A 126878-nucleotide genomic window follows, 5' to 3' on the forward strand; every position below is an offset into this window, starting at 1 on the left:
TCCATAATCTATTAAACCCACACATGTATAAAGTAACAGGACCATTCTTAACCCACCATTGTTAGTACCATTCTCTTTTCACATCAACTGGAAAAGGTTAATAAGGAAATCTATGAAGCTGAATCACATATATCTGTGCAAAATCTTATAAGAACAAAGCATTAAAAAAGTCTTACAGTCCACTGATTATTATTTACTGTTATACAAGTTATATGGTTTAAAACAATGTTGAACACAAATATCTCCTAAAACATACCTCCAAATCTTTCCAGCATATTCTGTACTTCACCCCTATGAAAAAATTACATCAGAAAAGTTTTAAGGATCCATACAATATTTACTGTTTGGGAAGGAATACCACATACCCAGTATTTTACATGCAATACTCATTGGACAACCAAATAGATGTTTCTTAAAGTCTAACAGGTGAAAATAGTTTGACGGTATTACCCCATATCTTCAACTACTGCAGAAGTCCTTTTCCTCCCATGTTTCTCAAGTATTGGGGTCTTCTCTGCATGACAATAAAAAAAATTTGAAATTAAGTGTGTTATTTTGGTGATTTTTTAATGGTATTACATCTTAATTTTGAAGGTTTTTTTTTTAAGCTTTCTGCCAAGACAAGTTTTTAAAGCAGATTTATAAATGCACTACTTTCTCTGCAGGTTTGTTGTGTTGTTTAGTCGCTAAGTCATGTCTGACTCTTTTGCGATCCCATGGACTGCAGCCCACCAGGCTCCTCTGCTCATGGGAGTTCCCAGGCAACAATTACAGAGTGGGTTGCCATTTCCTTCTCCAGGGGATCTTCTCCTGACCCAGGGATCAAGCCCTAGTCTCCTACCTTGGCAGGCAGATTCTTCACCACTGAGCCACCAGGGGAAGCTGCCTCTATGTTGGTTAGATGGAATGAAATCAGGATCCAAGACCGTTTTATACGAACAATTTTGCAAGTCTTCCTGTGTTAATGTCATAATAATCTCTGTACTATTTATCAGACATCAGATGAAAGATGCTATAGAAGCTTCACTAGCCCCAAAACAGAAACATGAAATACATGAAAATGCAGGACGTGGTCAGTAAACGTTAGGTTCACTGTACCTTCAACAGCATCCTCCTCTGAACCACTCAGATCTTTTTTGTCTTCTTGCTCAAATTCATAGGCTCTTATAGCCTGATCCCCCACAGATGGTTTTGCAGACTTCCCGGAATATTTTCTTCCAGAGGGCACCATTTTTTCAATGTTTTCTTATTTAAAAAAACAAAAACGAAAAAACCGTTCTGAATCTAAAGACACTATTTATTTAAATATTTAATCTATTTAGACTGGCAAATTTCAAAATGAGAGATATCAAATAAAGATCATTTTAACTGATCATTTAACTTTAGGAGTCTCTTCATTTACTTTGTTGAACCAAAAATTAACAAGATAATGACAGCGCTGCTCCTGACTCCTGGGGTGCCTTAATGGAGAGTTCTCAGAGGACAGGGAGGGCAGGTAGGGCGGTGGAATTCTAGATCCGCTTTTGCCAGCTTCTGGCTAAATAGAGGCAAATCTAGATTTTGCATTTCAGTCAGAGAGTGAAATCAACGACTGACAGGATCGATCACGACCCCACCCCAAAGAAACTGCTAGCAACAGAAATACAAAATAAAACCCGCAGAAGAAGATATCCAGTTAAGAATTCCACGACCCAGGCCTCGAGGACCAGTGAAGGGGAGCCCTGAATTAAACTAAATGGTTCCCGTAGATTGGCGGGGGGAGGGGGAGCGGGGCGGAGACTACAGCCCACCCTCTTCGCCTGCGGTCAACCTGTCCACCCGCCACGTTCAATCCAAGTTGCCCAGCCTGGGCCTTCTCGCCCACTCCCCGCCACTCACAGGTCTGACCACTAAGAGCTTTATGGCTTTCAAATTCCTGTCAGAGGCTCCCGGGAAATTTTACCTGGTCAAGAGTAGCCCTTGGCTCAGACTCCCACGCAGAACAAACACTTCCCTCCTCACTCCCGAAAATCACCCCCAATGGCCGAGGACCGCAGTTAACGTCTCCGGACAGGCGTACCCTCCACTCCCGCTGCCCAAGTACCTTACCTTAAGTGTCCACTTCGCAGCCGCGACACTCCTCTGAGGAAACTCCAAATTCCGGCGGGAGAAAATCCAGCCTCGCCTCCCAGGAGCGTTGCTGATTGGCTGGCTGGAAGGCGCATGCTTACAGTGGTCTCAGGGCTCCGCCCCTTCAGACGACGAACTGTGAGGCTGCTGACGCTGAGTGCGTTTGGGGCGGCAATTTGTGCCTAGTACAAATGAGGCGTGGCGCTTTCCAGTTGCTTTTTGTAATTTAAAATTTTTCAGAATATTTTAATAAAATGTCAAAAGAACCATGTAAGTTATGAAATGTGAAGAACACACATCTTAATTTGCGAAGGAGAATTTTACCAAAACCCATTGAATCTTCTCAGGAAGTCCTTTCCATCCCACTCACACCCTCATTTTCTACTCAGAGGTTTTTTAAAAACTTACCTTAAATTCTGTGTGAATCATTGGACCCTCCCATTTTCTAAGTTTTCTTACCACATACATGTGCCCATAAACAACACTTCTAGGTTTTGTGTTGGCATAGTACAAAAAATTGTACCATATTCTATGTAGTTTTCTGTCACCCGTTTTTTTACTTAACATTGTCACCAAGAGAATCTAGATGATTATACCTAACCAAAGTTCTTTCATTTTCACTGCTGCATAATACCCCATTGTGCCTCTATTCCACAATTTATTAGTTTGTTTTCTTGTCTGTGGACTTAAGGGTTGTTTTCAGACTACAGCCTATATAAACAATGCTACTATGAATATTCTAATCTGCATATATGCCAAAGTTTTTACAGAGGACCTGGGTGTGAAGTTGTTTGGTAATAGGCTAGATGTAATAAGGCCAAATTGGTTTCCAATTTATACTCCCACCAACAGAATGAGTTTCCATTGTTCAGTGTACTCATCATCAGTTGGTATAGTCAGATTTCTCAATTTTGCCATTCTCAGAGGTGTAAAATGATATTTCTTTAGGGTCTTCTTTTTTATTTCTCCAATCACGCATAAGATTAAGCTCTTGTTATGCTTATCGGCCATTTGCATTTCCTTTATCTTAAAATATCTATTTGAGTTTCCTGCTCATTTTTCAATTGGGTTATATGTTTCTTATTGATTTGAACTTTTTATATATTGGGTGAGTGTTAATAAATATTTGTGACTGCTTTCTGTATCTTCTATCCTGAAGCCATAAAAAAACAAAAGTTTGAAGATTTTATTTTTCATTTTTAAGCCTTTATTCATATAGAATTTTTGTGCCTGACAGGTAGGATCCAATTACTTTGCCTCACTCCTCACTGTGGAAACCAATTTACTGAATAGTGCATCCTTTCCCTTTAACGGCTACATCATCTGTCAAGTCTCCATATGTCCCTGAGTCTGCTTCTCTAGCCGGTTCCACTGGATCAGTTTGCCTATCTCTGTGCCATCATTCCAGCTTTATTAAAGGTTTGGCATCTAATAGGGCAAGTCACACCTTATTTTTTTCTTCAGGAGCATCCTGTGTATTCTTGAACTTTGCTTTTCAAGCAAATTTTATAATCAGTTTTCCAAGTTCCGGGAAAAAACAAAACCAAACAACTAATTGGATTTTCATTGGAATGGCAATAAATCTATAGATCAATTTAGAGAGAACTGAATCTTTCTATTCTTGAATGTAGCATATTTTCCATTTATTTAGGACGTCTTAATATAATTCAATAAAGTTAATTTTTTTTCCTCTGTGCAGTTTTCACTTTTATTGAATTTTTTTTATAAATAACTTATGTGTCTCTATTTTGCTCTAATTGTTCAGTTGCTCAGTCGTGTCTGACTCTTTGCTACCCCATGGACTGCGGCTTGCCAAGCTTCCCAGTCTCACCATCTTCCAGAGCTTGCTCAAACTCATGTCCATTGAGCCAGTGATTGCCATCCAACCATCTCGTCCTCTGTCGTCTCCTTCTCCTCCTGCCTTCAGTATTTCCCAGCATCTAATATCCAATTGATTTCTGATATGGGCCTTATTTCTTTTAAAATATGCATTTAAAAAGTTTGTTTACCTGTTTATACACACACAACATTGTTCCAGAAAGGGATTAAGGTGGCTTAAAAGACTCCGTAAAATACACGAAGGAATTAGTAACAGAAGAAGCAGGAATGAAGCATATGCAAAATGCTTATACAATCCTACTCCTTTACTCTGGATTAACCTACCACAGATTTGGCTGTAAGCTTTTCAGCAGGCAGTCAGAAAAAGAAACTTAATTACATCATTTGCAGTATCCAAAAAACAAAAACAAACCAATTACTCATGCAAAGCAGTGTTATTCCTAATATTAAGACAGAGAAAAATTTCTCGAGAGGCTTTATAAAGAGGTCAGTGAATGATGTAATTAATAATCAGTGTTCTCAGTAGCAACCTAATTGGAGACCAAAAATTAATTTCGTAGGGTTCTTTCTTCAATACAGGCTGATGGCATCACATCAACTTTTTTTTTTTTCTTCAAGGAAAGCAATTTTATCATGACTCCATAGAAGTCCTGAAACCCTAAAATTCTATTCAACATTTTCTGAATAGGTGTGTTTATTCTTCTTGGCAGAGCAAACATAGTTTATCAGATGCACGCAAGTTAGGAATCATTTCTTTAGACAATTGAGAGAATTAGACTACAAATCATTCATGCTATTCAGATACTTTCGGTTTTTTCTTAACAGTCAAGCTTTTTTTTTTTTCCAACCTCTGGAAAAGGATCCTTTCTTGTTTCCATTTGGTGCCACGGCTTGGGTGAAGGTTTGAGAGTGGTTAAAAAGTTGCCTCCTGGCTGGAGGCAGCGGCTCTGGCAGAGATCTCGGGACTGAGGAAGGCAGAGGGGTCCCGCCAAGGCCACCAGATTCCGGAGACGCCTAGTTTCGTTGGCAGGAGAGCCTTTGGAAGAGACACTCGCCCAGCCCGGCCTGGGGGCGGCCAGCCTGCACAGGTTGGTCAAGTGGACGCCCTTCTTGACGAGCTTCTTGACGAGCTCCTCCTCCAGGAAGTGGTGCTCCAGGAACTCGGAGAGCTGGGCGTCTGCGTCCGCAGAACCCAGGACGTGTAGATCCTAGAGGGAGCCTGGTTCGGGCTCTTCTCGGGGCCGTGGGGGCCTCCGTGGCTTCCGGGGCGGTGCTCCACTCCTCCCGGGCCTACCAGGGCGCGGCTACCCCACTGCTTCCGCGCCTTAAGGAAAAGCTCGGCGCCCTTGCACTTCTCTTCGGCCAACATCCAGAAGAAGCGGCCCACACCTTCCAGAGCCACCTCGTTGCCTTTGAAGTAGAAGCTCCGAGAGGTAGGTGGACGAGGCCCAGAGGTGTGGCTGACGGCGGCCTCCTCCTTGGTGGAAGAATTGCGCCGGATCTGGGTGCTCACGGTTAGTTAGCTGTGAAGACTTCTCTCCACTGTGTGCTGTGAGGCTGGTCCTGGAAGCAGGGGATCTGGGGCTTATTCTTCTATCCAGCATCTTGCTAACCGCCTGTGTTACTTTTAATGATTTGTCTGTAGAGTCGGGGCTCATATCTGTGAATAGTGACTTTTTTGTTTCTTTCTAGTTCTTAAGCTTGTATTGATTAGGCTCTTCAGTAGAAAGATGAATAAATGTATCAATATTAGACATCCTTTATAATTTGAAAGGGCATATTTCTAAAGTTTCTATTAACAATGATGCTACCAAAACCTATGTTAAATCCGTTTCACCTGCCATCACTAATCAAGGTTGTTTTGAGACTCGCAGGTCTTGTTGGCTACACTTATCCCAAACAGTAAGGTGTCTGCCCAAGTTGTTTTCAGGAATTTGGAGTCAGCTGGGTATAGTTTGAGCTGAGCTGGATAAGTCTGGACCACTGACCCGTCAACTGGGCATTCAAGAGTTGCTTAGTGACATTTTTGACATCAGCGGAGTGAAAACTCTACCCTTAAAACTTGCAGAGGCCTGTAGCCTAGTTAACAGATGCTCCGAATGGCAGATTCTACACCTTTTTCCAGTTATCTTTCTCCACACCCCCCATGCCTTGGACCGCCCTGCGTTTTTATTCTTTATCCCATATATAACTGAGCTCCTTGCCTTAGGGAGGCAGCACTGAGACTGGTTTTCCTGTCTTGTAGCTTGGCTATCTTGTGTATAAATTCTCTCTTGGCTGCAAACCTCAGCATCTCAGTATTTTGTCCTGCTGGACTTCAGGGGAGACAAACCTTCTTCAGTAACACTACTGTTTGTGTGACTTTGGCAGTTGCCCTTTTTGAAAGCTTAGTTTCTATTTTCAGTTACTAAGGGCTTTTTTGCTTGTCTATCACACTTTGTTTTTTAAAATTATGAGTGTTGGATTTTATTAAATTATTTTTCTATATCTATTGAAATGACCTTTTTAATTGGTAACATGGTGAACAAAATGTATATATAGTTCTCTAAGGTTAAACCAGTTTACATTCCTGTGATAAACCCAAGTTGATCACGAGGTGCTAACTTTTTAAGCACATTACTACATTTGGGTTGGTCAGTGTTTTGTGTCCATTTTCATGACTAAGGTTGGCTTGGGATTTTCTCTTGTCCGTGCCTGTGCTCAGTCGTGTCTGACTCTCTGACCCTTTGGACTGTAGCCTGTCAGTCTCCTCTGTCCATGGGATTTTCCAGGCAAGAACACTGGAGTGGGTTGCTATTTCCTCCTCCAGGGGATCTTCTCTACCCAGGGATCAAATCCACATCTCCTGTGTTTCCTGCATTGCAGGCAGATTCTTTACCACTGAGCCATCCAGAAAGTTTGTAATTAAGACTATGCACAAAGCTTGCTGCTTCTTCAGGTCTTTGCTTAAATGTCACTGTTCATCTCAATAAGGCCTCTCTGCCCCCATTTTTAGATATTGTAATTGTAAACTCCGCACTATAATTCCTCTTCTTTCCCTAGACCTCTTTCCCAGGTACCTTTGTTAGGCACTTACCTCTTTTTAATGTAATAGTATATAGTTTGATAATTTACTCAATTGTCGGCATCCGGTCCCATCATGGCAAGTAGATGGGGAAACAGTGGAAACAGTGAGAGACTTTATTTTGGGGGGCTGCAAAATCACTGCAGATGGTGACTGCAACCATGAAATTAAAAGACGCTTACTCCTTGGAAGGAAAGTTATGACTAACCTAGAGAGCATATTAAAAAGCAGAAACATTACTTTGTCAACAAAGGTCCGTCTAGTCAAGGCTATGGTTTTTCCAGTGGTCATGTATGGATGTGAGAGTTGGACTATAAAGAAAGCTGAGTGCCTAAGAATTGATGCTTTTGAACTATGGTGTTGGAGAAGACTCTTGAGAGTCCCTTGGACTGCAAGGAGATCCAACCAGTCCATCCTAAAGGAGATCAGTCCTGAGTGTTCATTGGAAGGACTGATGTTGAAGCTGAAACTCCAATACTTTGGCCACCTGATGCGAAGAGCTGAGTCATTTGAAAAGACCCTGATGCTGGGAAAGATTGAGGGCAGGAGGAGAAGGGGACGACAGAGGATGAGATGGTTGGATGGCATCACCGACTCAATGGACAGGGGTTTGGGTGGACTCTGGGAGTGATGGACAGGGAGGCCTGGAGTGCTGCGGTTCATGGGGTCACCAAGAGTTGGACACGACTGAGCGACTGAACTGAACTGAATTGAACTCCCATTAGAATATAAATTCCAAAGGACCAACAGAATTGTCTATAGTGCGAGGAAGAGATCTAATTTCATCTTTTGCAGATGCCTGTCCATTTATCCCAAAATCATTGACCAAAAAGTCAATCTTTGCCCCCAGTGACTAGTAACACTACCTTTATTAAACACACTAGATTTCCATAGAGTTGGGTCTATTTCTGGATATTCTGTTACATTCCACTGGTTTATCTGTTCATGTATCAGTACCACACTGGATTATACAAATTTATGAGTGTATTTTAATATCTCATAGGCTACTTTCTTCCCCTCAGAGCTATTCTTTTTCAGGGTTTTTTATAACTAGTATTGGGTTGTTTTAAAAACATGAATTTTAGCATCATCCTGTCTCTCTCCAAAAGAGGGGGGAAACTTTGGATATTTTATTGGGATTGCATTAAAATTTGTAAATTAAGGAAAAATGCCATTTTGATGATGCTGAGATGTCCTAAAAAGGAAAAGGGATGTCTTTCCACTATTTGCATCTTGAAGAAGCATTTATAGTGTTTTGAATATAGATTTTGAATGTTTCTTGTTTAGGTTATTCCTAAATATTTCATCGTTTTTGTAGCTAGTATAACTCAGGTTTGTTTCCATTTCCATTATATCCTCTAACTTGTAATCATTTGTGTGTGTGAAGACTTTTGAGGTTTTTAAATTTTTTACTCTTAATTTTTATTGGAGTATAGTTACTTTACAATGTGTTAGTTTCTACTATGCAGCAAAGTGAATCTATATTATTTTTTATTTTCTTTTTTTGAAGACTTTTGAGTTTTGTGCGTTACTTTAATGTCCTGCTACCCTATAAAATTAATGTTTGAGTTTATTCACTGAGTCTCTAGAGTTCTCCAGATGTATTTTCATGTCATCTGTAAATAGAGATAATTTTACTTCTTTCTGATTCCTCCGTCTCTGTTTTCTCTCATCTAAATTTCATTGGCTAAAGCCTTCTGTACAATGTTAAATAGTAGTGAAGGTGGTGGTCAGTTTTTCTTTGTTCTTTACCTTAGTAGGAATGCCCCAGGCATTTCTCCGTTATTATTTTTTTTTATTTTAATTTCTTTTAACACCAGAAACATTTCGTAGTGGGGTATAGCTGATTAGCAATGTTGTGATAGTTTCAGGTGAACAATGAAGGGACTCAGTCATATGATGACTTTACGGTTGAATGTTTTAAATGACTGTTAGATTTCTGTCAAAAGATTTTTTTAAACATCCATAGAGATAATAATACATTTTTTTCCTTTATACCATTATTTTGGTAAACTATATTAAAATGTTAATATTCATCTATCTTTGCATTTCTGGAATGAATTCTACTTGGCTATGGTATATTATTTTCTTGTAGTATTGGAGTCTGTTCAGAATTTCTGCATTAACATTCATGAGGGATGAAAGTGAAAGTCGCTCAGTCATGTCCGACTCTGCGACCCCATGGACAATACAGAATATTGTATTCTGCAGGCCAGAATACTGGAGTGGGTAGCCTTTCCCTTCTCCAGCAAATCTTCCTGACCCAGGAATTGAACCGGGGTCTCCTGCATTGCAGGCGGATTCTTTACCAAGTGAGCTATCAGGGAAGCTCAATGGCCCATAATTGTCTTCTATGTTTGCCCTTAACAGGTTTTGATAATAATGTTATACTTGCTTTGTAAAAAGAATTAAAAATTTTTGTTTTTCATTTTCCATGCCCTGAAACAACTTATTAGTATTGGGACTCTGTGGTGCCAAATGTTTGAAATTCTTTTGTGAAACTTTGTGAACCTGATGACGTCATATATATAATGACTCAAAAAAAATTCTTTCTTTTGTATTAGTACTGGGCAAGTGAGCAGGTCCTTGGGGCAGTTTCCATCTATGTGGTCAGTCCGGGGCCCACGTTGGTGGGAACTGCAGTCTTCAACATGTGACTTACAAGTTTGCCCTGGAAGTGGTCCCCATCCCAGACATCTAGAAGGGGAAAAGAATATGGAGGTTGTTATGAGCAAGGCTTGGAAGTGGCACAGATTATTTATGCTCATATTTTATTGGTTAGAGCTCAGTCACCTGGTCAACACCTAGCAGCCAGGAAGCCAGGCAAATGCTGCCAAGCTGAGGACCCAGGAAAGGATGAATGAGTATTTAGGTGAGTAGCAATCACTGCTTCCTACTAAGAGGAATTCCAAAAAGAATCTTAGAAGTTAAGTATAATATTATTCAAGGAGAAACTCCATAAAAATGGTTTAAAATGTGACATGAAAATCTAGGACAAAATTAAATTTGGCTCTGCCACTTATTTGGAGGAAATGGCAACCACACTCCAGTATTCTTGCCTGGAGAATCCCATGGACAGAGGAGCCTGGCAGGCTACAGTCCATGGGGTCACAAGAGTTCGACACGACTTAGCGACTAAACCACTGCCACTTATTACCTGTGATACAGTGGTCAAATGACTTTAAGCCTCCATTTCTTTCTTCACTAACATAATGGCCGTAATAATAGTATTTATCTCATAGAATTTTTTATTTTAAAAAGTGAAATAGGGGGATTTCCCTACTGGTCCAGTGGTTAAGATTCCATGCTTCCGCTGTCTCTGGTCATGGAAGCTCCACATACCACAGGCTGTGGCAAAAAAAAAAAAAAAGGGAAATGATGCATAAAAAATCTTAGTAGGCACTTAGCATATAGCAAATAGTAGATATAAGATATCAACACTGATAATATAATGGGTACTTGTTTGAGTCTCTGGTATAGTATTTCCTGAATATCAAACACCAACACTGGAAATATTTAACATAAAAAATAACATTTTTAATTTAAAAATTATAATATTTTATCAACAAATGGAGATTTCTTTTAGATGTAAAATATAACAGTTCTTTCAATATGAGTTACTTAAATTATATAGATTGTCACAAGGAATTTCAGTCTTTGAGGAAGTATTTCTCAAAAAAGATTGGGAAGTTGGCAGCTATTTAATGAAAAGGAAAATTGCTTGCATAGTCTGGTTTGGAAGAACCTTATGGTAGTCACCCTGCTCTCACAATCTTAAAACTAGTCTTGCGCACATTGTCCCATCCAGTTCCACCTCTGATTGGCAAGTTTATGTTGATTTGTATTAAGTTTAGTGAACTGACTCTTTGCACATCAAACAGAACAACTTCGTAGACATCCCTTTAACTGGGCAGTCCTTCTCCTCTAAGGCCCCCTGGGAGAGCTTCAGGACAGCTACCAGGCCCCTCCCACTGTGTGTCTTCCTTGCTTGCCTCCCACTATACCTCAGGTTTTCCATTTCCCCATTACCCTGGCTCCATTTCAGTCCTTCTATCACTTTCTTTTGTAAACAACATAACTTTCTCATGCTCCACTCATCAAAACAAAGGAGACTCCTAAGAAGGTTTGAAAAGGACAAGATTATATATAACTAGTTGATATTTTTGCAATCACAGTTTAAAAGAAAGCTTCATTTGGAAAATTGAACTTCTTGGCAGACATTGCAGTCAGCCTTGATAATTGGCCTCTTGGTCTCCCCTGTTCATTCACTGAGTACCATGACATCTGGCACAGTCTGCTCGGCTGACTCCCCCTCTTCCTTTAGCCTCTCAGTTCCTTAAATGGCCCCCTGCCCCTGCACTCCACGCAGTCCTCCAACTCTTATGGCTGCACCTGAAGCAGTTCCACCTTCAAAATTCCTCAGATGTCCTACGCTCAAACCAGTTCCTCCTACCTTGCCAGCTCATTTAGTTTCCTCTGTTCCCACTGTAACCATTTGCCAGATTCACCAGAACTTCCAGTCCTTTACCTTTTTACTTTTCCTCTCTTCCTGTCTTCGATTCAGATTCCATCACTTCACTCAGTCTCTTGCTAATAACTACCTATGCTTCCCCTGCATTTGATCTGGCAAAGTGTTGCTTCTGCAGAAATCCAGTTCTCTTTTCTCTGTGCCTGCCTCAGCTTGGGCATCTCGGAATAAATTTACCCAGTTGGGCAAATGTGTAACATATAAATTTACGAGTTCTAGCTTCAACTGAGCCCTCAGCCTTGCCCCCAGATTCTTCCGTTTCCCTCTAGCTTATTCATTCTCTCCAGTAAGCCTTTTCTACTCTAGTCCACGTTCAACCCTGCCACTTCCCTTCATGCTTAGTATTTGATCCTCTTCATATTTTTTTTCCTGAGGAAATAGTTCAGACTGAAACCCCCAAAACTCCTACCACCCAACTACAGCCTACCTGCATCTTGGCCATCTGTTCTTCCTCTTAGACTTTTCTGTGATCTGGGACTCCCTGGATGGCTCAGGGGTGAAGAATCCACCTGCAATGCAGGAGACACAGGAGTTGTGGGTTCAGTCCCTGGGTTAGGGAGATCCCCTGGAGGCAGAAATGGCAACCCACTCCAGTACTCTTGCCTGGAGAATCCCATGGACAGAGGAGCCTGGCAGCTACAGTCCATAGGGTCACAAAGAGTCAGACATGACTGAAGCGACCTAGCATGCATGCCTGCCTGTGATCTGAATTCTATGGCATCTTGTCGTCCAAGAATCTTACATTATCCATTATTTCTCTTTTTCCCAGCTCAGTCCCTCCTATTAACATTTGTTGTTGTTCAGTTGCTAAGTCATGTCTGACACTTTGTGACCCCACAGACTATAGCACGCCAGGCTCCTCTGTCCTCCATTATCTCCTGGAGTTTGCTCAGATTCATATCCATTGAGTTGGTAAAGCCATCCAACCATCTCATCCTCTGCTGCCCCCTTCTCCTTCTGCCTTCAACCTTTCCCAGCATCATGGTCTTTTCCAGTGAGTTGACTCTTCGTATCAGGTGGCTAAAGTGTTGGAGCTTTAGCTTCAGCATCAGTCCCTCCAATGAATATTCAGGGTTGATTTCTTTTAGAATTGGCTGGTTTGATCTCCTTGCTGTCCAAGAGACTCTCAAGAGTCTTCTCCAGCACCACAGGTCAAAACCATCAATTCTTTGGTTATCAGCCACCAACTCTCATATCTGTACATGATTACTGGAAAAACCATAGCATTGACTATATGGAACTTTGTTGGCAAAGTGATGTCTCTACTTTTAATATGCTGTCTAGGTTTGTCATAGCTTTTCTTCCAAGGAGCAAGTGTCTTTTTATTTCATGGCTGCAGTCACCATCTGCAGTGATTTTGGAGCCCAGGAAAATAAAGTCTGCCTCTGCTTCCATTTTTTTCCCCATCTATTTGCTGTGAAGTGATGGGACTGGATGCCATGATCTTCATTTTTTCAATGTTGAGTTTCAAGTCAGATTTTTCACTCTCCTCTCTCACCTTCACCAAGAGGCTCTTCAGTTCCTCTTAACATTTACAAATACTCAAATCTCTCATCTTAAAAAATTCCTGAGCCTTATTTCCAAACAAACTGCTGTGCTCCTATCTCTTTCTCTTATCTGCCAAAATTCTAGAAAGAATTTTCTAAGCTTGTTGCCTCAATTTCTTTTCCTCCCATGTGTGCTTTAAGCCACTTTAAGCCAGCTTTGACCCCTCCTACTAATTTGAAATGGTGTTCCCTCAAATGACCTCCATGTTGCTGAATCCAGTGGACATCCTCTGATCCTCACTCACTTGACTCTTAACGACAGTCAAAGTAAACTTCCACTCCTTTCTTCCCTCATGCTGTCTTTCTTTGATTTCCATAGTTATACATTCTCTTGTTACTCCTCTTTTGGAAACTTCTCAGGATGTTGCTAACTCTTCCTCTTCTAATGGACCTTTAGATGTTGGAGTTCCCCAGGAATTGGTTTTACTTGTTTTTTTTTCTCTCTCAGTTTGCACTATGCTAAATGTTTTCGTATATACATATGAGTTCAAATACCAGTTTTTCAAAGTGTGGTTCATACCTGTACCAGGATCACTTGCCGAAGATGAAGTGGGGCATGTGCTGGAGCGGGAGAAAGGAGTGTTGAAGTGCAGATTCCCGGCCCGTCCACAGGTTACTAAACTGTGTGGGTGGAGACTGGGAATCTGCATTTTAAATTCATTCTCCAGGTTATTACCATGCTAAGTTTGGAACCACTAATTTGATTCGTCGCATTAACAAGGGCAGCTCAACACCTCCATCTGCTGACTTATTAAAACCATTGCCTATTTTCTCAAATGTTAGGAAACTTAAAAATGTGGGGAAAAAACAAGAACAAAGGAGACGAAAGAATTATCTGCTTTGTGAATAATCAAGATTGGGTTTTGTCATCTTTTGACTTTTCTAGCGCCAAATGAGATCTCGTCTATATTTGGGTTTCAATTTTTAATCCATATCCCACTGTTAATAAATATGTAAGAACTGGAATGACTGTTTCATCATATAGTCTCCTAAAATGGAGCTCAGGCAATTTAAAGGATTTTCAAAATTAGCTTTCCTGGAATTGGCTGATAAAAATCATTGTACTTTCCACAAAAAAATTTAACATGGGTCACTATAATTCTACCTAATATTTACTGTTAAATTATTCTAGTTACAAAGTTTTCATTCTAAAACAACTTTTAGAAAAGAAATAATTTATGAAGGAAATGAAATTCACTCATAATCTCACTACCAAGAGACAATACACAAATTTTAAATTTGGGGTATTATTTCCTTTCTTCTCTACATATATGCAATTTCCCCCAAATAAATTAAAAGTATGTTTTGACTTTTGTACCTACCAGTTCTCCAACTTTTTTTCCTGGTTTTAATAATGTATTTTTACCTCTTTAAGATTTGGAAAAAAAAAAAAAAAAGATTTGGCAGAGACTTCAGGATTTTGACTGATCGCACTTAACTAACAAGTTCAAGTCTCAGGGCTAATCTTATAAGACTTGCATTGTTAATACTTCTCCGTATATGTTGCTGTGTTGTTCTGTTGCTAATTTGTGTCTGACTCTTTGTGACCCCATGGACTGCAGCAGGCCAGGCTTCTTCCTTCACTATCTCCCTGAATATCATTGCCCAATTATTCCCTCTAATTACTGGGATTCCTGACAAAATGTTTCCTCATTTTCTCTTTTCTAATTGTTGCAAATTTTATTATTGAAGTATAGTTGATTTGTAATATTGTGTTAGCTTCAGGTGTGTAGCATAGTGATTCAGTGTTTTTGCAGAGTATAGTCCATTATAGGTTATTACAAGATAATAGGTATTATTCCCTGTGCCATTTCCTTGTTGCTTGTATGTTTCATTTATAGTAGTTTGTATCTATTCATCCCACACCCCTAATTTGTCCCTTTCCCCTCACTTCTTCCCTTTGGTACAAGTTTGTTCTCTCTGTGAGTCAATTTCTGTTTTGCATATACATTCATTGGTATTTTTTTTTTAGATTCCAGATATAAGTGATATCATATAGTATTTGTTTTTCTGTCTGATTTATTCTCTTTTTGAGAGCACATCTTCTTTGGGGGGTGGGGGCCATGCTGCTAGACTTGTAGGACTAAATTCCCCAACCAGGGATTGAACCCAGGCCCGTGACAGTGAAAGCATCGTCTCAACCACTGAACCACCAGGGAGTTCCCTACACCGCGTCTTCCTTTTTGCATTTATTTAATTTTGGCTGTGCTGGGTCTCCGCTGCCGCTCCCGCTTTTCTCTAGTTACAGGCAGCAGGGGCTGCTCTCTAGCTCTGGTTCTCGGGCCTCTCACTGCGATGGCTTCTGCTGAAGAACATGGGCCGTGGCGGGCGCTGGCTTCAGGGGCTGCAGCTTCGGGGCTCTAGAGCACAGGCTCAGTTGCTTTTTGGCATGTGGGACATTCCTGGACCAGGGATCACACCCTGCCCTGGCACGTGGGGTCTTCACCCCTGAGCCCCCGGGGAAGCCCACCACCTCTTCTTTATCCAGGTGTCTGCTGATGGGCACTTAGGTTGCTTCCTTTTTTTTTTTTTTTTACTATTGTAAACAGTGCTGCTATGAACATTTTGATGCCTGTATCTATTTGAATTAGTGTTTTCATTTTTTTCTGGGTGTATACTGAGGAGTGCAATTGCTGGATCATATGGTATTTTGATTTTTAGATTTTTGAGGAACTTTCATACTGCTTTCCATAAGGGCTACACCAGTTTACATTCCTACCAACAGTGTATGAGGGTTCCCTTTTCTCCAAAATCAAAATTTTGTTATTTGTAGACTTTTCAATACCTATTCTGACAGGTGTGAGGCAATATCTCATTGTGCTTTTGATTTGCGCTTCTCTAATAATTAGTGATGTTGAGCATTTTTTCATGTGCCTATTGGCAATCTGTATGTCTTCTTTGGAAAAATGTCTATTCATATCTTCCCATTTTCTTGATTGGATTGTTTATTTTTTTGATATTGTATATTTTGGATACTGACCTTTTGTCAGTCACATCGTTTGCAAACATTCTCTCCTGTTCAATTTTGAATGGTTTCCTTGGCCGTGCAAAAGTTTGTTTGGTTTTGCTTTCATTTCTTTTGCCTTAGGAGACCGATCCAAGATAACATGGCTACAACTTATGTCAAAGAGTGTTCTGTCTGAGACTTCCTCAGTGGTCCAGTGGTTAAGGCTCCATGCTTCCAAGGCAGGGGGGCTAGGGTTTGATCCCTGGTCAGGGAGCTAAGATCACGCATGCCACAAGGCACAGACAGTGTTGCTTTTAGGAGTTGTCTGTGTTGTCTTTTAGGAGTTTTATGGTTTCAGGCCTCACATTTAGGTTTTTAAACCTTTTCATTTTTGTATATGGGGTAAGAGAATGTGCTGATCTCATTGTTTAGTTTTGACACCTGTGTCAAGGTCATTTGTAGATAGGTTCATTTGTGCCATATTTTAAGATTCCACATATAAGTGATTATCATATGGTGTTTGTCTTTCCCTTTCTGACTTACTTCACTTGTTATGATAATCTTTAAGTCCATAAAAGATGTATAGTTTCTATCCCCTTCCTCCATGTTTTGTTTTTCATATCATATTTTATATTTTCATGTTTATCCCTTTACAGTTTATTGTAGTTATAGTTGCTTTTTGATTTTTAAAAATGTTTAAATCTATGTACTGACTTATTTAAGTGATCTTCAGTCCTTACTACATGTATGTCTTTCCTATTAGGATTTTTTCCCTTTCAGAGAAGACCCTTCAACACTTCTTTCAGGGTAGGCCCAATATTGCTGATTACTTTGTTTCTGCCTGAGAAATTCTTTATCTCTCCATCTATCCTAAATGATAATCTTGCTGGGTAGAGTATTCTTGGTTGCAGATTTTTCTGTTTTAGACTTTGAATGTTTTGTTACTCTCTTCTGACCTTCAAAGTTTCTGCAGAATAATCAGCTGATAGCCTTATGTGACTTTCCTTATGTATGTCCTTCTTCCTCTCTTGCTGCCTTTAGAAATCTCTTTAACTTTTGCTATTTAAATTATGATATGTCTTGGTGTGGGTCTGTTTGAGTTAATCTTTTGGGGGACCCTCTGTGCTTTTTGTACCTAAATATGTTTCCTTCTTTAGGTTTGGGAATTTTTCAATCAAAAGTTCTTCAAATACATTTTCAATTTCCATCTCTCTTCTCCTTTTGGAGTCCCTTATAATGTGGATATTGGCATATTTTATACTATCCCATAGATCTCGTATGTTGCTGTGGGTTTGTTTTTTTTTTTTTAATCTGTGCCTTTCTGCTGGCTGTTTCAATTGGGTGATTTCCATTATTCAATCTTCCAGATCACTTATGTGTTCTTCTGCATTATTTAGTTGTCTATCATTACTTCAAGTGCTTTTTATCCCAGAAATTGAATTATCTGTTATTTATTAAGCTTTAAGTTTCCAGTTTCTTGTTAAAATTATCTGTATTTAGATTGATTCTCCTAATTCAGTTAGCATTTTTATTACCAACATCTTGAATTCATTGTGTGGTAGACTGATTATCACTGTTGCATTATTTTTTCAGGGGTTTTCTCTTACTCTTTTGAGAGTAATCCCTCTGCCTTATCATTTTACTTACCTTTCTCCATTTCTATGAATTTAGGTTAAACAGTTATCTGTTGTCTTGATGGGATGTTTTTATTTGGGAGCATCCCTGGGTAGACTTCGTGTGCCCAATGTCTTTGGTGTGAGGGCTGGACTTGACATTGATGCCAGCCACATCTTTCCTCAATGTTGTACTGTCTACTTGATAAGGAGTGTGGCTGGTGTTGGCAGAGCTAGAGCCTGCACAGATGAGGTAGACTTCCTCTCTGCTCAGTGGCAGGGGTGGAGGTCTGTTCCCAAGTGACTGGAGTGGGTGCCCTGAGGGTCAGACTTGAGCTGGCTCTGCTCCATTTAAGGGTGTGTTTTTCCTTCTTCCTGCAAGGGGGTCTTTGCCCCAAAGGAGGGTACAGCTGATGTGAGTGTGGCTCAGAGGCCCCACGTGCTGCCCGTATCGGTGCCTGCGGCTCTGCTCAAATGTAGCCCAAGGTCGCATCTTCTCTCCTACTCTGGTCGTCACTGATCTAGAGCAAGGTTATGGTGTGGAATGGGCAGGGATAGAGCATTCGCTTGGCTGGGGGTGGGGTATTCTGGCTGTGGGAACTGAAGCAGCCGGGCCACTGTCTGAAGTGTGGCTTGCAGCTATGATGCTCTCTGAGTAAATGCCAGTGGCCTCTGCCTACCTGGCCCATACCATAATCCCTGGACCACTTCTGTATCCTAGATCAAGTCTCTTCCCAGGACCTGGCTGCCCTAGGCCCAGTACCAACTGGTGGTGTGGAGTGAGAGGCTGGGATGGTCATTCAGCTCAGACTGGGGAGCACAGTGAGGCAGCAGCCAGTAGGGCAGACACCACTGGGTCTGGGGACAAGCCAATGCCCTGGTGCTTCTCAGGAGTGGAGTCTAGCCTGCTCTCCTCGGCGTGAGATGCCTAGCTTGTGGCTCGACCCACTCACTCCAAAGGCAGGACATGTGTCTGCCCTCGTGATCACCCCTCTCCTTCTCTGTGAGTCCCACCCCAGGGCAACAGGTCTCTACCTGAAGCTTTCTTTCCTGTTCCACCCCACCACGTGGGAATCCTTCTTGCATCCTTGGTGTATAGGAATTATTCTGCCAATTCTGTTTTCCATGAGAATTGTTCCACACATAGATGTATTTTTCATGCATTTGTGGGGGGAAGTGAGCTCCACATCTTACTCTGTCTTGATCCCCCTCCCTATTATTTAGTCAGTGGGGCTATAGAATCTTGTCAAGGTCATTTGAAAGCCTCAACATTATATCCCTTATTCCTTGAGTCATATTCATAACTAGTCTTACAGAAAATTTCTTAGTAGATCAGCTACTGGTGATGGAACCTGGAGGTACAAGGAGTTTAACAGGTAAGGAAAGCATCTATAAGGGAACAGAGGCATAAAAGTGCACAACATGTTTTGGAAAATGAGATGTGTGTGGCCAGGGCAGGTGGGGGAAAAGGCAGCAAGAAGATCAAGAACTTGAGACTAATTGTGAACCATTTTGGACCACTTATTACATGACAGCTACTGTATTCTGTATTGATGCTTTCCATACATTTCTTTGAATCCTTTCAATAATGAAAAAATTATAAGGTCCACTGTATTCTTGCTTTCACATATGGCAGCTTGCCTTCAACTTGACTCAATAATCTAGAAACCTGGTTGTCCACATGTACCGAGCCTGTGTCCCATGAAGCTGGAGTGGTGTGTTTTCATTAGCCCAACACCCCTCCCCTCCTTTGGGTAGAAGTCTGCACATTCTGGCCACAGATATGTGGAGAGAACCTAGAGTAAGCCAATCGCAGTAACTCATCTCCACCAGGGTTTTCAGCACCTGAGTCAGAGAGGAAGCTTCCTGCCTCTTGGGGAGATGGGGGCCGGGAACTGCCACTTCCCCACCGTGGGGAGAAATGCTGGCATGTAGAGAGGGGCAGGGATGGGCGGTGCCGAGCCACGGCTCTTCAGGGCATGTCTCCTGTACCCCTCTTTTCCTTAGGCAACTTGTTAGATGTGTGCATTTAGCACATAAAATGTGTCCAGTCAGCAGAGTTGTTATCAAGGCAAACGGGAAAGAGGAGCAGTTAGGCTGCTAAGAAGCCCTTCACCTCCCGTCTTCTTGTCTCTAGGAAGTCTAGGATTTACTTTAAAATATACCAATGAAGAAAAATAGTAGAGCAAACAAATTGGCAAAAATGTTGAAAACTATTGATAAATGGGGAAGTATTATCCTAGACTCTCAATTATTTCTTAGTCTCAATGGACCATGCTTTACTTTTTTTTAAATTTATTTTTAATTGGAGGATAATTGCTTTACTGTGCTTTCTTTAAAAAAAGGTTTTCATGCAGTTTCCTTTTTTGGTCCTACTGATGTGAATTACAATGTGAATTTTCAAGTGTTGGCCAACCTGCATTTACTAATGTTTCACTTGGAATTCTCATGAGGTGAACTGCCCTATGGTTCTCCTTTCTTGTTAAAATTCTTGAAGACACGTGAATGCCCATCACTTCCGAGGTTCCTTTGTTCTACTGATTCTACTGAATCATTAGATAAATGATTCTATATTGCAATTCTGTATCCATCTCATTATCTATTAAGCTCCAAATAAAGTGTGGACTATGTTCACCTAACCAGAAATCTCCATCACACCCAAATGTTCATTTCTTGAACTTATCTAGAATTCTTCACTTTAAGAATGATACCCAGATAACCCCTAAATTTTTACCACATAAATCCTATTTAGAATTTATTTTCCCCCATATAATGACATTCTCCAGGTAGTAACACTACCAACCTGTCCTTACACTATTTTCCACTTAATTTCAGTCGTGGAAACTTAACTTCCACTTAATGTTTAGTCGCTAAGGCATGTCCAACACTTTTCTAACCTGATGGACTACAGCCCACCAGGCTCCTCTGACCCTGTGATTTTCCAGGCAAGAATACTGGAGTGAGTTGCCATTTTCTTCTCCAGGGGTTCTTTCCCACCCAGGAATCAAACCTGCATCTCCTGCGTTGCAGGCGGATTCTTTACCACTGAGCCACCTGGGAAGCCCCTGACGTGCCATATAAGCACTCAGATGGTTGCTGAATCTAGATAACAAACTCACTCTTCAAAGATCAAAAGTTAAAGCATCAGATAAAATTTAAGTTTTATGAGACTTCAGGTTTTGAAATACGTAACTCTTACAGCACAAACACAAGTTATTTACACGTCCTTTTTACAAAATGTGTATGCCATTTGGAAAGAATACTGTTAAGATCATGATCTAAAATACCTGTCAAGAGTTCAAAAAGGACCCATGGAATCTGGTCTTCATAAATCCACAGTACAACGACATAAAACACAGCTGACTGTCGAGGCTTACTTACACATAAGAATACTAATTCTGTTTCGTGGCCTATGGCCTATTTTTGTACAGCTGCAAGTTAGACATGGTTTTGACATTTTAAAAAGATTATTAAAACAAAAGCTAAATGAAACAAAGAATATGCAACACAGACCCATGTGGCCGGCAAATATTTTCTCTGTGGCATTTTAAAGAAAAAGTTTCCTGACCCTGCGTTACATGAAGCTGATTGAGAGTCAGCTACTGGAATATACTGATGAGTATTTTAAGAAAGACACCACTGTTATGTGCCACTACCATCAGCACTACTCATTTCTAAAATGAGGCACTTCTTTTTGAATATGTACATCTTCAAAACATAATTACATCTAGCAAGTAGCTCTGCTACTTAACTCTAGCCCTTTGTAATCAGGTCTCCACATAAAATCACAGTATTCTTAGGGGCTGAAGAAAACAAGCACAAATATCAGATGTCTGTCATTGAGTTCACGGTAAGTAGGTTAAGATCACATAGTCTTCAGTGTTAATAAAATTTATAATTTAGATATTGTCAACAGGATGTGTTGCTGCTGCATTATTTAAATAATATCTATAAAAACATGTTACACATCCTGATTCATTGTTTTTGAAAGGAAGAATAACTTAGTTAACTTAGTAGCTACTTTAAAAATGAGAAATGGGAAAAAAGAAACACTCCCCCCCAAAAGGTAAAACCACAGCAAAAAGCTTTGGAATGCAAAAGACGGGGGACTCCTAGCAACAGCACTCAAGGTGGCTTGGTGTCTCATTTTAGCTAGCTGCTCAGTTCCCACAGCAACCTCTGTCTCATCCATGAGCCACTTCATTTAAAGGATGACAGACAGGTCCATGAGCCAATGTTTTAGAAGTGAAACCAGGGCTGCTCAACACACACGTCTTCGTGTGGGTTAAGCGGTTCCTGGTCAGTAGGCTGTGTTCACGCCAGAAAACAAGTCCTGTCCTGGCTGTTTTCCCTTCTGCAGGCCAAGCTGGCTGAGCATCACATCATGAAGACATCTCTGATGCCGAGTTTTCAAATGCTCAGTGAACGCTGAGGTAGATTTCTGATGGAGCTCTTTCATACCCTGATTCGATCAGGACTCGCTTCTTTGTGTATCCTCCGCCTGGGAAATATCTTCCGCTTAAGTGCAATTAACTAAAGGATGAAAGACAGAAGATAAGTTGTAATTCTCCAGGTTGACAAACTTTAACTTTCTTGCTGAGGGTCATATGACCGTAATCTTTTCCCTAGTCCTATACATAAAGAACAGACGGCAAACAAGGCTCCATCATTCCTCCTCAAAACAACACTAATAGCTTTTTACATGGTTCAAATTATATTTCCCCAAGTTTCTTTTTCTTTAAGACCTATAAAAACTACGTACTTTTATATAACAATTACCACATGTATTTATTTTCAAGATGTCTGTCAAGTCTTCCCACTGAAGGACACTGACTCTTCTTCACCCATTAAGATACTGTCTCTGGGTTTGAAAACAACTACACGTGTAAGCTAGAATTTTAATTTTTTTTTTTTTAAGAATTCTATCACCATTGTTTTCCTGTACTTAGTAACCATATCAACAATCATTGGGCATTACCTGTATTTTCAAGTTTATGAATAGGCTGAAATGCAAAAGTTCATCTATGACTTAGTAGATTAGAACTTGGAATAAATACTTATAACAGAAACAGTTTATCCATGATACATCTGAAATAGAAAACCTGACCACTGTTAGAAGGAAGTTTCAATGAGAAAAATGTGTTCTTTATGGTTTCAATCTCTAATCCTCCATCTTGAGGTGAGAGCTGGGCGGTGCCCAAGCATGCACTACCAGTGGTCTGGACGAGCTGGATTCCTGGGCAGAGGAAGGGGCAGCCGTGGCTTGTTTGTGAGTATGGCAGAAGGTAAGGAATTTGATTCAAGCTGGTGAAGAACAGGCGCCAGGGAGGAGAGAGGAGGTATTCGTCCTTTCCCCCTCCTCCTGCTGGTATAAACAACAGGAAGCAAAGACCCTCTTGTTCTTCCACGGCCTCCAGCTGCTCCTTTCAGCCAGCACGCACACAGCTGACCCACAGGCTCCTCACTGGACTCTGCTTCTAAAAGCAGGCACAGCGTAAGATTGCTTCCTGAGATGTTTACTTGCCAAGAACAATGGCGACACCATCAAGAGCGGCGTTTCTATTCCCTGAGAGGTGGAGGGTGAAGCTGCTGGCCTGCCAGACCTTTCTTCCCCGAGTTTCCTTCCATCCACAGCAGGAAGCCGCGGAGTGTTTTTCCTAAAGCTCTCGGTTCTCAGGCCGCCGCTGCCTCCTCAGTGTAAGTAAACTCAGTGAAAACATCCCACCGTGACCGCCAGATAAGCCCCACTCCAGAATCACCAGGAAGGAGGCTGAGGTGGGTTCACCTGCCCGGCACAGGTCAGGTCAGCCTGACACTATTCCCCTTTCCTTGAATCTTTTTTCTTCTTTCTGAGAATTTCGCGTCTGCTGTGGCCTGAAGCAGATTCTCTTAGTCCTCTTTTGACCTCACAAATCTCCCTCTTCCTTCCGGACTGTCACATGAAGGAGGTGTCTGCTTGCCTGCCTGCGGAGGAACGGCCAGCAATTCAAGGAATAAGCGTAAGTGGGAGAGAATGGACTGGTGTGCAAGCCGGGCGCCCTCGCCAGAACTGGGGGAGGTCTGCAGGTAAAGACACTGTGGTCTCTTTTAGAAAGATTAAAAGAAAGAAAATTGGAGACCCATAAAAAATTAGTATCAGATGCAGATTCTGGGTGGTTTTTTTGGTTTAAAATAGTTTGACATGTAGACCTCAGGCTAAAACTGAAAAGGTCTATTTATTGAACTCCACAAACAAAGAATATTGGTAACAGGTTTAGAAGATAGATTTTAAAAAGGCAACTATGACTGCAGCCTGAATATTATGAAATATTTGACATATGAGTTATAAGCCAGTAGGAGAAATAAACATTTTCTTGTTATGAATTTATATCATTTTCTTAAAAAAAAAAAATTAGATGCCAAGAAATTGACATCCACATAAAATTGATAAAAACTTACCTGTTCAGCAAAAAATGAGAATACAGTAAACATAATCAATGTTGCTAGCACACAATGAGTCCAGAACTTCAATTTGTCTCGATATGCCCTCCTGTTCAGAGAAAAAAGAAAGCAAATATGTAGTTCTGTGTAGGGTTTAACTATCATTAGCTAGTAAAACTAACTCTATAGTATTTACTAGTTTAGCAAACTATACTAGCTTAACAGAAACAATGTTGTGAAACACAAAAACAATGTCTGAAGGTAATTCTAAAATGTTAACATAATTATACATTTCCCATGTGGCTTCAGATTTTTCATTGTTATAGTAAATATTTGAATCAGTAATAGTTCCAGCCAGCTTGGCAAGGCTGGTCACCACACAGTGGCTTGAGCACCTAGCCTCCCCCGTCAACACTGCTGGGCCGTTAAAATGCCTCTAACAGAGCTCAAGGGAAGCGCCTGCACTTCAGCTGTTAGTGGAAGCATCACCTAGCAGCTGCAAGCAGAATTTTGGGCCATGTCTCAAGTCTCATAGGTACTGAGCTTAGAACTGCTCTTTCTTGACCCTAAAAGAAGTTTCTGGAGCTAAGATCTTCATGTCTGCTATTCAAACTGATGTTAGAATGTGTGCAATTTGACTGTCAAATTGAATTAGGGCTTCCCTGGTGGTTCAGTCGGTAAAGAATCTGCCTGCAATGCGCAAGACCTGGGTTCGATCCCTGGGTTGGGAAGATCCCCTGGAGGAGGGCATGGCAACCCAGTCCAGTATTCTTGCCTGGAGAATCCCCATGGACAGAGGGGCCTGGTGGGCTGCAGTCCACGGGGTCACAAAGAATCGGACACGACTGAGCGACTAAGCACAGCACAGCACATTTATCCACGCAGTCACCCAGTAAACACTCCTGTGAATAGACAGGTGATGAGGAGCGGTCCCTGCTCTAAAGCGCCTGTGAACCTGGGGAGGTGCTGACGTGCAGATAACCAGCCACCACACCAGGCGGACAGAAATATCTATTATCAAAAGCAGTCTTGCAGAGAAACAGTGAAATGAGGAATGCATCAAACAGATGGTGACACTTCATTTAAGCCTCGGAGTGGGGCAGGAAAGCCTGTGGCTGAGAAAGGGGAGGAGCATGAGCGGAGCGGCAGCCCAGGTCCCGCAGAGCTGAGTCCAGTCTGGCCTGGAGGACACGGGGGTGCGGAGCCCAGAAAAAGCGGTGGCTGTGGACTGCAGCTGTTCTGGAAAACCACACGCGTGGGTTGGACACAGTGCTCTAATGCGTGTGTGTGTGTGCACACGTGTGTCAGAATTGGGGTGGCTGTTTGAAGGATGGATGTCACAAGCAGGTGACCAGAGGCAGGCAGTCCCATTAGTCCAGGCAAAGGAAAGGAGGAGGGCAGCGAGGATGGAAGGAAAGACATAAGAGACACTGAGGATGGAATCAGACTAGGTGGGAGGGTATTAAGGATAAAGGCGGGGCATGGGGGGGTGGTGCAGCGCATGGGGAAGTATGGCAGGTTTCTCCTCTGTAATTTGGAAATAATAATTTTTTATGAAGAGTAAATAAATGCTTAACATAAGGCAGAGCCAGTCACAGCTGTCTGGTAGGCGGTGTCTCTATCCCAAGTCACATTCAAAATGGTACCCTCCCCTATACTGTTCTTCCTCCTGTGTTTCCTGCATTAAGAGGATCAACAAGCAGCTCAGAGAGGAAATCACGTCACTTCTATTCCTGTAACTCTCATCTCTCTGTGGCAGTCAGGGCAGCACTTTTCATTGTAAAGAGTAAATACACTGCCCAGCACAGTGCTGGCTAAGAAACAGGGAAGCCACTCAGATGGCAATGATGACAAATAAGGCTCAGCAGATGTACTTGACCAGTTAGATCAATAAAAACTATACCTGTCTTTTTACAAAGAAATTAGCGAAAATAACACAGTAAAGAAACGTCATCACTCTAAAAAAGAAAAATATACACGTATATGAAACATGAACACTTACCATTCTTGCAGCTCATGCATATGAAGGAAACGGTTTCGATACTCCCTTGGCAGCTCAAACTGGGATGGGATGGGGAACATGGATTCGTAGAAGTCCCTGAGAACAGCCTTCACTGTCTGGGCATCTTTATGATTGTGGTCAATGTTGTCATTCAGACAGACAAACTTCCTGGAGACAACAGAGACCCAGGGTTGTTATTGGTTCTTATGAGGATGATCCTTACCTAACAAAACAAGAAGTGTGGATTTGGAATATGTTTAAATGGACTTATGTCCCAAGTTGTGGCATTTACTGATAATGATTCTCTGGGGGAATAACAGTCTGTAAAATTTTTCTTTAGGTATTCCTCTCCTGTAAAACAAAAAGAACTAGGGATGATAGATAATTTTGAATCTGCCTTCTAGCTATAGGAGTAAATTATTTTAATTGCTGTTTGGGGTTGGCACGTGCCCAGTTTAGGGTTAACTGACTGAAGCGTTGTGTTAACATCCAGGGAAGAAACTAGCAAGTGCCTACAACTGAGTTCTCTGAACTGACAGGGTTACATTACTAAGAACAGTCATGTGGATAGCTGAGATAGAGATGGTTCCTTATAGCTACAGATTTTATGAGGTTGATGACTTCTTAATATTGACATGTCTCCAACTAGGCTGTATGATGAGTTTCAGCAAAAAGTAGATTACACTGGTGCTTCCCAACTTATTTCAAGTTCCTTCAAGGCAAAAGTCAGTAAGTTGAGGGCACATAAAATGGTCGGTAGAGATAACACCACTTTTGAATTACATCTAAATTTTGTTTTTACAATTTTATCAAGTATAATAAAGCCCTCAGATCCTGCCACCAACTTAGTAGGAAATACAGAAGACACAGGAACACATTAGATAACTGGGAGACAATCAGAAATGTCCAAGGTTCAGGAAATCTACAGAATATATAATCTGATTTCTTCATGTGCATGCATTATAAGTCGTTTCAGTTGTGTTGGACTTTGTGACCCTATGGACTGTGGCCTGCCAGGCTCTTTTGTCCATGGGATTCTCCAGGCAAAATATTGGAGTGGGTTGCCCAGGCCTTCATCCAGGGGATCTTCCTGACCCAGGGATCGAACCCGTGTCTCTTATGTCTCCTGCATTGGCAGACAGCTCTATACCAATGCACATGCAAAAGTGTATATGGATTAAAAAAAGAGAGAGAGATGGGGGAACTTATAGACATAATTGCAATGAATGTACTTGATACCATTTCAAGCCAACAAAGTTAAAAATGTAAATGCTTATAAAAGACAATGGGGGAAAAAATGTGTACAGAGGCCAGAGAGGTTATCATGTTAAGGAATAAATAATGGTATTGTGGTTATTTTCAAAAAATCCTTTTAATTTAGAGATATATACTGAAAATTTTACAAAAAAAAAAAAAAGGATACTTTTACTTTAAAATAACTGGGAAGTGCTAGTGAAGGAGTGGGTGTGTTCAGATGAAACCAGATCAACTAGCTGCTTCTTATTGAAGACGAGTGATGAGTGAGTGCCAAGTTCACGGCCCTATCTCTTCTTTAAACTTGGGGAATGCTTTTGGTTAAAGGATATTAAAGAGTTATGTCCACTAGATACAGTGCAAGAGCCCTGACTATCTCCTAGACTAAAAACAAACAACAGCTAAAAAGGGCCTTTGGAGGCGACTCGGGAAATCTGAGTAGAGACCATCTACTCGATGGTATTATTTAGTTGGTGTTAAGGTTTTTGGACATGTGTGAACAGTCATATGGTATAAACGAGAATGACTTTGTTTAGAAGACCTATGCTATGATAATGAGGGTAAATTCGGGTATTGTCTGCAACTGATTTTCAAATGGTCCCGCAAACAAAAGAAAAACCAAACCTGTATGTCTGTCTGTATAGAGGGATGAAGTGAGAGATCAGACAGACGTAACAAAACACTAAAAATGTAAGAATCTGAACTTATTGTACTATTTTTTTCAGTCTTTCTGTATATCTTCAAAATTTTTCCAACAGCTGGGAGAATGTAAAGAAGAAAAGCATGGGTATGAGACAGAGAGAATGTGTGGATACAGGGTAACCAAGGCAGACCATGTGGGGTGCCCAGCACACACTCCCTGTCTTTCCCAAGAGAACCTGCACTTTGCTCAGTATTTCTCCCCCTGTGAACTGACTCAAAGGGAGGCACACTCACCCGACCCAGAGTCAGCTTCTGACACTGTGAGTCCCCCCTTCACAGGGACTGGTGAGGAGCTGAGGGAGGGGCAGCCCCTGCCGGCTCAGACCGCTGTGTCTGCAGGGACATGACACGGTGGCGCAGGCCTGCCTCCAACCTGGGGACGCAGCGACACGGCGGGTGCAGAGCCCAGATGCTGCTGCCTGTCCCGGGCTCCCTGTTAGTGCGATAAACCTGTCCTCCATGCCAGACTTTAAAGTGAGCCTCGGAAAAGTGAAACGGAAGAGCTAATAATGATAACATCTGTTCAGGGTCACGGGAGGGATCTGAGCCTAGTAGACAATGCTGGAAAAGCCTGTCTTGACTTGGATCTTCTTAGCAAAACCCGAACCCTTTAAGTTACATGAAGATGTCTGTGAATTTTCTCACCCAATGACTTTTAAACTAGCACAGGACATGAAAGTATAGGGTACAACTAGAAACACTAAGTTCTCACTTGGTTTTACTACAGATAACCTGTGACTGAGCCAGGACATTAACAGGATGTGGGGGGCAAAAAGCAAGTATCAGATTGGCTCTTAGTTTTTAAAAAACGAGAGCAGGGCATTCTGAACTGAGGGAAGAGCATACACTGGGTGAGTTCTTAATTATTATGACATTGTTTTCTTAGCTTGTGGGAAATGTTATTTTGTAGGAAATAAAATATTTTATGAATACAGTATGTATTAAAAAACATTTTCATTTTTCTTAAAATTCTATATGCCCCTCCCCACCCCCAAAAAAACAAGAATGAAATTTTAAGGAAAAATTCCCTGGCTTTAAAATGCCTGGAAATTTTACACTTCTGATCATGTATACTTAAAATCATAATGTAAATGAGGTGCAACTGAAAACTTGCAAAAGCATTTAAAAGACTCAGATGAAAATGTTCAACTTCACGTACCAGTGTTCTTTTCTTGAGAAACTACTTCTATTTCCCACATTGAAATTCAAAACTCAGAATGTAGATTTTAACCAATTTTATCAAACTAGGGCAACTGTTGGAGGCGAGGCTGGAAATTTTCAGGGCTATGTAGAGCTGAACACTTCATTCATTCCCAAAGAATGACTGCAGTTTGCTAGATTAATTTTCACAACTATGGTAGCATTCCTTTTTCCTCAGAAGCTAATTGAACTTTCCTTTGAATTGCAAAGACAGGTCTTAATCACCACAACAACTTCTCTGGAAGCTCCTATTTCTAAAAATAGAAATCTATTTTCTGTAACAGAATTTTTTTTTTTTTACTATAACAGAAATAGAAAAATAGAAATTTCTAAGCGTCCCAGTCATGTGGCCTCACCTCCCCGCAACACAGGAAACCCTCAGCCCCGCTCAACAGTCATGTCGCTGGACCCAGAGATACCCATGCCGATCCCACTCACACCCCCATCTCTTAATTCAGACATTACCACCACCGTTAGGGGTTTCCGTCTGCTCCAAACAGAGCTAAGGCACGCCTTTCTCTCCAGAGCTGCTGCCTTCTATTTCATGTTGACGTGCATCATTAAAGATATTTTCAAAGTTAAGGGAATTCTCTGTCCATTCTATTCAAATTGTGCTATGAACCTAAAATGTTCTAAATTCAAAACAAAACAGTACCTGGGGTTTTTTCTTATATCATCCAACTGGCCAACTACATGAGAAACGTTGGTACGGATCATCTTAAAAGCAATTTCTTCTTCTCCCATGATTTCAAACCTAATTATGAAAACATAATGAGTGAAAATATGTATATCAATGTGTAAAACAAAATTTCAATAAGAAAGTTTTATAAGACTTTAAAGAACTCAACATTCTCAGGATGGCTTAACCTTTCCATATTATTAAAGAGAACAATCACATATAAAGTTCAAAGCTTAATAGATAAACTATGGTAAGATTATGAAAATACCACACTCATAATTACTCTTAAACAAAGAGAAAATGCATACAGTACTCACCTGTATTTGTTTTTGTCCTTATATGCTTTGTGGATCTTATCAGTTACTGGTTTACAGTTGGTTACTAGACTTTTTGTGACTGGTGGCTGTGAGAAAATACAGACATTACATCAGCCTGGGGTTAGGCAAGGGAAGCATTCATCTCAAGTGCAAGTTTTAAGGGGTGTGAAAAGATGAACCAAGATGAATCAGTAATCAAGATGAGTATTTTAATGCAATATTTAAAAAAAAATCAAATTGGCATACTATGGCTCACATACCAATTGTCTATTTTTTAAATAAAGTTTTAATCACATATTACTATAGTCTTATGAGTTGTTATAATTTTTTCAGAAGGAAAATAAATTTCTAACAAACTGTAATGGACTGGTCTATAACAATACTCACAGGCTAAGCTATCATTCTTACAGTCTAATTAGAAAATACTTCATCCTGTGTGTAATCACAGGTAATTACAGAAATGAAGCCAACATCTGGCTAAGAGTTCACTCAAGTAATGTCAGCTAACACTGCCACTGTGACTAGTGCTTGTACTCTAAACAGCTGATCTGCATGAGCCTCAAGACTGACTTTGGAGAAGGAAATGGCGACCCACTCCGGTACTCTTGCCTGGAGAATCCCAGGTACGGGGGAGCCTGGTGGGCTGCCGTCTATGGGGTCGCACAGAGTCGGACACAACTGAAGCGACTTAGCAGCAGCAGCAAGACTGAGTTGTAACTGTGAGCAAAGCAGCACCTACTTAATTCTTAGCATTCAAAGAATATTTGCTGATTGTAAACCTTATGCCAGATTATTTGGTAAAATAATAAAATACTCTGCTCATAAATGAAGATGTATTTATTTCTTAAAAAAAAAAACAACCCAACACGCTAAAATCCCTCAAAAACCTTTCATCATGTCTATAAAAGGGCAAGATGAGTAACTGCATAGATCATCTTCCTTAGAAAAGAATATGCTTCTGTTAAGTACAAGGGATTGGCAATTGTACAGTCTTACTCGGAAGCCAAAGTTTATAGAGAAGGAAGGAAAGAAAAGTGAAAAGACGGATGTGGAAATAAAAGGTGGTGAAAAGACAAGTTTGGAGTGAGTGCCAAAGCAGGCTAGACCTGGGGTGACTTCAGTGGCCTCTAGGGCAACCTGTCAACACAGTCTCACTGTCCTCAGGACCACGAGAGGCCTGGTCCGGGGGAGAGGCTGAGGGGCCGTGGTTTAGGAGCCCGGCACACTTCCTCCTCCCTTCCTTCTCTGGTCAGTGCTCTGGGATTACCCACCAAGAAGACACCAGAAGGGACAAATCAGGACAGCCTGGAACTCATGGCTCACTGTCCCTCTCCTGGGAAAAGGGTGTACCCAGGTCTTTGAGAGAACTTCAATTATCTTGACACATAATAAAGGGTGTTTTTAAACCAGGACATTGACATCCAGATGATTCAGAGTTGATTACATTATCTTTGTTGGGGGGTAATTCCAAATTTGGGGAAAACAGAAAAAAAACTATCACTGTTTGAAAGAATGTCTTTTAGTCTACACAACCTAATTTCTTTTTTTAAACTGTGATTCTGTTCTCTCAGGAGGCAGGGAAAACACCTATAATGATTACAAATGTGCCGTTTTAATCTTTAAGAACACACTTGTAAAGAACTACTGACGTGTACAACAGTCTGGGTTTTACAGAGCACTTTTCACTGTACGGGCCTAACATCCCGGAGAAGCTGCTGCGCCTCACGAGACAAGCTGCTGATCTGTTATCAGCCAGGCCTCCCAAGAGCCCACAACCAGAGCCAGTCTCAGACTCTGGCTGCTGATTCTTGCCTGCTCACCCCACTACAGCAGACTCCCTTAGGCTGACACCAGGTCCTACACCTTATCTCAGTTTTATTGATTTCATAGTTTAGAATCTTTAGAGAGCTGGCTTTCAGTGACACACATCTATACACCAACCTGTGTCACATGCTGGACACAACCAGCAGTATGTATAGTTTGTCTGCACGTTCCAGCAGCTGTCAAGGTGCCCCTCACATGTCTCCGCATGGGCGGGCTTCCCCGGGCCCTGAGGACACGAGTGAGAAAACCATCCCTTCTGTGAGTGCTGAACGAACGCCGGCCTTCTTTCAGAAACCAGACTTGTAACTGATTCACTACTCTTCCCTACATTCATTTACAAACATCTTGTCTCCAGATAATTATAGGGCTTGAACATTTGTAAGGTGGTCAGTTTTTAAAAAAAAACACATGTTATTTTGGACTTCCCTGGTGGTGCAGTGGCTAAGATTCCCATGCTCCCAACACAGGGGACACAGGTTCAATGCCTGGTTGGGGAACTAAGATCCTGCATGCTATGTGGCCAAATAAAATTTTCAAGATTAAAAAAGAAAAGAAGAATTACTTAGGTTTGAAAAAACATTATTTTGATTATGAAAGTTATCTATTCATTACAGAAAATATGAAAATACTAGTGTGAAAAAAGATATTAAGAACTACCAGTAAAAAAAAATAAGCCAGATACAAAAGACTATATGATTTTAAGAGAAAACTACCTATGATTTAACCCACCACCTATTTTGAAAACATTGTTCCATGTGTGTGTATATGTGTGTGTGTGTATATACATACATATATATGTATCAGTAAAATTAAGCATCACATAAATGGCTCTATTATATCCTTGTTCCATCAATTCTAAGTGCACTTTTTTTTAATTTACATTATCATTTCTTTGAAACTGGGATGCATCTTAGAATCAACAAAGTCTTCCAACCATTTCAGCCAAGTGGCACCCTAATGCACTTGTGTGCAGATCATCTACTGCCCCTACTGGTAAGATCCAGAAAGTGCCATCATCAAAGGAACTTAGCTTTGAGGAAAGAAGGGGTTCAATTTCATGAGTAGGCCAGAATACTGGAGTGGGTAGCCTTTCTCTTCTCCAGGGGATCTTCCCAAGCCAGGAATCGAACCGGGGTCTCCTGCATTGCAGGCAGATTCTTTACCACCTGAGCTATCAGGGAAGCCTGACTATTTCCTTGGGTTAATGTTTAACAGGATTGCTCTCCTGCGGTTACCTTCTGCCATTCTTAGTAAATGGCTCTCTGCTTATAGAATATAAGCAACTAACCTCAATATTAGGTTAACATCCATTAGGGAGGAAAAAAAGATATTCCAAAGGAAAATATAAATTATTCTAGATTATTGGTGCTACTGATTTCTACCAGAGACCTGTAAACATAGAGCCAGCTTCTAGTTTTTGAAGTGTTGTACAGAAATGACAGGAACACCCAATAAGGATGGACTCTGTTTTACATAAATGAACCCACATCACTCACCAGATTCGGATCATAGTACGCTTCCTGAGTTGGCGGGATGTTGTTTAGCTGAGTGATATTAGCAGGAAGCATTTTCGAACAATTGATTAACATGTGTTCCAGACCTGTTAAATCCTAACAAAGCAAAAATAAAAGGATAAACCTTCTACATACAAGTAATGATTGTGGTTTTAAAAATATGTTAAAGTCACCAAAGGGTAAGTGCTACCTTCCAAGAGAGCTTGACTGTATGATTCTTAAAGAGCGGAATGAGACAATACAAACAACTCATCTCTGCCTCAAAGTGGAACGCACGGGACCAGGAGGCCCCACTGATACTAGGTGAGTGAGGGGGTCACCAGATGGGTGTCCTACAGCTGGAATCCTCTTGGTGCTCATCATTCCTAAGTGTCCCACTCCTGGGACTAGAGGATGCCAAGGCAGAGAGGACTCTGCAATGCTACGGATCTGGCTGAGGGCTCCACTCAGCCACATCTGAAGCCCCTGAATGAACCTGTCACGAGACTCTTCTATGCAGTTATGGTCTGCCTCTCCTCCACACAATACCCTAGCAATCCCTAATGAAAGTCTTAAAAAGAGTCATCCTATAAAACACAAACTTCAAAGTTGATTTTAATCCTGGCATTAAAAATGGACTAGTTGTGAATACCCTCATTTACTTGTACTTGCATTACACTGAAGTATGCAGGGGAAAGAGAAAGTATCAAATTTAAAAGCTTCATTTAAAATGTCACAAAATGTAGGGGGGACGGGGATAAAATTACAGTACCTGCAAACTTAAAGGCAAGTCATGAATTCTGGTGGCCAGCGTGCGGATTTCTCTGTCAGACAGGACGCCAGATTGGTCTGTGTCAACTTCATCAAAAACTTGAGATATGTTCAGCGGCTGAACGGCACTCATGAGATAATAGAAATAAGAGAAGGCAAACTGCATGTCCTCGGAGTGGCGCACTTTGTGACATGACGTCTTGTCAAATTCTTCAGGGAACCTGCCCAAATGTAACACACGGTGAGATCTGGATACTTACGGTATACGTGGTACCCGACACTGTGGCATCAGGATCTTACTTCCCTCCTGCCGAGATAATACTTCCGACACACTCGTCATCGAGTGTCAGAGCCACAGATGCAGGATAGCGAGGATGTGAACTTCAAGCCGCCCTGGCGGAGCACAAGCAGAGCATTCAGACGTGAGTGGGACTTACATGTCTTGCAGTTCCTGCATCACGATCCGGTCGATCATGTGAGGCATGTGCGCAGGGACTTTCCGAGATGTGAATCCAAACTTGCTGTTTAGAATTTTGTTCACGTATCGGAGGGAATCGGCGAATGTGTCTTTTAGCTGCCTCCCCGTGTGCCTGCTGTCAGTAAAGTAGGCCAGCTGGGTCTTCAGTGACTCTTCTTCCTGCAAGGAGCATCCCACCCAGCACAGCGTTACATTTACCGCACAAGTGCCCTGTGTTAACAAGAGACGGGGGTACTACTTCATGTAGCGTGGAAGTAACTAGTCACTGTCGAGTGGGGAAAATGAAATGAGCACTAAACAGGTCTCCTTCTGCATCCTGAGACCAGGCCTGACCTGGCCGAGTTCAGTCAAAGTGTCGCAGACAACAGCTGTTTACAGGGTTTTCTTCAGGGACTAGTCATTGACCGTGAGATTTCACAGCCCATTCCAATGCAACGTTTAGAAAATCGATTTACAGTCCATTTGAGAGTGCTTTCAATATGAAGTTATTTCTACTGGTGAAATCAAAGCAACAAGGACTTGAGTTTTGGAGACACAGGCTAGAATACAAAACTGGTTTCACCATATAACAGTGTTAATATTATGAAATGTTAAGAGCCCTATCGAAACCACTAAGAGGTGAAACTGAATGGGCAAAGAATATTGGCAAAGAACCTGAAGACACTTTACAGAAGATGAAATATTTTTCCTCCTCAAACTGATGAGAATAAAGATGGATATTAACTGCTGTTGGTTAGTCTGTGGAGAAACATGCAGGCCTGCACACTGCTTGTCAAAGGAGGAAGGGGTGCAACATAAAAGGACATATTTAAGCTTTATACACACTAGACCCTTTAACCCAGCAATTCTACCTATAGAAATAAAGCTTTCCCCAAGAGTAAGACATATGTACAAGAATATTTATTGCAACATTAGGTATCTGTAATTGCAAAACACTGGAAACAACTTACAGCTGTTAAAAAACAATGGCAGTTTGCCCACACACTACCACATCAAAGGTGACTGCAGAGAGGTGTATGTATAACTTCACTGTTCCAAAACAAACTATACATATCTAATAGAAAAATACTTGAAGAATACCCACCAAGCTACATATTCATAGTGACTGTCTCAAGTAAGGAGATTAAGGAAGGAAGGAGGAGGAGACCTTTTCCTTTTTTACTGCTTTTTTTTTTTCCTGCATTGCTTCAATTTTTACCACAAGTTTATAGTGCTTCTGCAATTCAGAAAAAAGGACGGTAGTGGTGGTGGTGAGGAAATCAACACAGGCAAGAACTCTGCAGCCCCTCACTCAACCACTAGTAAATGCTACCGTGTCGGGGACAAAAAGCACCCTGGAGACAATGAAAGGAATGAAACTGCATCCCCTCCACCACTCTCCTCCAGCCTAACGTCTGCTCAGGCTATGCTCTATTCATGACCCAGCCTAGACCACAAGGTTTTTGCCTCGGTCTGTTGACTCCTCCCCACTTTTCAAAGGTCCCACACTTCAACGGATCCTTATCACATGGCCACAGTTCTGGCCTCCCCGCTTGCTCTTTGCGTCTCTAAGAGCACTGACCCTACTGACCATCCTGCGCTCCCGGGCGTTAGCAGAGGGATGGCGCTCCTGAGATGCACATAGGACCCCCGGGCACTGTGGGACAGGAGGGAGAGCGCTGAGGATCCGCTCACACTCACCTGCTGTTGTGACATCGGGAAAGCTAATCAATTTGTCTGCGTCTCAGGCTTTCCGTTATTGGAAAGGTATGCGATCTGACTGCACAAGGTATGCAAAAGCGGTTTCTGAAATGACGTGCCAAGTGAAGATAAGATACCATCGCTGCTCTGCTAGGAACTCGGGGTATGCCCCTGGCTGAGCTCTTACTCACTCACACAAAGGCTGCTTCTGAAACTGCAAAATGGGGACAACCATAGCGGAGAGCCTTACAAGGTATTTTTATTGTTAGAATTATTGGGAAGATTCCGGGAGGAGGAAATGGCAACCCACTCCAGTATTCTTGCCTGAGAAACCCCATGGACAGAGGAGTCCGTGGGCTCACAAAGAGCTGGACACGGCTGAAGCAACTTAGCCGCATGTAAGAAAAGCGCTGAGTTCGGTGTGGGTACCGGGAAGTTCTGGACTAACGGTAGCTATTACTTTATCACCACCACTAACAAGCTTACTTTTTTCCTGAGCATGGGAAGGAATAAGGCTGCATGTAACTTACATCAAGCAGATCTTGGAAATACTTTTTCTTCTCCCATGGCAAAAAGCCCAGGTAACTGTCTGTGTATTGCTGCAGTTTTCTTCCAGGTACAACTTCATTGCCACCAGGGTAACTGTTGGCATTTTCCTCAGTTTTTTTCTCTTGTTCTTTCCCTGTGATTACCTTTTCCTGTGCGTCCTTGCTTTCCAGTGGGAAAGTCAGAGATGAGAGCTTTTCTCTTGACACATTTCTGCCTCCTACTTTTGGAGTCATGGTTATTGACCTGAATCTTGCTTCCAGGGGTGGAATCTGGCTCTGGGGATGGCTGTTCACTGTCATTGTCACTGCTGGAAAAGGCGATGACCCCTGGAGTCTTTCAGATGTTCCTAAGTTGCTTGGTAAGATGCTTTTGTGAACCTGTTTTGCCAATGGGGCCTCCAAACCGCCATTTCTTTGCTCTGTTGTTAGAGGGTGATTTACTGTTAACTTTCCATTTTGTGGGTTCATCAGAAAGGACCTCAGCAAGGCTGACTTGGACAGGTTGTATCCTTTCATGGTGATGTCTCCACGTTCTAGTTGCAAATCCAAGTTATTAAGGCTCATCTGGGTCTCTTTTGGAAGGAGTGAAATATTGACCTGCAGAATTTCCACCTCCACTTGGAATCTTCTTGTTATGTTCACATCATGTCTCTTGACCTTAGGGAAGCGTTTTTCTTCGGGGATATCCTCAAACAAGATTTCCGCCTCTGGAAGAAGTGTTGTGGAGCTCACCAAACTTTGGTGAGCCTTCTGGGTCGTAGAATTCCGTTTGGGTTCCTCCCTCGTGTCAACGTCTACTACTATCTGGATTTTGAACTCCTCATCATTTTTACCTTGAAGTGTGAGATTAAAATGTATTGTGGTCGCGTTCATTCCACTGTGCATTAGGAGGTGGATGGTTTTCCACTTATTGGCGATAGAAGCATGTCGGATGATTGGGTTGTCACTATACGCACCTTCGATCCCCTTTTTGGCTATTTCTGCAAAGCTGAAATAAGGCAGGCATTCACCTTTTGGAATAACATAGTGAGTCTGGTTTGGGAGAAGAGTTACTTTATACAATTCATGAAAATGATCTAGAGGAAAAAACACAAACATGACTTTAAAAAAAAAACCACACATTTTCCCCCTTTTCCTTTAATTCTTAGGATTTGAGTTTTCACTTTCTAAGAGTGACTTTAAATGGACTTTAAAATAATCAGAAATTCTACCACAAAAGCTATTGGCCTAGGGCTCTTTTGTACTTTCTGAAGCTATCACTATCACTGACATGGAATGCTAGGGCTGGTTCACTAGCGAGGTCCAACATGATTCTGGACAGCAAGTTCCAATGGTCAACCTCTATCCTTTTGTCCATTCGAAAAAAATAACTTTCTACCAAAAGGACCTTCGTTAATAATCCAGCAACAAGATCCAGTATTCTACCATGCTTATTTAATCAACCACTGGTCTCCTTTTATTGTTCCCCAATTAAACCTTCACTGTATATTTTCAACTAAGATAAATCTGCTTAGTTTAATAAAAAAAGCAGACTAGAGCCAAAACAGGAACAGATGCAGCGTCAGTGTCTATGGCTTTCTAAAGATCTGTGTCCTTCTCTTGTAACTCACAACTCGTTTGGACTTCAGGCTGGGAAAGGGCTACCTAGAGAATAATTAAATAATAAAAGTGATCCAAACACCCTCTATTTATCAAGGACTGTTATCCCCTTATTCTAAATATGTTTTCATGGCAGTAAATATACCTTGCCCACAGTCGCCAGCATCGAACCCACAGGATAAGACATTGCAGGCTTGGTCACAGAACTTGTCGGCCAACCAGGAATTTGCACATCCTTGATTACAGTAAGAGACGCCGGTCATTCCAGCACCAAAATGCCAGGGCTGTCCGACTCCGATACTTCCGGTGCCCCCGGCTCCTGCGATGTAGCGGCTGGCACCACTGTTACCTGGAGGAGGAGGAGGAGGAGGAGAGAATCCTGTGGTGCTTACAATCTCGGAAAAAAAGTCAGCTCCTAGTTCTCAGTCAAGACTGATGCATGAATTTCTACCAGGAAAGGTTCACCCTGTTCTTCAATAGATTTTATGTAGCTTAAAAAGAGACCACCTAAAAAGGGGTATCAGCTGACAGTGGACTGGTGTGGGATGACCAGGCCTTGGGTGTGCTCCTGGGGACACATGCAGACGTGTCCGGAGAAGCACATGATGCTGAACACGGGGACTCTGAGGACGGACAAGAGCACGTCCTAATGCAGGCGGCGCCCCCTGCCCGAGCATCACCGCTCTGCGAGAGGCCAAGCTCTCCAGACGGCACAGGCCCTCCTGCGCGGCTGCATTCTCTGCCTGCAGCAGTGTGTATTTTTCAAAAGTGCCTCTGACAGATCTGACTGAAGCACAGAGCTTTGTCTCTTCCAATACTCTTCACTTTCCTACACCTGCTTCCTCACGTGGACTAGGGATGGCAGTATCTGTACCTACTCTCTTTTCCTCTGTGGCTGAGAAATTTAAATGGATACTGAAGGATGCTTTCTAAGTTTAAAGGCTTTATAAACTGAAAGGCAATAAATAAAGGTAAAAACTTGTTTCCTCGACAAGTCCAAATATCAGTGTACAAGACAGGAAGGAGAGGCGCTAAGTAGATGAGACTGTTCATTTCTTCCGCGTCTCTTTAGTCGTCGCTGACCTGGAGCAATCTGCTGACAGCCACTGGCCATGAACTCCTACAAAAACCAGTGAGAGTGAGGGACTCTTGCTCTGGACCTCACATATTTAAGGGCAGGACCGATTCTCATATTTTTGAATAAGAAAATGCATTTGCAAGTGCAGGGTCAACATGGGAAATTGCCCCCAACAATGATAACATGAATAAACTAGGTCACGGGTCCAAGAATGATGACAAATGAAAAACAATTCCAGCAACATAGACAAGTTACACCTGAACACATCCTCACCAGAGCAGTCACCACCGTCCCAGTCACAGGCCGAATTATTACAGGCCTTGTCACAGTAGCCGTCTTTAATCCAGGATCCTGGGCAGCCCTCAGCGCAGTTGGGCACAGGCCATGTCAAATAAACCTAGGATGAGGCCAGAGAGAAAATAAAGTGGTTTCTGACTTCTGACACTTATTATTCTTAAGCTAGAATTCCTTTAAAAGAAAAATAAAGCAAATGGAGCCTGTAGAAAGGGCCACCCTGTGGTGGTTTCTGGGTCCCGCCCTGCCGACGGGTCTCAGCCGGCACAGTCCCTCTTTTCTGACGGGAGGAAAGCAGGCGAGGGCCCGGCTTACAGATTTAGTCTCACAACACGGGCTTATAAATAATCTGCTGTTAGATAGAGCAGCAACACGCCAGACCTAAGTCCAAGTACAAAAGCGTGCAGGTGGGAAGTCTGCAAGAAGTCACTGCTCTTCTCTGATGCTGTTGTCAGCTCCTGAGTGGATGCATGTATCGTCTCATCGAGGCTGAAAAGGGGCGCGGATGACCTCTCAGTGTCCTCACCTCCACCCGTGAGGCCGTGATGAATAATCCACACAACATCTTGAGCTGTGAACAACTTTGCTTTCCAAACAACTGACAAGCTACATGCGTGGTATGTGCTCAGTTGCTCAGTCATATCAGACTCCCTGCAACCCCATGGACTGTAGCCCGACAGGCTCCTCTGTCCATGGAATGTTCCAGGCAAGAATACTGGAGTGGGCTGCCATTTCCTGCCCCAGGGGGTCTTCCCAAGCCAGGGGTCAAACTCGCATCTCTTGTCTCCTGCATTGGCAGGAAGGTTTTTTACCATTGTGCCACCTGGGAAGCCCTGACTTGCTATATGGTTACTTCCTAATATTTTTGAAAACTTTTAACATCTCTACATCTTTGCACTGTCCAGCTGTTTGGAAGGGCTTTCTTCATCTGGTTAACTCTTACTTGCTTTTCCAAGCTCATCTCACTCCCAAGATGGCGATGCCTACACAGCTGACACCTATAACATCTGTGCTCAGGACCGCTTTTTCCATCCTGCACCTCAAAGCCAGAGTGAGACAGGCTGCCTTCAGTGACACTTCATCCATGGCTTTAAAGCACTACGTTGAGCTAAACTTGCCTTGTGTGTTTTGCTGACATGGTGAGCACAAGAATTTCCCAGGGATTTTGCTTTCTCTGCTGCTGCAGTAGCAGAAAACATACAGGGTGGGTTTGGGTGTTGAGAACATAAGGAAGCAAAGTTCCTGCCGTAGGAACTTTTCGCACTCCCTGTTTGTTACCTCTCCTGAGCTCAGCACTCAAAAATGCTCACTTGGACAAATCTGAATATGTATATACACTGATTTCCCTATGTCCCATCTACAACTTCTAAGTGATTCCTAGACCAGGCACCTCTTAGCTACTCACCTTCTGACCTTTGGAATGACTGTAGAAATCATCTGGCCAGACATCCTTCCCGAACATGACATCATCATTCAGGTAAATGAACTTCTGGGACAGCCCTTCGATGCGATGGATGTGACTTTCAATAGCAGGTGAACTGAAGGTGGGTAAGTGGCTCAGATTTCGAAAAACATCCTTTTAACAGACACAAAACAAACAAGACAGAAGAAGGGGAGTGAGAAGGGAGTTTTGTTTTGTTTTTGGAAAGAAATTAGGGAGGTGAATGGAAGGATTAAAGGAAGGTGGATGTGGTGGAGAGGAAAGTCGGGGGATGAAATGAGGGACCAGACAAAGAAATGGAAAAGACGCAACAGGAAACTGCAGCCTTGTGACACATGGCAAGTCTCTACCTGGTGCGTGACTATCGTCACTCGGGGATTATCAAGGTTCAGCCAGGATGGAATCTGCCCGTTGGTGACAATGAAAATGTTCCGAACCCACGGTGCATGCCTCTCGATAGATCGCAGCGAGTACCTCAGCTCTTCATTATCTTCAAAACGGCTGGCAGAGACATCTTCATCCTGCTTAGACTGAGAAAAGCATGGGGCACAGAAAGATATAAAATATCCCTAAGTCACACTGCCCCTCCTGACTGTCCCCTCTGTCCTCAGGGAACTCCAGCAAACTTTCAAAGACTGCATCCAGCTTTTAAACTTTAAAAGTAATGCAAAACACTTAGCATATTTAAAACAACACAAAAACAGCATTTCTTTCATACACCTTTTTAAAGAAAAGGTTCTTGGCTCTGAATGTGGATCATTTCAATTAGTTATTAACCAATGGCAGTGACAGGGAATCAGTCACTCCTCTGTAAGCCCTCTTCCTTCTTCTAATATGTCTGTGTGTGCTCACTCATGTCCAACTCTCCGCAACCCCATGGACTGTAGCCCTCCAGGCTCCTCTGTCCCTGGAATTCTCCAGGCAAGAATACTAGAATGGGTTGTCATTTTCTCCTCCAGGGGATCTTCCCAACTCAGGGACTGAACCCACATCTCCTGCATTGGTAGGCAGATTCTTTACCATGAGCCACCTGGGAACCTCTCTTCTAACAACAATGACTTATAAATCTTTAATAATCAAAACCCTCAGTTTGGGTTCTAAAAGAATCTCTGCATTCCTTACCTGGCTGATGGCACTCAAATCCCATAACAAATATGCAGGACTTATGGTCAGTTCCTTTCCATTGATGGTCATATTCTTCTTCGTCTGCTTATTCAGTTCTTGGAAATCTTTGGGATTATTCAACTTTAGAAGTGCTACACTGGCCTCTGAATACAACTGCAACTATAAAATAATAGGAGAGTTACATGTGGGAAAACTGAACAACAAAGACACCTTTAAATGCCCAGTTGATCCTTGATCTTAAATATAAATAACGTGTTATATATACTACATATTGTGTACTAACTATACTATCTGCTGTTTATTGTACCCATTAAATATATACTGCATATATTTAAAAGATTAAAAGTTTCATATACATATTTGAAACAGCAAGCCAGTATTGTGGAGAGAAAACCTACACGGGCCAGACACATTTCCCAAATGAATGCAACAGACCAGCTATTTAGAAACAGGAGAGCGTTGGGGGCTGTGACAAGCGGGACATCTCAGGCCCCATCTGAAAAAGGCAGCCACTAGTCAATAGGGACAGAGGCAGCCAGATCTCTGGAGAGGCCGGGATCCCCAGTATCACCTGGAATCTCCCAGTTTTCAGTGGTGGCTCGTATAGTTTTGATTGTCACGCATACAAACAAAACACGTCTGGTCACCAATCTGTGGCCTCTGTTCTAGAACACTGCCCGGCTGCCTACGGTGGGGCAAGTCCTGTCCGGCGATGGAGCCGTGGCGGGGGCGAGCACGTCTGTCAGCAGATGCCTCACGGCGCCCGGGCCCTGAAGCGTCTACACAGGAAAACCGCCGTGAGGGGCAGTGTTTTCGAAGCTGCCATAAACCCAAGAGGGGACATCACACACAGCAACACATTTTACAAGCACCCTTCGCCACCTCGGCCAGAGTCCACACCACCCTCGATACGTCTTTTTTGTTGTTGTTTTAATTCCGTCATACAATTTCCTGTGAAGAGAGGCTTTCAGAACTGAAAAGCAGGGAGACGGTTGAAGACCACTCATCTAGGACAGCAACGCCCTACTGGCGAGTGGGCTTTCCTAGTCAGGTCAATTTCTTTCTTAATTTTTAGCCTTCTTAATTTACAAAACAGAGCAAGGGACTTCTCTGGTGGGCCAGTGGCTAAGACTCTCTGCTCCCAATGCGGGGGGCCCAGGTTGGATCCCTGGTTGGGGAACTAGATCTCAGGTGCCACAACTAAGGTGCAGTCAAATTTAAAAAAATAAATAAAAAAACAGAGAAAACACAAATTACTTTGGGGTCACTAAGCTTTTGCATGTGCTACATGCCTATGTTTAGGTCATGCTGCAAAGTCTCCCGAGTTTATGTAGGCCAAAAGTAGAGGTCAGAGTTAGAATTTCATTTATCTCTCTTCCCCTTTGTATTATGTAGGCACTCAATCCCACTGCAAATTATGTGTGCGTGTGTGTGCGCTGTCCTCTTTACTGATCAATTTCTCCGGCCTAACAGTATCTGATGCACACAAAGCGCTCATCACAGACCTGCTCAGACTGCTGTCACTGCCTTCCTCACTCCAGGAGAGGGAGGGGAGGCGGGCCATGCAGGCAAGCGTCCTCTGTCTGTTCTAAGTACCTAACAGTCTACCTGTCCTCCCCTAGCCTCCCTTCCCAGAGACCCTCCCAGAACCTCACAGGGCTCCCTGGAGTGCAAAAATCACTATTCCAGGATAAATAAATGTCGTACTTTAATATCCTAATTTAATTTTAAATTTATTGGGAAAGTGAAAGTCACTCAGTCCTGTCCAACTCTTTGTGACCCCATGGATTGACTATACAGTCCATGGAATTCTCCAGGCCAGAATATTGGAGTGGATAGCCTTTCCCTGCTCCAGGGGATCTTCCCAACCCAGGGATCAAACCCAGGTCTCCCGCATTGCAGGCGGATTCTTTACCGGCTGAGCCACCAGGAAAGCCTAATTATGAAAGTGAAAGTACCCTTTATTAATCTCTTCTACTCAAGCTGCTTTTATTCTAGAAAACTACTTTGAAATTTCCCAGGGATTTGTCTAAGAGACTGAAAATTGGAAAAGAGATGAAAACTAAAGAGCTTAAAGGAACGTTTGTATGTATGAAGAAAAATTTGTCAACCGTCTTGAGTGGTGCAAAGGATCCTGTGTTGGCCGCTAGGTGGCACCCTAACCCCAGACGCCTTAATTACTCTTCAGGGGAAGAGACAGGAGGCGGTAAGGAAACCAACCGCAGGGTGGTGAGTGCCTGAGGCTGGAGTTCTTAGCCTGGGAATCTGTGGGTCAACTGGTTCCTTATATAACTTCTTACTTGAAATTACAAGCCAGTCTTAATTCTTTAAATTACAAGTTTCTCCAAGACAGAACAACTTCTACACCCACCCCCTGCAGACCCATAGCCAGACATGTAACATGACCGAGAAATGAAGTTTTGCTATTTTTTAACCCACTGGGACTTTAGGATGTTTGTTACAATAACATTATCTAGAATGATGTGACTGATCCACCTTTAGATGGTAGTGTGAGGTGAGGGAAAAAAATGTGCCAGCTAATGCAACTGAAAAACAAATTAGCTCTTTTTAGTAATTTCAGAACTCAAGCAACTAGGTCTTAATATGTCCTGGTGGTTTTCTAAAACTTGTATCAGTTTCAGAGGTGCCTGTCTAATCTACCAAAATGCTCACATGAGGAACAAAACCAAAATAAAGGGTGCCTGAAAATGGTTTTGTTTGCAAAACAAAATTGTGTATGCTTTAAAAGGCACACAAGATGGCTTCAGGGAGATCACAGGAAAGGGGGCATTAGTACAAATATTACTACCATTTACTACGACCTTGAACGTGTCGTGCCTTGAACAGAGGTTTGAGGGGTCAGAGTCCAAGTCAGACAGTATGCTGTTCCCACCTTGCCCACACTGTCCTTCCTGCAGAAATAAATTATCAATAACTGATCAGCCTTCGAGGATCCCGTGTAGCCTCCTAACTCTTTGGAAACTTGTCTCTGATCCATGCAGATCTTTCTTTCTTGTCTCTAAAATGCCAACTCATCCTTGATAGCTAACCTCATACTATCCTGTTTTGCTCCTTGACCACTACATGTACACATATATTGCCTCCAAAATAGCCTGAGGACAAGTGCATGTCCTCCATTTCTGCACACCCACTCAGCAACCAGCATCACTTAATTCAACCACAGGTGAGAATTTACTTGACAGCTCGGGGAAGACCTTCTGCTCTAACATGTGCTGAAGTGAACAAAAACAAAACCCAAAAAACAAATGAAAAAGTCACCATGAATGAAAACGTCCAAAGAGAAAATGATTCAGAGGAAGCTGAAAATAAAGACCACGGATATATGCTAGTATACAATAAAAAAATTTTTTAAAAGACCATGATAACCTGATTTCTCAAAAGTTGAGTTCTGTGTCCATCACATTAAAAAAAATTCTACAGCAAAATTAGAGGGTAATTAATCAGATCACAAAAGGACTCACACCTCAAGGTATTGGGTAAAAAGTTCATTTGGATTTTTCTGTTAAGATGGTAGGATTCTTCAGGCAAGAATACTGGAATGGGTAGCCATTCCCTTCTCCAGGGGATCGTCCCCACCCAGGGGTCAAACCTGGGTCTCCCCCATTGCAGGCAGATTCTCTACCATCTGAGCCCACCAGGGAACCCCTAAGATGTTATGGAGAAACCCAAACAAAATTTTTGGCCAACCCAATATCTCAAACTACAAAGTTTTCAATAGAGAAGACTGCAAGAAGATTTGTAAGATTATAGTCCACAGAAGAGTTTTCATGAATTCAAATCTATCACCTTGCAAACAAAACCATTTTCAACTAACTCCCACTTCCCCTGATGGGGGTAAGAAGGGAATCTCACCTTCTTTTTCACTAAACAAGATGATGAAGGCCAAGTTGTTGGATGTATAAAATCATGACATCAAAAAACTAAAAGACTCCTTTGAATAATCACTCCACTAAAACGGTTTCCTTTACATCCCAGGACATTGTATATGGCAGGTATTAGAGTCTTGCTTCTTGCTCATTCTCTCAATAAGGGCCCCTAAATGCCAGGCCCAGAGATGATCACTAGTGTACAAGATGAGCAGGCAATACCTGTCCAGAGATGCTCGCAGCCCGCCCAGGGTCTCTGGGACAGGACCAAGCCCGAGGTGGCTTTGGCGGTCATGGGCCTTAGCAAAGGCCACCGGAGGGTCCTGGGGAGGCACAGCGCTTCACTGTTCAGGTCCTGAACAGGAGCCGGCGTCTCAGCCCTTCCTCCCACGTGCCACCGGGCACCTCCAACGTATTACCCCAAACTGAGCTTTCATTTCCCTCCCCAAATCTCACTTCTCCCGTGAAGCTCTGAGTGTGGTTAATGTCCCCATGTCCATCTTCACTGGTTCACATCCACTTCCCCTTTCATTTTTCCTTCTGTGTCCTCCAGGAGCTAGTAAGTCAGCAGGTCAGGCTGAGGGCTTCCAGACGGTTCTGGAACCATTCTCATCACTGGCACCACTGCCAAGGCACCTGGGGAACCTGAATGTCTTGCTGGGCTGTGGCAGCAGTGGATGGGCTGGTTTCACTCGGTTAGCCTTGGCACGGTCCCTGGCACATAGCAGGTGTTTCATCAACGCTAGACTGGGAACCCGGTGGTTGGAAACTTCATTCTCAGGGTGCCCGTAATAGAACCAGGAAGTAGGATCCACAGAAAGACAGTGCCTTGGAGAACCAGGCTTGAATGCTGACACCACCGTCTTTCTGTGGTTCCTCCTCCTCATTTTCTCTTGAGCCTCCAAAAATCAGAAGCCCTTACTCCTGAAGCCCATCACAGGTGCTGGCACTGTGACAATGGGCTGCAATAAACACTGTGAATACCTGGCTGGATCCCCCAGGAGGTGCCAGCCTCCATGACGACAGGTCTGGGGAATCCAGATCAACCTCCAGCCGGGTGAACGGCGGAGGAGGGGGTGTCCCTATGGACAGAGCCTGGGGTTCTACTGCCTCCTTCAAGTCCCGCCCTCCCTGCCTCTCCCGGCACTCACCACTGTGCACTGCCCCAAACTAGCCTACCAAAGAGGTGACCACGACTTGGATCTTTTGGCAGACCACGCCCACCCAGCAGCAGATTCGCTGGTCAAAAGTACATACACCACGTCTACCCCCGTACAACTAACAGCTAGGAAGCCAAGAAGCTGAATAAATGCTGATCTATGGGTTTATCTGCCCAAATCAACATTAAAAATAATTCAGGGGAAGGAGGAATATAATTATTTATTTTAAGAAAAAACTACAGATTAAGAAATAACCCAACCCTCATCGGGCTGGGCATTACCGTATTGCCAGGTACCAGAAAGAAAATTATGCGGGAAAATATGAAGAAAAGACAGAAGTGTCATTCATATTACCAAGGTATTTACGAAGGTAATACAAAGTATCTTAAAACAGTGAAACACTTAGGGGGAAAGGAAAGGAAGGGAACTCAGACAGGCAGAGAGAAAACACGGTCCAGACATAAACTCTAAAAGCCCCTAGGTCACAGCTCTCCCCGCACTGCCTCCACCTCCATCCTTTCACCTCCCCATTGTTAAGTGACATCAACAGGAGACAGAGGGAAGAAGCAGGAAGCTAAAAACTGGCAGAATTTAGAGAACGTTTCTTTGTAAAATCAGGAGGAGCAGAGCCTAGCAAATTCTGAGCCAAGACTATTATGCCTTCCATCCTGAGGGAGGAAGAATTCATCCTTACAACCTTACAGCAGGCGTCCTGACAGAAGGTCCCAAGGACGGCACACCCGCATGACCTGTACCCTACGTCAATCAGACACACGGCTCTAAGGACGAGAAAGGTTAACGCATGTCACAGCCTCCAAAGTCAGCTCTCACGGATGGGCTCGGTGTTCAAGTGTGAAGAGTTAACGTGTAAAAATACTATATATTTGTTTGTGGCTCAGCTAGCTATTAAGGAATGAAGGGCTCCCATTATCAAATTTCCAAGTACCCGCAGCATTGCCCTGTGTGCGTGGAAGCTCTAAGCAAGTCCGCGGGTTGGGGCCTGTGTGTGCCTGCAAACAAGTGCTGGGCCTCCCCCACCCCTCCTTCCACGCTCACTCTCAGCTCACTCTCAGCAGCCGTAAGAGCACCTGGCTCACACAGACGCACCTTTGTTAAACAAATGAATCCTTATTCTGCCTGGGAAATCTACAATCCAAGTCAGACTCCTAACATTTGGAATTAAGAGCAAAAAATTAAGAGTAAAAAAGCCAGAATCTTCTACAAATAAAAAGCTGTCTTTACGACAGCATATGTGACAGACTGGAGAACCTCTTTGCTTCATTTGGGTTTTTTGGTTTATTTTTTGGACACAACACTCAGTTTATTGAATCTTAGTTAGTTCCCCAACCAGGGATTGAACCTGCACTCTCAACAGTAAAAGCAGAGTCCTAACCACTGGACCACCCGGGAATTCCCCCTCTGCGTCTTGTCGTCAGCTATACTATGAATGTAACGGAAGGGGCTGCCGAGAAGAGGCATGCGTTAAATGGGATGTGCTATACTAATTGTTCTATTTTCTAAGCTCTTACCAGTTTTATTTTAGAAGAAAGATTTTCTGGCAATTTTGCTTTTAGTTGATTGGTTTCCTTGAATGTCGGTGGGAATCCACTCAGGAAAGCCAAATCTGGCATTAGCACTAGCCCAGGGGCTTCCTTATCTGTTGTCTAAAATAAGAACAGGAAAAACACAGCTCACTTTCCACATCATAAGGCTGGTGAAAACTTACAGCTGAGAAAACTAGGAAAGATCTATTATTGCATCACACAAGCTTCAAAACAAGAATGGTATTATTTAAATCAATACTAGTACTGGAAAGCTTACAGGAAAAGTAAACATTAAAAAGCCTCTCAAAGTAAAACAGCTTTATTTCTCACACTTTTATTCTAACGGATTGCAAAAATACAGCTAATTTAAAGTAACATACCAAATAGCCCCTCCAAACTGTCTGTCTGCTGTTTCCTTTAAACATTCCAGCCTGGGCATCTTCAACTACAACAGAGAATACAATAAACAAGCATGATTTTAATGAATACTTAACCATGATGTCTGGCAGGATACTGTACAAGGCATTTTGAGAGCTGTCAAACTTTCCAGTAGTCATGTATGGATGTGAGAGTTGGGACTATAAAGAAAGCTGTGTGCCAAAGAATTGATGCTTTTGAACTGTAGTGTTGGAGAAGACTCTTGAGAGTCCTTGGACTGCAAAGAAATCCACTCTATCCTAAAGGAAATCAGTCCTGAATATTCACTGGAAGGACTGATGCTGAAGCTGAAACTCTAATACTTTGGCCACCTGATGCAAAGAGCTGACTCATTTGAAAAGACCCTGATGCTGGGAAAGACTGAAGGCGGGAGGAGAAGGGGACGACAGAGGATGAGATGGCTGGATGGCATCACTGACTCGATGGACATGAGTTTGAGTAAACTCCGGGAGTTGGTGATGGACAGGGAGGCCTGGTATGCTGCAGTCCATGGGGTCGCAAAGAGTCACACACGACTGAACGACTGAACTGAACTGAAACAAGTATAATACATGGTCTCAAAGAAAAGGTAGTTGGGGGAGACAAAATTAACCCATCCAACAAGAGGGGAGCTACTGTAACCCGCTGTAATTCTGCAGTACTGAAGGAGAGGATCCGGTGTGCAGAGGAAACAGAAATGAAAAGACTGACAGGAATGACAGAGGTAGGACCAAACATCAAACATCGACAAGTTTCATTTAAAAAATAAAATTGTTTGACGAAAAGTAAAACATTTGGGAGTGGTGGGTACAAGGAAAAGAGGGCAACCAGAAGGGGCCCTTGAAAGCCAGGCCAGTAGCATTTATTGATAGATGGACGTGGGGAGGCGCCGTAAGTCCAGGGATTCCCCCAGAGTCACCGTGAACTCCTGTGATTCATCAGGTAATGTGATTAGAGCAGATTAAGTTGGGGGTCGGGAGGGTGATAGGCTTCCCAGGTGGCGCAGCAGTAAAGAATCCACCTGCTAACACAGGAGACCTGGGTTCAATCCCTGGGTCGGGACAATCCCCTGGAGTAGGAAGTGGCAACCCACTCCAGTATTCTTGCCTCGGAAATCCCCTGGACAGAGGAGCCTGGCAGGCTTGAGTCCGTGGGATCGCCAAGAGTCATACATGACTGAGCAACTAAGCATGCACAAGCAAGGACGATGATGATGCATGCCGACCAGGAGAGAGTTTTCAAGTGGTAGGGACAAATGGAATCAGCAACCTGCTGACATCTGGGGACCACGGAAAACAGGAGGTCAGAAGGCTGTAATCCTCATTCTCAAAACAGACACAGAAAGCAGGGTCTACAGATTATAGCCTGCAAGATGGAGGTCAACCCTGGGCAAGAGTCTCAAATGTACCATAAAAATATAGTTGGTGAGTGCTGGAGAAGGTCTTCACAGTATACTGTTTATCTTTAATGGAAGCACTGGGGGCTAACTGCATGCGTCCATCTTGGATAAATTTATCAAAAAACACTTCACTCTGTCCCCATCTGTCTCTCCCTGCTGATAAGGTGGATTCTATACTGGTAGATCATGTCATGGCAAACACACGGTGGAAAAGTGGAAACAGTGACAGAGTTTATTCTCTTGGGCTCCAAAATCACTGCGGATGGTGACTGCAGCCATGAAATTAAAAGATGCTTGCTCTTTGGAAGGAAAGCTATGACAAACCTAAACAGCGTATTAAAAAGTAGAGACATCACTTTGCTGACAAAGGTCCATATAGTCAAAACTATGGTTTTTCCAGCAGTCATGTACGGATGTGAGAGTTGAACCATAAAAAAGTCTGACCAGCACAGAATTGATGCTTTCAAATTGTGGTGCTGGAGAAGGCTCTTGAGAGTCCCTTGGACTGCAAGGAGATAAAACCAGTCAATCCTAAAACAAATCAACCCTGAATATTCACTGGAAGGACTCATACTGAAGCTGAAGCTCTAATACTTAGGTCACCTGATGCAAAGAGCCGACTCATTGCAAAAGACCCTGATGCTGGGAAAGATTGAAGGCAGGAGGAGAAGAGGGCGACAGAAGATGAGATGGTTGGATGGCATCACCGACTTGATGGACATGAGTTTGAGCAAGCTTCGGGAGTTGGTGATGGACAGGGAAGCCTGGCGAGCTGTGGTCCATGAGGTCGCAAAGAGTCAGACATGACTTAGCAACTGAACAACATCAATACTGGTCGATCAGACAATTAGAAGCATTGCGCAATATGTCTTTGTTCATAATCTCAGGAAGGCAGCTGAACACCACCTCATGTCATCTTTATGGGTCTAACAGAGACTAGATCTCAAGTTAGGCAGGTTATAACCAATTCTGACTAGAGAGTATAAAATTATAAAAGCTATAGTCAACCCAGAGAGGGGTTTTGGAGGTCTGCTATAGGTTCTGTCTTGTTCAACAATCCATTAAGATTTTGGAAGATACAGAAGTCATGCTTCTGGAATGTGTGGGCTTACAGGAAGCCAAGAGAGAAGCTATTACCCTGGGTAACAGAGCAAGGGTTCCCCGCAAAGTCCTTGACTATTTAGAGCCATCAGTCAAATCTAGCAAAATAAAGTCTCTGTACTACAAACAGAGGTAGGTCTTTAACTGGGCAACAAAACAAAACCAAGTATAAATTAAAAGGAATCTTTGAAGAAAAATCAAAATTAAAAAAAATTAAATAAAATGGGTATTTGAGTTAGTAAATGTAAGTTTTAAAAAAAGACTTAGAGGTGTTTTAGTTGACAGTGAGTTCAAGGATGAGTCAGTAATGCTAAGGCCATACTGAATTTCCTCCTAACACTGTGCTTTTAAGCAGGAGAGGGCTTAGACTAAGAAGGGTGATATTCCCCAACACCAACCCATCAGGAAACCCTATTGAGCTGACCTTCAAAATGTCCAGAGTCTAACCACTTCTCACCACCACACTGATCCAAGCCCCTTTCCTTCTTACCTCAGTTATTACAACCTTTGCCCCTCCTCAGTCTGTTCCCACTATAGCAGCCAGACTGATTCTTCTGGAACATAAGTCAGATCACAAAACCCTTCAATGACTGATTCCGCAACACACTCTGATTTAAAGGCAAAAGCCTGTACCATTTGGTGCCTGTTGCTTCTCTGGGCTCATCGCTTGCTCTCTCCTCGTTCACTCTGTGCTAGCCACACTGGCCTCCCTGCCCTTCTTCCAACATGTCAGACAGACTCCTGCCTCGGGGCCTCCCACTGGCTATCCCACTTACCCTGTATATAGGGAAATATGGAGAAGCGCTGCTTGCCCACAGACTCATGTGGCAGGCTCTCTCGCCTCCTTCAAATTTTTATCAAAAATCACCCACTCGGGGAGTCTGCCCTACCCGCCCCCCAATTTCCCCTGTCCTGTTTTTCTCTATAGCATTCATCTTCTACAAACTATAGGATTTAACCTGTATGCTGTATCAGTTGTCTGAGCCCTGGGCCAAGATGTAAATTTGATGAGGGCAGGGATTTCTGTCCATCTGTTCACTTCTGCATCGGGCATATAGTATGCACTTGATAAACAGTGAAGAAATAGTCCCGATCTCTTTGAAGACTGAACCACATTGGAATAGTGCTCAATTCCAGCTGAAACACTTTAAAGGTAATAGAAACTAAAGTTCATTCTGAGAGGATCAAACGAGGGTGCAGTCAAGTACCTAACAGACAGCTAAAGAAGAAGAGATGCTACACAGGGCAGGGACTGGCCCCACAGGATCCCAAGGGCACAACTGAACCAGGCTGACAAAGCTGTAAGCAAGCACTTCGTAGTTCCTTGTAAAAATCAATGTAGTCCAGAGGCAGAATCAATTGTCACGGGGAAATTCATTTCCTAAACATCAAAGGAGACAAGCTTGACTGGAAAGCCCATTTTGCTGAGATGTGGGTCCTGGGTGCAGGGCTGGACCGTGTGACTGCTGAAGTCCTGTCCAATCGGCAGTCCGGGACACAGCGGAAGTGGTAGGGTGATCAGGAGAGGGCAGAAATGACACATTTCAGAAGGAAAAAAAAAAACCAACCAACAGATCTCGATGATTAACTGGAAAGAGGTTAAATGAGATTATCTTTAACATGCCAAACATGGCTAAAATTTCTTAATCTAGATCAGGGTTTGGCAGTCCATGGTCCAAAATCTAGCCACTGCTGAATTCAGCATGGCCCCGATCTAAAAACAATGTTAGCATTTTTATACAGCTGAATGTTCATACAAATACCTACATGATACCTGGCATTTTGCCTCTTAGCCCACAAAGCCTAAACTATTTACTACCTGGTCCTTTATGAAACAATTCTGCTATCCGTGATCTAGATACCTAAGCATGATAAAAGAGCAAGTTTGTGGCCTACTAAAAATGGAAGCTACATGAAGGTAGGAATGTGCCCTTTTTTCCTCTGCTGTTTGCCTAAAATAACAACCAAGTCAGGGCAGTGGCTCAACAAATATTTACTAAATGAGTCAATGTGATAAGCAGGACAGTCAAATAAAAACCCAAGTGGAAATTAAAAAACAGTGTTTAAGAGACTATTACTTACTATGAATCTTACCTATATCACACATTACAATCCTTTTTTTTGGCCACATGTGGGATCTGAGTTCCCTGACCAGTGATCGAACCCATACCCCCTGCATGGGAAGTGTGGAGTCTTAACCACTGGACGGCCAGGGAAACCCCAAACTTTACAATCTTTTACATCTTCGACATGTCATAAAATGAGTAGAGGAAAACCCAAGCTTCTCTCCATAGACTTTATAACTGAGTTATAATTGCTAACATAATATCATGCCTTTTTCTCTTCTGGTGAAGTGTTATCAGAGTAAATTGCCAATATCCACTGGATCATCGAAAAAGCAAGCAAGGTACAAAAAAACATCTACTTCTGCTTTATTGACTACTCCAAAGCCTTTAACTGTGTGGATCATAACAAACTGTGGAAAATTCTTAAAGAGATGGGAATACCAGATCACCTGACCTGCCTCCTGAGAAATCTGTATGCGGGTCAAGAAGCAACAGTTAGAACTGGACATGGAACAACAGACCAGTTCCAAATTGGGAAAGGAGTACATCAAGGCTGCAAATTGTCACCCTGTTTATTTAACTTATATGCAGAGTATGTCATGCGAAATGCCGGATGAAGCACAAGCTAGAATCACGATTTCAAGAAATATCAATAACCTCAGATATGCAGATAACACCACCCTTATGGAGAAAGCAAAGAAGAACTAAAGAGCCTCTTGATGAAAGTGCAAGAGGAGAGTGAAAAATTTGGCTTAAAACTCAATATTAGGAAAACTAAGATTATGGCATCTGGTCCAATCACTTCATAGCAAATAGATGGGGAAAAATGGAACAGTGATAGACTGTATTTTTTTGGGCTCCAAAATCACTACAGATGGTGACTGCAGCCATGAAATTAAAAGACACTTGTTCATCGGAAGGAAAGCCATGATCAACCTAGACAGCATATTAAAAAGTAGAGACATTACTTTGCCAACAAAAGTCTGTCTAGTCAAAGCTATGGTTTTTCCAGTAGTCATGTACAGATGTAAGAGTTGGACTATAAAAAAAGCTGAGTGCTGAAGCATTGATGCTTTTGAACTGTGCTGTTGGAGAAGACTCTTGAGAGTCCCTTGGACTGCAAGGAGATCCAACCAGTCCATCCTAAAGGAGATCAGTCCTGGGTGTTCATTGGAAGGACTGATGCTGAAACTCCAACTCCAATACTCTGGCCACCTGATGCGAAGAACTAACTCATTTGAAAAGACCCTGATGCTAGGAAAGACTGAAGGCAGGAGGACAAGGGGACGACAGAGGATAAGATGGTCGGATGGCATCACCGACTCGATGGACATGAGTTTGAGTAAGCTCCGGGAGCTGGTGATGGACAGGGAAGCCTGGGTTGCTACAGTCCATGGGGTCGCAAAGAGTCGGACATAACTGAACTGAACTGAAAGCTAAACTCAGACAAACAATAAATCATGTAGCTTGTTAAATTTGTCAAAAATTATCCTTTACTTTCCCTATATATTTAAAAATATAGCATAAATTTTAAAAATAAGTTTCTATACAAGATAGTTCAGAAACAGGTTGGTAATGTGAAGGGGGAGATGTCTGCACTTGGACCTTTCAAATCACAAAGAGTAAGTACCAGGAAATGAGCACTATGTTAGACACTGTTCAGCACACAAACTGGTGAGGAGGTTTCTGCTGGGAAGAAATTCGATGAGAACCCCAGAAACTCCAATGCAGTCAAAAACTAAGCTGTGAGCTAGATTACAAGTGCTACAGGGATACAGAAAAATAAAATCATTGTGAATGTCCCAGTCCAGGATCCTCATGGAGACAGCAGTGGAGATGGGGCTGGAAAGAACAGGCGACGGCAGGAATTCCCTGGTGGTCCAGTGGTTAGGACTCTGTGCTTTCAATGCCAGGGCTTTCGGTCCCTGGTCAGGGAACTAAGATCCCACAAGCCATATGGCACAGCCACACACACACAGACACACACACAAAGACCAGGAGATGGGCTGGGAGAGGAAGAAGGGTGGGACAGGCAACAATCTGTGCGTAAAGACACTGACAGTTGCAAGGAGATGCAAGGAGGGCTGGGAAGCAAGGGGATGACGGGCATGACCAAGGCAACTAAACCTCCATCTGGACCACCAGCAAGAGGGTTTGTATCCACGTAAAAAACAAATACTTACTACTATTATTCTCTCCAGAGAGAGCAGCTGTAAACAGGTTGGAAAACGCTGATTTTATCAGTTATGTGCTGGACAGATCCGAGAAGAACTTTAGAGGTAGACAGAGCAGACAGGATTCTATTACTGGAACTGAGTGAAGAAATTTGGTCTGGTGTAGAGGAAATCTGATTAAGTATGAAAGATAAGATTCTTGAAAAAAAAAAAAAAAAAAAGCAGCTCATAGGATGCGGCTGATTACAGATTAGAGTAAGAACAGGTCAAAGACAGTTCCAGAATGAGAACTTGAGAAGAGAACTGTAAAGGGGACGAGGCAGCCTTCATCTTACACAAGGGAAAACAGCGGTTCTGGGGAGCGCAGCTCAGCGCCGAGGAAGGATAAGAGACAAGAGGAAGGATTACGGAGGGAGACACAGGCGTGGGGCTCAGCAGCTCAGTGGCCAGATGGGAGGACGGGATCTCGAAGGATGTGGGTGCACGTTTTATGCCAAGAATTACACATTTAATGATACTATCTGGCCAAATCAACTGCATAACCAGACGTTTCAGAACATTCAGCATGAATGCTCCAAGTATGGTCAATCCAAGCTGCAGAAGACAACCTCACTGAGGAATTATATGGTTTAAAAAAAAAAAAAAGCCTCCAGAATAACACACAGCCAAGAGAATACAGTACACGTTGAGTTCCAGGTTTCAGGACCTGACCTCAGCATTCAGGCTGGCATGTGTATTACACAGAATGAAATATATATAACCCCTTTCTGAAATACAATGGCAGCTCTTCTGCTTCCTGTTATATTTTTAGTTTATCAGGCATTTTTTAAAAACTTAATCAATTCTGTTCCATTCAAACTTTTGTTATCCCAGCATCCAATGATATCAAGACTTTAAAATACCCACAAGAAGATCTTACCGTTCTTAGTACTGTCGAAAACAACAACTGAGACGTTAGTGGAAGGGTTTTTTGGTTTTGCAACGTTGAATACATCACTGGCAGAATGGAAAGAAGGATAAAGAGATGGCAGGTCCTTCAGTGTGATGTTGGTGGGCAGGGCTGGGTCCAGGACAAGCATTGGCACCTTAATGCAGTGCGTCAGCAAACACTCCAGAGGCTTCTCACTGGAAAGACACGAACACGCTCACAACCACGTGCTTGAAAAATGTAAGCAACGCTGAGATGCCCACTGGTTACCACTAAATTTTACAGGTGTTTCTTCTGTGTTTTATTTAAAAATCATAAATGCTCAATAAACAAGGAGTTCTATTTCAAGAATATAAAAATTTAGTAAGTTAGCAAGTCTGGTAGAAAATTATTAAACAAGTGCAACTCAAAAGATAGAGCTTTCCAACTCTTATTAATAAAGTAAGACTGCCACAAAATTTACTAACTCAAAGGTGCACAAGAAATTAAGCATTTCATTACTATTGTTTTCAACATTATCTGTAACTCCAGTAAAGCCCATGATTAGACAGGTTAGGAAGTAGATAAATTCTGGTTAACAATGTCATCAGATACAGTTTACCAATTCCAACTAGAATAAAACTGAGTGCCCTGAATATAACAGAACACAAGGCAAACAAAAGCAAATGTGACACAGCGTGATGGATTTACATGAAATATTCCTGCCTAAACATAAGAAACACCTAGGATAACAGTCAGTGGCCACAGAGAATTCAGAAGGTAGGAGCTATGACCAGTTAATAAACAATACATGAAACTGTGAAACCTATCAATGGTCAAAGAAATGCAAAGAAAATGATGACCTTTAGCTTACTAAATTAGCACCCCTCAAAATATGAAGAGGCAATGTTTGTCCAAGTGTAGCATGCCTACCTTTCTCAAACTCTGCAGTGTCCCTCCAGATGAATTCCCCATTTCCTCTTTGCAAAAGCAATTTGCTAATATATACACATACATTATGTATACATATGGGCTTCCCTGGTGGCTCAGATGGTAAAGAATCTGCCTGCAATGCAGGAGACCTAGCTTTGATCCCTGGGTCAGAAAGATACCCTGGAGAAGGGAATGGCAACCCACTCCAGAGTTCTTGCCTGGAGAACTCCATGGACAGAGCAGCCTAGCGGGCTACAGTCCGTGGGGTCACAAAGAGTCAGACACGACTGCGTGACTCACACACACACCCCCCCACACCTCCATCAGACCCATGAAAACACACGTGTGCTTCTTCCGAAGCAGTTTATGTCCAGGAATGTAGTCCAAGTGGAAGAGAAACAAAAACAGGAAAAACAGACAAACCCACATGCAGAAAATGCCACAGACCCAAAGATAGCATCAGTAGTGAAAATACAGCAGTTCCCAACATTCAGCAAATTACAGTACACTTTATGGAATATTATATAACTATTAAAATGGATAAGTAAGAAGTAGTAAGATAACATAGAAATATGTACGATTACATAAAACAAAAAACAGAATACAAAACTGTACAGATGAGAAACTGTTTACTATAAATACGTGCATGAAAAAGAAATAAGAAAAGGATCATAGTTATGGAGTAAGGGCCACAGAATTACGTGAGCTTGTTCTTTCCTTTCCTCTTGACCTTTCTGTAACGTTGCATCACAGCTTTAATTTCAAAGTCATTTAAAAATAACAGTATTAGCAATAGATATTTATAAATAAATATGCATAATTAACATTAAGAGATGATTCAGAAGGCACTTCTGGATCACTTCTATGAATAACTCTTCTATTTTAAGTCTGATGGTTCAGTGGGCAAGTGGCAGTTAACAGACTTCCGCTTGTTCGTGCGACAGTCTTGTGTTAAGGGCCTATTTAGTGTCAGGTACGATTCCAATGAAGAGAAATAATCTGATTCTTGTCATTGGGTTAAATCTCCTTCCCAAATCCTTAGATATAAGACATATGATTATGTTGGCTTTTAAAGATAAGGAAATATACATTGAACACATAATGAAACAATGGACATAGATCCTATAAATGAAAACACTAGGTATAAGTTAGATTTGAGTGGACCAAGAGAATAGCACATCAAGACAGATGAACAGCAAGGGCAAAGAAGAAAAACGCTACCTAATGCATCTAGAAACGATAAAGCTTCGGTTACCTACAGCAAGAATAATCAGAGCTCTCAATCAACTCTGCCGTTCTGTTCTCATGTAACGTATGCACTCAATTTAGGGAAGAGTGACTGAACAGGAGCAAGAGTAAGCAAAAAATACCATGTAGCCACAAAAGCAAGGAAGAAAAATCTGGACATTTCACTTCTCTCCTTTGATTTTCACTCCTGAGAGGAAAAACAAACTGCTTACCTCTTCTTAGTTGGTTCTGTTGTGTTCTTCCCAAGGATTTCTCTAGTGAAAGGACACAGATTTCATTACACACACATGGACAAGTGTTAGCCTTACATGAGAATATGAGGGAATTTAACAACACTGATTTTCCTGGTTACCCCACAAGGACCAACCAGTAGGTTAAAAGTACTGTCCCCTGTGTATGATATTTATGCATAATAAATTCTACATTTTAATAAGATATAATCTACAAATATTATCATGTCCCATCCATAGTAACCAGGAAAATTTACTTAAAACATAAGCTTTTACATTTTGTAGTAAAACTGGAACGAGGCTATCACAGTCATTTCCATGCGCAGAGAGAAGAGAGAGACAGACAGACAAATGTCTGCAGCACAGCAGGGCCAAAGGCCTGAAACTGGGGCGCCCGTAACATTTACAGAGAAACGAGTAGGGGGTTCCCGGTAAACACTCCTGAGGAACCGAAGGGGAAAGTACATCAGCCAGACCTCTGGTTCAGAAGGTTCTCCAGAAACTCACTGTACGTTTCCCAGATAAAGTAAATAAAATAATCAAAATTCCATTAAAACAACTACCCAGGTTTCTAATTCCATAGTGTACTGTTCGATATTAAAAAGGGTGACAAACATACTGTTTACTACCTTTATCAAATGGAAGAAAAGTTATGTCTACAGGTCTATTTTCAAGGGACTAATCCAGCTGTCTTGCATAACAAAACCTTACTTCATGAAACTGTCACACCTGGGACTCAGGCTAAATGAGAAGGAAGACCAGGGCTCCCCTGGGTGGCTCCTCCACCTTTCGGCCCTCAGAGACCCAGAGCACCACGCTCATGAGACTGTGGCCACCTGGCAGGGTGAGGCCAGGATCTCGCCAAAGTGGCCAAGTCCTCGCTGGGCACCGAGAAACAGGGGTCGATGCCTGACTGCCAGAATCGTGTAACGGCATGAACGTGAGATGCAGGTTCTTGTTTGGACAACAACGTGAGCATCATCTCACCTTCTGAAGTGTACGTTACTTATAACTGTAGAATGTGCTGTGTTTCGTTCTCTTAACAATCCAATCAGTTTTACCTCATTGCCTTCTGCTCCTCCTCCATCTGTTCTCTGACTTGCTGCAGCTCTTTCAGCAGTTCAAGATCTGTGCCATTCACCCAGGTGTAAACCACGTCGATCGGCATGGGCAGACAGAGCCTAGGGAAACCCGTAAGTCCTCCGGCTTATACACATTTTTCCAATATATTTGGGAATAAGAAGAGCATACAGGGATCAAGCTCAGAGGTTATGAAAGAATATCAACAAAAAGGTAATCCAACCATGGTGCATATCACAGACTTGCATGTTTTGAAACTGGGGCTGGGGCAGTAATATTTACTGAGGACCTTCTCTGCGAGCTGCATTCTGCTAGACGCTTGATGTAGTTTTGTATCATTTGATCATCACAACCACCCTGTAAAGAGGCTGCTGTCCTTTCCATTCTAAGACTGTAGAGGAGGTCTTGGAAGCTCAAACTGCTACATTCTCAGTTTAGCAAATGAGGAAGCTGGGATACAAATGCAGTCAAACACAGAAAAGAAATTAGAAGCTTAAACAAAATGACCCCCAAAAAAGTCAGCCAGCAGACCACAATGTTGGGGCTTCCCTTGTGGCCCAGCTGGTAAAGAATCCGCCTGCAATGCGGGAGGCCTGGGTCGTCCCTGGGTTGGGAAGATGCCCTGAAGAAGGGAAAGGCTACCCACTCCAGTATTCTGACCTGGAGAATTCCATGGACTGTATAGGCCACAGGGTCGAAAAGAATTGGACACACCTGAGCGACTTTCACTTTCCACAACGAAGACTTACCCATTTAATGCCACAGACTTCCCATTTTCTGTTGCCCCCAAGCTGGGTCCCTCCCAATCCTGTTTGCTGGACCCTGTTTTTTTCTTTTTTCATAGCAGTAATCTCCTAACATATTAAATAACTGACACGCTACATACACTGGTAATTCCTGTGTGCCTCCCCTAGAATGTAAGCTCCACAGCAGCAGGAATCACATCTGCTTTGTTCCCTAAAGTACCCTGCGGACTAGGATTTGTGCCTGGCAGGTGGGAGCTCGATGATTTACTTGAGACACTATCATAGAAGACTTTCCCAAACCTGCTCGATTTTCCCCTCACTATCCATCATACCCATGACCTAAGGAGTCAGTGAAGTGACGGTCACTCAGTCGTGTCCAGTTCTTTGTGACCCCGAGGACTGTAGCCGGCCAGGCTCCTCTGTCCATGGAATTCTCCAGGCAAGAATACTGGAGTGGGTAGCCGTTCCCTTCTCCAGAGGATCTTCCCAACCCGGGGATCAAACCCAGGTCTCCCACATTGCAGGCGGATTCTTTACCATCTGAGCCACCGGGGAAGCCCAGATGTCAGGCAGGCTTTTAATTCCTGACTGTCCTGTCTAAGGTCCATCTCGGGTTTGCTGCTGCTGCTGCTACGTCGCTTCAGTCGTGTCCGACTCTGCGCGACCCCATAGACGGCAGCCCACCAGGCTCCCCCGTCCCTGGGACTCTCCAGGCAAGAACACTGGAGTGGGTTGCCATTTCCTTCTCCAACGCATGAAAGTGAAAAGTGAAAGTGAAGTCGCTCAGTCGTGTCCGACTCTTAGCGACCCCATGGACTGCAGCCCACCAGGCTCCTCCGTCCACGGGATTAACCCCTGCTAAAAGTTTTCTCCTCCTTTCCTTCATCAACTTACCAAGATCCTACCCATCTTTCAGAGCCTGCTCTGGAGCTATACTAGAGAGTTCATGGTAACGTAAGACATATTTTGGATGATTCTGTTTCAGGTTTGATCTTTTCCAAGGAACACTACACTTTCAGGGTTATTTTTTTTAGGGGGTGTGAGGGGGGGGGTTTATTTTTAGGCCAAGGACCCAAGCTTACCCTCCTTTTTGTCCTCCTCACAGGTCAGGCACAGGATTGGGCCCCCGGTGCACAAAGGGCTCCAAAGACTAAAACGTTTGAGAATCTTTGCTTTGGCCACAGGTTAATAATCTCGGGGGAAATAAGGCGGTTTGGGGGATAAAGATAGAGAGATAATCACTTGTAGCTTAAAAGAAGATGAGATGACTGAATGAAAGAGGTGTTTATCCACTGATTGAATAACTGTTTCCTGAGCGCTAGCGTGTGCCGCGCCAGGCACTGTCTCAGTGCTGGGGACTCAGAACAGACCGAAATGCATGCCTGCATTCTAGAAAGGTGGAGTCAGGAAATAAACCAAATAAATGAAGTCAGATGATGTTCAATGTTATGGAGCAGAAAGGGGGATATACTGTGTGTCTAGGTCTTGTGGGGTGGGGTGGGGGGGCAGTTTTAAATAGGGAGATCAGAGATGGCCTTCCTGGGAAGGCTGGCATTTCAGCAAAGAGGTTAAGGAAGTGAGGAAGCTGCCGCGTGGGCAACTGGGCAAGCAGAGCCCAGAGAAGGGAAGTGTCCTGTGCAAATGCCCTGAGTTAAAGAATGAGAGGCCAGTGTGGCAGAAAGAAACAGGACCACAGGGAAGAACCTAAGAAGAGACGAGAGTCAAAGAGGGACCAGGGGACCCAGAGTCTCACGGGGAAAAATGTGGAAGCAATCACCTCACACTCAGGCACAAGTGACGGCTGAACGTCTATGAGTCCTCCCATCAAGGTGCATCACTGCCTGCAGAGTGCAATCTAAACTCCATAATCCACACCTCCTGGCACCTCCACGTGCCAGCTATATGCCCTTACCCAGACAGGCAAGAGCTTGCAGGCTTCTGTACCTTTGAACACACTTCTCCCTCTGCTCAGAATATCCTTCCTTTCATGCTTCTTTTAACCACTTCCTCATTCCTCACCGCTCACAAAGAAAACGGACTGCCTAACAGGCAACTTCCACTGTACTCCCTACTCTAAGGAGTCCTTAGCATACCGGCTGTACCATTTTTCTGTCTTCCACTACACCGAGCATCTCTAAGGCAGAAATGGTGTCATGCGTTCCGTGCCCATCTTCATTAATTACTTCCTCTCTTTCCCATACACTCTCAGGCTCTCGCTCCCTACTGTCATGATATGCAAACACCACCTTCTCTTGATTTTCTTCTGCATGTTTCTATATGGGTGGTTCCGAATGTCAGCAGACATCAGAAGCACCTATAGGACTTGTTGGACAGGTGGCTAGGCTCCATCTACAGAGTCTCTCATTGATTAGGTCTAGATTGGGGCCCCAGAAACTGCATTCCTAACAAGTTCCCAGGTAATGCCAGTGCTGCTGGTCCAGAAACTCACTTTGAGAACTACTGACTTATATGTAGATTACAGTTCACTTTTTTTTTTAATTAAAATAAATAAATAAAAGCCCCCGCTCCCCACTAAAATATCACTTCTGTGTGAGGTCAGTGAGTTCCTCCTGTTCAACACTATGTGCCTAGGAATATTGCCTGAGACACAGTGGGGTTTAATATGTATTTATTGTCTAAATAACTATCAGTTCATTCCCTCAACATAAACAGCGGTCTCTTCTCTTTAAAAAAAAAAAAAAAGTTTCACATTACCCACATGTAAGTTAGGTCACAGGTGGTCTACGTTTAGACAAAAAATTAACAACAACAACAAAAAAATCCCACTTAAGTGACATATTTCAGAAAGGCTTTTAAAAAGGAAGGAGAAATCTATACATTCCAAAGGTTGCCTTTAAAAGTAACCATCAGCTATTAAAGATTGTTTTAATAGTCAAGAGATTATCTCTACAAGCTCTACCAAGGAAAGCAACATTAAATATATAATTCATTTATGTCCTGGCTCTTTTAGTAAGACTGCATTATATGATCAACTTAACTCTCTGGTGTTAAACTGACAACCCTAAGAAGATCCTGTGATCTGCCCCTGGCCAGTGAGTCAGTTGTTTTTCTACTTATTAGACATGGTCACAGTGAGTCTGAGGCTTTCATTCTAACCACAGACCACTATCTTAGTCTTCAGATGAGAAGGAAGCCTTTATCTTAGAGCTGAAGACTAAATAAGTGATCTATGATTCAGAACCAAAGCCGTGGTGACAGTGATACCACTCTTATTTTAATCACTTTAGTTTAAATGAATGTGAAGGCACTTAACAGTCCCTTGGTCCCACATCGCATAAAGCAGAGAAGAAAACTTAGAGCATAAACAGCATCGGAGAGCCAAAGCTGGAAGAGACTTCACACTTCATCTAATATCTGCATTTTAGAGATGACGAAACTGAGCTCTAGAGAGACTTACTGCCTCACAATTAGTAGCAGTATATAATTTATATATTCACTTGGTACTGGCATAGAGAATGGGATTTTTTTTTTCATTCAGGGACAACATTAAAAAGACATGCAGAAACACTAGCAAAACACTGAAAACTTCCTATAAACATTATGGCTATTTTAAAACATACCAGAACATATGATGTTATGGTGCTTTTCTTCAGTCGCTAAGTCACGTCTGACTCTTTGCAGTCCCACAGACTGCAGCACACCAGGCCTCCCTGTCCCTCACTATCTGCCAGAGTTTGCCCAAGTTCATGTTCACTGAATTGGTGATGCTATCCAACCACCAACATCCATGTAATATTACCTTTTCTTGTCATCATCAAAATTAGGTAATTTTGAAATATCCCTGCATAAAAATCAAAATACATTTTAATACAACCTAAAATTAGGAGGGGCTTCCCTAGTTCCTCAGCAGTAAAGAATCTGCCTGCAATACAGGAGACTCAGGTTTGAACCCTGGGTCAGGAAGATCCCCTGGAGAAAGAAATGGCAACCCACTCCAGAATTCTTGCTTGGGAAATCCCACGGACAGAGGAGCATTGTGGGCTACAGTCCTTGGGGGTCACAAAGAGTTAGCCGCTAAACAACAACAAAATTATAAGAAGTACTGAGAACACACACATGCTCTTTAGAAAGAGAACATGATTAAGAGAGCTGACCTCTGTATCTAGATTATGTGAGCTGATTTTCCTTCTAAAAGTTCTGAGGCTCTGTCAAGGCTGAGAGGTATGCGTCAGTGCACAATCGGCGTGTGGACAGCATCAGACAGAGCAGGCTGAGTACTCACAAATGCTGGGGTAAAAAAAGACAGCCATTTCGAGCTTTTCTTAGGACAATCAGCGTTGTTTTAAAATAAAAACTGGAGAAGTAGGAAGATTACTTCTCATTACGAATCTGTTAACGCAACAGTTCTCGTGGTGTGGTCACCAAACCAGCAGTTTCAGTATCACCAGTGAACTTTTTAAGACATGAAAATTCTCTGTAACCCTGAGACCTACAGATGCATAAACTCTGGAGGTGGGGAGAAACTCCATTTTGTCAAGCCCTCTGTGGAATTCTGCTGCACACTGAAGCTTGAGGACTGCTGTGTTAAGGAATGATTTTCAGACTTTTTAGGTCCAGACACTTCACGCAATTAAAAATTCTTAAGGAGCCCCAAAGCTTGTTTAAAGGTTGTAAATACCCACACTTGCCATTTTCAAAAATTAGTCAGCCATTCAAAAAATATTAATTCATTTTAAAACAACAGTAGATCCCTTCATGTGCTGTTTTAAATGAAAACAGTAGTATTTTTCAAGAAACGAAACAAAAATTCAGTGAGAGGCATTGCTTTACATTTCCCCACATCTCTTTAATGACAGGAGAAGCAAGGAAGCGTCTCAATCTTCGGTATTCAATCTGTTCCCAGATGTTGTCTGGGTTGAAGAAAATTCAGGCTTACAGATACGCAGTTCGAAAGGGAAGGGGCATTTTAATAGCCTTTTCAAACAGTGGTGGATATTATTTGATACCACACCAAAATAAGTGGTAGTTTCTTAAAAATCAGCTGCAATGTATAATCTGAAACCATATTAGTAAACTTTTTGTGCTTTTACATTAAAATCCATAGGTCTTTCTTGCACACTGAATGGCTTTTATCTGTGTAAAATTCTATAACATCAATACATTGGTTATCTGGAAAACAAAAGCTTACTGAGGTATGCAGCTCAGCCAAATGGTGACATATATTTCCTTAATTTTCTTACATAATATTAACAAATGTGATTTTCTTGGATAATGCTGCAAATCTAATCAAAGTCTTTATATAATATTGTGAAATGTTAGGCTCACAGGGGTGGAAACAAGTTTTCTTAAATTCTGATTTTCACTTGAAAGCTCAAATTTTATCACTGGCAATAATGACTTTGTTTCTTTCCCTTCAAAGACAGGATTGCTTTGTTCACGGCAAAGAAAATACCTGCCAAATATAACCAAGCCTGAGTACTGACACCGTCATCTGTCCTTCCAAGTAATAACAATGGTGATCCATAAAATAAACCAAGTTGAGGTTGCAACTCAAAACAACTGCATGAGGGCTTTTCCTCAAGACAGTCACCATCTGGTCCTTGATGTGTGCTTTCCACTGCATCGCGCACAACGTTAAGAAAAGGTGTACTCACAGGGCCAAGATATAATCAAATTAACGTTTCAGAAACACTCTTAAGCAAACTCAGCATTTTTCTGACCCCTGCAGAGAGGATAATGGTGTTGCAATTGTACCCACCATGGCTTTCACACGATGAGTGCAAATGTCAACGCAATAAAAAAGACAAGTAACACCTCAGTGTTGTCCTAAAAGTAGCTTTGGCTCCACTGCCGCCCCCCCCCCCAACTGCCCCCCACCCCCTGGGTCTTTGGAAACTGTTGTTTTAAGAGCTCCTAAGAGAAAGATCTAGAGTTTCCCTACTTCCTTAGGTACTTGTTGATCAGCTATCTCCCCTACTTGACTGCAAAATGCTTTATAGTAGGGAGTCAGACCTCAGCATCTAAAACAGAGTAGGGCTCAAAGATTCAACCTTAATTGAAGGAGCAAATTCAGGGATGCCATTCACACACAGGATGCTTTAAGGACTAAAGAGGAAAGCTTTAAGTGAACTCAAGGAATCCCGCAGCCCTTCCTTGCTGAGATGTTCAGACTATAATAGTGCATACATCTAAGTCTAATTGGCATAGCTTTTTTAAAAAAACTACTTATTTGATAGGAACCACATAGGCACTCACAACAAGTGGATGGAGGTGCCAAGCAGTAATTCTAAACAGAAACAAGAGCTTCATATAAATTGCTGATGTAGTCTAGAGGCACTCCCAGAAAATGTTCAAGGTGCACCAATCAACACCAATACTAGTTATATTTTTACTAGATTTTCTAGTTCAGTGCAGGCAAAGAGGACTCATGGAGTCTATTCTCCAGGGAAAATAAACAGTCAGGATCTAGGGAAATTTCCGATTACAGTCTTTGATAGTTAGACAGATGTCTTCTAAGAGGTTAACTATCTTTACTGGCTGCCCCACATTTGTTTTTGGTCACCCCCTGCTCTATGCCCTCCAGCGACTAGCCTTGTGCCATTACAATGGAAAGGAGTCAACAGATACTGCACAAAGTAAGTCAAAAAGGAGACAATTCTGTTCTCCATTCTTTTTTTTTTTTTAGGTTAAAAGGACAGACACCAGAAGAATCCAAAACAAAAATTCATTAGCCATGGTTGCTCTGGGTCAGGTGAAATTCAGAATGAGGCAGAGATAGGCTTTACTTTTTACTTTTCTGTACTGCTTCAACTGTTTTCAACCACAAACATATATTGCTTTTATGATATAAAACAATGCAAGTAACAGGCAAAACAGGAAAAGAGCCTGTGTGATTCATTTTAGCTGCGAGAAGGGAAGGAGGATATTGGAAAAGATTGCTTGCACTCTGAGGTCTGCCTCGTGAGGCAGGAAAAAAGTCTCCAAGGAAGAAGAAGGGTGAAGGCAGCATTCAGGAGTGGCTGCACCAAGAAGCTTGGCCTTAGGGAGAAAAAGACCCCACGTGTGAGGTTCTTTGCTCCCCATAGCGAGGCAGTAAGGTGCGGTGACCACAAGGGCACGTGAGGGTCCTGGTGGATGCCACAGCAGACGCCCTGGTTATAAACACAGTGATGGGCAAAACACTGGCTGGGGCTTGGAAGTGGCTACAGTGTAGCCATCTGGCTTTCTCATCCTAGGGGGATGGAATCATCTTTATCTCACACAACTGGGTCAAGAACAGAGTGAGCTCATGTAACTTAAAGTACTCAATACTCAGCAAGGCAGGATTGCTTTTTGAGAATCAAATTTGTCATCCCGAGAAACGGGAGGACGGATTACAAGGTTCCTTCATGTGCGAGTCGTTTTAAACAAGCTAAATGATACCTACAACTTGGAAAGACCCCTTCAACTGTTCCATATAAAGCATGGGTGATTTCACAACTTATCATTTGAGCCCAAAAAAGCTACTCTCCAAAAGTGGTTTCTTCTCACCGATTCTGAAAGGACTTCCCAGCAATGTTGTCTCTGTAGGAATCAAACAAAACATGGTACTGATCCCGGCTCCATTCCAGAACCACCTAGGGAAAGAAAGAAAAAGAAACGTTTACTTTGCATCAAATATTGAGAGTATATAACTTTCATTTCATCTTAATTTCATTAAGGATTGCCAAAGGACTCCCAAGGCAATAGAAATAAAATTAAAAATAAACAATTGGGACCTAATCAAACTTACAAGTTTCTGCATAGCAAAGAAAACCATAAACAAAACAAAAAGATAATCTACAGACCGGGAGAAAATATCTACAAATGATGTGACCGACAAGGGCTTAATTGCCAAAATATATAAACAGTTCATGCAACTCAACAACAAAAAACAAACAATCCAATTGAAAAATAGGCAGAACTGAACAGACATTCCTCCAAAGACATACAGATGGCCAACAGGCACATGAAAAGATGTTCAACACTGATAATTATTATAATAGAGAAATACAAACTAAAACTACAATGAGATACCACCTCACACAGTCAGAATGGCCGTCATTAAGAAGTCTACAAATAACAAATGCCTGGGAAAGTGTGGAGAGAGATGAACCATCCTGCACTGCTGGTGGGAATGTAAGTTGATGCAGCCACTATGGAAAAGAGTAGATTCCTCAAAAAAAAAACAAGGAGGTTCCTCAAAAACTAAAATAGAACTGCCATATGATCCAGCAATCCCACTCCTGGGCACATATCCAGACAAAAGTATAATTCAAAAATATACATGCACAGTGTGTTCACAACAGCACTATTTACAATAGTCAAGACTGGAAAACCTAATATCCTTTAACAGATGCATGGATAGAAAAATGCAGTTTTATACACACACACACACACACACACACACACACACACACACCATGGAGTACTACTCAGCAATAAAAAAAAGCAACAAAATAACACCATCTGCAGCAATATGGATGGAACTAGGGATTTTCATACCAAGTAAGTCAGAAAAAGGCAGGCAAATACTATATAACATCATATATATACATACACACACACACACATATATATATGTGGAATCTAAAATATGACACAAATGCACTTTTATGAAACAGAAACAGCCTCACAGACATGGAGACAGACCTGTGTTTGCCAAACGGGAGCGGGTGGGAGACAGATGGAGTGGGAGTTTCGGTCAGAGGATATAAACAGAACAGGTAAACAACAAAGGTTTACAGGGATCTAAGAGAGGCTTCCCTGGTGGCTCAGCCGGTAAAGTGTCTGCCTGCAATGTGGGAGACCTGGGTTTGATCCCTGGGTCAGGAAGATCCCCTGGAGGAGGAAATGGCAACCCACTCCAGGACTCTTGCCTGGAAAAATCCCATGGATGGAGGAGCCTGATAGGCTACAGTCAATATTCTATGATAAACCAAAATGGAAAAGAATTTTTAGAAGAATGTATATGTATATAAATGCATAACCGAATCACTTTGCTGTACAGTAGAAATTAACATTGTAAATCAACTATATTTCCATCAAAAAAATTTTTTTAATAAAGAATTGCTAAAGAAACAGGTAAAGCAATCAAAATTCATCCATTCACTCAGTGCCTGCCCTATACTGTGCTCCATCCAAATGAATAAGCTACAAGGATAGTTAGGGACTGCCCCGGGGGTCCCGTGGCTAAGACTGTGCTTCCAATGCATGGGGGCCATGGGTTTGATTCCTGGCTGGGGGACTAAGATCCTACATACCATGTGGCAAGGCCAAAAAATAAAATTTAAAAAAATTCAAAAGGATAGTTATATAATTGTGTAAATAAAAGTCCCAGCTTCTGGCCGGTGGAAGGGGGAGGGGAGTCAAAGGGATTTAGTGCATTGTGATATGAGGACTGGGTCTTGGAGAATGAGTTCACAGGTAGGGAGAAAAGGTCAGTGCCAGGAAAGCATGTTCAGTGCAGGAGGGCATGTTCAAAGGTTGGCAGGAAGCAATGGGGGTTGTTTGAGGGCAACTGTCCCGCTGGTTTTGGCTGGATCACAGGCAGCACCTAAAGAGAGATGGGGCCGGGGAAAGGGAGCCGGGCCCTGAAGGTGGCCTGCCTTGCGTGCCGTGGGAAACGGGGGCCCTGGAGGTCTTCAAGGCAGCTACACGATCCATCCAAAACACGGGGAGCTTTTTACAGCACAGAACACGAGCTACAACAGAAGAGCTGGACAAGACACGGGGGATGGTGACCTCACAGCCTGTGAGCTTTCAGCTGACCTTGCTCAACACTTCAGGAGAAAATGGAAAGCTTTGGATAGGCGCTCCCTCATGGGTGCACCCCACATCTGTAAACCTGCCTCACACGTGAACGTGTCCCCCGTCCTTGCAAACACCCAATCTCTGTCTGGATCTCAACACCTCATCTTCTCAAGACCTTGCCTCCTCTCTCTTTCCCTCTCAAGAGGGTTATTCTATTAGCATATCGGCATATTCCAGCATCTCAGGGAAATGTTCCCTCCCCTCCAAACCCCCTCCATCTTAGTCACTCTACCCAGAACTTTCTCTTTAAGGGCAGCTATCTTCAGAGAGACATCTCCTATCCACCCTCCAGCCACGCCAACCCCACTTCGTTCTCACCCCTTCACTGGCCTTACCAAGGCTTCCAAGCTGTCAAACCCAATGACAATTTCCTGGTTGCGATCTGACTCAGCTGGCAGCGTCACCCAGTGCCTCCTCCTTGAACCACTTTCTTGGTTTTCCACGCATCACTCTGGTGGCTCCCTTTCAGCCTCCTTTGCCAGCTCAATCCCACCTCTCTGACCTTTTAATGCGCCCTTTCATTCTGCTCCTCTTCCGGGAAGGCCTTCGCTCTTGCCAAGGCTTCTTCTGGGGTCCCGCTCTACCAACCCTAGCATGTGGCCCTGATACACTACGATGACCGGGAGAGCCCCGGGCACTTAGATTTCACTCCAGCCGACAGAAGAGAGAGCGAGGGAAGACGAGCCCCTCTTCTGAGGAGACTTTCAGGAGCTGCACCTACCCCTTCCATTTTTATTGGCCAGAGTGCAGTCACACGCCATCTGGCTCCACTGAAGGCCCAGTGGACCTTCATGAGCTATTGCTGCTACTGGCTTCTTCTGTGGCATTCAGACTTTCCAAGACCTGGCCTCTGCCTGCCTTCACAACCTCCCTTCACTGGGATGTTTCATAAACACCACAAATTAACTCTCCCACTCGAAGCACTGCTTCAAAAACAACTGATTTTAGGGACTTCCCTGGCGGTCTAGCAGTCAAGGCTCCACACTGCCACCGCAGGGAACACAGGTTCAACCCCAGAGGAGGGAACTAAGATTCTGAATGCTGCACAGCACAGCCAAAAAAAACTTTTTTGAAAAATAAAAAATCAAAAAATAAATAAAACAACTAATTTCAAAGTGTGTTGAGTCTAATGTGCCTGGTACCATATTTACAAAGAGAATTAAGCTAAGTTACCTGACTTCAAAGAACTACAGTTGATTATTTTTAATAAAGAACTTTATTGCAGGCTACAGCCGCACTGAGGGAGCACCTGACTCTTTCCAGAAAGACACCGGGAAAGACTGCCCTGAAGAAGCAACATCAGCAGGGTCTTAAAGGATACACGGAAGTCCATCAGCAGTTCATCTGGGAAACAAGGAACAGTGGAGGGATCTGTTCCCAGATGGGGGAGAGGGGAGTGAAGGGGAGGAAGAGAATCAAGGCGATCGCGAGGTTTCCAGCGTTTCTGAAATGAGTAACTGAACACAGACTAGGGCCACTTAATGACATGGGAGGAGCAAGTGGACAGGGGATGAGAGCTGGCGAGTCCCGCTTTAGTCATGGTGTACGTGAGGCTGTAAGTGCATACAACTGGCCCGCCCACCTGGACTTGCAGACTCCCAGAGGAGAAATGGGCTCTACCTTGGATACCGAACAGCACCGAACCAGTGACAGGCACATAGCTAAGAAACGCCATCTGTTTTGCTACATATATAATAGGCTATGTATCTATATTCAGTAATACAATTGTATGTATCTGTATCAGCTTATGAGCTCAAAAGGAAGCCATTCTCCATCAATACTCCTCTGTAGCTTGCAAAAGGACAACCAGTATATCTATTTTTCTTGTAAAATAAGAAAAAATAAAGCTCAATATAATTGTCCTCAGTTAGCAGGGCCACCTAGAAGGTGGGGCGAAAACAGCAGACAGCACGAGCCTCACCAATGTCTGGGCAACGCTGGTGTGCTCTGTGTGAACACAACGTGCCTTCCTTCATCAGATAAATTAATCTCTCCATCTCCAAACCACTCTAGTGTGTTGGAAAGAACAGCAACAGTGAAGGGTCCTTCTCTAACACACTTAGGAACACTCTTCTAGTGCAGAGTTCTCCACTCTCAGACCTTGGGGGAGATGGAAGGAATGCTGGGTTATTACTTGGGATGCGGGTTTTCATCCCAGCTCTGTCACTTTGAGTGACCTCTGCATGCGTGTGTGCTAAGCTACTTCAGTCGTGTCCAACTCTTTGCAACCCTAGAAACCATAGCACCCCAGGCTCCTCTCTGGCCATGGGGTTCTCTAGGCAAAGAAGACTGGAGTGGGTTGCCATGCCCTCCTCCTGGGGATCTTTGCAACCCAGGGATCAAGCCTGCGACTCTTTCATCTCCTGCATTGGCAGGCAGGGTTTTTTACCACTAGCATCCCCTGGGAAGCACATGAGTGACTCTGAGCAAATTATTTAGCCTTTTTGGCTATCCCTTCATCTGTATAATGAAGGGGGCCTGACCAAACGGTCTTTGAAATCCCTGCCATTCCTAAAGTTAAGACTTAAGGAGGTACCCAACTGTGTGGCTATCACAGGGTCCTCCTATGCCCACATGTCAGCTCCATAAGGACACTGGGTCTCTCCCTGTCCTCACCTCCTCTCTGGGTCTTCTGTTCTTGGTCCTAAGCCCATCAACATTTGAACTTGATTCTCTCCCATCATAACCATTTCCCTTTCTGCTATTCCTGTCAAGTAAACATCATTATGAAAATCTTTCCAAACTTTTTAGATGAATGAGTATTATGCTGTCTGAAGAATGAAAAAAGGAAACTTGTAAATCAAATAAAATTCATCTAAGGGTTAGTGTCAAATTATTTTCTTAATACTATCAAGAGTAGAAATCTGCGCAATTATAAAATTGTTTGTTCTATATATACACCTTACAAACACATTCCAAACAACAAGGAAGCAAAAAAAAAAAAAAAAAAAAAAAGACTTACACGTGGAATTAGATGGTTTTCAGCAATTATTAGCAGTAAACAAAAGACAAATAGGTTAGAGAAACACCGACTATTGTAAAATCAAGCCTCTGTTCTGGCAAAAAGCCTTTCCATATTCTCAGCCCAATCTGAATGCTTCCTTCTCAGAACTCTGAATAACTTCTAGCTCTACCACTTATTTGGAAATCAGTTGTCCACTGCCTTGCAAAACCTCTGGCCTTGCGTCATTTAGCTTTTTTATTGCTATTTGCCTTTCATCCCATGTTAGTATCTTGACAGGCCAAACTGCCTGAGGGCAGAGAATGACTTACAATTCTGTTAACTATAAACTCATTCCCAGCACATTATATACCATTTTCTTCTTAGTAAATATTACCTAGCTACTGCAGAAGTGACATAAGAGAAGGCTGGATCTGAGAACTTGGGAGACTCCTAAGAGAACATCCCTGCTCTCTGGCCTGGGAGCTGTGAAATGCTGGGTAAGCTAGAAATGTGTGGGCCTCAACTTCCTCAGCTAGAAACTGAGTACTCAATCTGTTTCATCAATCCACTGTGCTGCCAGGGCAGGACAGCGATTCTCCCCTGATGTGGGCAAACAGAAGGTATGTCCAGGGAGCATGCTGGGCAAACAGCTGGCCTATCCACCTGGACTTGCAATTCCCAGGAGGAGAAATGGGTTCCACCTTGGATATCAAACAGCACCAAACCAACGACAGGCACACAGATATGAAAGGCCAGCTATTTTGCTAGAAAACAAGGGTAAGCAAGCGTAACTTCCTGAAAACACTTTTATAACGGCAAGACATTTGAAACATTATATTAGTAGTAATGCAAAAATTTTATGGGAAACTCATGTGATAAAAATACAAGATACAACACTGACCTTCAAAAAATGTCCTACTTGCCATTTTGAGCTATTCCACACAGACACACACACACACCCCTACACTATTCTTCTCAAAAATGCTATTTATTAAAATACTACATGAGCTCTGAAGTAACATATAAACAATGTATTATTAACAAATAATTTATCTAAAAATCATCTAAAGGTAGTTTACTCTACTAATTCGAAATGTTTTTTACTTTTATGACTCCATTTTAATAATCATGGCATCCAAGGTATTCAAGATCAATAGCTGGTTAGTTTTACAACATGGCAGCAAAAGTGAGTCTTAGCGAGCTGCCTGCAGAGAAAGGGTGCACACACACTCACCAGCTCCATCGTGCCCGCACGCCCTCCCTTCTCAAATGAATCCCTGCAACAAGCTACCAACTGTGAGGCAGGGACTACAAGGACCCAAGAGAAGCTCCAGGCCAAGAAGCAGTGTGTGCAGAGGAGCCGAGATTTAATCAACCCAAGTCCACGGTCCATGCTCCTGCTCAGCCTGGCCCAGGCTCTCTGAGCGTTGCCCGGCCGCCCCCCGGCTGCCCCGCCAATGCTTGCTTACACAGAGCCAGCTTTGTCAAATACACATTCATGAGTGTGGGCATTTAACCAGCTGAAACTGGTATGTTTACCATCCCTAATTCAATGGCCCAAAACTTTCCCTAGCATGTTTATAAATAACCACAAGTCATGTAATGAAAGTTGTGTTTCTCCTTAACATTTGTATAGTGTGTAATAGTCCTTTAGCTAGTTTTTGCCCACAAATGCTAAAATTTTCAGTTGGTAAAACTTTCTTCAGTCTTAAAACTGGTGCACACTTTTGCTGATGACTTTGATGGTCCCGGAAGAGGACCGAATGCACGCCTGTGGTAGGATCATAGAGAATGAAGTGTGAGCTCTGTAATCCTTTGGGGGTTTCCCAGTCAAGGAAAGGAAGAAGGCGGACTTCCCAGGTGGTCCAGTGGCTAAGACTTTGAGCTTCCAATACAGAGGAACTGGTTCGATCCCTGGTCAAGGGAACTAGATCCCACATGCCATGATTAAAGATCCCGCAGGCGGCAACTAAGGCTCAGGGCACCCAAATAAATAAAGAAAAATAAACCTTTTTTTAAAAAGGGAAGGAGGAAAGTAATTATTAAGAAGGGAACCAGTATACAAAGCAAGGATCATAAGATTTACAATCAGAAGACAAGAGTTTAAATCTGGCATTTAATAATAAAATCCAGGGCACTGCTCCATTTTCAATTTTTTCTTCTGTAGAATGAGGATAGCAACCGCACCCAGTTCACAAGATTGTTTGATGAAGCATGCAGATCCAACAGGGCTGCACAATACTCCTGCCAACTGCTCGCAGGTCTCTTAGAGACAGCGTTTACATGCTACATACAATACAAGCTGTTCACTTGTTTAAATATCTGTCTACACCTCTGCGAGCAACTCAAATCCAGGAACTTGATCTCTTTCTCTTGTCTTTAGTCCCACAACCTTGCACAGTGCCTGGCACAAAATTAATAAAACTTTCTAGAATGAGTGATTACGGCTACTAGTTTTATAAGACAAAACACCTTAGAACAGGTTACCACTCCATGGTTTCCCACCAGAATTTCCTGCTTTCAGATCCAGTCCCAAAGAGTCAAGGTAAAAGCTAAAGGCTGGAGGTACAGGGATGGCAGCACACAAGGATGCAAAACTCTCTCCATTAAAACACACGTCGCCTTCTCAGCATCTGAAGTGTCGAAATGTGACATGCAATCTTATAAAACTTAAGATGCTGAGGCTCTCCAATCTCAAGCAGCAAGAACTCTAAGTAACTCTGACAGAGATTTTCATTCGTTGATAATCACATCAGAAGTTTATACTATTCCTAAATTACAAGTTCTTCACAGTTTCTGAGAACCAAATATACTTTGCATTAAGAGGCGCTAAATGAGAGACCAAGATAACATAAGAGATATTCTATTTTTTTTTTTTTCCACTAATTGACCTTCTCCTTTGATACCAATCAGAAAGTCAAATCTGCTCATCACCAGTTTTCTAATCACATTTGATGAAACATGTTCATTTTCCTGCCTCAGTCCATTAGAGCTTCTCTGACAGAAAACTACAGACGGGGTGGCTCGTAAACAACAACTTCTCACGGTTCTGGAGACTGCGAAGACTAAGATGAAGGTGCTGGCAGATTGCTGTTTGGTGAGGGCCTGCTTCCTGGCTGTCTTCATGCTGTGTCACCTCATGTGTTGGAAGGGGCAAGGGAGCTCTCTGGGGTTTGTTTTATAAGGGCACTAATCCCACACATAGGGGCTCCACCCTCATGACTTAATCACCAAAGTCCTCACCTCCTAATACCATCACACTGGGAATAAAGTTTCAGCTGGTAGATTTTGGGAGGACACAATCAACTCATCTCATTTCTCAACACAAAGTGGCTAAATAAAACAAGAGACTAAGCCATTTCATACTAGGCACTGAATGGTTATTAAAACTGGAGTGGTTTCCCTTTTTCACATACTGGAAGTGATCCAAACCTAAGACGCATGACCACTACTTACTCAAACATTAATTAAATTCAAAGATACCTTCCTAGACCACTTCTACCTTTTGTGAATTCTTCACAGAATCAGATACACAACACGCATTTGTTGACCATTTTAAAGGGCATAAAAGGGGACCCAAGGCTCTGTTCTCAGGGAGCAGACATCCTGTTAAGGATTACTCATTGACTTGCATGAAATGATTTATGAATATTTACTGTTCAGCTTTTAAATGAACACAGGTTAAAATAGATTACTGTTGGAGAAAAGGAATAATCAAGGACAGGGTTCATTATAAAAGCTTAACGAAATCTCTCCTTTTCTCAGGAGAGAAAGCTGAGGTTCCCTGGTGGCCCAGTGGTCAGGACTCAGCTTTCACTGCCAAGGGGCTGGGTTCAACTCCCTGGTCAGGGAACTAAGAACAAAAAAAAAGCAGCAAAGAGAAAGGACTGCCACTGAGGGGAGAGGAGACAAAATAATAAAGGAACTTGTATTAAAACACAGAATTAAGTCTTTCCATGTCCCAGGTGGTCCAGTGGTTAAGAATCCTCCCTGGAACGCAGGGGACGTGGGTTTGATCCCTGGTTGGAGAACTAAGATCCCATATACCACGGAACAACTAAGCCTGGGCACCTCAAATAGAGTCCAGGTGCTGCAGGAAGATCCTGCATGCCACAACAAAGCCCGGACACAGTCAAATAAATAAACAAGAAAATAAAAAAACTATTTAAAAAGGAAATAAAACACAGAATTAAGAATGTTAAACCTTTGACAGCACACTTTACTATAAAAAGTTTTATCTAAATGGGGGAAAAATAATCTCCTCAACCACACTTGAATAAATGTAAAAGGGAAAAAAAAAAAATAACAACCATACCAAAGATGGTTTCAGAAGTATTCAAACCAATTTCCTGGGCACATATATGCAGGTTCACTTGTCTTATAGTTCAGAGGTTACGGGATCACAGAATGTACGGGGGGGACTTTAAACCCAGTGCCCTCCTAGCTAAACAGTTACTCTATCTGGGAGTTTAGACCTGCACTGTCCAAAAAAATGCTACCCTGCTGGCCACACATAGTTATTTAAATGAAGACTAGGTTGAATTTAAAACTCAGCACATTAGTCAGACTAGACATACTTCACGTGCCCGCCAGCCCAGGCGGTCAGTGGCTACTGGGCTGGACAGCTCACGACTACCGACCATTTCCACCCGGCGCAGAGTGCTCTGGACAGCATTGCAGGTATTCATTCCTTAAAGGTTAAGTTCTGGTCACAAAAGGAGGCCTGGACCTCAGCCCCCAGTTCTGTGATTTTAGACAGGACACTTATAGCCCTGTAAGTTCCAAATGTAAAATTAAGATAATAATCCTTTATCCCATAAGGTGTTGTTATAAAAAAAATCAAGTGAGCTGATATAAATCCATCTATTCTAATAATTACAAAGTACTAAAGGAAATAAAAGGTATTAAGACAATGAAAGAACACTGAACATATTTAGTCCTTCAAGGGACTCACAGCCTATTAGGGAGACAAATATGAAACAATTACAATATATCATGTAAAAAATATATCCGAAGTATAAATAAAAGTGTAATTGAACCTGGTAAATATTTCTATTATAACAAGAAGTCAAAATTAGTCAAACTAAGTTGAGGTGTTTTTTTTTTCCCTCTTTATTTTGGTAAAATTTAATTGTCATAAAAAAGTTTATAGTGAAATGAGACAAGAAGTTTTACAAAATATCTGCTTACGGTGCTTACTGCAACGTACCTCCACCAACAACCGAATTTTAATCTCATACTGTTACTTGGATAAAAACATTTTTTAAAATTCACCAAGCAGAGTTCTTTTTATGAGTTTGCTTTGCAAAGTCATAAATTAGGCAAGAAGAATGTTATATATTTTTAAATAGCTGTAAAGTCATTTTAAAAAACCCTTTCCTGAGGGGCAATTAGCAATATGATTCAAAGGACCAAAGAAATGCCCGTGTCTTTTGTTCTGGCTAATTCCACTTCTAGAAATACATGCCAGGATAATCAACACAGGTGTACCCAAAGGCTTCTGTACAAATATGAGGATAATCACTGTTACTTGTATAAATAAAACCTGAAGGCAGTTTTAAAAATTAAGCAATAGGTAACTGGGTAAGTAAATCAAGGTACAGTCACAGAAATATTACGAAGCTGTTAAAAATTATGCAGTTTTTACACTGCTACAGTCAACGAGCGGATATTATGTGGCACCATTCCAAATTCTGACACACGGCAACAACCAAAACAAAAGGTCTTCCTTTATAGAACACACAGACTAGTTAAATGGTAAAATGTCTGATGAAATATTACGTGAAAAAAACAACCACCAAAACTATCATCCTGGAACAGAACCTCAGCAAAATAGCAGAGTGGCAACTCCAATCTCTCATCCCCTCAGAACACTGAAAAACAAGCAGAAGCTCCAGAATAAGAAAAGACAAATACTGTGTGAAATATCCATTATATAAAATGTCCAGAATAGGCAAATCCATAAAGACAGGAAGTGACGAGAGGTTCCCAGGGGGCAAGGGAAGAATACAGAGTTACTACTTACTACCAAGTTTCTGTTTGGGGTGATGGATACCATTTGCAAACAGACAGTAGTAACCATTACACAACAAAGTAAATGTAATTAATGCCATGGAGCTGTTGATACATTTAAAAATTATTAAAATGGGACTCCCCTGGTGGTTCAGTGGCTAAGACTCCAGTTTCCCAATACAGGTGGCCTGTGTGATCCCTGGTCAGGGAACTAGATCTATTTTAACTAAGACCCTGTGCAGCCAAATAATTAATTTTAAAAATCATTAAAATTTTGTTAAATGAAATTTAACAAATTTAAATTTGTTAATTTGTTAAATTTAAATTAAATTTAAATCATTAAAACAAATTTTGTTGTTTGTGTTTTACCACAGGATTTTGGAAATCACTACAATACTCCTCCCAAAGGAGTAATAAAGGAACATTATGAACGATTCTACAATCACAGACTTGAAAACTTAGATGAAATGGACCATATACTTAAAAGATACAATCTACCAAAGCTCAAACAAGGAGAAATATATAATCTGAATAGCCTCTATTTATTAAATAATTTGAATCAATGAGTAATAACCTTCCAAATCAGAAAGCAACAGGCCCAGATGGGTTCACTGGTGAATTCTACCAAACATTCAAGGAAGAAATGACACCAATTCTCTACAATTTCTTCCAGAAAAACAGAACCAGAGTGAATTCCTTCTAATTCATTCAATAAGGAAAACTACAAACTGATAACTTTCAAGAATATAGATGTGAAAATCTGTTATGAAATAAAATCTAACAATGCAGAAAAAGAATCATATAATATAACCAAGTGGGATTTATTCTAGACACACGTTTTTGAATGCTGGTTCAACATTTCAAAATCAATTAACGTAATCCATCATATTCATAGGCAAAAGAAGAAAAATCTTATGATCCTATCAATAGATACAGGAAGAGTATTTGACAAAATTCAAAACCCATTTTTTACTTAAAATAAATAAATAAAAACCTCAGCAAATTAGGAATAGAAGGAAACTTCTTCAACTAGGGTATTTCCAGGTGAAATTAGACTAGTAAAGCAGTTTGCCCTCCTTCCTAATGTAGATGAGCCTCACCTAATCAGTTGATGGCCTAAATAGAACAAAAAAGCTGAGTATGAGAGAATATCTTCTGCTCTGACTGCACTGAGCCATAACACCAGCCTTCTTGCCTTCGAACTTGAACTGAAACATCAGCTCTCCCTGGGTCTCTGTGCAGCCAACTTTCAGGCAGGAACTACACCACTGGCTTCTCTGGTTCCTGGGCCTTTTGGACTTGGACTGGAGCTACATCCCTGGCCTCCTGGGTCTTGCTAATGCAGAACCTGGAGACCTGTCAGCCTTCACAATCCTGTGAGTCAATTCCATATAAGCCTGTTTCCACACACACACACACACACACACACACACACACACACACACACGTGCCCACAAGCATGCATGTACATATATACATACATCCTATTGGTTTCATTTCTCTGAAGAACCCTAATATAATTACATATCAACTAATATCAACTAAACCTATATATTTTCCATTAAGGTTCATTTTAGACACTGATCACTCAGGGGACCTTTCCAAGTTTAGATACTAGGAAAAAAGTATCTCTCTGCATTCCACCTTAGTGCCAGGCTCTATTCCAGGGGCTGAGGATACAGTGGTGAATAAGACAAACCCTCCTCCTACAGACCTTACATACTGGGGAGGGGAGAGAGAGAGAGGAGACATTAAATACACACACAAACATTTTCAGACTGAAACTAAGCACTGTTTTAAAAAAGAAGAACATGGGACTATAGAACAATGACCTAGGAGAAGAGGCTGCTCTGGCTGGGTGGTGGGGAAGGCCCATCCAAGGAGCTCCTGAGCTGAGACATGTGGGACACGGGGGTCTGCGGACAGTGCTCTCCAGGCTGACAACAGTGCCAGGGTCCTAAGAGGGACACAAATCTGATGTGTTCATAGAACAAAAAGAAGGTGAATGCCCCAATTCTGAGTCGTCAGCCTCAGGCAGGTTTGCAAGTATCTGCCTGGGTTTTGTGCCTTTACCACTGCCCTGAGAAGAACATGCCCAGGCTGGCCCGCTGGTCCCAGGAGGATGAAACACATGTGGGGCAGAGCCAGCCAAGCCCAACCCAGAGGAGCCAACTCCCCTCCGATCTGCACATCCCAGAGAAGGAATAATTTTCATTTTAAGCCAGGGACTGGGACTTCCCTCTTGGTCCAGTGGTTAACACTCCGCCTGCCAACGCAGGGGACGGGGGTTCGATCCCTGGTCCAGAAGATCCCACATGCCTTGGGGCAACTAAGACCTATGTGCCACAACCACTGGAGCCTGCTGGCCCCGGAGCCTGTGCTCCTCAACGAGAGAAGCCGCCACAGTGAGGAGCCCGTGCACCCCAACGAGAGAAGAGTCTGTGCGCAGCAACAAAGACCCAGTGCGGCCCAAAATAAATAACTGTAAAAGTCAACATGCAAAGCCCGCTGACTCTGCACACCACACCCAGTGCGGCAGGATCTCCTGGATCCCTATTACACCCCCCAGGTTCCAGCTCCCAGCTCTCGGCCCACCTGCAATTCACCATCCGTGCTACCTCAGAACCACTGTTCTAAACACAGATCTGACTCATGGCTCTCTTGCTTAAAACTGTTTGAATGGCCCCCATTTTCTTCAGGAGGAATCCAGATTCTTTGGAGTCACTCTCCAGGCAAGTCCTAACCCGGCCACTGCCTGCCTCTCCAGCATCACTCCCGGCTACGCTGCTGCGGCCCTTCAGAACTGTCGTGGTCCGGGCGCAGGTTGGAAAAGAGTTTCCAGACATTAGACAGAATGAGAAGGAAATAAAGTTTATTAGAGTGGGAGGCGCTGTTAGAACAGCGGGCCAGCTCAAGCGAGAACTGACGTTGAACAGGGGTCCTTGGTCCACTTTTATACCCAGGTAACAAGGAGTGGGATGGGGGTCTTGAGGGTCACTTGCTGATTGGATGAGGCACATATACTAGGTGGGGGGTGGAAGAGTAAGGCAAATACCTTCTCCCTGTGGCTCAGGAGGACCTGAAATCCATTAACAGTTACCACACGGGGGAGGGAAGGACGATAAGGGTCTGGTTTTTCTGTTCCTGCATTCCAAGACCCTCCTTGGTTTTATCTGCTCTTTCGTCCTTGGGTCACCACAAGAACCACCTCTGTTCTAGAAGGTGAGAGTTACCTCTCATCCCACACCTTTATACCTAGGGCTTCCTTCACTTACAAGGGGGCTGGGGAGTACCAAGGGGGCTTCCTTCACTTACAAGGGGGCTGGGGAGTACCAAGGGGGCTCCCCTTTCTTTCCTCAGCCATCGCCTTCACGATCAAGCTCAGATGAAAAACCCCTGACAGCCAGGCCTAGCTCTTCGACTAAATTTATCACAATGCATCTTAAGTTTGTTTGCTTGGCCTGACTGGACAGTTAGTTCCTCAACAGCAAAAAAGAAAAGTAACCATCTTTGTGTCTTTAGGCAGTACAGTACCTAGCCCAGGGTGAGTACCTCCACTGAATGGACTCAGGAAAATTTGGTAAAGAAACTTTATCCAGTTTAGAATTAGTCAAGAAACAGAAATGAAGTTAATGGAAAGAGGTAATGAAGGGGGGATAAACTAGAACCTAAAAGAAGAAACAATTTTAGGAAGCAATTTTAAAGGGCGCAACACAGTTTTTAGTCCGATCACAGAATTTGTTTTGTCTGATCACAGAATCATACCCTCCCCCAGCGCAATGGTGGCTTAGATATAACATTTCTGAAAGACCACTTTTTCCCTTGCTTAATTTAGTGTATGTATGAATCACACACAGGCTGACTAATCACCTGCTAAAGATACTGCATGTGGATCACAAGACTGAAGTCATCTAAAGACGGTAAGGACTTTAAAAGATACATTATGAATATGCCTAACTGATCACAGCTACACTTGTTTGTTACATTTCATAAGGAACTAAAATAACATATGTCACTGTAAAGTGCAGGCTGTATTAAACTAATATGGCACTTGGCCCCTATGGTTTCATATCAACCACTATAAAGCATCCTCAGGTGAAGAAATCACTGTGAACTTTTCTACTGTCTCTAAGAAGAGATTCAGTGTGACCTTGGACATCAGCTCAGAAGGTAGGTCCCCTGCTGTCTTACCGACAGCATTGTAGTCAAGGGAACAATAGCGCTAGGATGTGGCACCTGGCATTTAATTAGCACTTACTGGGCGCCCTGCACCAGGCGCTATGCAAGGGGCCTCATATACTTGAGGCATCTCTTTTAAACCACCTTTCCTCACAGGCTCAATCACAATCAGTGAGCAAAAATAAATACTTGTAAGTATTCACTCAACAAATATTCACTGAGTACCTATAGTTGGGGTGTGGGAATGAACTTTTGTCTGTCTTGCTTAGTTATATCCCAAGATATCAGCAGTGTCTGGCACGTAATGAAACATAAAGGCCAGATGATTCTGCCTGCCAAATCTCTCAAATCTGTCCACCCCTCAAATCTCAAATCTCTCAAATCTGCCCACCACCAGCCTAGTCCAAGGCCGCTGACTGAGGCCCTGCAGCCATTCCTGTTCCCTCTAACGCAGGCTGTCCCAGCTTCGGCACTATGACATGTAGGGCCTGACAACTCTTTGCTGTGGGGGCTGCGCTGTCCGTTACAGGATGTCCAGCATCCTGGAATGGACAGGATCCCAGGCAGCATCCCTGGCCTCCTCTCCTCAGATGCCAGCACAAAGTAACCTTGAATGGTATTTACCAAGGGCTGGCAACAGGGCACCACCCCCTGCACCAACCTCCCCTTGATCACACGTCCTCCTGCTCTCCAGCCTCATGGGCTTCATTAACTTCAAGACCTTTGTGCTGTTTCCAAGGCGGGACACAACCAGTGTTTGGGGCTGGACCATCTTTGCTTGGGGTGGGGGAGGGTGGGGGGAGGCTGTCCTGTGCCTTGTAGTGTGTTAGCAACATCTCTAGCCTCGACTCGCTAAATGTCCCGGTCAGGACAACCCAAAATACCTCCAGACTTTGCCACACGCCTCAGAGGGTGGGGGTGAGGCAGCAACATCACTCCAGTAGAGAACCAATGGCCTAGAGCAGACCTGCTCTCCTCGGTCCTCTGTCTCGGTAATTCTGACCCTTCTGAGCTCCAGTGACGTCAGGAAAGCCTCTGCTGAGCCAGCCACTACAGGGAAGGTTCTCCTGAGGATCTCTCTCACAACACCCTTCCCTTCTAGCATTTTTTCACAATTGTAAATAAATCGCATTTAATGTCTTACGGCACAACCAGGATATAAACTCCTTGTCTGCAGGAACCCGTGGGGTTTTTCACTGCTCTATGCCCAGGGGCCTGGCACCGTGCTGCAACAGAAAGCTTCCTAACTAAATGAATGATTTAAGTGCTTTGCTCGGGCACAGGGATTCCAAAATAAGAAAAGATCACATCTATGTGGCCAGGACGCTGAGTGCAGAGACAGCAAATAAGTTTCATCTCCTGGGCAAGTTCAATCAATTGGTACCCGCACTGAGAAGCTGTACATCTAAACATGTTTACTCTAAGGCACCAGATACCAGATAATATTCCCAAGTGATGTGCAGGACCAAGATTCAGTTTCCTAACGAGGTGGCTGAAAAGTCATCCAAATCACGGCAGCAAGGTTCAGAGGACAGCTTTCAGAAGCTGCTGGCATTCTGCTAACCCTGCTCCACCTCATGTCACGAAGAGGCGTGGAAACCCCCTTCCCATCCAGGAAACCTCAAGTCCAGGGAAAAGACTCAGTCAGGATCACCAAAGGCGGCAACCTCCGCTTCATGCTGCAACATTTGCCTCACATCTGAGATCAGAAAGTGAAACTTGCTCCGTCGCGTCCTACTCCGTGTGATCCCATAGACTATACAGTCCATGGGATTCTCCAGGCCACAATACTGGGGTGGGTAGCCTTTCCCTTCTCCAGGGGATTATCCCAACCCAGGGATCAAACCCTGGTTTCCCGCCTTGCAGGCGGATTCTTCACCAACTGAGCCAAAGGGAAGCGCCTTCAGAGATCAGAAAGGGCTACCTCAAAATATAGCACCTTGGCAAACGGAATACTTCCAGCTGAAGGAAGCTGAGAAACAGCAGATAAGAAGGATTTTCTGACCTTCCCCCGAAGCAGATCCTAAAACTTTCCTTGAGAGGGACCCTCTCTCCACAGGAAGGAGAAACCCTTATCTCCAAAGACAGAGGGATGCCCCAAGGAATCTGAATGAACAGTCCACGTGTCTCAGAGCTTAGACCCTTTTCTGTCCTATCACATTTTCCCGCTACGCTCTACTCTTCACCAAACCTAGCGTTCCATCACTCGGGTTTAGCTGCTTCTTCCGCCTTCATTTCCTTACGAAGGCTCCAATGTCATGTAAACCTTACCTAAAATAAATGTGTGTGCTTTTCTCTAGCTGATCTGTCTTTTGTTACAGGACCGAGAACTGAGGAAAGGAGAGGAAAAAGGCATCTTTCCTCTCTTACAAAGGATGCAGGTCTCTTGTGCAAGAGACATGGGCCGTGTACAAGAGAGCACTGCGGAGGGTATCACCTTAGACCAGGTCTGCGGTCCCCTAGAGCAGCAGGCACTGAGCTAAGGCCAGTGTTGCCAGATTCCTGGGGGCTGAGGAAGGAGCAAGCAACCAGCCCAAAGCAAAGGACATTAGCTCTCAGCAGAATAAAAGCAAGCGACAGTGCTCAGGGTGGGGTCGCTGAAGGATGCCTTTCAAAGCACTCGGAAGAGAGTGAGCTTTGACACCAGCAAATTCCAAAGCAACAGCACCTGTTCAGGAAGGGCTCTCCGGCCCTCATTTCCTGTCCTTCATCCAGTCCTCTAACCCAGATACAGGTTCCTGGACAGAAAGAAACAACCTACCAGCCAAACTGCCTTCTTCAGCCGTTGGCCTTCTACCTGGAGCAGGCCTGGGCCGGGGAGGCAAGAAGCTTCAACTTCCACAGGCTCAAAGGTCTGTTTGGACACGTGACTGCAGGCTTTTAAGGCTGAGCCGACACTGTTTTGTCATCTGAAGCAACCACAGGGCTTTTTCTTACTTAAGAGTGAGACAAGAGCAGGTTGAGTTAGGCCCACCAGAGGTCTCCTCCAGGGGCAGAGGCAGAGCTAACCCTACTGGAAAGGACAAGTGGGCGGTAAAGATACCCACCGGCTGTGCTCACCAACACGACACCCACAGTCAGGAGCCCCCAGCGACACAGAACTATTCTCTCCCGGTGGAACTCCACCTCCTCATACAGATCTTCAGGAGACGGGCCCCCACTGCACAGGAGGAATCAGATGGGTCAAAAGGCAATCTCTTCCTTCTTCCAAGTTTATCTATTAGGGGTGGCTCTATGACCCAACTGAGGTCAATTCCTGGAAAGGTTTGCTGAGGTCATGGAGCAAGTTCTTCTCTATGTTCCGAGAAAGCCCAGGAGCCAGAAGAATCCCACATCATTTAAAGGAGTATTCTGCAGCCACGTCTGGAGGCAGTGAGGAGGAAGCACCCTGTGTCAAAGGGAGGGACAAGGACATGGCTGGGACTGGGCTGCAGGCAGCCAGGAGGGGGTGAGCAGCCAGGCCTGGCAGCAAGGCCCTGGAGATGGGGAGCTGGTGCAGGAAGAAGCCAATTCTGACTCCTTGTTGGAAAGTGTTTCTTTGACTTGCTTTTAGCTGCTGCTGTTATTAAAATCATAAAGGCCTGTTTCAAAGGACCCTGCCCCTGGGCCTGGCTGTTAAAGTGCCTTTGTTCAACTCATAAAGAGATAATCTGACCCCACCCACCTGCGAATGGCCACAAAAAAAGAAGAGATTAACACACCCCTTTCCAAAGCCCCGCCCTTCTGGGAGATGTTTTGCAAAACAGAAGACCCTTTTCACTTTACTTCCTCTGTATTCTGCCTTTTGACTTCGGTTCCCCATTGCTTCTCTCTCTCTGGCTCAGTAAAAGAACCCGTGTCCAGATCCCAACAAGAAGGTTATTTTGAGTCTGCCATCTTCTCAGTCGGCCGGCTTTCCCAATAAAGTCGTGTTCCTTGCCTCCACAGCTTGTCTCTTGGACTCACTGGCCTATCATGGGGTCAGCAGAGCAAGCCTGGACATGGTAACAGAGTCACAAGCATCAGGATGGGGGTCTGAGACAGGACAACCCCGCCCAAGAGAAGACGGCAAGGAGCAAAGCCTGGGGAGACCCAGCATTAAAGTCTGAGAAAGAACAGTGAGTGGAGAAGGAGAACAAGGCGGGGGGGTCTTCTTGAAGAAAGAGGGAGTGAGCATTTCCATACACAGGGGGTGACAGATGCTGCAAAAAGGTTGGGTTAAGTTTTTTTCTCTTAATGTCCTACTTAATGTCATTAATAAGGTCAACACTATTTAAGAGTAAGTCAAGTTGAATACAACTATTACCCATTAAAAATATATATTGCATCATTACTAAAAGATTATGAGGGCACACTTGCACTGTGTTTAACAAAACTCCACATTAATACACCCACCCAAGAATACAAGTTTTACAAATAACAACATGATATTAAAAATGAAAAACATGGTAATTTAACAACATGACATTAAAAACGGAAACAACCCACTTTCACATCTTCCAGAACAAGGTAAAGGGCTAAAGGCCATCACCTTCACAGGGTCAATGTGTCCATGTTAAGGTCAGGGAAATGGGCTTTGTCTCAGCCAGCCTAGGACATCTGCTGCTCTGGCCCTTTTTGATAGCAGCCTCCTAATTTCCCTCTGGGGAGTCCCTCTCACTTTACCTGGTTTAGTTGAAACTGACAGTCCCACCTATCACCGGAGCTCCAGGGATGATCCAGGTGGTTAACGAGGGCACAAGGGCACTCACTCCCCGGCTAGGCAGGCCGTCCTGGGTCTAGCTGGCACTGATGAGGAAGGTTACTAAATTGGAAGACTAGCTGCTGGAGCTGCTGCCAGCAACCCTGGCTCCCAAACGGGGAGGGCCTGTCAGAACTAAACTCACTAAACCCTGCAGAGCAGGAACAAAGAGAACTGATGATAACATTCGAGCACCTAGATCTCATCCTACCAGAAATTTCACCCTATATTTTTCAATTACATGAATCAAAAAACTACCTTTTCTCCTAACCCAGGTCCGAGGTGGGATTCTCTCACTTGCAACCAAGTGCAGCTGGCTAATACCAATGCCAATTTTAAACCACTAATAATTCAAAAAGAAAAGGCTCCCGCCTCCTTGTAACAGTCTCAACTTCCCCTAGAATGTTTCGACCCATAATTCTCTTCCCCTCCTCTGATTTTCTAAGCCATTATTGTGTACCTACTCAGGCATTCAATTACTTACTCTCTTGTACTGTTACTCACAGGTATATCATGGCCTCATCTCAACCTGACAAAGATGACCAAGGATGAGCTGTATGTACAAAATTCTTCATATCTGACAGTATCTTCCACCATGTAGGGTACAACCTGATCAATCATGTCTGAGAAATAAAAGGCAACTACAGGCGATCTACATCAGAGTAGCAAACTTACCTTTACTGGAAATGAGCTTAAAGAGATGTTGGTTAAGATCACCCCAATTCATTCATTCACCCATCAAGCATTTATTTGGCACCTACTGGGTACCAAGCACTTTTGAGGTGCTAAAGAATACAGCAGGGAAAAATGACAGGGTCTCTGCTTTGACAGCGAGAGTCTGTATCTCTTCCAAACCGTGCACCGCCCCCCATCCTCCCCACCACCAAAAAAAAGATACCATTTAAAGAGGCTCAGTACAGGAATTCCTTGGCCATCCAGTGTTAGGATTCCGTGCTTTCAATCCCTGGTCGGGGAACTAAGATCCTGCAACCCTTGTGGCATGGCCAAAAAAAGAGGCTCAAGGCAGCCACGGGCATTTTTTCTGTAGCACAAACTCCATTACATTATAATTCATGCTTCCCCATGTGAAACATCCAATATATGTAAATTCACAGAACATTAAAGAAAAAATGCGGGTGTCAGAAATCCAGTCTAGAAGTTTTAAACCGTTTTTAATAATGAAAATCTTCCCCACCCTCAAAAGGAATCTACACAAAGCAATACCACTGAGGGTCAGTTTACGGTGGAGCTAGAACCAGGCCAGAGGCTGCCTCCCAGTTCTCAGGCCAGGTTCCTGTAACTTCACCTACTTCTTGCCTCTGGCAAAGAACACACTCAAAACGTATCTGTTTAATGAGGGAGCTAATCAAATACAAACATTACTAATTTCTTTCTTGAAACTGAGCCAGTATGAGAAACTGGAGTTGGACCCAGTTTTCAGTCCTTTTTCACTGAACAGTATCTAACTAATTCAAAATGAAAAGAAGGCAGGTGAGCAAAAGAGCAGAGAGGCCAGGGAAAAGTTCCTGCCCCACACGGGCAGATTCCATCTGAACTTGTCTGACTTCCTCATTGAAGTTCATTTTCGGATACTTCTTTGTTTCCATACTTAGGAATATACCACTTCCTTAGACACGTAAAGGAAGTGATATATTTTATACACATGCATGCACGCTGATACTCACACACCCAGAGGTGATCTACAACCCTTTATTCACAATCCGAAAATCCAAAAAGCTCTCAACACTGCAGATCTTTATTTGGCAGCAAACCCTGACCTGACCTCATTTGGTGGCAAAACCTGACCTAAACTGACTTGAAGTTATTTATAGTCTTTATTTTCCTTACTGACTGTGAATACTCACACGTTTCATTCCAAAAGATACTGAGGTAATTCAGTAGAATTTTCAGATATGGGATTGTGGATTTGCATATAAAATGTACTAAGTAATGATGATGACTCTGAAGTAACATTTTTTACTTCAAAAGCAAGTGTTCAAGTCTACACAGGGACGTCCCTGGTGTCCAGTGGTTAAGACTCTGCACGTCCACTGCAGGAGGCACAGGTCTGATCCCTGGTCGGGGAACTAAGACCCCACATGCCACGTGGCATGGTCCAAAAAATAAAGTCTACACAATATCAACAGAGCACAAACAGTTAAAATCAGAAGTCTCTGAGCTAAAAGGGATGATCATTCATTTATAGATGAGGAAACTGAGGCTCCCAGAGGCCACATGTCTTACCCAGGTCAACTAGTCTACCTGCTACCATCACCTAAGGCAATGCACTTCAGTGGACATTGGTCCCTACCCAGAGGGCCCTCCCTGTGGGTTTGGATCAGGTTCCACTTTTGTTCAATCAGAGTTCCCAAGGTCTCTCTAGAAAGTACCTGACTCAAAGGGAAAATATATACATATATGCTCTTAATACTTCCCTCCCTCAATTCCATTTTTCTTCCTAAAAATTTGGACGAGTGTACAAATGGCTTATCAAAAGGTAGCAGCCAATACCACTTACCCTAAGAGAGGGACAAAAGTGATGAGTTCATAATTAACAATGATCTTCTTCATCCTTCTATCCATTACAATTAGTGAAGCTATTATAAAGTAGGTAATATTAACTATACTGGCTTTCCAGGAGGCTCAGTGGTATAGAATCTGCCAAGCAGGAGAGGTGGGTTTGATCCCTAGGCTGGTACTATCCCCTGCAGAAAGAAATGGTAACCAACACCAGTCTCCTTGCTTGGGAAATCCCATGGACAGAAGAGCCTGGTGGGCTACAGTCCAAGAGGCCACCGAGTCAGGACTGAGAGACTAAACCACCACCACCATTAACTGTATTGTGAACGTATTCTACTTCAGAGATCTGTTTCAAATTAAGTACTGAGGGCGTAAGATGGTTGGTGACAATAAAAACAGCAGCTGTAGTTCTACCACTTAATGAGAGCCTGTCATGAGCCAGGAACTGAAAGGTCTTTTGCAGACACGACTTATTTGATCTTCACTATTCCCAGGTGGCGCTAGTGGTAAAGAACCTGACCTGCCTGCCAATGCAGGAGAAGAAAGAGACGGGGGTTCGATCCCTGGGTCAGGAAGATCCCCTGGAGGAGGGCAGGGGACCCGCTCCAGGCAGTATTCCTGCCTGGAGAATCCCGTGGACAGAGCAGCCTGGCAGGCTACAGTCCCTGGGGTCACAAAGAGTCAGACAGGACTGACGCGACCTAGCACGCATGCATGAACCCTGTGAAGAGAGTAATTCTGCCTCCTTTTTAAAGATGAGGAAGCTGAAGATTGGAAAGGTTAAGTATCCTTTTGAAGATCATACAAGATCACAGGCTATTTGAGAAACCATAGACATGAGCTTAAGAGTTCCAAACTTTAAGATCTGCGGCCATTTCTAGACTTTCTTTTGGTAAATAAATAACCAGGTGTGGAACACATAAAATTTAAAACTTAAAAGTACTCAGGCCAAAATAATCTTGATAGGGCCTACATGGAGTTTCATTGATAAGATGGCTAGTTATCTTTGCAAACGAAGAATAAAATTACAATATGTGTTCAGTTCAGTTCAGGAGTAGCCATCATAGTCAACGAGAGAGTCTGAAATGCAGTACTTGGAGGCAATCTCAAAAACGACAGAATGATCTCTGTTCTTTTCCAAGGCAAACCATTCAATATCATGGTAATTCAAGTCTATGCCCTGACCAGTAATGCTGAGGAAGCTGAAGACCTACAAGAACTTTTAGAACTAACACCCAAAAAAAGATGACCTGTGAGACTGACCAAATGGCCCAAATGGCATCCCGTTATCTCAATGGCTCTTATCTTCTCAAAGCTGCAAGACCACCAGATTCCAGACCTCTGGCTACGTGACCATCCCTTCAGAGACTTTTTCATTGGTGGGGTATAAGAAGGACTCCGTCAGAAAGGGAGAACGCTGGTTCTCCTTAAGAGCCAGTCACCCTCTCTTTCCCCTCTAACAAATTTCCTTTTCTTGCCTGACTGTCTGGCTCACTCTCTTCCTCTCTGCACTCGCCTTACATTCTGGCGCCGGAACCCAGTGGGGAAGATCCACCGCAGCTGGGTGGTCCCCTCCCTGGGACGAGCTCTCTGCTTGCCCTGCTAGACTGACATCCACACACCAGCCCACATTTCATCCACCGCTCACAAGGGTGAGTGCAATCCCACTTCCTCGGATCCTCTCTCTGGCCTCTTTTCCAAACCCCTGCGCTCGGCGGGAGGATCCCCACGGCCTTCAGGCCTTGTGCCCTGTCTGACTTTGAAATAGCAGACGCCCATTTCAAAGCAGACTATTATTACTCTCTGAGAAAGTCCTGAGAACAGGGATGCCTTTTCTCTTGGACCTTTCTCCTTGCTTTCTCTTGCCCTTGTTAACCTCCCTATTCGGCCACAATGGGAAATTCTCAATCCCAGCCCTCAAAATCTACTCCTCCAGGATGCCTTCTTCAAAACCTAAAAGCTTTGGGCTTCCAAGGGGAGATAAGACCAAAAAAGACTTATTTACTATTCTAACACTGTTTAGCCGGAATACAGACTTGATAACAGGTCCCAATGGCCAGAAACGGAACTCTCGATTGTAATACTCCACGGGACCTCGATAACTTCTGCCGCTGCGATGGCAAGTGGTTAGAAATCCCTCACGTTCAGTCTTGCTTTGCTCTTCGCTCTCAACCCTCTCTCTGAATTCTGTCCTACTTCTCAAATACTCCAAGCCCACTCTGGGCCACATCCTCCTAATACAATGTCTCCCGATCCCTATTCAGACTTTTCTTCTTCTTCCTTCAACCCTTCGGACCACGGCCAACTCCCCATGGCTCCCAATCCCCTTGCAGCCACTCCAGATCCAGCTCCACAACCTCCACCTTAGGTCCCCCACCCTCCCTCTTTCTCAGGCACAGCTCCCCACCCCACTCCCCAGCCTGGGCCTGAGATGAGCTCGGAGACCTCAGCCCCACCCTCTACCCTGAGGGTCCCAAGGCTTTACCTGGTCTGAACACTTTAAAAACAGGGACTGTTGCCGCCTATAGCTAGAACGAAGCGTTGTCTTGGAACCTATTGTACATTTAAGAATAAACTTCTGTAAAAAAATAAAATAAAATAAAACAGGGAACACTGCAGGGCCCCACTCCGTCCCCGCCCGGCCCCCCTTTCCAGGAAGCAGCTGAAGCAGAAAGCACCGCTCAGGTTCCCATCCCATTCTCCCTCACCGACCTATCTCAGACTAAAAAGCGTCTTGGCTCCTTCTCCTCAGACCCGGATAATTATCTAAAAGAATTCAAATATCTTACCCAGTCTTGACTTAACCTGGCATGATATTTGCATCACACTTTCCTCCACTCTTCTCCCAGAAGAGAAGGAACGAGTACGGCCAGCCTCTCAGGCGCATGCTGATGAGGTACCCAGGACAGACGACACGGGGCCTGTAGGGGCGACATCTGTCCCCCGAGAAGATCCCAACTGGGGTTATCAGGCAGGGAGACTGGACGAGCAGCCCGTAATCACACAGTTGCCTGCCTCATTGTGTGCCTTGAAAAGGCAGGGCATAAAGCCATCAACTTTGATCAGCTTCAGGAAGTAACTCAAGAGCTAGATGAAAACCCAGCACAACTTCTAGCCAGGTTAATGGAAGCACTACAGAAATATACAAAATTAGACCCCACTTCAGCAGAGAGCACCATTGTCCTTAATACCGATTTTATCTCCCAGTCGTCTCTAGGTATCTAAAAGAAACTAAAAAAGGCAGAAGAAAGCCCTCAAACCCCTCAACGAGATCTTTTAAAATTTAGCCTTTAAGATTTTCAATAACCGGGAAGATCAGGCAAAGCTAGAGAAGGCCCGACGAGATCAGGCCAAATACCAACCACCTTTTAGCCACTGCCCTACATGGCTCCAAGCCTCCATCAACCAAGAAAGAAAGGAAGCCACCTGGGCCCTGCTACAAATGTGCCAAAGAAGGCCCCTGGGCCGCTCATTCCTACAGCCAAGGCCCCTCCAGGTCCGCGTCCCAGCTGTGGCATGAAGGGACACTGGAAGGTCCCCTCCGGGGATCCGGACATCCCCTCCTGGTCCTGGGCAGGAGTCCTCCGGCCCAACTCTGCCCAGCCTCCTCGGACTCTCCGCTTTAGACCGAAGGTGCCCAGGGCCCCGGGCCCCGACTCTCATCACCTCCACGGAGCCCAGGTAACTTACAGTGGCAGGTAAGCCGATCTCCTTTTTCATTGACACGGGGGCCACTTAGTCTCCTATGCCTGCCTACTCCGGAGAAACCAAGGTCTCCCAGGTCTGTTATGGGGGCTGACGGTTTAATATCTACACCACAGATAACCGAGCCTCTACCTTGCACACTTCAAAATACTCCATTTTCCCATCTTTTCTCATACTCCCAAAATGCCCCACTCCTATTCTTGGGAGAGACCTTCTCTCAAAATTCAAAGCCTCAATTACTATCCCAAGCCCACCCTCGGACCTAGCCTGGTTACTGCTCATTAACACCCACCACTTCTGACATTCGTCTACAACAGGCTCCTTTCTGTTTTTCCAGACAAAACTCTATGAACAATTCTTACCCACAACTAGGAACTATAATACCGCCACACCTTTGTAATCACTTCACATATCTCCTTCCCTTCAGGCCGATCTGTCTATCATGTCTCAGGAACTGCAGGACATTCTCTTACTTTCTCAGGGAGACTCCCTTCTGCATATGATGTAAATACTCCTCTTGTAGGGACTACACTGGTAAGTTCACTGTCAGTTTCAGAGACTACTAACAAGTTCCCAGAAAGACTCCTATTTGTTTTTGATTTCAGCTGTTGTCTTCTTACTCCTGGAATATTTTTCTTATGTGGAACCACTACTTATTTATGTCTTCCCACTAACTGAACAGGAGCATGCACCCTGGTGTATCTGGCCCCAGATATTTCTATTGCTCCTAACAATCAGACCCTTGCTATCCCACTAACTCATAAGCAACCCAGACGGGCAATTCAATTCATTCCTCTATTAATCGGTTTAGGGATAGCTGCTGGGATTGGGACAGGGACCGCAGGACTCACAACCTCCTTAAATTACTATCAAAGTCTTTCTAAAGACCTCACTGACAGCCTAGAAGAAATAGCTAACAGCCTTTTCACTATCCAAAACCAGCTAGAATCCCTGGCAGCCGTGGTCCTCCAAAACAGAAGGGGATTAGACCTCCTCACAGCAGAAAAAGGAGGCCTGTGCCTATTTTTGGAGGAAGCCTGCTGTTTCTACACCAATAAATCAGGCATTGTAAAGGAAGCAGCAGGAAATCTGACAAACAGGGCCTGAAGAATACACCAACACCTCAGTAATTCATGGGAAAACTGGTTAACCAACTGGAATTGGATGCCCTGGGTCTTACCTTTCCTAAGCCCTCTCCTTCTACTTACCCTTATTCTAACTTTCAGCTCATGTTTAATGCATCTTTTTCCAAAATTTCTTCAGGACCACTTACAAGCCTTCACCAACTGAACTATCCATGAACTACTTCTAACTCACTCAGATGATCAAAAACTTCGACCCCACACAAACCCCCTTGACACACATTCCAGCCTTTTCTTACCTTACCCCCACGAAGCCCCTGTCTCAAAGGAAGCAGTTGCAGATGATTGACCTTTGGACCTTATCCTAAATCAAAAGGCTGGAATGATAGGGCCTACATGGGGTCTCATTGATAAGATGGCTCTTTATGTCAACCTTGCAAACAAAGAACAAAATCACACTGATCTGTGAGACTGACCAAGTTGCCCAAATGGCATCCCGTTATCTCAATGGCGCTTATCTTCTCAAAGCTGCAAGACCACCAGATTCCAGACCTCCGGCTACCCTTCACAGACCATCCCTTCAGAGACTTTTTCATTGGTGGGGTATAAGAAGGACTCCGTCAGAAAGGGAGAACGCTGGTTCTCCTTCAGAGCCAATCACCCTGTCTTTTCCCTCTAATAAATTTCCTCTTCTTGCCTGACTGCCTGGCTCGCTCTCTTTTTCTCTGCACTCGCCTTACAAATCTTCTATCAGGAATAAGACACAACTAGGTATACACACGATCACTGTATTAAAGTGCAATGCATGAAACAGAACAGGGCAGCAGGTGGTATAATACTAGGTACGTATTTCACACTTAGAGGTCTGGGTCGCTTTCTCAACCCTTACTTAATAAGACTTATTTTCATCAGCCCCTAGACCAAGAACTACTAAAACTGGAAACCTGGAAATTGTCCCAAATAATTTATTCACTCATCAGACAAATATTTAGACTGTATACTCTGGCATTACCTGGCACAGCGCCTGGTCACAGTGGTTAAAGACAGCACCCTCTCTTATGGAGCCCAGAATCCAGCATGGGTCCAGACTTCATACTGGAAATGTATATATATTCTGTGTACACAGCAAATGTATCATGTGGCATTTCTGAACAGCATTCTGTTCATTTTAAAACGTTTTGCAACCTCTTACCCACCCCCCTCAAAATACATATATATATTAAAACAAAGAGATGGATTTCTAACAACCTGAAAACACAACTTTCTTCCAGTTGCTACGGCCACATTTTATAATGGGGTGTTCTCTAAAATCACATCCAGGTACACTTTCAGTTCTCACCTACTCATAATCTCCTACACATTTGTTTATAACAAAGAATACCATACTGGATGGTCAATCGTGAAATAACTAGGCAACCTCAACCAAAGGGCTGTTTCACTCAAGAAAATGTTTAAAGTCCATATCCAGAGGGGCACAAAATCTATTAAACCTGGGTGTTTCCACCTGCCAGACCTGTTGCTCCGACCCTTTGGGGTTTACAGTCCTACCCAGTTGCTTTATGCGTTATCAACTAAGAGCAGATTAGGAAAGGCTGGGCTTGTGTGATCCGGAACCGAAGTTATTAGCATATCCCATGACCTGAAGGCTTGTGCTGGTTCCCTAGAGATCCGGTGCTGGAGTCCCAGATGGTTAAGGGCGTCGTGGTCACATGAAGGGGCCATAGCCTCAGCTGATCTCAAGATAGAGAAGAGCAGGAGCTGTCAGCGGCGCTCCCACACCAGTGTACGCACATCTACCAGTACAGCCTCTGAAGATTAACAGATTAAGCTGTCTCAAATAAGAGAGCAAAAATGTAACGAAGAAAAAAAAAACCACCTTTCACGTGTAAGTCCTTTAAATTTGGGGCCAGTACACTCTCCCCACAGCAAATTCACGGGCCAAGAAAACACCCCTCTTGGACAAAGTTTCGAGATCCGGGAAGAAACAGGATTAAGAATATAAAGCGCCTCTGTAAAGGGAAAAGGTTACAAGGGTGACATTAGAGGAGGAAGCCGCAGGAGGGGCAAGGACTGAGAATTGGTGAAATTTAGGAACTCTGGGTCCCGGGAGGGGGGCGGCGTGCAGAACAAGGCCTTAGGGAGAAAGTCAAATGACTCGGGGACCCTGCTGAAGGCACCTGGAGGGAAAAGGATTCGGCAGAAGGAGCGCGGATCTCCCAAACCGTCGGGAGGCGAGATCTGGACCCCAGATGCTGAAGCCGCAGCCCGGAGAGGAGCTCTGAGTTGGCGGCGCCCCCGAGGGAAGGGCAGGCGCCGGGCTCATCCCCGTGTCTGCAGGGAGGATGGGGAGGCGAGAGTGCAGCGCGCCGGGGCCGGGACACCGCGCGGTCGTGCCGGTCCAGGGCTCCCGGCCCGCTACTCACCTCTCCGAACTGGAAGGCGGAGACGATGGTGACAACGACGCCCACGAAACAGACGTAGAGCCCATACCTGTGGGACAGGCAGGTATAGGTCTGTCTCTGCAAGAGCTTGAGCAGCATCACCCCGGCCGCCGCCACGCCGCGCCGCGCCCGGGGAGTCGGAGACGCCGCCGCTGCAGCCTCAACGAGCCGCCATTCCGCGGCCCCCGCAGGGCCGCCGCGCTCAGGTCACAGCCTCCGGCCGCCGCGCATTGCCGCTCCGGGGACCGACGCCCGCTCGGCTCCACGCCGCGGCCGCCGCTTCCGGGAGCCGGGAGCCCACGCCCTCCTCGCCGCGGAGGCGGTCGCGCGGCCCCCGAGGCAGCCGGCGCCGCCCCAGTCTAGCCGGGCTAGAGACGGCTGCGGCGGCGGCGGCGGCGGCGGCGGCGGCCGGGCCCGCAGCGCCACCTGGAGGGCGGAGGGGCGGAAGACAGGCGCGAGCCCCCGTGATTGCGCACGCGCGGTGCGCTCCTCGGGCCTGGCAGGGATCCTTGAAACTGGCTTGTGTTGGCGACCACACAGCACAGGCCTCTGTAAGGAGGCCGTGCCCCAGACAGTGCTGCTTGGGCACCAGTGTTTTTGAGCGCAAAACCCTTCCTGCATTTACAATGATCAGCCAATCCTGGTTTTTCACAACGCTAAGAGGAGACGCTGTTATAGATCTCTTTTCCCCTCCTGCCATCTAACCGTATTGTTGAAAGAGGAATTTGGAGGACTCAGTTCAGTTCAGTTCATTTCAGTCGCTCTGTCCAGTCCGACTCTTTGCGATCCCATGAACTGCAGCACGCCAGGCCTCCCTGTCCATCACCAACTCCCGGAGTCCACCCAAACCCATGTCCATTGTGTCGGTGATGCCATCCAACCATCTCATCCTCTGTCGTCCCCTTCTCCTCCTGCCCTCAATCTTTCCCAGCATCAGGGTCTTTTCCAATGAGCCAGCTCTTCGCATCAGTTGACCAGAGTATTGGAATTTCAGCTTCAACATCAGTCCTTCCAATGAATACCCAGGACTGATCTCCTTTAGGATGGACTGGTTGGATCTCCTTGCAGTCCAAGGGGCTCTCAAGAGTCTTCTCCAACACCACTAAATGTGCTAAAAACGAAATTCATTCATTCATCTAGTTAGTGAATATGTATTTAGTGTCCAGTGTCTGGCGGGGTGCTTGGTGTCAGGTATTCAAAAATGAACTAGAGGGAATTCCCTGGCTGTCCAGAGATTAGGACTCCTCCCTTCCACGGCAGGGGCCTAGGGCTACATCCCTGGTTGGGAAACTAAGAGCTCCCAGGCCCCCGTGGTGGTGGTGGTGGTGTTCAGGTGGGGCTAAAAAAACAGTCAGAAATGAACTAGATCTGGCCACTGTTCCCAGGGAGAGACTAGCCGGGGAGATAAACACAGAAAGCACTAAATACTATTTTAAAAAAAACGTTGTTACAACAGATGTTGTGCCGTGTATTGCCAAGGAGGTCAGTTATTTCTACTTTGGCACCAGGTGATTTTTAAGAGGGCGAAGGAAATGGCACCCCACTCCAGTATTCTTGCCTGGAAAATCCCACGGACTGAGGAGCCTGGTAGGCTAAAGTCCATGGGGTCGCAAAGAGTCGGACACGACTGAGCAACTTCACTCACAGGTAGAAGAGGGAGTGTGGACCGTATCCGTGCATGCTTGCTCAGTCGTGTCTGACTCTTTGCAGCCCCACAGACTGTAGCCCACCAGGCTCCTCTGTCCCTGGGATTTCCCAGGCAAAAATACTGGAGTAGGTTGCCATTTCCTCCAGCAGGGGATCTTCCCGACCCAGGGATCGGACATGAGTCTCCTGTGGCTCACGCATTGCCAGGCGGATTCCTCACCACTGAGCCACCCGGGAAGCCTGTGGACAGTGCTGTTGTTGTTCAGTCGCTCAGCCGTGTCCAGTTCTTTTCACCCCCGAGGAAGGCAGCACGCCGGGTTTCCCTGTCCTTCACCATCTTCCGCAGTTTGCTCAAACTCATGTCCATCGATGCCATGCAACCATCTCGTCCTCTGTCATCCTCTTCTCCTCTTGCCTACAGTCTTTCACAGCATCAGGGTCTCTTCGAATGAGTGGGCTCTTCGCATCAGGTGGCCAAAGTATTGGAGCTTCAACTTCAGCATCAGTCCTTCCAATGAATATTCAGGGTTGATCTCCTTTAGGGTTGACTGGATAAAACCAGAGGACTTAAGTCTCAAGGGGTTTGCAACGACAATATTTCCTATCAGGACACACAGTTTTCTCTTTCAGCATTTTATTAACACTCCTGGTGCCTTTTTCCACCCGTCATCCCAGGAGAGGAGGGATGTACCTGACTGGCAAGGTTGCAAGAAATTGAGCTTGTCTGCCAGAGACAGAAGTTCTCATCCACTATCTGCCAACCATAGGAGCATCTATGGCCCAGCCTGGGCCTGGGCCTAGAAAGTGTGTCTCATTCAGAGAGAAAATATTAGCTGCTTGCTGGTTTGAAAAGATGAACAGCATTCTTCAATTCACCGTATCAGCACTAAAACCGATGCATCCATCTCCATCTGTCTGTATCTTACACCATATTCTCAATGAGTTTGAAACTCAGGAGACAAAAATGCTTTAGGTGTTGGGCGCCTAAACACCATGTATCTCTGAGTCACCTTCTGCTCAGTCCTGATGAAAAATGAACAACCAAAGTAAACAATCCTACACAGTGAAGAGCCTCTTGCCCTGGGCTTGCAAAATATAAACCTCGAATATAGATATGGTGTACTTGGAGGGCATACCTTGACCTTGATAAGAAGATGACCCTAAACAGAGAGCTTTAACTAGTTGATTTAAGAAAAGTTGAAATGACTCCTGATATGTCTATATTTAGCTTAGTCCTTGCTTTACTCAAGGTAAAAAGATAAAAATGTTAACATTATGAAATACTTGTACTTTTCAGCTTTAGGCTTGAAAAGCTTGCATGTTGTCAGAAAACATACTTTAATTTTGTCCCCTACTTGTTCCTTTCAAGATAAACAGTGCACGTTCGTAAAACACAAGTCTATTGTAAGTGACCTCATGCCTTTCTTTTTTTTTAAAAAAAAGAAAGCCGGGGATCGGGATGGGGAATACGTGTAAATCTATGGCTGATTCATATCAAAAAAAAAAAAAAAAGAAAGCCAACACAGCTTTTATTTATTTTTGCAAAATAATAGCTAAAGCAAATTATTAAAAAATTTCATTGCTTCTGATAGAATTCCAAGAGCCAAAACATAACATGGCCCACTGCGTATTTTTTTGTGAATGCAAATATATCATGTATATATAAACAAATACACATAGTTATCACATAAGTGGGGCTTCCCTGGTGGCTCAGGTGGTAAAGAATCTGCCTGCAGTGCAGGAGACCCAGGTTCAGTTCTTGGGTCAGGAAGATTCCCTGGAGAAGGGAATGGCTACCCGCTCCAGTATTCTTGCCTAGGAAATCCTATGGACTGAGGAGCCTGGCGAGCTACAGTCTATAGGGTCGCAAAGAGCCAGACACGGCTGAGTGACTGACAGTGTCACTTTTTCACAAAAGAGTGACCATGCTTTACTCTCTTTACTTGATTCTCACTTGTAGGTTTTTTGGGTATATCTCATCTCTGCAATAGCTTGGATGGTAAAGACTCTGCCTGCAATGCAGGAGACCTGGATTCGATCCCTGCATTGGGAAGATCACCTGGAGAAGGGAATGGCAACCCACTCTAGTATTCTTGCCTGGAAAATCCCATGGACAAAGGGGCCTGGTGGGCTACAGGGTCGCAAAGAGTCAGACCTGACTGAGTGACTAGCACACACACATCTCTGCAAACTAGACATCACAAAGGCAGGAGCCCGGCCCTCTTACTCATAACTACATCCCTACCCTTAGCATTCCACGTGCCTCAGACGGTGAAGTCTGTCTGCAATGCAGAAGGGTCACAAAGAGTCGGACACGACTGAGCGACTTCACTTTCACTTTTCACTTTCACGCACTGGAGAAGGCAATGGCAACCCACTCCAGTGTTCTTGCCTGGAGAATCCCGGGGAGGGGGAGCCTGGTGGGCTGCCGTCTATGGGGTCCCAGACAGTCGGACACGACTGGAGCGACTTAGCAGCAGCATCTAGGTTTCTAAATCTCTGTCATGTTTATTGTTATTTACTCTTTGTGTCATTTTGTATATTACTTTGTACTGTCTCAACGTTTTGCTAAGGAATTTTTTCCCCTTATGCTTTGGCTCATTCTATTTTTGTGTGGTCTTATATTTCATTGATTTGTGCCTTTATCTTTGTAATTTCCTTTCCTCTTATTCTCTTAATTTACTCCCTTGCTCTTTTTTTTTCTTCAGGATACGCCAGTGGGGCATTTTAGTTCTCTGCCAGGGACCTCGGCAGTGAAAGCAGAGTGCTACCTCCTGGACCACCAAGGAATTCCCCTTCTTCGTTGCTTCTTCAGCTAGTTTCTCAAATGTAATACTTAGGTCAATTTTTATTTTTAGTGTTTATTGCTTTTCATAAATGTCCTCAAACGATAAGCTTCAAGTACTACTTTTACTGCATCCCATGGACGTCTGCATGGAATGCAGGTGTACGCTGAGACTCGGGGCTCCTCTGTAGGTACCCCGCCGCGGGCACACGGGGTCCACGTCAGGGGAACCGCGGCATGATGGCTCCAGGCCGAGGCCGAGGTGGTAACTGGGTTCTCAGGGCGTGCATGGTCGGGGCGGAGCAGCACTGTATCTCCACACACTGGAACACTAACCCATCACGCAGGACGTGGAAGAAATAAGCGAAAAATCACACGCTGGAATCAGGAAGCGCCCCCTTCCTCCCTGCAATAGCCCTCCACCGCCCTCTACTGGCAAAGTTTAGGATCACAGCACTACGAAAGAGAAATGCTTAGTTCAAGTCCATTAACACAGAGACGGTTCTGAGCGGATGAATTTGGAGCGGAGAGGCACTCTCTGATAACCAGTACATCCCTGAAACTAGGGTTTGGGGTGTAGTTTAGATTCTCTTAGTCAGGTGAATTCACAGAAGATTTTAATCTGGCGGTGACATGGGATAAGAAGCTGGGGAAAGGGCACCCAGCTTTTTTGCTAGTGAGACAGTGGAAATGTGATGTGGTTCTGAAGCCAGCATTGCTGGAAGTGGCTTCCGCGCTCTGTAGCAGACGTCCTGGTCTGCTCTTCCCTGGCCCACCGTGGCAGAATCCACAACTCCCTTGGAGCTCAGTTCAGTTGAGGTTTGGGGAGCACTTCCTTGCAAATTCAACCTAAAGTCTCTTTTTGTTCAACCCTCCTGATTGTTCATGGATGAACCAGCTGAATCCTTTTCTGTTTAAATCAAGGAATAGATTCTTTAGTCTACAAATAATAGTTTGACCAAAACATAAGAGTGTATTCTATATGATATGACACCCTGGAATTCATAGACTTCCTTTGTTGCCTAGTACATGGTCAATTTTTGTGAGTTTCAGGTTTGCTCAAAAGAATATATATTACCCTTCTTCTCTTTCTTTCTCTCTGTATCCGGGCTCCTACACTCCCCCATTTAAGTTCTCGTGAGCCATCCATTTAACTAGAGGTTCCAACAATTTCCCAAGATCATTATTAAGCCCACCATGATATACTTTGCAGAATCTATTTGCAAAATTTAATCCCATCTTTCTGTTTGAAAGTTGTGTCCATTTCCTGATTCCCACGCCTTTGGAGCTTTCTGATAGCCACAATTTTTTTTTAATTGGTTTCTGGTTTTCTCCTCCATACAGCCAAAGTAATGAGCACTCAATGTATGTATTTGATAATCTGTAAACCCTGATTATCTAACTCATTGCATGTTACATGCATAATTAAATCGGAAGAATTTTCTATCATGCACAGCCTTGCTTCAAGAAGACTGTCAGGAGTACTCTGATAGTTTGCTACAAAGCTTTGGCAAGGTTCTAAATTTATTATAGTCACTATAACCCATGTTAGGGAACAGTATAAATCCAAGTGATGCCAAATTATGGGCACCAAATTTCAGAGTCACTGACAGTTTATCTAAAGTGCAAATGTTGGACTTCCCTGGCAGTCCAGTGGTTAAGAATTCACCTTCCAGCCACTCTTGCCTACGATGGCCACACTCCTTCTGTGGAGTGTGAGTGTGTGTGTGTGTGATGTGTGTGTGCTTTGTCACTCAGTCATGCCCGACTCTGCAACCCCATGGACTGTAGTCGGCAAGGTTCCTCTGTCCATGGGGATTCTCCAGGCAAGAACACTGGAGTGGGTTGCCATTGCCTTCTCCACTACATGCCACAACTAAGGCCAAATAAATAAATAAATATTTAAAAAATAAAAAAATAAATAAAAAGTGCAAATGTCACAGTAGAAGACAATATAACTGTTGCCTCTGACATTTCAGTCCAAGAGGGTTAAGAGATAACTATGGTAAGACTCCCTAGAGGGTACAAAGGGAAACAGTTAATAATGATTAGCATTATGTGTGAATAGAGGGAAACTCATGAAAAAGAAAATCCATTTTCTTTTTGTCTTTCTTTTCTATCATCAAGTACAAACTAGCTGCTGGTTTTGCTCTATTGCTTCATTGTAAACTATATGTAAAACAAAACAATAAAAATTTCTAGGACTTCCTTGGTGGTCCAGTGGTTAACACTATGTGCTTCCTGTTTATAATAGCCAGGACATGGAAGCAACCTAGATGCCCATCAGCAGACGAATGGATAAGGAAGCTGTGGTACCTATACACCATGGAATATTACTCAGCCATTAAAAAGAATTCATTTGAATCAGTTCTAATGAGATGGATGAAACTGGAGCCCATTATACAGAGTGAAGTAAGCCAGAAAGATAAAGACCAATACAGTATACTAACGCATATATATGGAATTTAGAAAGATGGTAATGATAACCGTATATGCAAAACAGAAAAAGAGACACAGATGTACAGAACAGACTTTGAGACTCTGTGGGAGAAGGCAAGGGTGGGTTGTTTAGAGAGAACACCATCGACATATGTATATTATCAAGGGTGAAACAGGTCACTAGCCCAGGTTGGATGCATGAGACAAGTGCTCCAGGCTGGTGCACTGGGAAGACCCAGAGGGATCGGGTGGAGAGGGAGGTGGGAGGGGGGATCGGGATGGGGAACACATGTAAATCCATGGCTGATTCATGTCAATGTATGACAAAACCCACTACAATATTGTAAAGTAATTAGCCTCCAACTAATAAAAATAGATGGAAAAAAAAAACCAAAAAAAACCCTATGTGCTTCCAATACAAGGGGCATGGGTTTGATTCCTGGTTGGGGAACTAAAATTCCACATGTCTCCTGTGACTAAAAAAAAATTTTTTTGAAAAGCTACATGCTAAGTTCCCTCCCTTGCAATGTAGACAGTTCTACTCCTCTCTAAGCTGATATCCTCTTTGGGTCCTCACTTGAGATGAGATAGGGCTAGTTTTGCTCATGTCTCCCATTCCACCTCATTCTGGTCTAAAGTGGATAGTTAAGTTATTCTTCTTGGCTTTATTTTCACTTCACAATGTGCAGATTTGCTGCTAATTAATTCCGAGAAGTTCTTCTAGATAAGCTAGGGATATTCCTTTTCTCAAAAAGAAACATTATTTTATATTAAGACAAATTTCTCTCTAATAATATTAAATAAACAGTTATAGGTCTTGGGAATTCCTTGGAGGCCCAGTGGTTAAGACTCCACTCTTTCATTGCTGAGGTGTGGGTTCAATCCCTCATGGGGTAATTAAGATCCCACAAGCCATGCAGTGTGGCCAAAAATTAAATAAATAAACAAAAAAATGTTTAATTTAAAAAGATAAGAATGATCACATTTTTTAAAAAGTTATGGGTCAAAGCCAGTGTCTGTTGAGCAATCATGGAACACTGTTTTGGTTTCTGTATCCATTTACTGCCCTAATTCTTTTGCCTCAATTTCCTAGAATATTATGTAGTTAACATTATTTTTAAAAAAGCAACTTTATAGAGGGATAATTTACCTACCATAAAATTGAGCCATTTTAGGTCAACAATTATTTAAGTAAATTTATGAGTTGTTCAACCATCATGGCAATCCAGAATTAGCATTTGGAATAGTTTCATTACTCTAAAATTCTCCTGGGGATTCCCTGGTGATCCAGCAGTTAGGACTCCTGCGCTTTCAACTCGAGGGTGCAGGAAACTATGACCTTAGTTCAGGTCTTGCAACACGCAGAGCAGCAAAAAAAAAAAGTTACCTTGGACTTGTTTGCCGTTCTGAATAGTACTCAATTGTATTCCTACCGTGTTTTGTTTGTCCATTCACTGAACATCTGAAGGGCTTCCCAGGTGGCGCTAGTGGTAAAGAAACCGCCTGCAAATGCAGGACACATAAGAGACTCAGGTTTGATCCCTGGGTTGGGAAGATCCCCTGGGGGAGGAAATGGCAACTGACTCCAGTATTCTTGCCTGGAGAATCCCATGGACAGAGGAGCCTGGTGGGTTACAGTCCCCAGGGTTCCAAAGAGTCAGACGCGACTGAAATGACAGCACATATGCAGGCATGGATATTTGAATCATTTCTGGATTGGATCTAATTATTTGTTTTGCTTTGTTTTTAGGATTGCATCTAATTATTTGTAATGCTGCTATGAACAATGCACATACATGTCTTCAGGTGGACTTATGTTTTCATTTCTCTTGGGTAAATATAAAGGCATGGGCTTGCTGACTTATGCGGTAAGTTTACATTGACATTTGAAAAAATTCCCAAACCATTTTCCAAAGTGGGCATACAAATTTTCCTTTCCCAGGATCTATGCAAGAGGATTCCAGTTTTCTCTCATTCTCTCCAACACTCTGCATGGTCTCTTGTTTTAATTATGGTCACTTGGTACACTTTTGATTTGTACTTCATTTGCATTTCATGATGGAGATTCATGACATTGTACAGGAGACAGGGATCAAGGCCATCCCCAAGAAAAAGAAATGCAAAAAAGCAAAATGGCTGTCTGAGAAGGCCTTACAAATAGCTGAAAAAAGAAGAGAAGTGAAAAGCAAAGGAGAAAAGGAAAGATGTACCCATTTGAATGTAGAGTTCCAAAGGAGAGATGTACCCATTTGAATGTAGAGTTCCAATAGCAAGGAGAGATAAGGAAGCCTTCTTCAGCAATCAATGCAAAGAAATAGAGGAAAACAACAGAATGGGAAAGACTAGAGATCTCTTCAAGAAAATTAGAGATACCAAGGGAACATTTCATGAATGAACAGATGGGCTCAATAAAGGACAGAAATGGTAGGAACCTAACAGAAGCAGAAGATATTAAGACGAGGTGGCAAGAATAAGCAGAAGAACTGTACAAAAGAGATCTTCATGACCCAGATAATCATGATGGTGTGATCACTCACCTACAGCCAGACATCCTGGAATGAGAAGTCAAGTGAGCGTTAAGAAGCATTACTATGAACAAAGCTAGTGGAGGTGATGGAATTCCAATTGAGCTACTTCAAATCCTAAAAGATGATGCTGTGAAAGTGCTGCACTCAATATGTCAGCATATCTGGAAAACTCAGCAGTGGCCACAGGACTGGAAAAGGTCAGTTTTCATTCCAATCCCAAAGAAGGGCAATGCCAAAGAATGCTCAAACTACCACACAATTGCACTCATCTCACATGCTAGTAAAGTAATGCTCAAAATTCTCCAAGCCAGGCTTCAGCAATACGTGACCGGTGAACTTCCAGATGTTCAAGCTGGTTTTAGAAAAGGCAGAGGAACCAGAGATCAAATTGCCAACATCTGCTGGATCATCAAAAAAGCAAGAGAGTTCCAGGAAAACATCTACTTCTGCTTTATTGACTATGCCAAAGCCTTTGACTGTGGATCACAATAAACTCTGGAAAATTCTTCAAGAGATGGAATATCAGACCACCTGATCTGCCTCTTGAGAAACCTGTATGCAGGTCAGGAACCACCAGTTAGAACTGAACATGGAACAACAGACTGGTTCCAAATGGGAAAGGAGTACGTCAAGGCTGTATATTGTCACCCTGCTTATTTAACTTATATGCAGAGGACATCATGAGAAACGCTGGGCTGGAAGAAGCACAAGCTGGAATCCAGATTGCCAGGAGAAATATCAATAACCTCAGATATGCAGATGACACCACCCTTAAAGCAGAAAGTGAAGAAGAACTAAAGAGCCTCTTGATGAAAGTGAAAGAAGAGAGTGAAAAAGTTGGCTTAAAGCTCAACATTCAGAAAACTAAGATCATGGCATCTGGTCCCATGACTTCATGGCAAATAGATGGGGAAACAGTGGAAAAAGTGAGAGACTTTATTTTTCTGGGCTCCAAAATCACTGCAGATGGTGACTGCAGCCATGAAATTCAAAGATGCTTGCTCCTTCGAAGAAAAGCTACGACCAACCTAGATAGCATATTAAAAAGCAGAGACATTACTTTGTCAACAAAGGTCCGTCTAGTCAAGGCTGTGGTTTATCCAGTGGTCATGTATGGATGTGAGAGTTGGACTATAAAGAAAGCTGAGTACTAAAGAATTGATGCTTTTGAACTGTGGTGTTGGAGAAGACTCGTGAGAGTCCCTTGGACTGCAAGGAGATCCAACCAGTCCATCCTAAAGGAGATCAGTCCTGGGTGTTCATTGGAAGGACTGATGCTGAAGCTGAAACTCCAGTACTTTGGCCACCTGATGAGAAGAGCTGACTCATTTGAAAAGACCTGACTCATTGGAAAAGGCCCTAATGCTGGGAAAGATTGAGGGCAGGAGGAGAAGGGGACGACAGGATGAGATGGTTGGATGGCACCACCGACTCAGTGGACATGGGTTTGAGTGGACTCTGGGAGCTGGTGATGGACAGGGAGGCCTGGCGTGCTGTGGTTCACAAAGCCATGGAGTCTCAAAGAATTGGACATGACTGAACGACTGAACTGAGCTGAACTGAACTGCATTTCCCTAATGACTAATGTTGTTAGCATCTTCTCAGATCTTTGTTAGTTATTTGTATGTCTTCTTTGATGAAATGCCAATTCAAATCCCTTGCCAATTCTTTGTTTAATTTTGTTTTTATTTGTTTATTTATATTTGGCTATACTGGGTCTTTGTTGCTGTGCTTGGACTTCCTCTAGCTGTGGCGAGTGGGAGCTACTCTCTAGCTGGGGTGCACAGACCCCTCACTGCAGTGGCTTCTCTTGTCCGTCCCTAAAGTGTGGGCTCAGGGGTCGTGGCACACGGGCCTAAACGCCCTGAGGCATGTGGGATCTTCCTGGACCAGGGATCAAACCTCCGTCCCCTGCATAGGCAGGCAGACTCCTAACCACTGAGTCACCAGGGAAGTCCCCCGTACCAATTCTTAAATTGGACTCTCTCTAAAGAGAGGTTAAAAAGAGGTTAAAACCTTTGACAACCTGATTTCTACCCTTGCTGCTCTTAAAACTGCCCTCTGAAACAATAAAATATCACTGAAATAATGAATCCTGACACATTCAGAAGTATTTACTTATTCATCTTCCCCTTAACCTTTCTGCACTATTTCGTAATATCTTCAATAACCCCCTTCTTTGGCTGTATCATGTGAGATCTTAGTTTCCCAGCCAGGGATCTAACATGGGCCCATGACAGCAGAAGCACTGAGTCCTAACCGCTGAACCACCAGGGAATTCCCAAATAACCTCCTCTTGAAATGTTGTCTTACTCTGATGTTCATAACAGAATACTTCCCTGATACTTCTCAAGTTATTTTTTTGTTCTTTGATGAGCACCACAGATTTGTGGGATCCTAGTTCCCCAACCAGGGGTTGAACCAGAGTCCTAATGACTGGACCACCAAAAAATTCCCCTCAGGTGTCTTTGATAACTTCCTTTTTTGGGTGGTATTCTCCTGTCTGCTCTAGGTGGTCCAGACAACATGGACTAGATCTCCGCCCTATGCTCTTCTCCTTTTCCATTTTTTTCCATAGAATATTATAATATTATAGTATCTCTAAGGAAATGTCTAATAAGAAAGGAGGTGTTTAACAACATCTTCAAGGAAGTAGTGTTCTCAGAATCTGGTGAGAAGTGGAGCTGCGAAGGGGGAGCTGCCCAAAGGAGTTGCAGTCATGGATTAGAGATGCAGATAGATAGATCAGAACAGATGCAGCTAGTCAGGCAGAAACTACAAGAGTCTGGGGAAAGAAAGACATTTATGGGGTCAGCAAAGGATATGGAAATGAATCTGGGAGCAAATGGAGAATAGTCAACATAACATCCTACTGTTCCGTCACATGCAGTGTCTAGAACAGGTGTCATCATAGCGCCTACATCACCTCCCTGTTTTTCTGTGCCTGTCAGTGGTACCACTATTCTCATAGTCTCCCAGGCTGGAACCTCAGAAATCACTCTGACCCTCAGTCAGTGATCCCTTCTGCTTGCAAAGTCTCTGTTCCTTATTTGACATTAGCCACCTCGTGAGGTTGAAACAAACAACGGTTAAGATCTTGCATAAATGTGAGATTCCATGGGTTTATGGTACTCAATAGTGCATCATGATTTTATTGTAATTTTCACATGTATATTTGTCTTTTGAACAAGATAGTACATTCTGGGGGTGGGGGCGGGGTCTACTGCCTGCAATGCAGGAGACCCAGTTCTGTCCCTGGGTCTGGAAGATCCCCTCAACAATGGTATGGCTATCCACTCAAGTATTCTTGCCTGGAAGATTCCATGGACAGAGGAGCCTGGCAGGCTGCAGTCCATGGGGTCGCAAAGAGTCGAACACAACTGAGTGACTAACATTTTCAGTTCCACTTCTATTCTCTACATTCCTTCAAATCTTCTTCATGCCCATCAGGTTTCTGTTAGGGTAGGCATTCAGAAAATGTTCATAAAAGGAATAGATGAATGACTCAGACATGGGCCTAAAACTTGCCTAAATCCTTTGTCCAAATTACATATTGTGAGAACACACACTCAACTCATTTTGTTACTGAACAGAACTCAGTTTCACTTACCTAATATGCAACAAAGCCAATCTACTGACTCTGGATTGTAGTGAAGGAAACTATAGAGAGTTTATTTTGCAGGACATCAGGCCAGGAGACCAGGTACTCCCTGTTGGCAATGGTTTTTAAAGGCAACATTAGGGTGAAGGTTGCAGGGTGTGTGATCAGCTTGTGGACATTCTTCTAATTGTGGGTGGTGGTGAGGTAGAAACCACATGTTACATACCGATTCCCTGTACTCAGTCGTGTCTGACACTTTGCAAACCCATAGGCTGTAGCCTGCCATAGAATTTCCTGTCCATAGAATTTTCCAGGCAAGAATACTTGAGTGGGTTGCCATTTCCTATTTCCCAGGGATCTTCCCAACCTAGGGATCAAACTTGCATCTCTTCCATGTCCTGCATTGGCAGGCGGGTTCTTTACCATTTGCGTCACCTGGGAAGCCGTGGTGGTGAGATAACAAGATAATATTTCTGGAACCTCAATCCTCAACTTTCTGGTTCCAGCAAGTCTGGTTAGCAGTTTCTATTCAAGGAGGGTCCAGGTGTCCATAAAACAACTCAAGGATATGGATCAGATTGTTCTATATATCTGTATATCTATATGTCTATAGCCTTTCAGGAGGAACTGAAACCATGCATCTCAGATTGGGACACAAACTCGGGCAAAACCCATGGTCTTTTAACTGAGATCACACACCAGGCTTCAGCACTTACTGAAGTTCAGGTTCTCGCTCTCTCTCTCTTTTTTTTTTTTCTTTTAAGAATATCTGTTTATTTATTGGCTGTGCTGGCTTTTCTGTAGCTGCTGAGAGTTGGGACTGTTTGTTGAGGTATGCAGGCTTCTCGTTGCGGTGGTTCCTCTTGTGGAGCACGGGCTCTAGTTTCCAGGGCTCCAGTAGTTGCAGCCAAATGGGCTCAATAGTTGTAGCACACAGGCTTAGCTGTTCCAAGGCTTGTGGAATCTTCCCAGACCAGGGATCGAACCTGAGTCCCCTCATTGGCGGGAGGATTCTTATCCAGTGACCCACTAGGGAAGTCCAAACTCAGGTTCTTGACATTGCGTCACAAACTGACAGGTAGGAAGTGTATTTCTTTAGAGAAACCCACTCCATAGAGTGTGAGCCATCGTAGACATCAAGAGTGGTGCCAAAATATGGTGTGGTTAGGTTTTTATTTTTCCAATAATTGTATTATTTTATTTTACTTTTGGCTGCACTGGATCATCCTTGCTGCACACAGGCTTTCTCTAGTTGTGGCGAATGGGGTTACTCCCTAGTTGCAGTGCTCGGGCTTCTCATTGCAGTGGCCTCTCTTGCAGAGCACAGGCTCCATAGTGTGGGCTTCAGTGGTGATGTGTGGGCTTAGTGACCTCTTGGCATGTGGGATCTCCCCAGATCAGGGTTTGAACCCGTGTCTCCTGCATTGGTACACTGAGCCTTTAGGGAAGCCCTGGTATGGTTAGTTTTTTTTGAATGTTTTATTTTATTTATTTATTGGACATGTAGCATGTGGGATCTTAGTTCCCTAACCAGGGATTGAACCCATGCCCCCTCCATTGGGAGCTCAGAGTCTTAACCACTGGACCACCATGGAAGACACATGGTTAGTTTTTATGGGCTGGATAATTTCACAGGCTAATAAATGGAGGATTATTCCAACTATTTCAGGGAAGAGGGAGAGATTTCCAGGAATTGTGCCACCACCCACTTTTTGATCTGTGATAGTTGCCCTCAGGGAAATCCTTGTGGCTCAGACAGGAAAGAATCAGCCTGCAATGCAGGAGACCTGGGTTCTATCCCTGGTTCAGGATGATCCTCTGGAGAAGGAAATGGTTATCCACTCCAATATTCTTGTAACAGGATGGAAAGGGGTAGGGCACAACTTTTGAAAGAATGACATAGCCCAAGGACACAAAATAAACCGAGAATGGGACCAAGGTAGAAGAGAAGACTAGACCTTGATCCTCGATCAGCAAGTGAAATGACACACCCAGAGGTGCCACGACAGTTCCAAGGCATTGTTAAGAACAAGGAGTGGGTAGTGGCCCAAATCCTGGAAATATCTGCCCCTTCCCAAAAATCAGTTCAGTTCAGTCGCTCAGTCATGTCCAACTCTTTGCGACCCCATGTCTATCATGTCTATAGCACCCCATGTCTATAGCACTCCCTGTCTATCACCAACTCCCAAAGCTTGCTCAAACTCATGTCCATCGAGTTGGTAATGCCTTCCAACCATCTCATCCGCTGTCCCAGCCACATGGGTTCAAGTCCCCAAAATAGCTGGAATAATCCTCCCACTCATTAGCATATGAAATTACCCAGCCTATAAAAACTAACCACGCCAGATTTCAGGGCCACACTCGCCCTATGTGACAGCCCACACTTTCTCTGTGGAGTGTGTTTCTCTCTGTATCTGAATAAATCCACTTCTTACCCATCACTTTGTCTCTCACTGAATTCTTTCTGCGATGAGACATCAAGAACCCGAGCTTCATTAGGTCCTGAAACCAGGTACTGTGAGTTTTGGCTGGGTTTGAGTAGGGTTCAAGTCCCAAGCAGGGTTTTGGCTGGGTTTGAGTCCCAGCACGTGGGCTCAAGTCCCAGTCTGTGGTAAATGGCTTCTCTGTTGCCTGGAGAATTCCGTGGACAAAGGAGCCTGAAGGGCTACAGTTCATGGGGTTGCCAAGAGCTGGAGAAGACTGAGCGGTTGACACAGCAACCGCCGCAAAGTCAGACACTGAGCGACTGACGCTTTCGCTTTCAGCCGGCCTCAGAACTGTCGGGGCCCTGGGGGGCGTCACTTGAGCTGACGATGTGTTACAGTGAGAGTGTACTGAGGCTCAGGCTCCCCGAACGGCTCACAGGAGATGTGGGTTCAATTCCTGCGTCGGGAAGATGCTCTGGAGGAGGGAATGGCAACCCACTCCAGTATTTTTTTTTTTTTTTTGGATGCACCTGATCTTTGTCTCGGAATGTGGGATCTTGTGGCTTATGGGATTTAGTTCCCTGACCAGGGATCGAACCCAGGCCTCCTGCATTGGGAGTGCAGAGTCCTAGCCACTCGACCACCAGGGAAGTCTGCACTCCAATATTCTTGCTTTTCTTGCTCAACTGCTTTTCCTTTGTTTCTGCATTTTCTTAATCATTAATCAAGTCAACTCTTTGGAACTCTGCATTCAGATGGATATATCTTTTCCTTTTCTCCTTTGCCTTTCACTTCATTTCTTTTCTCAGCTATTTGTAGGGCCTTCTCATACAATCCATTTTGCCTTTTTCCATTTCTTTTTTCATGGGGATGGTTTTGATCACCACCTCCTGTACAATGTCACAAACCTCCCTCCATAGTTCTTCAGGCACTCTGTATATCAGACCTAATCCCTTGAATCTATTTGTCACTTCCACTGTATAATCATAAGGGATTTGATTTAGGTCATACCTGAATGGTCTTGTGGTTTTCCCTACTTTCTTCAGTTTAAGTCTGAATTTGGCAATAAGGAGTTCATGATCTGAGCCACAGTCAGCTCCTGGTCTTGTTTTTGCTGACTGTATAGAGCTTCTCCATCTTTGGCTGTGAAGAATATAATCAATCTGATTATAAAATCACTGCAGAGGGCCTCAGGTCATGGCCTCGCTGCGCCGGGCCAGCCCCAGGCTGAGGAAATACTTCAAGGAGAACTACATTCCTCAGGTCTGCGAGGTACTGGAGCCACGTGGCGGCGGAGTTAGAAAAGGGAAGAAGGGGCAGAGAATTCCCAGAGGAGGGACTGGAATTTGGCGAAGAGAGGAAGTGGAGGTTAAGGGGAGCGAAAAGGGGAGAGATGAAGTCAGCTTTGGACAGGGCGGCGGTCTGGGCTGAACACACAGATCAAAGTAGAAGACAGCGGGGTGATGGTGGCTGAAAGGGGAGGGGGGTGGGAATGAGTGACATCTCCCAGGGAGAAAGGGGAAAAGGCCTCAGGACAGAAACCCCAAACTCCAGCTTTTAAGGTTTGGACAAGAGGAACTAAGGGCTAGAGGAGTGAGAATGAAATGCGTTGGAGATAGAGGAAGAAAAGCAGCAGAGTGTGGCCGTATGAAGAAAGTGGGCAATAGTGTCACCTAAGATAAAGACTTGAAAAGTTGTAGTGGATTTGGCCCAAAGTAAGTGTGGGTTTTCAATGGAGTGATGAAGGCAGAAAATAGATTGAGGTTAGCTGAGGAGTGGAAACTGAGATCTTTAGATAGAAGGTGAGTGAAGTCACACAGTCGTGTCTGACTTTTTGTGACTCCATGGACTGTAGCCCACCAGGCTCCTCTGTCCATGGGGTTTTCCAGGCAAGAATGCTGGAGTGAGTTGCCATTTCCTTCTCCAGGGGATCTTCCTGACCCAGAAAGTAGTCAGCCATTTGTGTGAAAGGAAGATCCACACAACCAAGACTTAAATGGGAGGAAAGACTGTCCTTCCCCACCCACCTTGTAACAGGAAGGAAGAAGGACAAGGGGTGGATAGGCTTTGTAGGCTCCGAGTTCAGTTCAGTTCAGTTCAGTTGCTCAGTTGTGTCCGACTCTTTGCGACCCCATGAATCGCAGCACGCCAGGCCTCCCTGTCCATCACCAACTCCCGGTGTTTACTCAAACCCATGTCCGAGTTAGGAAGCCAATAAAATTATCTTCTGGTGACTTCCATTTTCTCTACAAATATGAGGTGAAATGTTTGTCAAGAATGAGGATGTTTGGGAGGAGATGGCGGTTGTAGAAGGGGTTTTGAGTAGTTAAGTTATTCAGACAAGGAGGGAGAATTAGAAGTCCAGGGAAGGAAAGAAGAAGGGTAAGGCAGTGTTGAGAGCCCAGCTCGGGGAGTAATCTCCTATGCAAGTCGGGATGGGGGGGCAATTCAGTACAGCCCTCTCCTTTTGGGATGGTAATTTTCAAATATTTATTAAAATGTTAAATATGAATATCCTTAAACCAAGCATTTCCACTTCTGAGGATCCACTTTAGAGACATACTTGCTCATGTAACCAGAAGGATTTACAAGTATATTCATTGTAACATTGTCACATAGTGAACATAGTAAATAAGGGAATGGGATATTATGTAGAACAATATATACCTGTGCCTTAAGACAAAAATGCAAATTACCTAACAAATGTGTCTACTAAAATCTAGCTACTTATCTGACTTCATATTTGTATGCATATGTGTATTTGTATATAAGTGTGTTTTTATGTGTGTGTGTATGTATATAAGACAATAATACATGCATAGAATATATGGCAAACTATTAACAGCAAATGTTTTGGGGGATAGCTTTAGGGGAGAACTCTAATCTTTTACTCCATATACATCTGTATGGTTTTAATTTTTTTTATGATGAGTTTCATTCATGTTTTACCTCTATACAATTATATTTGAAAATGTGTAGAAAGCTTGCTACTTATCTTCCCAGTTGCATGATTTTCTCAAGCAGCACTCAGTAAATCAGACCTAAGTACACAAATAAGAGTTGGTTTCATCCAGGATAGGAGTTTGCCACACATGTATAATGAAAGGGCAGTGGGGAGGGAGCTAAGCTTTTGAGAGTGCCTAAAGTGATGGGCCTAGGACTCTAAGGACTGCATGGGATATGAGAACAAGACATAATACTGATATGTGGGTAGAAAGTGGAAGTTTGTAAGAGGTGAATGAAAAAGGGTAGAGGAAGTATTTGAGTGAGGGAGCTGGAAAAGTAGGAGGTAGGGGCCAGAAAGTGGAATGTTTGCACAATTATCTCTCAGAATCATCTTTTTTTTTCTATTAAACGTTTTTCTTGGTTAGATATATTAACACATGACTGACTTCATAGTGCACAATTTCAAACTTTTATAAAGAAAATGAATTTTAGTTTCCATGGGGAGAACCTGAAAAATCTGGATCATCGATTTTTCCTTTTTGAAACCATTTTTGTACTATCATCAATGCAAGTAGGCCTGGAGGGGTGAAACTGCCCTCACACTCAGAGCTGGGGAAGAAGACAGAGCCTCTTCAAAGGATGTAATACAGTCATCCCTTAGTATCCTCAGCTTTGGTTCCAGGACCCCCATGGATACTAAAATCTATGCATACACAGTATTTACATACAACCTACTTCCATCTTACTGTATAAATCACCTCTAAATAAATCATCTCTAGATCACTTATAGTACCTAATCCAGTATAAATGCCATGTAAATAATTGCCTCCACATAGAAAATTAAAGTTTTGCTTTTTGAAACAATGGAATTTTTTCCCAGTCATTTTGGACCCACATTTGGTTGAATAAACAACCTGCAGATACAGAGGGCTGACTGTATTTATGATTCAGTATGAAGCCATTCTGAGTCATAGCTATGTCCAAGTTGGCCATGGAACAGGTAGCACAAGTGGACTTGAGTTGAGGATCAGGGAAGTTGTAACCTCTCCTCGCCTTCCTCTCCACTTGCCATAAAACTGCCCAGCTGCTGGAGGCACCCCTGGTTCCTCCTCTGGATGAGAGCATCTCTTCCACACCAGCCTACCACCCTGCTTTGCCCCCAGAGAAAGGAAGCCCTTAGAAGTGCTCCCTACTGCCTAAGACAATATTATTCTAAGGAGTCCTTCACTCATCTCTGCTACCACATTACCAGCAGGTGCAAGAGAGTGTCACATACCCACCTTAACCTGGTTACCTGTTTTCTTTCCATCTATTCACCTGATCCAATTTTCCATGCCTAGAACTCTTCTAAAACCCATCTTCTGCAAGTTTTGGAATACATTATCTTTCATCACAGATTTCCATGTATATTTAACCTCTTCTGAACTCCACAAAAAAAAAAAAAAAATCACTGCAGATGGTGACTGCAGCCATGAAATTAAAAGACAGTTGCTCCTTGGAAGAAAAGTTATGACAAACCTAGATAGCATATTAAAAAGCAGAGACATTACTTTGCCAGCAAAGGTCCATATAGTCAAAGCTATAGTTTTTCTAGTAGTCATGTGTGGATGTGAGAGCTGGACCATAAAGAAGGCTGAGCACTGAAGAATTGATGCTTTCGAACTGTGGTGTTGGAAAAGACTCTTGAGTCCAACCAGTCCATCCTAAAGGAAATCAATCCTGAGTATTCATTGGAAAGACTGATGCTGAAGCCGAAGCTGGAAAATTTGACCACCTGATGCGAAGAACTGACTCATTAGAAAAGACCCTGGTAAAAAAAAAAAGAAAAAGAAAAGAAAAAACCCTGGTGCTGGGAAAGGTTAAAGGCAGGAGGAAAAGGGGACAGAGAGGATGAGATGGTTGGATGGCATCATGAACTTGATGGACATGAGCCTGAGCAAGCTCTGCGAGTTGGTGATGGACATGGAAGCCTGGTGTGCTGCAGACTGAGCGAGTGAACTGAACTGAAATAGATATGAGGAGATGCAAGGATTGCGATCATCAAATCTGTTCCTAAAAACGTCCTGTCCCACAGGATCCCCTGGAGCACAGAGGCCTCACTCCTCCCCGAGCCCCACAGGGTTGCTGAAGGTCAGCAGTTCTGCATGGCGTTCTCTCTCCATAGAGGCAGCTGGCAAATGCCTTTGTTGCTCAGTCGTTGGCAATGCTCTTGGTAAGTGCCAATTTGTAGTTGACAATAGCATGCAGGATCTTAGCTTCGGACCAGGGATTGAACCCATATCCCCTTCACTGAAAGATGAACTCTTTTTTTTAAAATTTATTTATTTCTTTTAATTGGAGGCTAATTATTTTACAATATTGTAGTGGTTTTTGCCATACATGCACATGAATCAGCCATGGGTGTACATGTGTTCCCCATCCTGAACCCACTCCCACCTCCCTCCCCATCCCATCCCTCTGGGTCATCCCAGTGCACTGGCCCTGAGCGCCCTGTCTCATGCATCAAACCTGGACTGGCGATCTATTTCACATGTGGTAATATACACATTTCAATGCTATTCTCTCAAATCATCCCACCCTCGCCTTATCCCACAGAGTCCAAAAGTCTGTTGTTTACATCTGTGTCTCTTTTGCAGTCTTACATATATGGTCATTGTTACCATCTTGAAAGATGAATTCATAAGATTCTTAACCACTAGACCAGACCACCAGGGAAGTCCCTATTTCTATGAATTTTAATATCTTTTTGTTTTTAAGTAAATCTTAGTTTGGTTTTCTTATTATAAAAGTATTATGTTTTTAGGAGGTCAAAGAAGACAAAATTTCCTATAGCTCTGGTACAATATCTTTTCTCTGTGAATGTTTCATCTTACTTTTTTGTTTCTTTGTCTTGCATATTGACCTTTGTTTTTGACTTATATATTTTTTAGATGTTTTTTATTCTACCAGCGAATTCCCACAAATTGACCTTTAAATTTATTGTTCCAAAACAATTCATGCTCATAAAAATAAAAACAATAACTGAATAAGGTAAGAAGGTAATGACTTCCTTCCCTCCAAAGCCCTGTTTCCAATCTCAAGGGGTAGCCCTTGTTAACAACAGGATGCATATTTTTCCAGATGATTGTTTTTTCAGATTTTAATTTTTTTTTTTTTAAAGTTGAAGCTTTTCTTGTTGAAAGTACAATACATATCCCCCACCTTCTTATCTAGTTCCTAAAATTCTACAATACTATTAACATATTGCCTTACTTGCTTTTTTCACCTATCTATTCAAACAGTTATACCAATTTCCATTCATTAATCCATTTTTTTTGGATTTTAAAATAAGTTGCAGAGATCAGTATACATCATCCCTAAACACTTCACCATTAATTACATTTAGGACTTCCCTGATGGTCCAGTGGTTAAGACTCCGCCTGCCAAGTCAGGGGACATGGGATCCACCCCTGGTCTGGGAAGATTCCATCCGCCACAGGACAACTAAGCCCAGGCACCACAACTACTGAAGCCTGAGCCCTAGAGCCAATGCTCCACAAGAGAAACTGTTAGGGGAAGCACACTGATTGAAACCGCCCACCCTGGCCAGGCACCACAGGAACCATTTGCATGAGTTGTTTTATGACAGGAGATCCTGATAAAGAATACGGAACTAATAAGCCACCACCAGCGAGAAGAGTTCGGGAAAGGTTGAGAGGAGACACACTGCGTGTCCGTCCACTTCCCAGAATCCCTCTTGCTAGCATCCGTCTTGGCTGAGAGATGCGTGCGCCACCAGGAAAGACTCTGAATTAGAATGATTGGCCAAAGACCACCCGGAAACTAATCCCATCCCCATAAAACCCAAGACTGCAAGCCACGAGGCTGAGCAGTTCTCCTGGGTTCTCTTACCCTCCTGCTCTCCACCCGGGTGTCCTTTCCCAATAAAATCTCTTGCTTTGTCAGCACATGTGTCTCCTCGGACAATTCATTTCTGAGTGTTAGACAAGAGCCCAGTTTCAGGCCCTGGAAGGGGTCCCCCTTCCTGCAACAAAACCACTGCAGTTAGAAGCCCATGCACTGCAATTAGAGAAAACCTATATTCAGCAATGAAGACCCACCACCTGGGAAGCCCTGATGAAGCCTCAGCACAGCCTAAAATAATTTTTAAAAATATGGCTTAGGCTGAAATGGCTTCTCTTATGTCAAGAAAGCCATTCCTGTGTCAATTGCAAATCGGCGCTTTCCAGTAGCATTTGCAGTCTACCTCTGCAGAGACTGAACCCTGAGCTGTTGCAGCTCTTGACTGTTGACATGCTCTGAAGGGAGTTAAAGTGGAAAGTGAGGCACTCTGTGCTCCAGGCACACTGGTGGAATAGGGTTTTAGATAGATATTTTCAGGAGCTGATATCATATCCAAGTCTTGTATCTCCTCTTATCTAGAAAAGCACTAAATCCTTTCATGGTGACATCAGCTTCTTGTGACTGCAGAAAACCTTGTATAAAATAAGGGCTTGATTCCAGAAAGATAAAGACCATTACAGTATACTAACACATATATATGGAATTTAGAAAGATGGTAACGATAACCCTATATGCAAAACAGAAAAAGAGACACAGATGTACAGAACAGAATTTTGGACTCTGTGGGGGAAGGCGAGGGTGGGATGTTTCAAGAGAACAGCATTGAAACATGTATATTATCTAGGGTGAAACAGATCACCAGCCCAGGTTGGATGCATGAGACAAGTGCTCGGGCCTGGTGCACTGGGAAGACCCAGAAGGGATTGGGTGGAGAGGGAGGTGGGAGGGGGGATCGGGATGGGGAATACATGTAAATCCATGGCTGATTCATGTCAATGTATGACAAAAACCACTACAATACTGTAAACTAATTAGCCTCCAACTAATAAAAATAAATGGGAAAAAAAAAAGAAAAAAAAAAAAGAAGGGCTTGATTACACTGAACTCCCTCTTCACCAAAAATCACATATGCTGGCCTTCCCGCACGACCTCTTTGGAACAGTTTCTCTGAGCTATCTGAGGTGCTGTCTCCTGGGCTGTAGTCCTCATTTTGCCCCAAAAACCTTAACTCGTAACTCTCATGTTGTGCATTTTTTTAGCCAACACTTTATTCTCTTTCTCTGGGGACTCCCTAACCTATCTGCTTACAGTAATGATAATAACAAAGCTAGTAATAATAACTTCTTGTCATTTAGCTGTTAAGTTGTGTCTGATTCTTTTGCAACTCCATGGACTATGTCGCCCACCAGGCTTCTCTGTCCATGAGATTTCCCAGGCAAGAATACTGGATTGGGTTGCCGTTTCCTTTTCCAGGGGATCTTCCCAACCCAGGGATTGAACCCTGGTCTCCTGCATTGGGAGGCAGATTCTTTACCACTGAGTTACCAGGGAAGCCCCAGTATAATAAAATTATGACAAAATACTGATAATTATTATTATAACAATAAAGTAGTATTTCTTATGTGTCTGACTAAAACCCTGACACTGTTTTAAGTACTTTTAAAATATTAGCTAGTTTAACCTTATAGAGTAAGAACAATTGAAATCTTCAATTTGGAAATGATGATGAAACCAAGCAGGATACAAATCCTTTCTATATTCCCTGTTTCTTTTTTTGTTGTAGTTCTTAGGAAAAAAGGTTTAGGCCTCCTAGACCTTCTCTGAGTACTAAAGGGCAGATTCAAACAGCAGTTACTAACCAGGAAAGTGAAGGAATGCAGGAACAAAGGAGGAGCAATCCAGAAAGAATGGTGAAGCCTTGGGGTAGGTACGGTTTCCTCCTGAAGGGATATACATAATAATATCTTTGAGCTCTTCTGAAGAACTAAAAGCTCCACCCAGGTGGAGGATGGTAACTTTAGGTTGAGCACAAGATCCCTGGAGCCACAGCCCATCCAACCTTACCACCATCCAATCAGAAATAAATCACCCAGGAGCCCTAACCTCCTATGTACCTATGAAAACTCCCCCGAAACCAAGAGTTTGAGGTTTTTGTACATGAACCACCTCTCTCCTCGCATGACCCTGCAGCCAACATTTCTCTGCTCCAAACTCCCAATGTTTCAGCTCCTTTGGCCTCACTGTGCATGGGGCTTGCCTTGGGCAACAGAAAGAACCCCTGGATGACATTGAAATGAGGTCTCTGTGTGTGTGTGTGTGTGTGTGTGTGTGTATGTGAAGACACAATCTTTAAAAAAATGACATAACTGTTGAGGATGTTGTAGCCGTGCGTTCTGGGAAACAAACTCACTCAGAAAGACAATGCAGATAGTGGAGTGCAGTTTATTACACCGGCGGGCCCAAGGCAGAGTCTCCTCTTAGCCAAGGACCCTGACCAGTTTTTGTGAAAACCTGCTCAAACCCACCTCCCCAAATTCCTTGAAACTAGTCTGGACAAGGTAAAAGAGAGATATGATCAAAGTTAACCCATGATTCATGTGTCACAAGGCTAGATAAACAGTGGACATTTGTCAATAGGCCTGGTCATATCCCAATAAACATAATGGAATTTCCGACTTTGTTCTGTTACAGAGATAATTAGCATATTCTTTTAGGCAAGGGAGAGTCCAAGTACAAGTCCTGAGGTTCTTTTATCCAGGGGGGTCTGGTTTCCCATTGGTATGCCACTTCTATAGACACCAGGCACAAAGTTCAGAGCCCATTGGGAGGGTGACCATGCGTGTAGCCTAATGTTCGCAGCCTGGCCTAAGAGGGGGTCCAGCTCTGTCTGCTTCCTCCTTCATTCTCCCCTCTTGATGCTTTTAACTCATATTTTGAGCATCATTCATAGGGTTATATTGCACCCTGGCTCTCCAACCGCCAATTTGGGAGTTGACATCAACCTTTGGGTTACAAAGTTCCTAATACATTGTAAAATTCAGAGTCCACAAAGCAGAACTATCAAGGCAACTATAACAATGGTAAACACAGTTTTCTACCAATCGCCCTTCACCCAAGATAGGACCAACGTCCAGAAAGGAATGTTTTCATTTGACATTGCTTTTACCTGGCTTTTCATGTCATCTAAAGCAGTTGATACATTGCCAGATAAGTCAGGAATGTATACACAACATTCAACCTTAATTATAGCATAGGTCCCTCCTTGAGCAGCTGTGAGTATGTCCAAAGCCATTCTATTTTGAATTACTGCTTTTCTCATTTGGATTTGCTCTTCATTCAAGGCTTGGATGACTTTTGTTCTACCTAGGAGGGCCTGTTTTTTGAAATTAGTCAAGGCCTCTACTTTAATCATAATATCTGTTGTCCGTATAGAGGGTACGAATAAGGCAGCAATATACTCGTACCATTGAAACACAGATCTTGTCCACCTAGCATGTAAATGAGGTATATTTACCGGGGCTTGTTGTAGGTTAGGCTTTTGTTACACTGGCATTTATATCTGAAGGAGTCTTTTGGGCCTAAAAAAGAGAACAACAGTCTCAAAGGCCCCTTGCTGAATCATCTAACTTTGGAGAAAACAAAACAGAATTTTAGTTCCACCCTGATGCTCCAGGCCGGTTGCATTTATCTGGGACTTATCAACCCCTGTCCAGAAACCTTCCACCCCCTACACCTGCCCAGAAGACTTATCATCCCCTGCCCAACTACAAATGTCATCTCAACAAAAGAATACTCAAAATATCCCTCCTGATTAACGTTTCCCTTATCGCTTCCACAAACCTCCCTATAAGTTTGAAGCCTCCCTGATCCCTCTCGGCACTCAGCCTGGTCGTCAGGCCGACTGTCGGCCCTCCTTGCCTCAATAAAGGTAACCTACTTCTGTTGAGGTTGTCTTTCCTTTTCTGCCTCGCTGGAACTATACTTTACAATATCAAATGTAACCCCACGACCCGAGTCTATTGACTGTAGGTCTAGCTTACACCAAGAAAGCAAGGAGAGGTTATGATTGACAAAAGAGAGGAAAGCCTCTTTTTGTCGTCCCAGAAAAGAGCAGAGTGGTTTAAAATCTCCTTGGCAGAGCAGTGACACCCACAAAGGAAGTCCATCCATCACTGACAGAGGCATAGCCCCACATACCCGGCAGTTGGAAGTGTTGTGGAAGTCTGCGTAGGAATGTGCCCATGAGACGAAAACACAGTCCTGAGTTGAAGCGGAAGTTAAGTTCAAAATCACATTGATGAGGCCAAGCAGCAGGAGTTGATTGTGTGGCTTCATCTTGAAGAGGCTAGCCTGGGATCTTCTTTTCTTTTCCTTCTTAAGGATGATCTTAGTCTCTTGAGGGTCAGTGGGGTCCCTCTGCGTAGTCCACTCAGCGTTTTCTGGATCTGTGTGGTATGCTCTCTTCACCCTCATATGATGGATCCAAGGGGCAACATTATACCTGCAACATTAACTGAAGTAGGGGTAGTTAGAATAACAGTATAACGGCCTTTCCACCGAGGGGCTAGTGAATCATGTTTCCAATCTTTGACCCATATTTGGTCACCAGGCGTAAACTCATGAATCTGTTCCCCCAAGGGAAACGGCACTCTTTCTTGTACAAACTTAGTTACCTGACTAATTACTTTACCTAACTGCTCCATCTGCTGTGAAATCCCATTGGTTGACACCTGTTTTATTATGGGAAGGGGTCTCCCATATACAATTTAGTACAGGGAGCAGCCATGGGACCGTGGGTGGGGTCATCCTGAGTCTGAGTAGAGCCATCAGAAGCAAGTCCATCCAGGAGCAGTCAGTCTCTATGATCCATTTGGAGAGTGTCTCTTTAAGTGTCCAGTTGGTCCGTTCCACCATCCCAGAAGTCTGGGGTCTATATGCAGCGTGCAGTTTCCATTTGATGTTTAAAGTTTTACTTACTTGTACTAAATCAGCCATGAAAGCTGGGCCATTGTCCAATCCAATGCTGGTAGGAAATCCAAATCTGGGGATTATCTCCCTAAGCAAGCACCGGGCTACTTCTGATGCTCTTTCAGTCTGGGTAGGAAAAGCTTCCACCCATCCTGAGAACGTACATACCATGACCAGCAGGTAACGGTAGGTAGTGTCAGTGAGGTTTCATTTCAGTGAAGTCCATTTCCAGGTGTTCAAAGGGCAGCATGCCTTTTAGTTGAATCCCTGGAGGTTTCTGTCTGTGCCAAGAGGCAGCATTGACCTGTGAGCAGGCAGTGCAGTTCTGAGATTCTGTCCTGCATTGGGAAGAGAGGCGGGGAACCAAAACATATTTTCGAATTAGCTCTTCCAGTTTATCATGGCGTAGGTGGGTCACTTGGTGTGTTTGGCTTACCAGAGTGGGTGCCAGCTCCTCCGGTACCAATAATTTGCCACTTGGCAATTCGCACCACCCCTTTTCAGTCTTAATAGCCCCTTCCACTTTGGCTAGTTGGTTTTGGGCTTCAGTGTATTTTGGAGAGTCCAATGCTAGCTCAAGCAGTTTCCCGAGCCTGGGGGGTATCCTCTTTTTTATGTCCTCAGCAGTGTATGACTGCAACCTTTTCTGATTCCCAGATAGCATCTGGCTCCTTATTTTTTATATCTTTTCCACTAGCTGTCAAGAGGCCTCTCTCCTTATCCAGAGCCCGTGTACACGTAGTGTGGCAGAAGCATACCTGGAGTCGGGGAAGATGTTTACTCTTGCCTGTTGACAGCGGGAGTGCTCGAATCAAGGCCCATAACTCAGCTCGTTGGGCAGACCAGTGTTGTGGCA

General features: G+C 43.5%; 1 protein-coding gene across 3 annotated transcripts; it reads right to left on the reverse strand.

Moving 5' to 3' along the window:
* Window positions 1-20783: 20783 nt before the first annotated feature.
* GNPTAB (N-acetylglucosamine-1-phosphate transferase subunits alpha and beta) lies at window positions 20784-99184 on the reverse strand. 3 transcript variants are annotated; one of them, XM_043440144.1, is made up of 21 exons: window positions 98822-99184; window positions 68936-69021; window positions 60680-60799; window positions 59601-59642; window positions 57220-57425; window positions 49524-49588; window positions 49129-49263; window positions 42550-42711; window positions 41778-41957; window positions 41392-41562; window positions 39966-40089; window positions 38760-38963; window positions 36998-38091; window positions 34747-34946; window positions 34311-34530; window positions 33542-33655; window positions 30222-30307; window positions 29881-29979; window positions 26070-26237; window positions 24086-24176; window positions 20784-22180 (listed from the first exon to the last, which is right to left on the reverse strand). In XM_043440144.1, exons 1-21 carry the CDS (start codon window positions 98936-98938, stop codon window positions 22103-22105), a joined length of 3762 nt encoding a protein of 1253 aa, XP_043296079.1. In that variant the 5' UTR covers window positions 98939-99184; the 3' UTR covers window positions 20784-22102. The 3 variants fall into 3 exon arrangements, with proteins under 3 accessions (XP_043296079.1, XP_043296080.1, XP_043296081.1); XM_043440145.1 differs by having other exon boundaries at window positions 98889-99183; XM_043440146.1 differs by lacking the exons at window positions 49129-49263; window positions 49524-49588; window positions 59601-59642; ... (1 more) ...; window positions 68936-69021; window positions 98822-99184 and having other exon boundaries at window positions 57220-57423.
* Window positions 99185-126878: the final 27694 nt, after the last annotated feature.

The sequence above is a fragment of the Cervus canadensis genome, chromosome 21 (genome assembly GCF_019320065.1).
Source record: "Cervus canadensis isolate Bull #8, Minnesota chromosome 21, ASM1932006v1, whole genome shotgun sequence".
Taxonomy (NCBI): domain Eukaryota; kingdom Metazoa; phylum Chordata; class Mammalia; order Artiodactyla; family Cervidae; genus Cervus; species Cervus canadensis.

What these genes read in the sequence shown, in the direction of transcription:
- GNPTAB (XM_043440144.1), bottom strand. Translation starts at nt 98,938, where the DNA reads ATGCTGCTCAAGCTCTTGCAGAGACAGACCTATACCTGCCTGTCCCAC. An exon ending in TTTCTTCTAAAATAAAACTG is followed by an intron (nt 42,712 to 49,128) that starts GTAAGAGCTTAG and finishes ATTATTTTATAG; the next exon opens with TTGCAGTTGTATTCAGAGGC. An exon ending in ATTTGAGTGCCATCAGCCAG is followed by an intron (nt 41,958 to 42,549) that starts GTAAGGAATGCA and finishes TGCTTTTCTCAG; the next exon opens with TCTAAGCAGGATGAAGATGT.